Source organism: Engystomops pustulosus, chromosome 3 (assembly GCF_040894005.1).
Source record: "Engystomops pustulosus chromosome 3, aEngPut4.maternal, whole genome shotgun sequence".
Taxonomy (NCBI): domain Eukaryota; kingdom Metazoa; phylum Chordata; class Amphibia; order Anura; family Leptodactylidae; genus Engystomops; species Engystomops pustulosus.
In genome coordinates this window covers 10226028-10370206 of record NC_092413.1, presented here as the reverse complement: position 1 = coordinate 10370206, position 144179 = coordinate 10226028, and the positions used below count along the sequence as shown (strand labels likewise).

The 144179-nt window shown below is 46.8% G+C and overlaps 4 protein-coding genes across 14 annotated transcripts in view; 1 reads left to right on the top strand and 3 right to left on the bottom strand.

Annotated features, from left to right (window-relative positions):
• The window catches only part of CDC42BPA (CDC42 binding protein kinase alpha), a 148050-nt gene extending 147602 nt beyond the window's left edge, over nt 1-448 (bottom strand). For all 7 annotated transcript variants that reach the window (XM_072139995.1, XM_072139999.1, XM_072139997.1 and 4 more), the window contains exon 1: nt 110-448. In XM_072139995.1, the coding sequence (XP_071996096.1) occupies nt 110-290 (181 nt within the window). In that variant the 5' untranslated portion in view covers nt 291-448. The remainder of the gene's footprint in view (nt 1-109) is intronic.
• Nucleotides 449-25901: 25453 nt separating this feature from the next.
• Nucleotides 25902-107448, top strand: XDH (xanthine dehydrogenase). 4 transcript variants are annotated; one of them, XM_072139989.1, is made up of 37 exons: nt 25902-26388; nt 30818-33063; nt 71931-71988; nt 73046-73142; nt 74071-74179; nt 74333-74459; nt 74634-74695; nt 74938-75000; nt 75610-75696; nt 75971-76112; nt 78034-78126; nt 78206-78357; nt 80122-80215; nt 80598-80707; nt 81262-81446; nt 81863-82037; nt 82130-82219; nt 84214-84383; nt 84829-84952; nt 85160-85279; nt 85635-85731; nt 87359-87483; nt 87615-87748; nt 87913-88000; nt 88093-88179; nt 97837-98028; nt 98216-98361; nt 99318-99399; nt 99481-99576; nt 99778-99906; nt 104118-104192; nt 104667-104719; nt 104818-104932; nt 105241-105306; nt 105513-105701; nt 106830-106997; nt 107187-107448. In XM_072139989.1, exons 2-37 carry the CDS (start codon nt 33049-33051, stop codon nt 107235-107237), a joined length of 3966 nt encoding a protein of 1321 aa, XP_071996090.1. In that variant the 5' UTR covers nt 25902-26388; nt 30818-33048; the 3' UTR covers nt 107238-107448. The 4 variants fall into 4 exon arrangements, with proteins under 4 accessions (XP_071996090.1, XP_071996092.1, XP_071996091.1 ...); XM_072139990.1 differs by lacking the exon at nt 25902-26388 and adding an exon at nt 29657-29728; XM_072139988.1 differs by lacking the exons at nt 25902-26388; nt 30818-33063 and adding exons at nt 45983-46064; nt 64376-64580.
• On the bottom strand, nt 33879-36931 carry CIAO2B (cytosolic iron-sulfur assembly component 2B). The gene is made up of 5 exons (XM_072139987.1): nt 36726-36931; nt 36325-36404; nt 35171-35296; nt 34702-34747; nt 33879-34592 (listed from the first exon to the last, which is right to left on the bottom strand). Exons 1-5 carry the CDS (start codon nt 36913-36915, stop codon nt 34495-34497), a joined length of 540 nt encoding a protein of 179 aa, XP_071996088.1. The 5' UTR covers nt 36916-36931; the 3' UTR covers nt 33879-34494.
• Nucleotides 107449-108205: 757 nt separating the features above from the next.
• On the bottom strand, nt 108206-113803 carry LOC140120944 (carbohydrate sulfotransferase 11-like). Of its 2 annotated transcripts, none has more exons than XM_072139993.1 (2): nt 113651-113803; nt 108206-109275 (listed from the first exon to the last, which is right to left on the bottom strand). In XM_072139993.1, exons 1-2 carry the CDS (start codon nt 113748-113750, stop codon nt 108464-108466), a joined length of 912 nt encoding a protein of 303 aa, XP_071996094.1. In that variant the 5' UTR covers nt 113751-113803; the 3' UTR covers nt 108206-108463. The 2 variants fall into 2 exon arrangements, with proteins under 2 accessions (XP_071996094.1, XP_071996093.1); XM_072139992.1 differs by having other exon boundaries at nt 108208-109278.
• Between the last annotated feature and the right edge of the window lie 30376 nt (nt 113804-144179).

Sequence of the window (144179 nt, the reverse complement as noted above, 5' to 3'; positions counted from 1 at the left end):
ACAGTGCAGGGCACCCACAATGACAAGCACAGGCCAGGTGCCCACATCCCCAGCAGCAGCGCCCCCTAGGAGCAGGCAGGTGACCCGGGTGATCCGGGCGACTACTCACCCCAGTCGATGTAGTCGCTGATGTTCTTGTCGCGGCGGAGCGGGGAGCCGCAGCACTCATCGTACAGGCAGAGCAGCGCGTCCAGCAGCGACTCCACACTCATCCATCCCCCGGCTCCCCGCAGCCCCGGCCCGGCCACCATCAGCTGCTCCAGCCGCCGCAGCCGCACCTCCCCCGACATCTTCACCCGCCGCCGGGTCACCTCACCGAGCGGAACACCCGGCGCCCGGCCGCCCGCTCACCCGCCGCCCGGCCCCGCCCGCCATGTCCTGAGGGGAAGACGAGAGGATGAGAGACCCGGGGACACACACACTGGATCCTGCGGGCTCCGGGGGAGGAGGAGGAGGAGGAGGACGTGGAGGAGGAGACTACACAGCCTGGGAAGATGGAGGACACAGGGAGAGACCCCCACACCCAGGACACAGGGAGAGACCCCACACCCAGGACACAGGGAGAGACCCCCACACCCAGGACACAGGGAGACCCCCACACCCAGGACACGGGAAGAGACCCCCACACCCAGGACACAGGGAGAGACCCCCACACCCAGGACACAGGGAGAGACCCCCACACCCAGGACACAGGGAGAGACCCCCACACCCAGGACACAGGGAGAGACCCCCACACCCAGGACACAGGGAGAGACCCCCACACCCAGGACACAGGGAGAGACCCCCACACCCAGGACACAGGGAGAGACCCCCACACCCAGGACACAGGGAGACCCCCACACCCAGGACACAGGGAGAGACCCCCACACCCAGGACACAGGGAGAGACCCCCACACCCAGGACACAGGGAGAGACCCCCACACCCAGGACACAGGGAGAGACCCCCACACCCAGGACACAGGGAGAGACCCCACACCCAGGACACAGGGAGAGACCCCCACACCCAGGACACAGGGAGAGAGACCCGCACACCCAGGACACAGGGAGAGACCCCCACACCCTGGACACAGGGAGAGACCCCCACACCCAGGACACGGGGAGAGACCCCCACACCCAGGACACGGGGAGAGAGACCCCCACACCCGGGACACAGGGAGAGACCCCCACACCCAGGACACAGGGAGAGACCCCCACACCCAGGACACAGGGAGAGACCCCCACACCCAGGACACAGGGAGAGAGACCCCCACACCCAGGACAAAGGGAGACCCTCACACCCAGGACACAGGGAGAGACCCCCACACCCAGGACACAGGGAGAGGCCCCCACACCTAGGACACAGGGAGAGACCCCACACCCAGGACACAGGGAGAGACCCCCACACCCAGGACACAGAGAGAGACCCCCACACCCAGGACACAGGGAGACCCTCACACCCAGGACACAGGGAGAGACCCCCACACCCAGGACACAGGGAGAGACACCCACACCCAGGACACGGGGAGAGACCCCCACACCCAGGACACGGGGAGAGACCACCACACCAAGGACACGGGGAGAGACCCCCACACCCAGGACACGGGGAGAGACCCCACACCCAGGACACGGGGAGAGACCCCCACACCCAGGACACGGGGAGAGACCCCCACACCCAGGACACAGGGAGAGACCCCCAAACCCAGGACACAGGGAGAGACCCCCACACCCAGGACACGGGGAGAGACCCCCACACCCAGGACACGGGGAGAGACCCCACACCCAGGACACGGGGAGAGACCCCCAAACCCAGGACACGGGGAGAGACCCCCACACCCGGGACACGGGGAGAGACCCCCACACCCTAGACACGGGGAGAGACCCCCAAACCCAGGACACGGGGAGAGACCCCCACACCCGGGACACAGGGAGAGACCCCCACACCCGGGACACAGGGAGAGACCCTTACACCCGGGACACAGGGAGAGACCCCCACACCCAGGACACAGGGAGAGACCCCCACACCCGGGACACAGGGAGAGAGACCCCCACACCCGGGACACAGGGAGAGACCCCCACACCCAGGACACAGGGAGACCCCCACACCCGGGACACAGGGAGATACTCCCACACCCAGGACACAGGGAGAGAGACCCCCACACCCAGGACACAGGGAGAGACCACCACACCCAGGACACAGGGAGAGAGACCCCCACACCCAGGACACAGGGAGAGAGACCCCCACACCCAGGACACAGGAAGAGACCCCCACACCCAGGACTCAGGGATAGACCCCCACATCCAGGACACAGGGAGAGACCACCACACCCAGGACACGGGGAGAGAGACCCCCACACCCGGGACACAGGGAGAGAGACCCCCACACCCGGGACACAGGGAGAGAGACCCCACACCCGGGACACAGGGAGAGACCCCACACCCAGGACACAGGGAGAGAGACCCCCACACCCAGGACACAGGGAGAGAGACCCCCACACCCAGGACACAGGGAGAGACCCCCACACCCAGGACACAGGGAGAGAGACCCCCACACCCAGGACACAGGGAGAGACCCCCACACCCAGGACACAGGGAGAGACCCCCACACCCAGGACACAGGGAGAGACCCCCAAACCCGGGACACAGGGAGAGACCCCCACACCCGGGACACAGGGAGAGACCCCCACACCCGGGACACAGGGAGAGACCCTTACACTCAGGACACAGGGAGAGACCCCCACACCCAGGACACAGGGAGACCCCCACACCCAGGACACAGGGAGAGACCCCCACACCCAGGACACAGGGAGAGACCCCCACACCCGGGACACAGGGAGAGAGACCCCCACACCCGGGACACAGGGAGAGACCCCCACACCCGGGACACAGGGAGAGACCCCCACACCCAGGACACAGGGAGAGAGACCCCCACACCCAGGACACAGAGAGAGGGACCCCCACACCCGGGACACAGGGAGACCCCCACACCCAGGACACAGATAGAGGGACCCCCACACCCAGGACACAGGGAGAGACCCCCACACCCAGGACACAGGGAGAGACCCCCACACCCAGGACACAGGGAGACCCCCACACCCAGGACACAGGGAGACCCCCACACCCAGGACACAGAGAGAGGGACCCCCACACCCAGGACACAGAGAGAGACCCCCACACCCAGGACACAGGGAGACCCCCACACCCAGGACACAGGGAGACCCCCACACCCAGGACACAGGGAGAGACCCCACACCCAGGACACAGGGAGAGACCCCCACACCCAGGACACAGGGAGACCCCCACACCCAGGACACAGGGAGAGAGACCCCCACACCCAGGACACAGGGAGAGACCCCCACACCCAGGACACAGGGAGAGACCCCCACACCCAGGACACAGGGAGAGACCCCCACACCCAGGACACAGGGAGAGACCCCCACACCCAGGACACAGGGAGAGACCCCCACACCCAGGACACAGGGAGACCCCCACACCCAGGACACAGGGAGAGAGACCCCCACACCCAGGACACAGGGAGAGACCACCACACCCAGGACACAGGGAGAGAGACCCCCACACCCAGGACACAGGAAGAGACCCCCACACCCAGGACTCAGGGATAGACCCCCACATCCAGGACACAGGGAGAGACCACCACACCCAGGACACGGGGAGAGAGACCCCCACACCCAGGACACGGGGAGAGAGACCCCCACACCCAGGACACAGGGAGAGACCCCCACACCCGGGACACAGGGAGAGAGACCCCCACACTCGGGACACAGGGAGAGAGACCCCACACCCGGGACACAGGGAGAGACCCCACACCCAGGACACAGGGAGAGAGACCCCCACACCCAGGACACAGGGAGAGAGACCCCCACACCCAGGACACAGGGAGAGACCCCCACACCCAGGACACAGGGAGATACTCCCACACCCAGGGCACAGGGAGAGACCCCCACACCCAGGACACAGGGAGACCCCCACACCCAGGACACAGGGAGATACTCCCACACCCAGGGCACAGGGAGAGACCCCCACACCCAGGACACAGGGAGAGACCACCACTCCCAGGACACAGGGAGAGAGACCCCCACACCCAGGACACAGGGAGAGAGACCCCCACACCCAGGACACAGGAAGAGACCCCCACACCCAGGACTCAGGGATAGACCCCCACATCCAGGACACAGGGAGAGACCACCACACCCAGGACACGGGGAGAGAGAACCCCACACCCGGGACACAGGGAGAGAGACCCCACACCCGGGACACAGGGAGAGACCCCACACCCGGGACACAGGGAGAGAGACCCCCACACCCAGGACACAGGGAGAGAGACCCCCACACCCAGGACACAGGGAGAGACCCCCACACCCAGGACACAGGGAGATACTCCCACACCCAGGGCACAGGGAGAGACCCCCACACCCAGGACACAGGGAGATACTCCCACACCCAGGGCACAGGGAGAGACCCCCACACCCAGGACAGAGGAAAGAGAGAGAGGATGTCTAATAGAGAGGGGCAGAGACAGTCTAAGTGTCCAGTGATTGGCTATAGATGGGAAACAGACGCAGGAGAGGAGTGATGGCTATAGACAGGAGAGAGCGGCTGGTGATGGGCTATAGATGGGAGAGAGCGGCTGGTGATGGGGTATAGAAGGAGAGAGCGGCCGGTGATGGGCTATAGAAGGAGAGAGCGGCCAGTAATGGGCTATAGAAGGAGAGAGCGGCCGGTGATGGGGTATAGATGGAGAGAGCGGCTGGTGATGGGCTATAGATGGAGAGAGCGGCTGGTGATGGGCTGTAGATGGAGAGAGCGGCTGGTGATGGGCTATAGATGGAGAGAGCGGCTGGTGCTGGACTATAGATGGAGAGAGCGGACGGTGATGGGGTATAGATGGAGAGAGCGGCTGGTGATGGGCTATAGATGGCAGAGAGCGGCCGATGATGGTCTATAGATGGAGAGAGCTGCTGGTGATGGGGTATAGATGGAGAGTGCGGCTGGTGATGGGCTATAGATGGAGAGAGCGGCTGGTGATGGGCTATAAAAAGGGAGAGCGGACGGTGATGGGCTATAGATGGAGAGAGCATCTGGTGATGGGCTATAGATGGGAGAGAGCGGCTGGTGATGGGCTATAGATGGAGAGAGCGGACGGTGATGGGTATAGATGGAGAGAGCGGACGGTGATGGGGTATAGATGGAGAGAGCGGCTGGTGATGGGGTATAGATGGAGAGTGCGGCTGGTGATGGGCTGTAGATGGAGATAGCGGCTGGTGCTGGGCTATAGATGGAGAGAGCGGCTGGTGCTGGACTATAGATGGAGAGAGCGGACGGTGATGGGGTATAGATGGAGAGAGCGGCTGGTGATGGGCTATAGATGGCAGAGAGCGGCCGATGATGGTCTATAGATGGAGAGAGCTGCTGGTGATGGGGTATAGATGGAGATATCGGCTGGTGCTGGGCTATAGATGGAGAGAGCGGACGGTGATGGGGTATAGATGGAGAGAGTGGACGGTGATGGGGTATAGATGGAGAGAGCGGCTGGTGATGGGGTATAGATGGAGAGTGCGGCTGGTGATGGGCTGTAGATGGAGATAGCGGCTGGTGCTGGGCTATAGATGGAGAGAGCGGACGGTGATGGGGTATAGATGGAGAGAGCGGCTGGTGATGGGCTATAGATGGCAGAGAGCGGCCGATGATGGTCTATAGATGGAGAGAGCTGCTGGTGATGGGGTATAGATGGAGAGTGCGGCTGGTGATGGGCTATAGATGGAGAGAGCGGCTGGTGATGGGCTATAAAAAGGGAGAGCGGACGGTGATGGGCTATAGATGGAGAGAGCATCTGGTGATGGGCTATAGATGGGAGAGAGCGGCTGGTGATGGGCTATAGATGGAGAGAGCGGCTGGTGCTGGGCTATAGATGGAGAGAGCGGACGGTGATGGGGTATAGATGGAGAGAGCGGACGGTGATGGGGTATAGATGGAGAGAGCGGCTGGTGATGGGGTATAGATGGAGAGTGCGGCTGGTGATGGGCTATAGATGGAGAGAGCGGCCGGTGATGGGGTATAGATGGAGAGTGCGGCTGGTGATGGGCTATAGATGGAGAGAGCGGCCGGTGATGGGGTATAGATGGAGAGAGCGGCTGGTGATGGGGTATAGATGGAGAGTGCGGCCGGTGATGGGGTATAGATGGAGAGTGCGGCCGGTGATGGGGTATAGATGGAGAGTGCGGCTGGTGATGGGCTATAGATGGAGAGTGCGGCCGGTGATGGGGTATAGATGGAGAGTGCGACTGGTAATGGGCTATAGATGGGAGAGAGCGGCCGGTGATCTGCTATAGATGGGAGAGAGCGGCTGGTGATGGGCTATAGATGGAGAGAGTGGCTGGTGATGGGCTATAGATGGAGAGAGCGGCCGGTGATGGGGTATAGATGGAGAGTGCGGCTGGTGATGGGCTATAGATGGAGTGTGCAGCCGGTGATGGGGTATAGATGGAGAGTGCTGCCGGTGATGGGGTATAGATGGAGAGTGCGGCTGGTGATGGGCTATAGACGGAGAGAGCGGAGGTGATGGGCTATAGATGGAGAGAGCGGCTGGTGATGGGCTATAGATGGAGAGAGCGGCTGGTAATGGGCTATAAAAAGGAAGAGCGGCCGGTGATGGGCTATAGATGGAGAGAGCGGCTGGTGATGGGCTATAGATGGAGAGAGCGGCTAGTGATGGGCTATAGATGGAGAGAGCGGCTAGTGATGGGCTATAGATGGAGAGAGCGGCTGGTGATGGGCTATAGATGGAGAGAGCGGCCGGTGATGGGCTAAAGATGGAGAGAGCGGATCATGATGGGCTATAGATGGAGAGAGCAGATCATGATGGGCTATAGATGGAGAGAGTGACCGGTGATGGGCTATAGATGGAGAGAGCGGCCGGTGATGGGCTATAGATGGAGAGAGCGGATTATGATGGGCTATAGATGGAGAGAGTGACCGGTGATGGGCTATAGGTGGAGAGCGCCCCTAGTGGAAGGTATCTGGTGGAGGAAACCTCATTAGTACATATGTTATCATATGTCATTCTGAGCCTTGTAGTGCTGTATATGAGGAGCTGCCGCAATGGCAGGACCTCAGCGTTGTCTCCGGAGTGGAGCTCAGCCCAGATCTGACACTTCCAGTACATTAATGGGCTATAGATAGAGAGTGCGGCTGGTGATTGGCTATAGATGGAAAGAGCGGCTGGTGATGGGCTATAGATGGAGAGAGCGGCTGGTGATGGGCTATAGATGGAGAGTGCGGCCGGTGATTGGATATAGATGGGAGAGAGCGGCTGGTGATGGGCTATAAATGGAGAGAGCGGACGGTGATGGGCTATAGATGGAGAGAGCGGCCGATGATGGGCTATAGATGGAGAGAGCGGCCGGTGATGGGGTATAGATGGAGAGTGCGGCCGGTGATGGGGTATAGATGGAGAGTGCGGCCGGTGATGGGCTATAGATGGAGAGAGCTGCCGGTGATGGGCTATAGATGGAGAGAGCGGCTGGTGATGGGGTATAGATGGAGAGTGCGGCTGGTGATGGGGTATAGATGGAGAGTGCGGCCGGTGATGGGCTATAGATGGAGAGAGCGGCTGGTGATGGGCTATAGATGGAGAGTGCGGCTGGTGATGGGGTATAGATGGAGAGTGCGGCCGGTGATGGGGTATAGATGGAGAGTGCAGCTGGTGATGGGCTATAGATGGAGAGTGCGGCCGGTGATGGTGTATAGATGGAGAGTGCGGCCGGTGATGGGCTATAGATTGAGAGAGCGGCCGGTGATGGGCTATAGATGGAGAGAGCGGCCGGTGATGGGCTATAGATGGAGAGAGTGACCGGTGATGGGCTATAGATGGAGAGAGCGGCTGGTGATGGGCTATAGATGGAGAGAGCGGCTGGTGATGGGCTATAGATGGAGAGAGCGGATTATGATGGGTTATAGATGGAGAGAGCGGCTGGTGATGGGCTATAGATGGAGAGAGTGACCGGTGATGGGCTATAGATGGCAGAGAGCGGCCGGTGATGGGCTATAGATGGAGAGAGTGACCGGTGATGGGCTATAGATGGAGAGTGCGGCTGGTGATGGGCTATAGATGGAGAGTGCGGCTGGTGATGGGCTATAGATGGAGAGAGCGGCTGGTGATGGGCTATAGATGGAGAGAGCGGCTGGTGATGGGCTATAGATGGAGAGAGCGGCCGGTGATGGGCTATAGATGGAGAGAGCGGCTGGTGATGGGCTATAGATGGAGAGAGCGGCTGATGATGGGCTATAGATGGAGAGAGCGGCCGGTGATGGGCTATAGATGGAGAGAGCGGCTGGTGATGGGCTATAGATGGAGAGTGCGGCTGGTGATGGGCTGTAGATGGAGAGAGCGGATTATGATGGGCTATAGATGGAGAGAGCGGACGGTGATGGGCTATAGATGGAGAGAGCGGCTGGTGATGGGCTATAGATGGAGAGAGCGGCTGGTGATGGGGTATAGATGGAGAGAGCGGCTGGTGATGGGCTATAGATGGAGAGAGCGGCCGGTGATGGGCTATAGATGGAGAGAGCGGCTGGTGATGGGCTATAGATGGAGAGAGCGGCCGGTGATGGGCTATAGATGGAGAGAGCGGCTGGTGATGGGCTATAGATGGAGAGTGCGGCTGGTGATGGGCTGTAGATGGAGAGAGCGGATTATGATGGGCTATAGATGGAGAGAGCGGCCGGTGATGGGCTATAGATGGAGAGAGCGGTCGGTGATGGGCTATAGATAGAGAGAGCGGCTGATGATGGGCTATGGATGGAGAGAGCGGCTGGTGATGGGCTATAGATGGAGAGAGCGGCCGGTGATGGGCTATAGATGGAGAGAGCGGCTGGTGATGGGCTATAGATGGAGAGAGCGGCCGGTGATGGGCTATAGATGGAGAGAGCGGCCGGTGATGGGCTATAGATGGAGAGAGCGGCCGGTGATGGGCTATAGATGGAGAGAGCGGCTGGTGATGGGCTATAGATGGAGAGAGCGGCTGGTGATGGGCTATAGATGGAGAGAGCGGCTGGTGATGGGCTATAGATGGAGAGAGCGGATTATGATGGGCTATAGATGGAGAGAGCGGCCGGTGATGGGCTATAGATGGAGAGAGCTGCTGGTGATGGGCTATAGATGGAGAGAGCGGATTATGATGGGCTATAGATGGAGAGAGTGACCGGTGATGGGGTATAGGTGGAGAGAGCGGCCGGTGATGGGCTATAGGTGGAGAGCGCCTCTAGGGGAAGGTATCTGGTGGAGGAAACCTCATTAGTACATATGTTATCATATGTCATTCTGAGCCTTGTAGTGCTGTATATGAGGAGCTGCCGCACTGGCAGGACCTCAGCGTTGTCTCCGGAGTGGAGCTCAGCCCAGATCTGACACTTCCAGTACATTGAGCGGAGGAAGCAGCCGTCTGGCGCTCACCCTGTAATATTATGTAACGCAGCAGATTATATGCAGAGCGCAGTCTGCACATATAGTACAATTACTGTACTATGTAAATATAATCAGCTTCTTCAACATCTCTACTTGCTGTAAGTGAATGGAAACCTCATGTCACAGCTGGATGTTCGTTACTGTTGTATCTATGGATCCTATATTAGTAATTTCCAACATTCCTGGTTATTACTTCATAAAAAACTAAGTAAATGATGGTCAGTTTTATTATACTGATCTGCACCCACCAGCAGAGGGAGCTTGTTGTACACAGTCTCTGGCCCCTTTCACCCCAACGTGTGGGGAGCGACATCCGGCTACACAGTTTGCAGTTGGATATCCTTCCCCGTTATATGTAGCCAATGGCGCCCGCTCAAACAGCAGTGACCACAAGTTATCCGTGTATAGAGAAATATAGGAACATGTCCAGCGCCGGCCACTGCCTGCTCTATAACTCCCTCCTGAGGGTAACTATACAGTCATCACTAGGGGGAGCTCCTCACATGCAGATTATACACCACCACAAGGGGGAGATCACTACATACAGATTATAAACCACCACTAGGGGGAGATCACTACATACAGATTATACACCACCACTAGGGGGAGCTCACTACATACAGATTATACACCACCACTAGGGGGAGATCACTACATACAGATTATACACCACCACTAGGAGGAGATCACTACATACATATTATACACCACCACTAGGGGGAGATCACTACATACACATTATACACCACCACTAGGGGGAGCTCCTCACATACATATTATACACCACCACAAGGGGGAGATCACTACATATAGATTATACACCACCACTAGGAGGAGATCACTACATACAGATTATACATCACCACTAGGGGGAGATCACTACATACAGATTATACACCACCACTAGGGGGAGCTCCTCACATACATATTATACACCACCACAAGGGGGAGATCACTACATATAGATTATACACCACCACTAGGGGGAGCTCACTACATACAGATTATACACCGCCACTAGGGGGAGCTCACTACATACAGATTAAACACCACCACTAGGGGGAGATCACTACATACAGATTATACATCACCACTAGGGGGAGATCACTACATACAGATTATACACCACCACTAGGGGGAGCTCCTCACATACATATTATACACCACCACAAGGGGGAGATCACTACATATAGATTATACACCACCACTAGGGGGAGCTCACTACATACAGATTATACACCGCCACTAGGGGGAGCTCACTACATACAGATTAAACACCACCACTAGGGGGAGATCACTACATACAGATTATACACCACCACTAGGGGGAGATCACTACATACAGATTATACACCACCACTAGGAGGAGATCACTACATACAGATTATACACCACCACTAGGAGGAGATCACTACATACACATTATACACCACCACTAGGGGGAGATCACTACATACAGATTATACACCACCACTAGGATGAGATCACTACATACAGATTATACACCACCACTAGGAGGAGATCACTACATACACATTATACACCACCACTAGGGGGAGCTCACTACATACAGATTAAACACCACCACTAGGGGGAGATCACGACATACAGATTATACAGCACCACTAGGGGGAGATCACTACATACAGATTATACACCACCACTAGGAGGAGATCACTACATACAGATTATACACCACCACTAGGAGGAGATCACTACATACAGATTATACACCACCACTAGGGGGAGATCACTACATACAGATTATACACTACCACTAGGAGGAGATCACTACATACATATTATACACCACCACTAGGGGGAGATCACTACATACAGATTATACACCACCACTAGGGGGAGATCACTACATACAGATTATACACCACCACTAGGGGGAGATCACTACATACAGATTATACACCACCACTAGGGGGAGCTCACTACATACAGATTATACACCACCACTAGGGGGAGCTCACTACATACAGATTATACACCACCACTAGAGGGAGCTCCTCACATACAGATTATACACCACCACAAGGGGGAGATCACTACATATAGATTATACACCACCACTAGGGGGAGCTCACTACATACAGATTATACACCACCACTAGGGGGAGCTCACTACATACAGATTAAACACCACCACTAGGAGGAGATCATTACATGCAGATTATACACCACCACTAGGGGGAGATCACTACATACAGATTATACATCACCACTAGGGGGAGATCACTACATACAGATTATACACCACCACTAGGGGGAGCTCCTCACATACATATTATACACCACCACAAGGGGGAGATCACTACATATAGATTATACACCACCACTAGGGGGAGCTCACTACATACAGATTATACACCGCCACTAGGGGGAGCTCACTACATACAGATTAAACACCACCACTAGGGGGAGATCACTACATACAGATTATACATCACCACTAGGAGGAGATCACTACATACATATTATATACCACCATTAGGGGGAGATCACTACATACAGATTATACACCACCACTAGGGGGAGATCACTACAAACAGATTATACACTACCACTAGGAGGAGATCACTACATACATATTATACACCACCACTAGGGGGAGATCACTACATACAGATTATACAGCACCACTAGGGGGAGATCACTACATACAGATTATACACCACCACTAGGGGGAGATCACTACATACAGATTATACACCACCACTAGGGGGAGCTCACCACATACAGATTATACACCACCACTAGAGGGAGATCACTACATACAGATTATACACCACCACTAGGGGGAGCTCACTACATACAGATTATACACCGCCACTAGGGGGAGCTCACTACATACAGATTAAACACCACCACTAGGGGGAGATCACTACATACAGATTATACACCACCACTAGGAGGAGATCACTACATACACATTATACACCACCACTAGGGGGAGCTCACTACATACAGATTAAACACCACCACTAGGGGGAGATCACGACATACAGATTATACAGCACCACTAGGGGGAGATCACTACATACAGATTATACACCACCACTAGGAGGAGATCACTACATACAGATTATACACCACCACTAGGAGGAGATCACTACATACAGATTATACACCACCACTAGGGGGAGATCACTACATACAGATTATACACTACCACTAGGAGGAGATCACTACATACATATTATACACCACCACTAGGGGGAGATCACTACATACAGATTATACACCACCACTAGGGGGAGATCACTACATACAGATTATACACCACCACTAGGGGGAGATCACTACATACAGATTATACACCACCACTAGGGGGAGCTCACTACATACAGATTATACACCACCACTAGAGGGAGCTCCTCACATACAGATTATACACCACCACAAGGGGGAGATCACTACATATAGATTATACACCACCACTAGGGGGAGCTCACTACATACAGATTATACACCACCACTAGGGGGAGCTCACTACATACAGATTAAACACCACCACTAGGAGGAGATCATTACATGCAGATTATACACCACCACTAGGGGGAGATCACTACATACAGATTATACATCACCACTAGGGGGAGATCACTACATACAGATTATACACCACCACTAGGGGGAGCTCCTCACATACATATTATACACCACCACAAGGGGGAGATCACTACATATAGATTATACACCACCACTAGGGGGAGCTCACTACATACAGATTATACACCGCCACTAGGGGGAGCTCACTACATACAGATTAAACACCACCACTAGGGGGAGATCACTACATACAGATTATACATCACCACTAGGAGGAGATCACTACATACATATTATATACCACCATTAGGGGGAGATCACTACATACAGATTATACACCACCACTAGGGGGAGATCACTACAAACAGATTATACACTACCACTAGGAGGAGATCACTACATACATATTATACACCACCACTAGGGGGAGATCACTACATACAGATTATACAGCACCACTAGGGGGAGATCACTACATACAGATTATACACCACCACTAGGGGGAGATCACTACATACAGATTATACACCACCACTAGGGGGAGCTCACCACATACAGATTATACACCACCACTAGAGGGAGATCACTACATACAGATTATACACCACCACTAGGGGGAGCTCACTACATACAGATTATACACCACCACTAGGAGGAGATCACTACATACAGATTATACACCACCACTAGGAGGAGCTCACTACATACAGATTATACACCACCACTAGGGGGAGCTCACTACATACAGATTATACACCACCACTAGGAGGAGATCACTACATACAGATTATATACCACCACTAGGGGGAGATCACTACATACTGATTATATACCACCACTAGGGGGAGATCACTACATACAGATTATACACCACCACTAGGAGGAGATCACTACATACAGATTATACACCACCACTAGGGGGAGATCTCTACATACAGATTATACACCACCACTAGGGGGAGATCACTACATACAGATTATACACCACCACTAGGGGGAGATCACTACATACAGATTATACACCACCACTAGGGGGAGATCACTACATACACATTATACACCACCACTAGGGGGAGATCACTACATACAGATTATACACCACCACTAGGAGGAGATCACTACATACAGATTATACACCACCACTAGGGGGAGCTCACTACATACAGATTATACACCACCACTAGGGGGAGCTCACTACATATAGATTATACACCACCACTAGGGGGAGATCACTACATACAGATTATACACCACCACTAGGGGGAGATCACTACATATAGATTATACACCACTACTAGGGGGAGATCACTACATACAGATTATACACTACCACTAGGAGGAGATCACTACATACACATTATACACCACCACTAGGGGGAGATCACTACATACACATTATACATCACCACTAGGGGGAGATCACTACATACACATTATACACCACCACTAGGAGGAGATCACTACATACAGATTATACACCACCACTAGGGGGAGCTCACTACATACAGATTATACACCACCACTAGGGGGAGCTCACTACATATAGATTATACACCACCACTAGGGGGAGATCACTACATACAGATTATACACCACCACTAGGGGGAGATCACTACATATAGATTATACACCACTACTAGGGGGAGATCACTACATACAGATTATACACCACCACTAGGAGGAGATCACTACATACAGATTATACACCACCACTAGGGGAAGATCACTATATACAGATTATACACAACCACTAGGGGGAGCTCACTACATACAGATTATACACAACCACTAGGGGGAGCTCACTACATACAGACTATACACCACCAGTAGGGGGAGATCACTACATACAGATTATACACCACGACTAGGAGGAGATCACTACATACAGATTATACACCACCACTAGGGGGAGATCACTACATACATATTATACACCACCACTAGGGGAAGCTCACTACATACACATTATACACCACCACTAGGAGGAGATCACTACATACAGATTATACACCACCACTAGGAGGAGATCACTACATACAGATTATACACCACCACTAGGGGGAGCTCACTACATACAGATTATACACAACCACTAGGGGGAGATCACTACATACAGATTATACACCACCACTAGGGGGAGCTCACTACATACAGATTATACACCACCACTAGGGGGAGATCACTACATACAGATTATACACCACCACTAGGAGGAGATCACTACATACAGATTATACACCACCACTAGGGGGAGATCACTACATACAGGTTATACATCACCACTAGGGGGAGCTCACTACATACAGATTATACACCACCACTAGGGGGAGATCACTACATACAGGTTATACACCACCACTAGGGGGAGCTCACTACATACAGATTATACACCACCACTAGGGGGAGATCACTACATACAGATTATACACCACCACTAGGGGGGGCTCACTACATACAGATTATACACCACCACTAGGGGGAGATCACTACATACAGATTATACACCACCACTAGGAGGAGATCACTACATACAGATTATACACCACCACTAGGGGGAGATCACTACATACAGATTATACACCACCACTAGGAGGAGATCACTACATACAGATTATACACCACCACTAGGGGGAGATCACTACATACAGGTTATACATCACCACTAGGGGGAGCTCACTACATACAGATTATACACCACCACTAGGGGGAGATCACTACATACAGGTTATACACCACCACTAGGGGGAGCTCACTACATACACATTATACACCACCACTAGGGGGAGATCACTACATACTGATTATATACCACCACTAGGGGGAGATCACTACATACACATTATACACCACCACTAGGAGGAGATCACTACATACAGATTATACACCACCACTAGGGGGAGATCACTACATACACATTATACACCACCACTAGGGGGAGATCACTACATACAGATTATACATCACCACTAGGAGGAGATCACTACATACAGATTATACACCACCACTAGGGGGAGCTCACTACATACAGATTATACACCACCACCAGGGGGAGCTCACTATATACAGACTATACAGCCACCACCAAGATAGAATAGCTATCACACTCGCTGCAGGGTTATTGTGCCTGACTCTCGGTATTGGACTCCACCCTCCTCCCCATCTGCTGCTGATTAAAAAAAATATATATGAACTATTGATCTCGGTTCCAGAGTCGGATCTCTACCAGATACAGTGTAACAAAAATAGAACAACAATGTCACCGCTTTCTTAGCCAGGTGCAATACCACATTTCACCACTGAGCTTTACCATTGATCCCAATACAACAGCGCCACCAGCTGTGCAGATGGAAAACTGGTGTTCTGAAAGAAAATTCTTCTAGCAGAGGAGGGATCAGCTTTTTTTGGGAACTGACACTGTAGGTTGTTTGCCTTGGAGGCAGAAGTAATGATATGGGAGGTATTGGGACTGATTGTGCACCGACCATTGTCTAAAGGGGCATCGATTTGGTGGGGCTAGTCCTCGTGTTTGAAGAATTTTCTGCCCACAGTATGTTTTATGTCTACTGTCAAGTGAAGCTCAATACCTGACACTGACTTGACTCACACCAGCTGTACATATATCATTATATACAGGGGATCCCCAGGTTATACCGGCTGTACATATATCATTATATACAGGAGATCCCCAGGTTACACCGGCTGTACATATATCATTATATACAGGAGATCCCCAGGTTATACCGGCTGTACATATATCATTATATACAGGGGATCCCCAGGTTATACCGGCTGTACATATATCATTATATACAGGAGATCCCCAGGTTATACCGGCTGTACATATATCATTATATACAGGAGATCCCCAGGTTATACCAGCTGTACATATATCATTATATACAGGAGATCCCCAGGTTATACCAGCTGTACATATATCATTATATACAGGAGATCCCCAGGTTATACCGGCTGTACATATATCATTATATACAGGAGATCCCCAGGTTATACCGGCTGTACATATATCATTATATACAGGAGATCCCCAGGTTATACCAGCTGTACATATATCATTATATACAGGAGATCCCCAGGTTATACCAGCTGTACATATATCATTATATACAGGAGATTCCCAGGTTATACCAGCTGTACATATATCATTATATACAGGAGATCCCCAGGTTATACCGGCTGTACATATATCATTATATACAGGAGATCCCCAGGTTATACCAGCTGTACATATATCATTATATACAGGAGATCCCCAGGTTATACCCGCTGTACATATATCATTATATACAGGAGATCCCCAGGTTATACCGGCTGTACATATATCATTATATACAGGAGATCCCCAGGTTATACCGGCTGTACATGTATCATTATGTACAGGAGATCCCCAGGTTATACCAGCTGTACATATATCATTATATACAGGAGATCCCCAGGTTATACCGGCTGTACATATATCATTATATACAGGAGATCCCCAGGTTATACCGGCTGTACATATATCATTATATACAGGAGATCCCCAGGTTATACCGGCTGTACATATATCATTATATACAGGAGATCCCCAGGTTATACCGGCTGTACATATATCATTATATACAGGAGATCCCCAGGTTATACCGGCTGTACATATATCATTATATACAGGAGATCCCCAGGTTATACCGGCTGTACATATATCATTATATACAGGAGATCCCCAGGTTATACCGGCTGTACATATATCATTATATACAGGAGATCCCCAGGTTATACCAGCTGTACATATATCATTATATACAGGAGATCCCCAGGTTATACCGGCTGTACATATATCATTATATACAGGAGATCCCCAGGTTATACCGGCTGTACATATATCATTATATACAGGAGATCCCCAGGTTATACCGGCTGTACATATATCATTATATACAGGAGATCCCCAGGTTATACCGGCTGTACATATATCATTATATACAGGAGATCCCCAGGTTATACCGGCTGTACATATATCATTATATACAGGAGATCCCCAGGTTATACCGGCTGTACATATATCATTATATACAGGAGATCCCCAGGTTATACCAGCTGTACATATATCATTATATACAGGAGATCCCCAGGTTACACCGGCTGAACATATATCATTATATACAGGAGATCCCCAGGTTATACCAGCTGTACATATATCATTATATACAGGAGATCCCCAGGTTATACCAGCTGTACATATATCATTATATACAGGAGATCCCCAGGTTATACCAGCTGTACATATATCATTATATACAGGAGATCCCCAGGTTATACCGGCTGTACATATATCATTATATACAGGAGATCCCCAGGTTATACCAGCTGTACATGTATCATTATATAGAGGAGATCCCCAGGTTATACCAGCTGTACATATATCATTATATACAGGAGATCCACAGGTTATACCGGCTGTACATATATCATTATATACAGGAGATCCCCAGGTTATACCAGCTGTACATATATCATTATATACAGGAGATCCCCAGGTTATACCGGCTGTACATATATCATTATATACAGGAGATCCCCAGGTTATACCGGCTGTACATATATCATTATATACAGGAGATCCCCAGGTTATAGCAGCTGTACATATATCATTATATACAGGAGATCCCCAGGTTATACCAGCTGTACCAGCTGTACATATATCATTATATACAGGAGATCCCCAGGTTATACCAGCTGTACATATATCATTATATACAGGAGATCCCCAGGTTATACCGGCTGTACATATATCATTATATACAGGAGATCCCCAGGTTATACCGGCTGTACATATATCATTATATACAGGAGATCCCCAGGTTATACCGGCTGTACATATATCATTATATACAGGAGATCCCCAGGTTATACCAGCTGTACATATATCATTATATACAGGAGATCCCCAGGTTATACCAGCTGTACATATATCATTATATACAGGAGATCCCCAGGTTATACCGGCTGTACATATATCATTATATACAGGAGATCCCCGGGTTATACCAGCTGCACATATATCATTATATACAGGAGATCCCCAGGTTATACCGGCTGTACATATATAATTATATACAGGAGATCCCCAGGTTATACCAGCTGTACATATATATCATTATACAGGAGATCCCCAGGTTATACCGGCTGTACATATATCACTATATACAGGAGATCCCCAGGTTATACTGGCTGTACATATATCATTATATACAGGAGATCCCCAGGTTATACCGGCTGTACATATATCATTATATACAGGAGATCCCCAGGTTATACCGGCTGTACATATATCACTATATACAGGAGATCCCCAGGTTATACTGGCTGTACATATATCATTATATACAGGAGATCCCCAGGTTATACCGGCTGTACATATATCATTATATACAGGAGATCCCCAGGTTATGCCGGCTGTACATATATCATTATATACAGGAGATCCCCGGGTTATACCAGCTGCACATATATCATTATATACAGGAGATCCCCAGGTTATACCGGCTGTACATATATAATTATATACAGGAGATCCCCAGGTTATACCAGCTGTACATATATATCATTATACAGGAGATCCCCAGGTTATACCGGCTGTACATATATCACTATATACAGGAAATCCCCAGGTTATACTGGCTGTACATATATCATTATATACAGGAGATCCCCAGGTTATACCGGCTGTACATATATCATTATATACAGGAGATCCCCAGGTTATACTGGCTGTACATATATCATTATATACAGGAGATCCCCAGGTTATACCGGCTGTACATATATCATTATATACAGGAGATCCCCAGGTTATACTGGCTGTACATATATCATTATATACAGGAGATCCCCAGGTTATACCGGCTGTATATATATCATTATATACAGGAGATCCCCAGGTTATACCGGCTGTACATATATCATTATATACAGGAGATCCCCAGGTTATACCGGCTGTACATATATCATTATATACAGGAGATCCCCAGGTTATACCGGCTGTACATATGTCATTATGTACAGGAGATCCCCAGGTTATACCGGCTGTACATATATCATTATATACAGGAGATCCCCAGGTTATACCAGCTGTACATATATCATTATATACAGGAGATCCCCAGGTTATACCGGCTGTACATATATCACTATATACAGGAGATCCCTAGGTTATACCGGCTGTACATATATCATTATATACAGGAGATCCCCAGGTTATACCGGCTGTACATATATCATTATATACAGGAGATCCCCAGGTTATACCAGCTGTACATATATCATTATATACAGGAGATCCCCAGGTTATAACAGCTGTACACATATCATTATATACAGGAGATCCCCAGGTTATACCGGCTGTACATATATCATTATATACAGGAGATCCCCAGGTTATACCGGCTGTACATCATATATCATTATATACAGGAGATCCCCAGGTTATACCGGCTGTACATATATCATTATATACAGGAGATCCCCAGGTTATACCGGCTGTACATATATCATTATATACAGGAGACCCCCAGGTTATACCGGCTGTACATATATCATTATATACAGGAGACCCCCAGGTTATACCGGCTGTACATATATCATTATATACAGGAGATCCCCAGGTTATACCGGCTGTACATATATCATTATATACAGGAGATCCCCAGGTTATACCGGCTGTACATATATCAATATATATAGGAGATCCCCAGGTTATACCAGCTGTACATATATCATTATATACAGGAGATCCCCAGGTTATACCGGCTGTACATATATCATTATATACAGGAGATCCCCAGGTTATACCGGCTGTACATATATCATTATATACAGGAGATCCCCAGGTTATACCGGCTGTACATATATCATTATATACAGGAGAGTCCCCAGGTTATACCGGCTGTACATATATCATTATATACAGGAGATCCCCAGGTTATACCAGCTGTACATATATCATTACATACAGTCTACATATCACTTTATATAAGATGAGAATAGTTTATTTTCCGGTCAGACATCGCCACCTACTGGATGTAACACTTATCACACACCTAATGTTTTCTTCCAGATGCTCTGGTTCTGTAACAGAATTGGGGTAGATGAGGTGTCGCCAGGTGAGCACATGCCATGAGGCGAGTTCAGCATCTCGCCTCAGGCGGCGCGCCTCCTGTTTTACGAGGTGGCGGCACTGTGCTCCAATTTCCCGCCGGACGGGAACGCATTGCAGCCCTCCAACACCTTGCTCCCCGACACCGCCGGCACTGAGCTTCCACCCCCCTGCCGGCCTACATTGAACTCCAGCCCGCCTACCGGCCAGCCAGCACGCATTCCAGTGCGACACTGTGCTCCCAACCCTTACTCCCAGCATACCTCGGTTCCTGTCCCCCACTCCCCGCATACCTCCGCTTCAGCGTCACCCTCCACTCCCGTCTCAACCCCGCTCCTCCCCCCTCTCCCGCTCAAGCTCCTGGCTCCCTTTTATACTACATGGCGGCATGCTGTATGTATTTTATAGTACATGGCGGTACGCTTTATGCATTTTATACTACATGGCGTTATTATGCTGGATGCATTTTATAATATATTGCACGCTGTATGCATTTTATAGTACATGTCAGTACTCTGTATGCATTTTATACTATATGGAGGTACGCTGTATGCATTTTATACTCTATGGCGGCAGGCTGTATGCATTTTATACTCTATGGCGGCAGGCTGTATGCATTTTATAGTACATGTCAGTACTCTGTATGCATTTTATACTACATGGCGGTACGCTTTATGCATTTTATAGTGCATGGCAGTATGCTTTATGCATTTTATACTACATGGCGTCACGCTGTATGCATTTTATAGTACATGGCGGTATGCTGTATGCATTTTATCCTACATGGCGGCACGCTGTATGCATTTTATACTACATGGTGGCACACTGTATGCATTTTCTACTACATGTCGGCACACTATATGCATTTTATACTACATGGTGGTACACTGTATGCATTTTATACTATATGGTGGCACGCTGTATGCATTTTATACTACATGGCGGTACACTGTATGCATTTTATACTATATGGCGGTACACTGTATGCATTTTATACTATATGGCGGCACGCTGTATGCATTTTATACTACATGGCGGGACACTGTATGCATTTTATACTTCATAGCGGTATACTATGCTTTTTATTCTACATGGTGGCACACTGTATGCATTTTATACTACATGGCGGCACACTATATGCATTTTATACTACATGGCGGTACACTGTATGCATTTTATACTATATGGTGGCACGCTGTATGCATTTTATACTACATGGCGGTACACTGTATGCATTTTGTACTCTATGGCGGTACACTGTATGCATTTTATACTATATGGCGGTACACTGTATACATTTTATACTATATGGCGGCACGCTGTATGCATTTTATACTATATGGTGGCACGCTGTATGCATTTTATACTACATGGCGGTACACTGTATGCATTTTATACTATATGGCGGTACACTGTATGCATTTTATACTATATGGCGGCACACTGTATGCATTTTATACTATATGGCGGCACACTGTATGCATTTTATACTATGTGGCGGCACGCTGTATGCATTTTATACTATATGGCGGCACGCTGTATTCATTTTATACTATATGGCGGCACACTGTATGCATTTTATACTATATGGCGGCACACTGTATGCATTTTATACTACATGGGGGTACACTGTATGCATTTTATACTATATGGCGGTACACTGTATGCATTTTATACTATATGGCGGCACACTGTATGCATTTTATACTATATGATGGCACACTGTATGCATTTTATACTATGTGGCGGCACGCTGTATGCATTTTATACTATATGGCGGCACACTGCATTTTATACTATATGGCGGCACACTGTATGCATTTTATACTATATGGCGGCACGCTGTATTCATTTTGCATTGCTTTATCTTTACACCAAACCAATATGATGGATCTGGTCCTGACACTCCCTGATATATTACATATATGGGGGGAAAGTGGCGTGTCTCTATGGCTCGCCTCAGGCAGCAGACAGGTTTGGTTCACCCCTGGGTGTCACCAGCTGATCCCCTATTATATATGGGACCCCTATTAGGAGATATGACGATGGCTCCTTAGTTTTACCTACAGTAAATGGAAATATCTGTGTTATACAGAAAGGCGAATACCCACAATGACCTGGGCTTGTTCACAGATCTAAGGGTTTGTTACAATGTGTCTGTGCAGGAAATTCATTGTGGGTTAAAAGACATCTCTTGTTGTCCTAGAGATCACCCCCTCAGCCACATCCTGCAGCCCCTGGAGCTAATCACATGTAATCTGCTATGAACATGGGGAATCTGCAGATCCAGCTGTGTTACTGCTGCACTGACACATTGTAACAATCCCCCATGTGTTTGCAGACTGGTGATTTCACACATCCAGGTGAGTCTGAACTCTGCTCCGACATCCAATTTTACTGCAAATCACCATGAAGTTCACATGAACTGTAAGGGTTCTGCAGAAATTAGTTATCACTGAGAAAATCATGGTTATACCACGGATTTGGCCACATGACACCGCACTCCAATGCTCATCAGCTACAGCTTCACAGACACAGGTACTGACAGAGGCTGCTGGAGATGATTGGAAGTTTCTATCTCACCCCAAGTGCTTTATTCCATCAGTACAGGTCAGTTCTTCCCTATAGTGTCCTATATCATTCCTGCTGATACTTCTGAGTGATAGAGGAGAGCACTAGAACAGACAGAGGCTTTAAGTTTCTATTTCACCCCAAGTGCTTTATTCCCATCATTAAAGGTCAGATATTCTCTATAATGTCCTATATGATCCTGCTTATACTTCTGAATGATAGAGGAGAAGCGTAGGTGTAGACAGAGGCTGCTGGAGATAATAGTAAGTTTCTATCTCACCCCAAGTGCTTTATTTTTATCAGTACTGTACAGGTCATTAATTGCCTATGTCCTATATCATCCTTCTGATGCTTCTCTGTAATATCCTACATGATCCTGCTGACACTTCTGAGTGAAGAGACCTAGAAGACGGCATAGGCTGCTAGAGATAGTAGTAAGTTTCTATCTCACCCCAAGTGCTTTATTTTTATTAGTGCAGGTCAATAATTGTCTATGTCCTATATCATCCTGCTGAAGCTTCTCAGCACTGCTCTGTAGTATCCTATATGATCCTGCTGATACCTCAGAGTGATAGAGGAGAGATACAAGTACAGGCAGCGCTGTAGGAGATATTAAGTTTCTATCACACCCCAAATGCTTTTTTCTCATCAGTAGTTAAGTGCTTCTCTATACTGTCAAATATGATCCTGCTGATACTTCTGAGTGATAGTATCAAGACATGGACAGAGGCTGCAGGAGATCACAGGAAGTTTCTTTATCACCCCAAGTGCTTTATTCCCATCAGTACAGGTCAGATATTTTCTGTAATGTCCTATATGATCCTGCTGATACTTCTGAGGGACAGAGGCTGCTGGAGATAATAGTAAGTTTCTATCTGACCCCCAGTGACACAGGCCAGTAATTGTCTATGTCATCCTGTGATCCTTCTCAACACTGCTCTGTAATATCCTACATGATCCTGCTGATACCTCTGAGTGATAGAGGAGAGACACAAGTACAGGCAGCGCTGTAGAAGATAATATTAAGTTTCGATCACACCCCAAATGCTTTTTTTTTCTCATCAGCCGTTCAGGTCAGTGCTTTCTTTATAATGTCCTATACGATCCTGCTGATGCTTCTGAGTATTAGAGGCTGCTTGAGATAATAGTAAGTTTCTATCTCACCCTGTGTGCTTTATTCCCATGAATACAGGTCAGATCTTCTCTATAATGTCCTATATGATCCTGCTGATGCTTCTGAGTGATCGAGGAGAGACCTAGAACAAACAGAGGCTGCTGGAGATAATAAGTTTCTATCTCACCCTGTGTGCTCTATTCCCATGAATACAGGTTAGATCTTCTCTATAATGTCCTATATGATCCTGCTGATGCTTCTGAGTGATCGAGGAGAGACCTAGAACAAACAGAGGCTGCTGGAGATAATAAGTTTCTATCTCACCCTGTGTGCTTTATTCCCATCAATACATGTCAGATCTTCTCTATAATGTCCTATATGATCCTGCTGATGCTTCTGAGTGATCAAGGAGAGACCTAGAACAAACAGAGGCAGCTGGAGATAATAGTAAGTTTCTATCTCACCCCAAGTGCTTTATTCCCATCAGTACAGGTCAGATCTTCGCTATAATGTCCTATATGATTCTGCTGATACTTCTGAGCAATAGAAGAGAGACCTAGAACAGACAAGAGGCTGCTGGAGATAATAGTAAGTTTCTATCTCACCCCAAGTGCTTTATTCCCATGAATACAGGTCAGATCTCTATAATGTCCTATGTGATCCTGCTGATGCTTCTCATTGGGTGAGAGAGTTATGGAGCTGAATCTCTGCTATCTGTGTGCAGTGTATGGGAGACATCATAGCGTCTGGTCTCCAGCTCTGGGATACCTGAGAATTACACACTGATCCTGCAGAAGTGAAAACCGTTGCGGGATACAAGTCATATAATAACCATAGACATTATAACTTCTCACACTGGACTTTCGATTGATGTTACTTGATGTGAGGACAATGCTTCATGTATCTGATACTCTGCAGCAGGTAGGTGTAGGGTGTAGGGTGTGTGTGTGTGTGTGTGTGTGTCTGTGTGTTGGGTAGGGTCCTACTGCAGCCAGTTACCTTACAGCCAGAATCATCTGAGGTTTCCTGATAAGGAAGTGTGATACAAATGTGAAGCATTTGGAGTGTGAATGATAATTACATCAATTAGAATGTGACAATGTGGCCTATTAAGTTTCTAATAAGGACTATACAAAATGGAGTAAAATCTTGTCCTTTGCCTCATCCATGATGTGATCACGCAGTGTTAAAAGCGAGAATCACGCGCTGCACAGGACAATAACAAGTCTTCTGCACATACCAGCGCGTGATCATTGATACATATGTTACAAAATGATGATGTGACAGTATCTAGTACGAATAATGCCTTTGTTCATTTCATGTTCATATATGATACAAAATGATGATGCGGCAGTATCTAATACAGATAATGCCTTTGTGTATGAAATGTTATAAAAGCAAGGGGATCCTGACAGGGGGCAGGGACTTTCCAGACGGGACAAGTGGACGCACGTCTGTCTGTGATGCAAGCCGGGAAACTGCCTTCCTCTGTCGAGGTCCCCCGATAGGGAAGTGATGCTACAATATCCGGTAAATATATTGATGTTTGCTTCTCATGATTATAAGAATTATGTGATAAGGATATAATTATATGGTTTTATGTAATTTTCAATAATAAAGTATTACTGTTTTATTAATCCCAATCTGTGTGTTGGTGAGCGCTTCGTATGTTTGGGCAATGCCCGCACTTAGCTGACTCAGTAATACATAAATTGGCGTAGTCGGCAGGATATCGGAAGCGATATCTAAAGAACCATAGGGGATATCCTAAAACTAACTACATAGGGTGGAAGAATATTGGACACCGTACATTAGTGCAATTTTTTGACAATTGGCACGGTGCCAAGATGTTCCGGAAAAAGAAAGATACCAAAACCACGCCACATGTAGACGTCCCGGGCTGGTCCCAGGCTCCGTATGATAATGTGGTGCAGGAATTGTGTAGTTCAGGATTGTTGGAACCATGGGAAGCAAAATTAAAAGGGTCAGAACCCCTCGATCTAGTACACATACAAGAGGAGGTCCCTGTTAGGTCAGGTGATGCAGTAACCCCTCGATCTAGTACACATACTAGAGGAGGTCCCTGTTAGGACAGGTGATGCAGTAACCCCTCGATCAAGTATGTTAGGTCAGGTGATGCAGTAACCCCTCGATCTAGTACACATACAAGAGGAGGTCCCTGTTAGGTCAGGTGATGCAGTAACACCTCGATCTAGTACACATACTAGAGGAGGTCCCTGTTAGGTCAGGTGATGCAGTAACCCCTCGATCAAGTATGTTAGGTCAGGTGATGCAGTAACCCCTCGATCTAGTACACATACTAGAGGAGGTCCCTGTTAGGTCAGGTGATGCAGTAACCCCTCGATCTAGTACACATACTAGAGGAGGTCCCTGTTAGGTCAGGTGATGCAGTAACCCCTCGATCTAGTACACATACTAGAGGAGGTCCCTGTTAGGTCAGGTGATGCAGTAACCCCTCGATCAAGTATGTTAGGTCAGGTGATGCAGTAACCCCTCGATCTAGTACACATACTAGAGGAGGTCCCTGTTAGGTCAGGTGATGCAGTAACCCCTTCATCTAGTACACATACTAGAGGAGGTCCCTGTTAGGACAGGTGATGCAGTAACACCTCGATCTAGTACACATACTAGAGGAGGTCCCTGTTAGGACAGGTGATGCAGTAACCCCTTCATCTAGTACACATACTAGAGGAGGTCCCTGTTAGGTCAGGTGATGCAGTAACCCCTCGATCTAGCACACATACTAGAGGAGGTCCCTGTTAGGTCAGGTGATGCAGTAACCCCTCGATCTAGTACACATACTAGAGGAGGTCCCTGTTAGGACAGGTGATGCAGTAACCCCTTCATCTAGTACACATACTAGAGGAGGTCCCTGTTATGTCAGGTGATGCGGTTGCTTTAGGCAGACATTGTTGGATATTGGCAAGTGCCTACAGCCATATGCATGAGCGCAATCAACAACTTCAAAGGAAAGTGTCAGTTAGAGCAGAAACTAAATTGGGAGGGCAGAAGGTGGAGTTGGAATATAATACCCGCCTTATGAATGATAAACTACTGCGTTATCAGAGCATTGCAGAAAAGACTGCTGTAAAAATAGCCCAAAATAAATACAGGAAAAGAAAGGGCAAAGTTAACAAAAACAAGGTGCACAAAATTATTGCAGAAGCCTCAATAGATTGGAATCCAGATAAGTGGGATGGGAATGTGTGGGATTCTTCCTCTAATTCAGAATGGGAGGACCCCCTAGACCCTGTAATAGACCCCCCGAGTGTGTTAGCCAAACCTATCAGAAAAAGATTAGAGAGAACAGGAGAAAGTGAGATACAGTGGTTGGTCAGAGTAAGTGAATATGGAGGAACGGGAGCAATGCTGGATGAGGGAGATGTGGGAAAGTTTATCACTCTATCCAAAGACCCTATTACACAGTGTTCTTTTAAGACCTACTTTGTGGATACCGGGATAAGGGTGCAGAATTTACTTTTAATTCTGGCTCACTGTTTCCAGAACAGGTATCCGGCAGAGTTAGATTTGCCGTTGAATGAGAAACCCTGGTATACTATAAGGGATGGTCTTGAGAGACTAAAAGAGGAGGCAATGCGTAGCGCCTTATCTGTATTAGGGATGGAAGATGATTTTCTGAACTACCCTCTAACAGCCAGCATAAGAAATAGTCACACCTCCAGCATATAAAGCAGTCATTTTAACCCTTACGGTAGCAATGACTGGAGAAGCTATTAGCACAGTGTTGGCCAGAATGAGAGAGTTGCAAAATATGAGAGATTCGAAAGAGCCTGCAGCCCCTAAACACTCGGGGAACAGTAAACCTTATAACTCAGATTGGAGGAAAAAACAAGAAGGGGATGCTAGTAGGGTCTTGAGGAAAGATATGTTCCAAGCTCTGCTGAAAGCTGGGGTGAAAAAGGAACATATCGATGGGAAGGAAACTCAGGAATTATAGAGAATGTATAAACAAAAAGTATTATCAGTAAAAAAGGCTAGCACAGGAGAGCCCCTAAAAGAAGGACGTTCTTAAGCCATAGGAAATTTCTTGGACAGATTATCAAGCTGTGTATCCTTGGGAGGAACTGGCGGCCGCGGTTGCAACCAATGTAACACAAGAAATGGAGAAAAAGTCATTAATCACTGATTTAGGATCAGATAATAAAACAGCATGAGTAGCCAGCCAAACCCCTGTGTTTATAAAAAGAGATGATCACCCCTATGTTAATCTTAGCATCCACTGGAACGGGGGTAATGTTCAAAGAGTCCCAGCTTTGATTCATACGGGGATGGAGGCTACTTTATTATGTGGAAATCCCTACAAATTTAAAGGTCCTAAAGTACAAATAGCAGGATTAGGTGGTAAGCTGATTACAGGGGTACAAACCAAAGTGGCCCTTAAAATAGGTAACTTGCCCATTAGAAACTACCCCGTTTTAGTGGTCCTGATACCAGAATACATTATTGACATTGATATTCTTAAAGGGATAACACTACATTTGAAAGAAGGAAAATTTGCATTTGGGGTAAGAAAAACGGAAAATTAAGCATGTCCGGTATTGGTAGGGAAGGTATAAATGCCCCCAATACATATTCTCCCGGCTTCTAAACTAGTTGCCTTGAAACAGTATCGAATTCCCGGGGGATACAAATAAATTGTTGAATACACCCCTACTACTGTTTTTCATGTTGATGCTGTACCAACTGATTCACTTGAACGTTTGTTTAATTCCAAAGTAGATAAACAAGCAGCGGTCAGAACAGCAGACACTTCTTCCAAAAAGAAAAGCAATCATGGCTTCAGGGTACACAACAAAAGTGGGCACTTGGGAGAAAAAGCTACTTACAGGTGGGCCGAAGAGAGAGGAATTCCTCTAACCCTTGACATAATTAAAGATACCATCCAGAATTGCTCAATATGTCAACATACCCAGAAAAGAAGTGCCCTACACAGTAATGGGACACATAGGTCGAGGACAACTACCAGCTCAAATTTGGCAAATTGATTTCATTTGCCCTCTGCCAGAAAGCAGGGGATGGAAGTATTTGTGTACAGCAGTGGATACATACTCAGGATTGAAGGTAGGATTTCCTTGTAAATCTGCCACTCAATGGAGTATACTGAGAACAACAACATCCACTGGGTATATCATATGCCTTACTATCCTCAAGCAGCAGTGTTAGTGGAAAGGATAAATGGGTTGCTTAAAAGCACCCTAAAGAAGCTAAACCCGTCAGATGGGCAATGGAGGGATCACCTTAGTGAGGCTCTACAGATTTTAAATAATAGGCCCTTTACTGATTCAATGACTCCTTTAATGAGGATGTTGACCCCTAATATCACTGTAAAAGTTAATAATATAGTAGATTCACTGCTGTATAAGAAAATTCAGGAGAATGCAGTTACACCCATTCGAGCTACACCACTGTCGGCAGGTTTGGATCTCAGCTCAATGGAGGTAAATCTTATCTCCTCAGGTAAGGTTCAGGAAATAGCCACTTGTTTAGGATGTAAAATTACAAAAGTTCACTATGAGCAAATAGTCACAAGATGTAGTTTAGCTCTGAAAGGATGTGTAGTGTTGGGAGGCGTAATTGATGAAGATTATCAGGGTGAAATGACCAACTTGGGTACAGAGAAAAACCAAACAATTGCCCAGTTATTGCTTATTCCCATCAATAATGCTACTCCAAAAGAAGGGTCTGTCCCATTAGAAGTTAACATAAGGGGAGATAAAAGTTTTGGCTCTTCTGATGCTACCAATTTTGGAGCTAAAATATGGGTTCTAAATAACCAAGGACCGCCCTCTCCCACAGAAGTGATAGCAGTGGGGAAAGCTATCATGAGACCTGGAGTAGAAAAATGGGGATATGTGCCACAGGAAAAATGTTACTTGAGAGAATGAGTAAATATAATGTTTGTGTTTCTTTCCCTTAGACTTAGCTAACTATTGGAATCCTTGGAGGCGGGTATTTGGCCGGAAGTAAAACCTGAACGCCTGGTGCCTTATTGGAAAAGACTAACATCACCACGCTAGGATGGAGTTTTTCACCTGTTTTGCAAAGAAAACATGTTTGGTTGCTGATATATCTTTTGAACAAGGACAAGGTTGGAGAGGACCACCGGAATCCCCCAGCAACCTATTTAGGCCTTGGTATTTGATGTACCAGGACAATTTGAATACAATCATTGATTCTAAAGTACAATTAAAATGTTGTGAACAGCTAGCAAATTAGCCATGTGCCATTGAGTGATAAGCGGCTAGTCCTAATAACAAAAGTAGATCCAGGACATATTAAAAGAATACCCTCTAATTGTGCCAAAGTGGGAACAAAAAAAAAAACTGTTATAATGACTACAGTGACATTTCTTCCTCTACCTGAATGTAACCAGAAAAGAAAAAGAAGAGCTTGGTGTGATATTTTACTGGGAGGATACGGTGCAGTAACCGGTACTCTCAATGGATTTGATATTGAGACTATAGCCAACAAGCTAAGCCAAGCTGGAAAAGAAATTCAAGATGCATTGACTCTACGGGGACAATGGATGCCTACCATATGGCACCCTTGGCGATAAGCCATTGATGTGGACACTTTTCTATCAAGGACTGTTAATAGAACTGATAATATTTTAGAGGGTTTAGAGGTTAATACTGGCAGAGTGTTGAATTTCACTATATGTACTATGCAAGTAGTATACTATATACAACAACGTGATGCTATACAAACTAAGTTGATGACTGGGAATGAAGCAGTGTGGCGAGACGTGTTTAAAACCGCCATACCGAGTCAGTCCTGGCTCAAGATTGGTGCTGCAAAAATGACGTGTAATGAAACATATTGCGCTGGTTTAATCAATGTATACAATGTAACCAGAGTAAAAACTATGTGTAAATTTGTAGTAATGCCTTTACTGTTGGGGCCCCTAGGATCTCAGCACAATTGGATGCTAGAGTTCCAGGGGACCTACATAGATTCACAGAATTATACTAATGATTTATCTTTTTGTGATGACACATTAGAGGGAAAGATTTGTAGATTACAATCCAAGACTTATGAACCATGCTTGTTACAGGGTTCTATTAATGTATGTAAATTTACTATATTGCCATTGACCTATCAGTTATTAGTTGAAGTAGCCCCTCAAAAAATATGTGTGGTCACTAATGTTCCTGTTATTCCAAGAATGGAAACGCCCTTTGTAGGATGCATGAAAAATGTATCTGTGTTAGTTTGGAATAATGAAATTTCTTGTTAACTAATGATCACATGATATCCAAAGATATAAAATGGATTCCACTTCCTCTAGAAGTGCAGTCATGGGATTTGAATTTGACTAAGTTAAAACAACTAATCCGACATTCAAAGTTTGGACAACAATTGATTCAACAATTGAATAAGAGTGTGCAATACCATACTGTCACAACAACTATAGTAGCTGATAAAATAGTTAAGATGGGTTCTTCCATCCAAGAAGCTACATGACATCACTGGTGGGACATTTTCATGGGATATTCTCCATCTGCAGAGAGGATGTTAAATTGGTTGATACATCCTGTGCTTGTAATTGCTATTATTGTAATTACATTATCTATCTGGAATTGCTATATGGCTTATAAATTGTTTACCAGACCACGAGTTGTCATGGTCAACTACAGAAACATCAAATAGTCTACATTGTCAAGGACCGATTGTGATACAAATGTGAAGCATTTGGAGTGTGAATGATAATGACATCAATTAGAATGTGACAATGTGGCCTATTAAGTTTCTAATAAGGACTATACAAAATGGAGTAAAACCTTGTCCTTTGTCTCACCCATGATGTGATCACGCAGTGTTAAAAGCGAGAATCACGCGCCGCACAGGACAATAACAAGTCTTCTGCACATACCAGCGCGTGATCATTGATACATATGTTACAAAATGATGATGTGACAGTATCTAGTACGAATAATGCCTTTGTTCATTTCATGTTCATATATGATACAAAATGATGATGCGGCAGTATCTAATACAGATAATGCCTTTGTGTATGAAATGTTATAAAAGCAAGGGGATCCTGACAGGGGGCAGGGACTTTCCAGACGGGACAAGTGGACGCACTTCTGTCTGTGATGCAAGCCGGGAAACTGCCTTCCTCTGTTGAGGTCCCCCAATAGGGAAGTGATGCTACAATATCCGGTAAATATATTGATGTTTGCTTCTCATGATTATAAGAATTATGTGATAAGGATATAATTATATGGTTTTATGTAATTTTCAATAATAAAGTATAACTGTTTTATTAATCCCAATCTGTGTGTTGGTGAGCGCTTCGTATGTTTGGGCAATGCCCGCACTTAGCTGACTCAGTAATACATAAATTGGCGTAGTCGGCAGGATATCGGAAGCGATATCTAAAGAACCATAGGGGATATCCTAAAACTAACTACATAGGGTGGAAGCATATTGGACACCGTACATTAGTGCAAATTTTTGACAATTGGCACGGTGCCAAGATGTTCCGGAAAAAGAAAGATACCAAAACCACGCCACATGTAGACGTCCCTGGCTGGTCCCAGGCTCCGTATGATAATGTGGTGCAGGAATTGTGTAGTTCAGGATTGTTGGAACCCGCACTTAGCTGACTCAGTAATACAGGAATAAGCAGCTGCTTTTTTTTTTTGTATATTATACAGGATGTAATTCTAAACCCTTCCATTTTTATTTTGCTTCCTTACCATAACCTTTATTATCTCACCACATAAGGGCTTGTTTTTTTTTTTTTTCTTCCCCCCCTACAATAATTTGTATATTGTAGTTTCTGAAAGCAGCATCTAATATTCCATACTATTTATTGAGAAGCTAAGAAAATCCTTCGCCTCCTCAAATTCTGAAAGCTTTAATATCTTTCTTCTATGGAGCTATGTGGGGACTTGTGTTTTGCAGGGAGAGCTGTCATTTTATTTTTCTTCCAATTTTTTTGATTGGCGGATAATGACTCGTCAGCTCCAAAGTTGTATTGAGGAGTTTTATTATTTTTTTTACGTCATGCTCCTACAAACACACATACAATGCATTCTCACTTTGATAAGGAATAAAACTTCCAAACTTTTAATTTGAAAAATACAAAATAAAGACAATGCAAAATTATTGGAATAGACTAAAAGTATTGAAAAATGAAAAAAAAAAAAAAAGACAAACACTTTCAGCAACCAATCATCTTGCAGATCTCCTCTTCAGTCAGAAAAAGATGAAAGCCTCCTGTTCAGAGCCTTATAGTCAAAGGACAAAATTCTCTCTTCCTGCAGTCACCACTAGGGGGAACTCCTTGCAAAGTCATTCAGTATCTGTCATTCAGATCAGTATGCACAGAGCTCCCTCTAGTGGTGGCTACAGATAACACAGTTTGATCATGTAACTGTTTTGGGACCTCAATACAAGGATTGGATTTCACTTTAGATTTACTAAGTATTCATTCAGAATCCTTATAAAAGGGCCCCAATAGTAATAGATTGGAATATCTGGTGACCCGGCAGCAGGGGGCACTATATTACACTTAATAAAGCAGCAAGTTCTTGTAAACAGTCAGGATCTCATGCCCGGATGTGGCTGATGCGTGGTAGGCGGAGTCTAGGACCTCGCTGACAAGCATTGGTTCACGACTTCCAGTAAGTGAGAATTCTCCAGGGCGGCCGCAACGCGCTCCTTGTCTGCCAGCTGCTTATTGACTGGAGGGATAAGAACAGGAAATGGTTAATAATCATCAGTCTCATAAGGCTCCACACTGCCTGGTGCCATATACTCTAGTCACAGCCAAAGCTATCCCAAAATCCTCACCTGCATGTTCAGAGGCGTGTGTACCGGGCGTTATGTGAACATCCACCTGCAGGTAAAACAAAAAAATTTGCAAAGAATAAACAAATTGTGCAGGGTCCCTTTAATTGGCTTCCATGCTTTACACTGCAGCTCAGCTCCGTAGAGAAGCAGCTATAACTAAGGCTTTGTAGCAGCGACGTCAGAAACTCCTCAGGTTGTTGCAGCTTTGTCCCTTTCCCCTTTGCTTTACACTGCAGCTCTGCCTTGTCTGATTGGCTACTGCACAAGCTCTGCAGAAAGCTGTAATACCAGGTACAGCCACCGATGGCAGTGCTGAGCTGTACCTAGTGATGCCGACCCCACATGGTAGGTCGCACACTCCTGGCATGTCTTAAAGGGAACATGCCATGGAGATTTGGGACCCCAAACCACAGGACCTGTATTTGGTTTAGGGTCCTGAATGGACCTGACGGGTGACCCGGTGACTCACCTTGAACCTCTCGGGCAGGGAGCGCAGCAACTTGACCTTGATGGAGAGTCCGATCAGGGTGGCCATGCTGCAGTGCGGGATCGTGGGGGTGAACTCCACCGACACCGCGCTCTCCTCATCACTGACCTGCAACACAGCACACACATCAAGCTGCGTATACAGGAATAGTACATCCGATACTCCAGTCACAGCCAAAGCTGCACACAACAACAGGAGAAAAACAATTACATCTCTCGCAATGCAACGCAGCAGAGGGTACAGCTAACCCGAAACAAGAGCTGGCCGCAGCTCTGGTTGTGACTAGAGTATAAAGCAGATCAGCTGCTAAAAGCAAATCATAAGTCCCCACATAAACTGAAACTGGTAAAATTATAACCACCAGCTCTGGTTGTGACTAGAGTAGAATACAGATCTGCTGCCAAGCAGAGAAACTTAGGAGTCATCATATAAACCTAATGGTGGCTGCAGCTCTGGTAGCGACTAGAGTATAAGGCAGATCTGCATCTGAAAAGAAAATCAAGGTCACCACTTAAGGACCATAAATGTGACTGCAGCTCTGGATGCGACTAGAGACTGACGGGTCTGTTACTGTAGAACTCAGGACTCATTACAGGAATTGAAAATGTGAGATTTCTGACTACAGCTCTGGTTGTGACTAGAGTATGATACAGATCTGCTGCCAGGCAGAGAAAAACAGAAGTAAATCGGCAGAATGATGACTGCAGCTCTTGATGCGACTAGAGAAGATTGCGACTAATAGTCAGCAATCACCACAAAAGCTGAAAACGAGCAAAATTGTAACTGCAGCTCTTGGTTTGACTAGAGAATAACAGATCTGTTATGATTAGAGTGACTGCAGCTCTGGTTGTGACTAGAGAATGAGAGGGGGTAAAACTGTGAGAATCATGACTGCAGCTCTGGTGGTGATTGGAGTATCAAACAAATCTGCTGCTGAAAGCAAAACTTTGTTTTTAAATGAGCTGAAACCACCGCTTTAGATGTGACTAGAGGAAATTTAATGCAAGAAAAGTCAGCAGCCACCACAAGAGCTGCAAGGTGCAGTGTGTGCAAACTGATCACCAACAAGCAATATCAAGAACGGCTACAGACCCCCCCCCCCAAAGGTGTAAGGACCCCGGCAGTGAACTGCGCACCTTGACCCTGATCTCCTCCACCACGTTCAGCTCCTCCAGGCTCAGCGGATGCTCCGGGTCATTGATTGAGCGGATGAGATGTAAAAGGTTAAGGAAAAGATCACAGTGCTGACACTTCACATTGTAACAAACCCTCAGCTGTGAGATACATTAAAGCTAAGCCGGTTTTTAAACGTCAGGATGCAAACAAGAACATTCCTATTCACTGACAGCAAGCAGTGCGACTAGAAAGGGGCGTGGCCTCACAGTCAGCTGACCAATGACCATTTTACATAGAACTCAATGCAATCCTAGTATCTCCTGAGGAAATATGGATTCAGATCAACAAAACCTAAGTTTTTAAACCGATCTAAGTGATCGTGAGCGATCAGATTGTAAGCTGAACACACGCGCCAGGATATCAAAGATCTCCCTGTCGTCGATCTTGTCGTGCAGCTCCTCATCCTCGTCCCGCGCCGTCACCTGCCGCTCCCCGCTGCGCTGGTAGATGAGGGGGTTCGCGTTCTCCAGCTGACTGCTGCCCACCATCACCCACCGCACCGTGCACCCCAACACGGAGAAAACCAAGGCTGTCAAAACTGCTATGGTCATGTGACAGCATTTCCATCTTGTGATTGGACTACTAAAACTTATTTCTACTTTCTCATTGGCTGCACAGACGAGCAGGAAGATAGGGGCAGCGAGAGAGGGGCTACACGATGATTGACAAGATGAAGCTCCAATGTAAACCTCATTGCCACTGATCATGACATTGATGACGTATTTCAGAAGGGCGGAAGTAGAATTCAGCCATAGTTGAGTTTGGAAAACTAATTTTTCAATGTATGACCCAACTGTCCCCGAAAAAGATGATAAGGCAGTGCAGGGCATCAACTATAGTGACTCAGTGACTGCACCAGCAGCAGAATAGTGAGTGCAGCTCTGGGGTATAATACAGGATGTGACTCAGGATCAGTACAGGATAAGTAATGTCATGTATGTACACAGTGACTGCACCACCAGCAGAATAGTGAGTGCAGCTCTGGGGTATAATACAGGATGTAACTCAGGATCAGTACAGGATAAGTAATGTCATGTATGTACACAGTGACTGCACCAGCAGCAGAATAGTGAGTGCAGCTCTGGGGTATAATACAGGATGTAACTCAGGATCAGTACAGGATAAGTAATGTCATGTATGTACACAGTGACTGCACCAGCAGCAGAATAGTGAGTGCAGCTCTGGAGGATAATACAGGATGTAACTCAGAATCAGTACAGGATAAGTAATGTCATGTATGTACACAGTGACTGCACCAGCAGCAGAATAGTGAGTGCAGCTCTGGGGTATAATACAGGATGTAACTCAGGATCAGTACAGGATAAGTAATGTCATGTATGTACTCAGTGACTGCACCAGCAGCAGAATAGTGAGTGCAGCTCTGGGGTATAATACAGGATGTAACTCAGGATCAGTACAGGATAAGTAATGTCATGTATGTACACAGTGACTGCACCAGCAGCAGAATAGTGAGTGCAGCTCTGGGGTATAATACAGGATGTAACTCAGGATCAGTACAGGATAAGTAATGTCATGTATGTACACAGTGACTGCACCAGCAGCAGAATAGTGAGTGCAGCTCTGGAGTATAATACAAGATGTAACTCAGGATCAGTACAGGATAAGTAATGTCATGTCTGTACACAGTGACTGCACCAGCAGCAGAATAGTGAGTGCAGCTCTGGAGTATAATACAGGATGTAACTCAGGATCAGTACAGGATACGTAATGTCATGTATGTACACAGTGACTGCACCAGCAGCAGAATAGTGAGTGCAGCTCTGCAGTATAATACAGGATGTAACTCAGAATCAGTACAGGATAAGTAATGTCCTGTATGTACACAGTGACTGCACCAGCAGCAGAATAGTGAGTGCAGCTCTGGAGTATAATACAGGATGTAACTCAGGATCAGTACAGGACAAGTAATGTCATGTATGTACACAGTGACTGAACCAGCAGCAGAATAGTGAGTGCAGCTCTGGGGTATAATACAGGATGTAACTCAGGATCAGTACAGGATAAGTAATGTCATGTATGTACACAGTGACTGCGCCAGCAGCAGAATAGTGAGTGCAGCTCTGGGGTATAATACAAGATGTAACTCAGGATCAGTACAGGATAAGTAATGTCATGTATGTACACAGTGACTGCACCAGCAGCAGAATAGTGAGTGCAGCTCTGGGGTATAATACAAGATGTAACTCAGGATCAGTACAGGATAAGTAATGTCATGTATGTACACAGTGACTGCACCAGCAGCAGAATAGTGAGTGCAGCTCTGGAGTATAATACAGGATGTAACTCAGGATCAGTACAGGATAAGTAATGTCATGTATGTACACAGTGACTGCGCCAGCAGCAGAATAGTGAGTGCAGCTCTGGGGTATAATACAAGATGTAACTCAGGATCAGTACAGGATAAGTAATGTCATGTATGTACACAGTGACTGCACCAGCAGCAGAATAGTGAGTGCAGCTCTGGGGTATAATACAAGATGTAACTCAGGATCAGTACAGGATAAGTAATGTCATGTATGTACACAGTGACTGCACCAGCAGCAGAATAGTGAGTGCAGCTCTGGAGTATAATACAGGATGTAACTCAGGATCAGTACAGGATACGTAATGTCATGTATGTACACAGTGACTGCACCAGCAGCAGAATAGTGAGTGCAGCTCTGGAGTATAATACAGGATGTTACTCAGAATCAGTACAGGATAAGTAATGTCCTGTATGTACACAGTGACTGCACCAGCAGCAGAATAGTGAGTGCAGCTCTGGAGTATAACACAGGATGTAACTCAGGATCAGTACAGGATAAGTAATGTCCTGTATGTACACAGTGACTGCACCAGCAGCAGAATAGTGAGTGCAGCTCTGGAGTATAACACAGGATGTATCTCAGGATCAGTACAGTCTTAGATCCAGAGCATCTTGAATAAGTTCTCATCCAGGATATCTCTGTACTTGGTCGCATTCATCTTTCCTTCCATTACACACAGCCCCCCCCCATAGCCTGATGCTGCCCCCCCCCATGTGTCACTGCTGGGATTGGATTTGGCAGGTGATGAGTGGCGCCGGGTTTTCTCCACCGCTTAGAATTATCACCAAAAAGTCCAATCTTCATCTCATCAGAGCAGAGAATCTTATTCCTCATAGTCCGGGTCCTCCATGTGTTTCGCACACTGTATGCGGCTTTCATATGTCTTGCACTGAGGAGAAGGTCCCAGACTCTGCCATAAAGCCCCGACTGCTGGAGGCTGCAGTGATAGGTGACTACCATCTCCCTCCTGCATCTCTGGAGCTCAGCCACAGTGATCTAAGGGATCTTCTTTACCTCTCACCAAGGCTCTTATCCCATGATTGGTTAGTTTGGACGGCCAGGTTGAGAATGAGTTGTGGTCAACCCAAACTTCTTCCACTTAAGGATTATGGAGGCCATTGTGCTCTTAGGAACCTTGAGTGCTGCAGAAATTCTTTTGTAACCTTGGCCAGATCTGTGCCTTGCCACAATTCTGTCTCTGAGCTCCTTGGGCAGTTCCTTAGACCTCATGATTCTCATTTGCTCTGAGATGCACTGTGAACTCTTATAAAGACATGTGTGAGCCTTTCTTTATCAAATCCAATCAGTTTAAAATAAACGCAGCTGGGCTCCAATGAAGGAGTAGAACCATCTCAAGGAGGATCGGAAGGAAACGGACAGCATGTGAGTTACAGTCAAGGGTCTGAATACTTATTACCATGTGATGTTTCAATTTTTCTTGTGTAATAAATTAGCAAAAATATCAACATTTCTGTTCTTTTTCTGTCATGATCTTACCAATTGGCTGCAATAAAACAAAGAGTGAAACATTTAAAGGGGCTGAATACTTTCTGTACCCATTGTACAACACCCAAAAATGGGTTGCACATAGTCACCCACCACTCTCGTCTCTGGAACCCTATTGACACATGGGCGTGGCGCATATAGGAGATGCTGGGTGTGATGAGACCTACAAGCCAAAGACATGTTGCTCAACAGCTTTTCCAGAAGTTCCTTCCTTTTTCCAGGAGTCTCCAGAACATTCCTGGGAGAGCTGGCAAGTCTATTGTTATTATTCTCAAATCATGAAGATAAAGCTGAAATATTTAGGTCAATAAAAGAACTAAACTGGGTATTTGTCAGCCATACCCCTCTCTGCCTGTCCACCCATAGTTCATACACACAGAGACGTGACCTCTGCTGCGGCCATGACCTGCCCTCCATCGTTCTTTCTACTGTTGAACTTCTTCATCGATTTTCCTCTCCCGGGTGGGTTCAGGGTTCGGATGAAGCTCATTGTACCGGTCTCACCATATACTGGACCCGGGCGTCACCATGCACAGTGGTAGTCAGAGTGCTGTCATATGGTAGGTGGCACAGTGGTAGTCAGAGTGCTGTCATATGGTAGGTGGCACAGTGGTAGTCAGGGGGCTGTCATATGGTAGGTGGCACAGTGGTAGTCAGGGGTCTAGTATATGGTAGGTGGCAAAGTGGTAGTCAGGGGTCTAGTATATGGTAGGTGGCAAAGTGGTAGTCAGGGGTCTAGTATATGGTAGGTAGCACAGTGGTAGCCTGGGGGCTGTCATATGGTAGCTGGCAAAGTGGTAGTCTGGGGGGTTGTTATATGGTAGATGGCACAGTGGTAGTCAGGGGGCTAGTATATGGTAGGTGGCAAAGTGGTAGTCAGGGGGCTAGTATATGGTAGGTGGCAAAGTGGTAGTCAGGGGGCTAGTATATGGTAGGTGGCAAAGTGGTAGTCAGGGGGCTAGTATATGGCAGGTGGCACAGTGGTAGTCAGAGTGCTGTCATATGGTAGGTGGCACAGTGGTAGTCAGGGGGCTGTCATATGGTAGGTGGCACAGTGGTAGTCAGGGGTCTAGTATATGGTAGGTGGCAAAGTGGTAGTCAGGGGTCTAGTATATGGTAGGTGGCAAAGTGGTAGTCAGGGGTCTAGTATATGGTAGGTAGCACAGTGGTAGCCTGGGGGCTGTCATATGGTAGCTGGCAAAGTGGTAGTCTGGGGGGTTGTTATATGGTAGATGGCACAGTGGTAGTCAGGGGGCTAGTATATGGTAGGTGGCAAAGTGGTAGTCAGGGGGCTAGTATATGGTAGGTGGCAAAGTGGTAGTCAGGGGGCTAGTATATGGTAGGTGGCAAAGTGGTAGTCAGGGGGCTAGTATATGGCAGGTGGCACAGTGGTAGTCAGGGGTCTAGTATATGGCAGGTGGCACAGTGGTAGCCTGGGGGCTGTCATATGGTAGGTGGCAAAGTGGTAGTCTGGGGGGTTGTTATATGGTAGATGGCACAGTGGTAGTCAGGGGGCTAGTATATGGTAGGTGGCAAAGTGGTAGTCAGGGGGCTAGTATATGGTAGGTGGCAAAGTGGTAGTCTGGGGGGTTGTTATATGGTAGGTGGCACAGTGGTAGCTCGGGGGCAGTCATATGGTAGCTGGCAAAGTGGTAGTCTGGGGGGTTGTTATATGGTAGGTGGCACAGTGGTAGCTCGGGGGCAGTCATATGGTAGGTGGCACAGTGGTAGTCAGAGGGCTATTATATGGTAGGTGGCACAGTGGTAGCTCGGGGGCAGTCATATGGTAGGTGGCACAGTGGTAGTCAGAGGGCTATTATATGGTAGGTGGCACAGTGGTAGTCAGGGGGCTATTATATGGTAGGTGACACAGTGGTAGTCAGGGGGCTATTATATGGTAGGTGGCACAGTGGTAGCCCGGGGGCTGTCATATGGTAGGTGGCACAGTGGTAGCCCGGGGGCTGTCATATGGTAGGTGGCACAGTGGTAGCCCGGGGGCTGTCATATGGTAGGTGGCACAGTGGTAGTCAGGGTGCTAGCATATGGTAGGTGGCACAGTGGTAGTCAGGGTGCTAGCATATGGTAGGTGGCACAGTGGTATTCCGGGGGCTAGCATATGGTAGGGGGCACAGTGGTAGCCCGGGGGCTGTCATATGGTAGGTGGCACAGTGGTATTCCGGGGGCTAGCATATGGTAGGTGGCACAGTGGTAGCCCCGGGGGCTGTCATATGGTAGGTGGCACAGTGGTATTCCGGGGGCTAGCATATGGTAGGGGGCACAGTGGTAGCCCGGGGGCTGTCATATGGTAGGTGGCACAGTGGTAGCCCGGGGGATGTCATATGGTAGGTGGCACAGTGGTAGCCCCGGGGGCTGTCATATGGTAGGTGGCACAGTGGTAGCCCGGGGGCTGTCATATGGTAGGTGGCACAGTGGTATTCCGGGGGCTAGCATATGGTAGGTGGCACAGTGGTAGCCCCGGGGCTGTCATATGGTAGGTGGCACAGTGGTATTCCGGGGGCTAGCATATGGTAGGTGGCACAGTGGTAGCCCGGGGGATGTCATATGGTAGGTGGCACAATGGTATTCCGGGGGCTAGCAAATGGTAGGTGGCACAGTGGTAGTGTTTGGTTCAGACACCAGAGAGGCGTAACTTGAACCTCCTAAACCCAATTCAAATTTTATCAGGCCTCTCCATGCAAAGTATTATTTATAGATTGTATTCCCTAATACCTGGAAGAGATACTTCATGGGCTCTGTGCACTTCATGGAGCAGGATGTAACCCTGCTCTGTGCACTTCATGGAGCAGGATGTAACCCTGCTCTGTGCTGTTAAGGAGATCGCACTTGTTTCGGACGCCATCTTGACTACTGTCCGCCATCTTGGATACAGCGGCCATGTTCCCTGACCATTGTCAAGTTAATGTCATGATTCAAACTTCATTTTATGTAACCTGTTTGCTGCCTGTCAGCTAATACCCTTTGACATTTAATGAGACAGTCTGTCCTTGATGCTGCATAATAATATGATTCTGGAGTCAGCTTATCTCCTTCTTCTCAGGAAATTAGTATAAACAATATCTGTGTACAAGGTCTCTGAGAATTGAGTACAATTAATTAATTTTTTCCCAGAATGTGCTGATGTCCAATAGCTTTGGAGTATACTATTCACGCCTCTTTGATGACTCTTCTGTCTGTGATATTATGCATTTTGACATATTAAAACGGGGGAGAAGATCTTTACATACACTAAGAGATTGACGTGTCTTAGTTTTGTGTTGAAGTTCCAGGACAACCATGACAAAAGTCAAGAGGGCTGTTGGGGCCCTGCATAAAAATCCCTATCAGTGCACTTCATGGGCCTGGATGTAACCCTGCTCTGTGCACTTCATGGGCCTGGATGTAACCCTGCTCTGTGTACTTCATGGGCCTGGATGTAACCCTGCTCTGTGCACTTCATGGACCTGGATGTAACCCTGCTCTGTGCACTTAATGGGCCTGGATGTAACCCTGCTCTGTGTACTTCATGGACCTGGATGTAACCCTGCTCTGTGCACTTCATGGGCCTGGATGTAACCCTGCTCTGTGCACTTCATGGACCTGGATGTAACCCTGCTCTGTGCACTTCATGGACCTGGATGTAACCCTGCTCTGTGCACTTCATGGACCTGGATGTAACCCTACTCTGTGCACTTCATGGGCCTGGATGTAACCCTGCTCTATGCACTTCATGGGCCTGGATGTAACCCTGCTCTGTGCACTTCATGGGCCTGGATGTAACCCTGCTCTGTGCACTTCATGGATCTGGATGTAACCCTGTTCTGTGCACTTCATGGACCTGGATGTAACCCTGCTCTGTGCACTTCATGGGCCTGGATGTAACCCTGCTCTGTGTACTTCATGGGCCTGGATGTAACCCTGCTCTGTGCACTTCATGGACCTGGATGTAACCCTGCTCTGTGCACTTCATGGACCTGGATGTAACCCTGCTCTGTGCACTTCGTGGACCTGGATGTAACCCTGCTCTGTGCACTTCGTGGACCTGGATGTAACCCTGATCTGTGTACTTCATGGGTCTGGATGTAACCCTGCTATGTGCACTTCATGGGTCTGGATGTAACCCTGCTCTGTGCACTTCATGGGTCTGGATGTAACCCTGCTATGTGCACTTCATGGGTCTGGATGTAACCCTGCTCTGTGCACTTCATGGACCTGGATGTAACCCTGCTCTGTGCACTTCGTGGACCTGGATGTAACCCTGCTCTGTGCACTTCGTGGACCTGGATGTAACCCTGATCTGTGTACTTCATGGACCTAAATGTAACCCTGCTCTGTGCACCCTTCTAGATACGCCCAAGTTCCAGACACAGCAGATTTGCTGCAGATTATAGTGTGGGCTGTAGTCTGCAGCATTTATACTACAGTCCTATTGGGATTACACCTCATTCCATTGATCCGCACTGATAAGAGAGGCCAAACCTACAATAAATATCTTCCCAACCTAAGTGAACTCCCCCTTTAATTAAATCAAGCACCTTAATAACACCTCACCCTCAGGACTACAAGCTCTCATCACAGCTTGGCACCCGGAGCTGTCACTACCAGTCTGGGTGACTCTCATGGTTATCTTCTCATCTTGTAATAATTTCCTGGAGGTTTGTCCAAAAACATCACACAGTCTAGAAATATGATGAAAAACCTAAAGTGAGGTGTAAATCAGATGTGTCCGGCCTAGATAGAAACCCAGGGGATAAATATCACGCAGCGCGGCCTCCATTGTGTGCTCAGGAGAGGCTGAGGCCTACTAGGCCTCATAAGTCCATGTTATTGTCGTCCATAGCAACCAGTCACTCTCTGCCTCCATTTCAGCACATGAGTGAAGCCTGAGGCCTGCTGTGTGCTACATGAATAAAATGGCGGCTCTAATTATATTCAGACAATATTAAGATCAGAAATCCGTGATTAGTGCGACCCCTATTACAAAATTTGTGTGGGGCTCCATGAGCTTTATGATAAAAGGACTTCTCCAAAGTGAAAGAGCAGAGAAGAGTCATATTGTAGTGTAAAATCTGGAGTATCCCTTTGAGCCCCTTTTCCCCCACCAATAGCTGATCTTAAGATATCAGGGGTTTTTATGCCATGTTTCTGATGGCTGGGGGGTCTGACTGGTAAGTCCTCATGCAAAGCTGGCAGATAGGTTCCCCTTAACCCCTTCTTGTCCCGCCGCAGGCCTCAGCACCATATTGGGGCAGATTTACTTACCCGGTCCTGTCGCGATCCCGCGGTGAGTTGTCCGACGAGGATTCGGGTCCGGTGCAATTCACCAAGGTCGTGCGTCCGAGTTCCTGCAGGTGTCGCTGCTGCGCCGAGGTCCGCCCGAGTTCACCTGCTTCTTCATGGTGCATGTGAGTGCTGATCTTGCGACACATTTTGTTTTTTTAATTCCGCGGTTTTTCCGAATCCGTCGGATTGTCCGACGGCCCTCCCCCCAATTTCTCTTGCGTACAAGCCGGCGTCGATGCGGCACAATCCGATCGCGTGCGCCAAAAACACGGAGCAATTCGGCGCAAAACGCAAATATTCAGGAAAACCCGATGGAATCGCAGTCCGTGGACCCTTAGTAAATGTGCCCCATTGACTTGTGAGGATGTGCAGGTTACTGAGTGACCCGTGTTTTCCATGTTGTGCGTCTTCTCCTGGACAATCATCTGCCCGGGTTTTGTAAGACCATTAATACTAACCTGTGTATTACATGACCCCAACTGTATATTATTAACCTACAGGTCAACAGTCCTACGGAGCAGTTCAGGCTACAGGAAGAGCTAAACCAGTCCAAGAGGTGTCATGTAAATGACCAGACCAAGAGACAGGTATATAAACCTGCGTTGTATATACAGAACATATCACACTGTCTAGTATATGGTAGTAAGGGAACCTGTCAACAGGTGTGACCATACAGACTGCAGCCAGTGTCAGGTATTATCCCTGGAGAGATGTGTAATCAGATCTTGGTGGGTGTTGTTAGTAGCAGCAGGACTGTGATATATGGATTTATATTCCAGGGTTGTATTTTCTCAATGCGCACTGAGAGGTTTCCTTACACTGCTGTGCTCTGTCCTCTCTGCAGCCAGTGTTATGTATTGTCCATGGCAGGGCCGATTCTAGACAAAGTGGGGCCCTGGGCAAAACTAAATGTGGGGCCCCAAAATAAAACTATTTTATGACCAGTCACAGTAATAGGCTCCCTTTAGTATGGTAAAACAAACTGTAATATGGGAGAATTTTATAGGAGATAGATGATAGGGAGATTGATGGGCAGCACGGTGGCTCAGTGGTTAGCACTGCAGCCTTGCAGCGCTGGTCAACATCTGCAAAGAGTTTTCATGTTCTCTCTGTGTTTGCGTGGGTTTATTCGGGGTCCTCCGGTTTCCTCCCACACTCCAAAATTACTGGTAGGTTGAATAAATTGTGAGCCCCATGGGGACAGAGACTGATTTGGCAAGCTCTGTGCAGCGCTGTGTAATCTGTGTGGACTATAAAAAAAAAGAATTGTTAATTATAATTATTATGATAGAAGAAAAATATGAAAGATGATAGAGATTTCTAGACGCAGAATATAAAATAGATGGATATGAGAGATAAATACAGTAGAAGAGAAATAGAAGATCGGTTAATAAATAGATAGAGAAAAGGCGAGATATATAAATGGTCACATTATATGAGGTAGATAACTAGACAGATAGATTTATAGACAGGGGATAGATGATAATCATCTTCACCTGGGAATTCAACCAAGGGGTATTAACCCTTTCATCGCCGGGCATTTCTGGATGTTTTGTCGCGTTATTGACCAGAGCAATTTTTACAATTTTGACATTTAAAAATAAAGCAAAAAATATTAAAGTAAACTCAGCAAATCACAGATTTTCTGTAAGCAGACGCTTGCCCCATTTTCAAAATTTGCATTAAAGAGTTTATAGACATAGGCGCCTTCATGCAATTTTGATTCAAACTGAAATATTTAAAAAAAAAACTTAAAATTTGACTTTGATGGCAAAAAATGTGCTCCAAACAGAAAATATTTCCCTTCACATCTCCTTAATGTAAGAGATGGACATGTGTAGAGTTCCCAAATGTCCCATATTGATCTGTTCACATAAATAAATCCAAATACTATCACTAAAACTGCAATAACTAGAGATCTGCTTTTCAGCTAGAAATTTTGAAACAGTCACAACCTGCAAAATATAGCAATAAGGCTACATTCACACGATGTATGCCCGCCGAACCGTAGTACGGCGGGCATACATCGGCGCTGCGGAGAGGAGCAGGGGATGAGCGCTGCTCACCCCCGCCCCTCTCCATAGGGAGATACAGCGCACGGCGCCGTATCTCGGGAAATGATAGGACATGTTCTATCTTTTCCCGTGCTATGGAGCGGTACGGTGCCGCACATGTGCTGCACCGTATTGCTCCCATACAGGGCCGTGAGCCCATAGGAGTGTATGGGGGACGTATATATCGGCCGCATATACGTCCCCCATACTGTAGCGTGAATGTAGCCTAAAACAGTAAAGGCACCATAAAACCTATAGAATTTTGAAAGCAGAAAACCAGGCGATGCATTTGGCAATTAACATTCAAAATTTCCTCTAAAATATGTACAAATCCAGAATAATTATATAAAGAAAATATACTTTCCTAAAACAGTAAGATGTGAGGAGATCATACAGACCCCCACATGTGTATATCCACCAAAATATGCAGCGAAGGGAACGTTACATCCACAGGGGACATCAAACTATTGTGCAGAAAATTGCACTGAGCGTCACACAGATCTATCATTGTACAATCCCTTACACAATGGTAGCCCAAATAATAACTATACATCCATAAACCTCTCTAATGAGATAATAAAAGTCACGTTTAGATGTGCGCCATTGTATTAGCTGCACAATAACAGAACGCTCCGCGCTTCATAAGAATGAGAGTGAGAACCTCATAACATGGGTGTAAGTAATGGAGGATGGTGTGAAATAAAAACTTTATACCAGAACATGTGTGTGTTTTTGGTGTTACATATAACTTTATGGACATGTTCTGGGTTGCGTTGTTAATATATAATAGCGGAGAGGATCGAATGTTCATCGTATCAGTCAATTTTTGCAAAAAAAAAACAAAAAAAACCTATCACGAAATAAAAGGCAATAAGAGAGAAAGTGTGTTCTTAGATAGTTCTGCATAGAGAAGGGTTAAAAACATGAATATTAGTTGATATTATCCCTTCTCAAAATGTAGTAACATATAAAGTGAATATTTCCATTATCTGTGAGGTGCAGCAGTTCCAGTGTGCAGCAAATTCTCCCTGTAGACTGATGGCTAAGAATCTGGAGGGGGGGGGGGGGGTACACTTCAGGGGGCTGTATCTCTGGCTGTGTGACACATAGAACCTCACTTCTTTTTTCTATGAAAGAAAAGAGTCTCCTCTTTTATATGAATCTAAATGTCTAAGTGTCAGGAAAACGGAGATATTAACTGTTAAACTGCCGACGGGAGTGATGTTTATATATAAAAATGGCACCTGATATTCTCACTTTAAACCTGAATATCTTTGGATCCCTGGCACCTAGAAACACAATTCAAGATTCATTTGAAAGAATAGGTTCTCCTCTTTCAGGGGCCCTGGGCAATTGCCCATTTTGCCTACCCATAGCGCCGGCCCTGGTTTCTGGAGAGATGTGTAATCAGACCTTTGTGTAGGTTTTTAGTAGAAGCAGGACTGTGATATATGAATTTATATTCCAGGATTGTAGATTCTCAAAGTGCACTAAGGTATTTCCTCACACTGCTGTGCTCTTTCACAGTCCTGCTGCTATTAACAACACACACAGAGGTCTGATTACACATCTCTCCATGGAGAATACATAACACTGGCTGCAGTCACATGGCCACACCTGCTGACAGGTTCCCTCTTCAGCACATGAAGCTGTTTTTTTTAAATTCTTCTGCCAATTTAGCGCTCCCTTTCCATTCCTCTCCATCTCTTCTTGGCCAGAACTGATAATATCACCGTACTGAATGTAATAAGACACAAAAATGGGTCACACCGCTGCTTCCCAAATAGTTACTTGATGTTCTTTACTCTTGGCACAGAGGCCAACTAAACCTACACCCTAGCTCTAATATTAAGAAACCCTCCAGGAACACGCTGCTCCTATATAATCCTGAACACGTGGGGAGGAGGACAACCTGCAAATAATTAAAATTGTTTGTGAAATGAAAAGTTCTACTATTTTCTTGGCTCGTTCTATCCTTGTTTCACCTGTGTGATATCACATGACCAGGGATATAACAAGCAGTGCACCTGTGTGACATCACATGACCAGAGATATAACGAGCCTTGCACCTTTGTGACATCACATGACCAGGGATATAACAAGCCGTGCACCTGTGTGACATCACATGACCAGGGATATAACAAGCCGTGCACCTGTGTGACATCACATGACCAGGGATATAACAAGCCGTGCACCTGTGTGACATCACATGACCAGGGATATAACGAGCCGTGCACCAGTGTGACATCACATGACCAGGGATATAACGAGCCGTGCACCTGTGTGACATCACATGACCAGGGATATAACGAGCCGTGCACCTGTGTGACATCACATGACCAGGTTTATAACGAGCGAGGCACCTGTGTGACATCACATGACCAGGAATATAACAAGCCGTGCACCTGTGTGACATCACATGACCAGGGATATAACCAGCCGTGCACCTGTGTTACATCACATGACCAGGGATATAATGAGCCGTGCACCTGTGTGACATCACATGACACGGGATATAACGAGCCATGCACCTGTGTGACATCACATGACCAGGAATATAACGAGGCTTGCCCCTGTGTAACATCACATGACCAGGGATATAACGAGCCGTGCACCCTTGTGACATCACATGACCAGGTTTATAACGAGCCGTGCACCTGTCTGACATCACATGACAAGAGATATAACAACCGTGCACATCACATGACCAGGGATATAATGAGCCGTGCATCCGTGTGACATCACATGACAAGGAATATAACAAGCCGTGCATCTGTGTGACATCACATGACCAAGAATATAACAAGCCTTGCCCCTGTGTGACATCACATGACCAGGGATATAACAAGCCGTGCACCTGTGTGACATCACATCACCAGGGAGATAACGAGCCGTGCACCTGTGTGACATCACATGACCAGGGATATACCGAGCCGTGCACCCTTGTGACATCACATGACCAGGGATATACCGAGCCGTGCACCTGTGTGACATCACATGACCAGGGATATAGCGAGCCGTGCACCTGTGTGACATCACGTGACCAGGTATATAATGAGACGTGCAGTGCACCTGTGTAACATCATGTTACCAGGTATATAATGAGACGTGCACCTATGAGACATCACATGACCAGGGGTATAACAAGCCGTGCACCTGTGAGATATCACATGACCAGGGATATAACCAGCCGCGCACCTGTGTGACATCACATGACACGGGATATAACGAGCCATGCACCTGTGTGACGTCACATGATCAGGGAAATAACGAGCCGTGCACCTGTGTGACATCACATGACCAGGGATATAACCAGCCGCGCACCTGTGCCACATCACATGACCAGGGATATAACGAGCCGTGCACCTGTGTGACATCACATGACCGGGTTTATAACGAGCCGTGCACCTGTGTGACATCACGTGACCAGGTACATAATGAGACGTGCAGTGCACCTGTGTGACATCACATGACCAGGGGTATAACAAGCCGTGCACCTGTGAGACATCACATGACCAGGGGTATAACAAGCCATGCACCTGTGAGACATCACATGACCAGGGATATAACCAGCCGCGCACCTGTGTGACATCACATGACCAGGGATATAACATGACCAGCGACCGGTGTATATCCACTGACAGTAAACAATGAAGCTTCCTAAAGAATAACACAAGCAGAGATCTAGGAAACAGAGAGGAATTAATGGAGAAATTATATTGGAAATTTGTAGAACCTATTGTTACACAAACAATACATCATTTGCTGAAATTGGACGACCCCTTTAATTAAATAAGCAGCCAGAGCCAACCCCAACAATGAGACAGTGTGCCCCCATCATAGTGCCAGCCTCACTGCCCCATGGAAACCCATCATGTGACTTCCTAGAGGACACCCTAAAAAATCCTACAAGTGACAGTAAAGTATGTGACCCCAGAGGCGGCAGAGAACTAAAAGATAGTGGAAAGTTACATATCCCCTCACCGGAGATGTGCGAGCGGAGGTCAGAGCGGCCACATGTGGGTGTCAGGGTGTCACCCAATGATCATGTGATGTTATATAACACGAGTCACACAGTGCAATGCTCTGCAGATACTGCCCAATGTGAATGGAATTGTTACTCATACTGTACAGTGAGTGAAACGAGTAGTGCTAGAGAGTGCGGTTAGTTCTGTATGAAGAAGTAACTTTATTTTGTCAGGATCAGGGGTAGTGGATCCTCTGTACCACCGGGAGCAAAGCGGGTTGGACTTGTTGAGCGGGATACCACCAGGTCGTTCCACAGGTGCGTCTTTGCCCGCGGTGGTGGCCAAGGCGTAGTACAGAATCGTAAGGCAGAGACAGAGTCGTGGACAGACAAGCAGCACGGGATCAGAAGTCGGGGGCCGTAGCGGAAGGTCAGGGCAGGCGGCAAAGGATCAGAGTCAGGAATGTAGCAGGAGGTCACAGCGGGAATCACACAGGCAGAATGGGAACACAGAGCACAAAGATCCGGCAGGGGTGAAAGAAAGGGGCTGCCTACTTATCAGGTCAGATGACAGGCTGCACCAAGTAGTGGCGTGCTGGCCCTTTAAATCTCTCAGAACTGGTGCGCACTAGGAGGCAGGGAGGTGCCCTCCGGACCGCAGGAGCTGCCGCTAGATCATGGAGAGGTGAGTGCCACTGCAGCCGGGAACAGTGACATGGGTCACAGGGGCATCCGTGACAAATTTGAACATAAAAAAAGTATTTAAAGTTGTATTCTTGTACATAGGGGGCAGTATTATAGTAGTTATATCCCTGTACATAGGGGGCAGTATTATAGTAGTTATATTCCTGTACATAGGGGACAGTATTATAGTAGTTATATTCTTGTACATAGGGGACAGTATTATAGTAGTTATATTCCTGTACATAGGGGGCAGTATTATAGTAGTTATATTCTTGTACATAGGGGGCAGTATTATAGTAGTTATATTCTTGTACATAGGGGGCAGTATTATAGTAGTTATATTCTTGTACATAGGGGGCATTATTATAGTAGTTATATTCTTGTACATAGGGGGCAGTATTATAGTAGTTATATTCTTGTACATAGGGGGCAGTATTATAGTAGTTATATTCTTGTACATAGGGGGCAGTATTATAGCAGTTATATTCCTGTACATAGAGGGCAGTATTATAGTAGTTATATTCCTGTACATAGGGGGCAGTATTATAGTAGTTATATTCTTGTACATAGGGGGCAGTATTATAGTAGTTATATTCTTGTACATAGGGGGCAGTATTATAGTAGTTATATTACTGTACATAGGGGGCAGTATTATAGTAGTTATATTCTTGTACATAGGGGGCAGTATTATAGTAGTTATATCCCTGTACATAGGGGGCAGTATTATAGTAGTTATATTCCTGTACATAGGGGACAGTATTATAGTAGTTATATTCCTGTACATAGGGGGCAGTATTATAGTAGTTATATTCTTGTACATAGGGGGCAGTATTATAGTAGTTATATTCTTGTACATAGGGGGCAGTATTATAGTAGTTATATTCTTGTACATAGGGGGCAGTATTATAGTAGTTATATTCTTGTACATAGGGGGCAGTATTATAGCAGTTATATTCCTGTACATAGAGGGCAGTATTATAGTAGTTATATTCCTGTACATAGGGGGCAGTATTATAGTAGTTATATTCTTGTACATAGGGGGCAGTATTATAGTAGTTATATTCTTGTACATAGGGGGCAGTATTATAGTAGTTATATTCCTGTACATAGGGGGCAGTATTATAGTAGTTATATTCTTGTACATAGGGGGCAGTATTATAGTAGTTATATTCTTGTACATAGGGGGCAGTATTATAGCAGTTATATTCCTGTACATAGGGGGCAGAATTATAGTAGTTATATTCCTGTACATAGGAGGCAGTATTATAGTAGTTATATTCCTGTACATAGAGGGCAGTATTATAGTAGTTATATTCTTGTACATAGGGGGCAGTATTATAGTAGTTATATTCCTGTACATAGAGGGCAGTATTATAGTAGTTATATTCTTGTACATAGGGGGCAGTATTATAGTTGTTATATTCTTGTACATAGGGGGCAGTATTATAGTAGTTATATTCTTGTACATAGGGGGCAGTACTATAGTAGTTATATTCTTGTACATAGGGGGCAGTATTATAGTAGTTATATTCCTGTACATAGGAGGCAGTATTATAGTAGTTATATTCCTGTACATAGAGGGCAGTATTATAGTAGTTATATTCCTGTACATAGGGGGCAGTATTATAGTAGTTATATTCTTATACATAGGGGGCAGTATTATAGTAGTTATATTCTTGTACATAGGGGGCAGTATTATAGTAGTTATATTCCTGTACATAGAGGGCAGTATTATAGTAGTTATATTCTTGTACATAGGGGGCAGTATTATAGTAGTTATATTCTTGTACATAGGGGGCAGTATTATAGTAGTTATATTCTTGTACATAGAGGGCAGTATTATAGTAGTTATATTCTTGTACATAGGGGGGCAGTATTATAGTAGTTATATTCTTGTACATAGGGGGCAGTATTATAGCAGTTATATTCCTGTACATAGGGGGCAGTATTATAGTAGTTATATTCTTGTACATAGGGGGCAGTATTATAGTAGTTATATTCTTGTACATAGGGGGCAGTATTATAGCAGTTATATTCCTGTACATAGGGGGCAGTATTATAGTAGTTATATTCCTGTACATAGGAGGCAGTATTATAGTAGTTATATTCCTGTACATATGGGGCAGTATTATAGTAGTTATATTCCTGTACATATGGGGCAGTATTATAGTAGTTATATTCCTGTACATAGGAGCAGTATTATAGTAGTTATATTCCTGCACATAGGAGGCAGTATTATAGTAGTTATATTCCTGTACATATGGGGCAGTATTATAGTAGTTATATTCCTGTACATAGGAGCAGTATTATAGTAGTTATATTCTTGTACATAGGGGGCAGTATTATAGTAGTTATATTCCTGTACATAGGGGGCAGTATTATAGTAGTTATATTCTTGTACATAGGGGGCAGTATTATAGTAGTTATATTCTTGTACATAGGGGGCAGTATTATAGTAGTTATATTCTTGTACATAGGGGGCAGTATTATAGTAGTTATATTCCTGTACATAGAGGGCAGTATTATAGTAGTTATATTCCTGTACATAGGAGGCAGTATTATAGTAGTTATATTCTTGTACATAGGGGGCAGTATTATAGTAGTTATATTCTTGTACATAGAGGGCAGTATTATAGTAGTTATATTCTTGTACATAGGGGGCAGTATTATAGTAGTTATATTCTTGTACATAGAGGGCAGTATTATAGTAGTTATATTCTTGTACATAGGGGGCAGTATTATAGTAGTTATATTCCTGTACATAGGGGGCAGTATTATAGTAGTTATATTCTTGTACATAAGGGGCAGTATTATAGTAGTTATATTCCTGTACATAGGAGGCAGTATTATAGTAGTTATATTCTTGCACATAGGGGGCAGTATTATAGTAGTTATATTCCTGTACATAGAGGGCAGTATTATAGTAGTTATATTCTTGTACATAGGGGGCAGTATTATAGTAGTTATATTCTTGTACATAGGGGGCAGTATTATAGTAGTTATATTCTTGTACATAGGAGGCAGTATTATAGTAGTTATATTCCTGTACATAGGGGGCAGTATTATAGTAGTTATATTCTTGTACATAGGGGGCAGTATTATAGTAGTTATATTCCTGTACATAGGGGGCAGTATTATAGTAGTTATATTCCTGTACATAGGGGGCAGTATTATAGTAGTTATATTCCTGTACATAGGGGGCAGTATTATAGTAGTTATATTCCTGTACATAGGGGGCAGTATTATAGTAGTTATATTCCTGTACATAGGGGGCAATTTTTATTAGTAAAAAACAAACAAAATACATTTTACATTCTTATCAGAATTTACAAGAAATCATAATTCCATTTATAATAACTTAAATGTCCATCACTGGTTTAAGGGGAAAAAAATCAGAAATAAACAAAATAACATGATCAATCAGTATAGACTTATGTTCCTCCAAAACTTTCTATTCCCATCTCTTTTCCCAATCTCTATGGATCTGATCCATCTGAGCTCAGACATAATAAGTGTGACTGCGGCCACGTGGTGGAAGGTCTCGCTGTGGATGGAGACTCGGGTCCTGTTGTGCCAGTGATAATACTTAATGATGGTGATAATGAGGTACATGGTCCCCCGGTCAATGTCCGTTATATGTGGTGTTACCCCATAGATGATCTCAGGGTATCTAAGGGACTGTAGACGTGGTATATTCAGCCTGCGGGACACTTCCTGCCATATCTGCCTCCCTCCCTGGCACTCGGTAGTAAAGTGCTCCATAGTCTCCTCTTGGTTACATCCTAAGGGGCACAAACGATCAGAAAGACTCAGGAATTTTAAATTTCCTCTAACAAAAAGCTTCCCATGCAGAGACAACCAGGCGATGTCAAAGAATTTGGCTGGAAGCCTCGGTCCATTAAGGAACTTCAGACTCTCCTGCAGGGTGGCCGTTGTGCAGTCCCTCAGAGCTGGCTGTAACGAATAAAAGGTCCTACAGACACTGGTATAGAGGTCCCTCCTGGTCTTACTCTCCAATAATGTTTTGTCTAGCCTCCACTTTTTCATGCACCTGAGACCATACTCCAGGTACTGGGGGAGGAAGCCAGGAGTCCATCGGCCCCTCTTGAGACTGCCGCCTCGCACCCAAGACTCTGCAAAAGGCAATATCCAGTCCCTGACACTACTTACCCACAGGAGACCATTGTTTGAGTCCAGGCTTCCAAAATTAACTTTCAAAAACATGGAGTCAAAGAAAACCCTTGGATTTAACATATCCAGTCCACCCTCTCTCCTCTGCAGGTAGGTGATCCCTCTTTTTACTGGGTTCAGCCTGTTCCCCCACAAAAGCTGGAAGAACAGGCTAAAGAGCCTAGCGGAGAAAGATTCTGGCAAAGGAAAGACGACAGAGACGTAGAGGAAGACAGGGACCAGGTAAGTCTTCATCAGAGTAACCCTTTCTCTATAGGTCAGCCTCCAGTTCTTCCATCGCTGAACCTTTGCATTTCCGGCTTCCAACTTCTCTTCCCAATTTAGCTTGGCATTATCTTCCCTCCCAAATTTCACCCCAAGGATCTTAATATGGGTGGAGGCCTTGGCGAATTGTGGCAGATCAAAGCCAGGAGCAGTATCCAATGTCCAGAAAGCCTGACTCTTCTCAAGGTTGACCAGAGACCCGGAGGCCTCTGAGTAACTTCTGATGGCTGCAGACAACATCTCCACCTCACGAGGTTCAGATATCACCACAGTCACATCATCCGCGTAGGCGACTACCTTCAAAGGCAAGCACTGGGGGACCGGAACCCCCCGAAAATCGCACCACTGCAGTGATCGCAGAAACAAGTCTATGGCAAACACATACAGCAGTGGACTCAGGGGGCAGCCCTGTCGCACCCCCGCCTCTACTTCAAAAGTGTCCCCCTGCCAACCATTGATCAGAGGAAAGCTCTTCGCCTCTCTGTACAAAGTTTTCAGCCAATCTATAAATTGTCCCGGAACACCGTACTTTGACAAAGTGGCCCATAGATAATCGTGGTCAACCCTGTCAAAGGCTTTAGCCTGGTCCAGACCTACAACATATCTCCCACACCTCAGAGCTTTACATCTCTCAAACATCTCTCTTATCGAGATGACTGCTCCAGAGATGTTCCGCCCTCTTACTGTGCCGTACTGAGAGCCTGCCAACAGTGCCGGGGACAAACAGACTAACCTAGAGAATAGAATTTTTGCCAAAATCTTCCGGTCAACATTCAAGAGGGCGATCGGCCTCCAGTTCTTGATGTCACTAGGCTCCTTACCTTTGGACAGCAGAATAAGGGAGGACACTCTCATGGATGGAGGCATCAGGTGATTTTCTAAACAATTAGTAAACACATCCACAAGGATTGGAGCCAAGAGGTCTCTAAATTTCTTATAGAATTCACATGTTATTCCATCAGGACCTGGTGCCTTCTTCAGATGTAACTTATCAATGGCCTCTTTAACCTCCTCCTCTGTTATTCCTGCTGTCAAAGGAGAAAAGTCCAAATCTCTAGTGTCAGGGCCTGGAGTTGCCTCCAAGAATTGAGCCATTTTCTCTTTATCCAAAACCTTCCTCTGAAATAACTCAGCATAGTAGGATCTCACCACCCCCAGGATACCCTCCCGAGATTCCTGTAAAACTCCCTGGGAGTCAGTGAGACCTGTTATCGATTTCTCGGCCACACGTTCCCGGCAATTTTCATACGGATCGGGAACACCCAGTTTTCCGTAATCTCTTTCTATTACCAGGGACGTGTAGCGGCTGTACTGATACTGCTTTATTTCAGACTTCAGTCGGTCAATTTTCTGTTTGTCCCCCCCTCCCGCCGAATACAGTGACTCCAATTCTCTCCGCAGCTTGAGATACTGGCTGTATTTACTCTTCCCCTTCTTCACTGACAGTCTCTTCAAGAGGGACCTGATCTCCTCCTTGACGTTCTCCCACCAGTCAGATATGTTATCATAGAAGTCCTGTCTCTGGAGCTGGTCCTGAAAAAGGGAGTGGATACAATTCTGGACATATACATCATCCAGGATGCTAGAATTGAGCCTCCATAACCCCCGACCAATGTCCGAGCGGTTAGAGGCTCCCATACAAAAAAATAACGCCAGGTGATCAGAATATGGGACGACTCTCTCGCTCATCCCACTAACAGTCTCCGAGGGACTCACAAAAGCCATATCGATCCTGCTGTGTCTGTCAGCACAGGAGTAGGTGTACTTAGGTGTCCTACAATCCAGGGTGAATACATCACATAGATCGGCCTGTGATATGATGCTCTTTAGGACTTTGGAGTCTCTGACCACTGCTCTGCCCGAGGACCTGTCACCTGATGTCATGGTAACATTGAAATCACCCGCCATTATCACAGGGATAGAGGTAAAAAGATACTGCTTCACCTCATTGAACAGCTGGATTCTCTCTGTCACTGTCTGTGGGCCATAGATGTTGATCAGCCGGAGCCGCCTACCATGGATGGTCACCTCTAGCACCAGGCACCTCCCCATAGCGACCTCCGTCAGCCTGTGCACCGTCACGTCTGTGGTGTTAAACAGTATGGCGACCCCGGCGTACGGCTCCACAGCCAGTGACCAGTAAGAAGGACCAGACCGCCACTCACGCTCAGCCTCACGGAGATGCCCCAAGGTGGTCAGACGGGTCTCCTGCAGGAAGATGACATCAGCGTCCAGATATCTCAGGTGGTCATACACGGCGTGTCTGGTCCTTCTTACTTTAATGCTGTTGACGTTGCTGGAAGCAACTTTTAGAGAGAACCCAGCCATTACAACGATAAAGAGCAGAGCAGTGACCCCCATCATCATGTGTCAGAGTCATCCTCCCCCTGTCTACCACCTGTCTCCATGTCTGACTCTACAGCGGTATCTTCAGGAGGGGGCTTCTTTTTAGTTGGGGGGTCCCCTATGTCCACCTCACACTCATTGTCAATACGTTCCAGCTCTCGCTCATAATCCCCATCTGACTCTGACAGAGCATCAAACCGGTTGCCAAGGACCATGACCCCAGTATCACCACTGGACTTCCTCCTGGTCTTAGGTTCCGCACCGTACTCCTCAGGCTTACGGGAGGATTTATCTTTTTTCTTTCTTTTTTTCTTCTTTACCTCCTCATAATCACCAGGTGCTACAGAGGTGGCTGCCTGAGGCTGCTCCTGGATGACAACCTCCATACTCCCCTGAGTGCTCCCTGACCGCTGAGGTTCTTGAGCAGTTTTACCTGAGCCCTGTTGTACTTCCCGCCTAGTCAGAATTTGTCCTGACAGCATGGCCTCCTCCTCTAAGGCGTCTGCCTCCTGGACTATCTCATCATCTGAGAAGTCTCTAGCAATGTTATGCCAGGCCTCCGGGCAATCCTTGTGTGGGTGGCCCATCTCACCACATAGATTACACTTGACCTTCTCACAGCTGGCACTGAGATGGCCGACCTCCCCGCACAGATTACATTTTACCACTGTACATATTTTAGCCACATGCCCGATCTTACCACATCTGAAGCACTTCCGTGGCTGCCCTGGGTAGAAACAGACGCCTTTCTCTCTACCAATGAAGAAGGAGTTAGGGAGGTGTAGGGTGATGTTATTGTACTGTCTCAGCTTTACTAGAACCTTCCACCCTCCAGTCCAGATACCGTCGGCGTCTCTATTCTTGGTGAGGTCAGACACAAGATCACAATGGCGCCTGAGCCACACTAGAATGTCCTGGGGAGGAACCGACTCGTTCCAAAAGATGATATTCACCACTACGGTACCTGGCCTGGATATGGGGACAAACGTGAATTTACACCAGCCATCGGTGTCCCCGAACCGGGGGAGTTTATCCCAGAACCTATCCAGACTAGACATGAGCTTGAAGCTGACATCATAGCCCTGTCTGTCTGGAAGGTTTATGACCGCCAGGATGTCATCTGGGGAGAACCCCATTTGGCCGCACAGGAGATCCCGGACCACAAACCTCCTATCCGGGAGATCTTCCTTAGCGCCTCTGATCTTAAAGCGCACCACGTTCCTCCTCTTAAACGCCTGCCCTGAGTAGTGTGCGCCAGAGGTGAAGGAGGGAGCGCCGCGGCTCCAGGCGTTTTTAGGAGGCTCCTGACGGGGCTCACTCTGGGTATTGGGCGGAGGGTCTGAAGTAGAGGGACCTGACTCATCTGGGGGGCTCGATGTTAAAGGGGGGAAGTCACACACATCATCCTGTACAACCCCCTGCCCCCCACCCACCGGTGGCTGCACCTCCCAGATAGACTGAGGGTCCCCTCCATCCCCCAACCCCTCAGCCACATCAATACGTCCAGCAATGTCCCCAGTCTCTGTCACTACAGCACAATTCTGGGTCACCGCATCACCATGATGCATGGATGGAAGTCCACTGTCTTGCTGCACAGTCTCTGCTGGGACCTGTGGTACTACAGCATTTTTATTCAGGCCTGCTGCGGGGATCTGCGGCTGCTCTTGTGTCTGTCCCTTCTGAAATGAGAAACTTGCAGGTTTCAATACTTGGGGTGACACTTTGTGGGGTGCATCAAGTCCTGCTTGTGCTGCAGGGGCCTGGGGTCCAGGGTTACAGCTCGGCTTCTGCTGGGCAAAGCGCTCCCTGTTCTTATAGGACTCGGCCAGGGGTCCCATCCTCTCCAGAACACAGTCCATGTCCCTCACCACCACCGCCAGCTCCTTACTTAGCGCCTGCAGCTTAGCATTATACAGGGCGCTGCTCTCAGGGTGCGCCGTCCTCAGGCTGTACATACAGTCTATCTGCATCTGCAGCATCTGCTTGTGGTGACTTAGCTCCCCCATCCTCCTTACCAGTGCCGGGATCTCCTCCGCCATCTGCAGCTCAGGTGCACGTGTGCTCTCCTTCAGCTGCCGTGCTGGTCGCTGTAGTCCTCCAGGCTGCCTGGGTGTAACCATCTCCTGGCTTGGCTTCTCAGGTTTGCTGCCTGTAATGGCCGGGCCTGAGACTGAGGCTGGATCACTCTGTGCAGAGACACATAGCGGCTTTGCTGCTGACCTGGTGCGGCCTGTAGCGGCCATGCTGGACACAACCTCTCTCTGCTGCAGGTTTTCTTGCAGGGTCTGTCTCTCCAGAGATCTTCTCCGCTGTCTGGGTGCAGGAGTGGGGGGCTGTGCACCTGCTGCCTGACCTGTACTCAGCTGCTTCATTATCTGTGCTCCATGCTGTCCGGGCTGGGATCTGGCTTCACTTTCACTCACTTTCTTTTCTTCTTTCTTCATAACATTAACGTCACTCACAAACTGACTGCTGCTCTGCTGGCGGCTAACTCTGGGATTTACATCCCCATCAGAAGTATTAAGGGAGTTTTCTCCCGGTGTAGGCCTGGAAGCCTGGGCCTTGCTTGGGGAAGTTCCCCACCCAGGGTGGCCCCGCCCTGGGCTGTCTCCAGGCATCAGGAGACTCAGGAGCACAGCTCACACACAACCTCCCAGCAAGGGGGCAGTATTATAGTAGTTATATTCTTGTACATAGGGGGCAGTATTATAGTAGTTATATTCTTGTACATAGGGGGCAGTATTATAGTAGTTATATTCCTGTACATAGGGGGCAGTATTATAGTAGTTATATTCCTGTACATAGGGGCAGTATTATAGTAGTTATATTCTCGTACATAGGGGGCAGTATTATAGTAGTTATATTCCTGTACATAGGAGGCAGTATTATAGTAGTTATATTCTTGTACATATGGGGCAGTATTATAGTAGTTATATTCCTGTACATAGGGGGCAGTATTATAGTAGTTATATTCTTGTACATAGGGGGCAGTATTATAGTAGTTATATTCCTGTACATAGGGGGCAGTATTATAGTAGTTATATTCCTGTACATAGGGGACAGTATTATAGTAGTTATATTCCTGTACATAGGGGGCAGTATTATAGTAGTTATATTCTTGTACATAGGGGGCAGTATTATAGTAGTTATATTCTTGTACATAGGGGGCAGTATTATAGTATTCACTTGGCTTAGAAACATGTTGGCCTTTTTTCTTAGACAGCAGTGAGCTCAGACGAGTCAGGTTATTACGTTCTTGACGCACTAATCTTCATGTTGCGATACAATCACCCTGGGGGTTTATATTTAGGACAGTGCTTATTTGGGGCAGGTTCTTGGAGTGCTCTGACCAGTTTGGCCACTTACCGCCTTTATTTTTGGAGTTCTCCTTTCATCCTCCCCTATATATGTGATCATACTCTCTATTTAGGCGGATTCCTCTCATTCCTCTGTGTAGGTGAGGATGTAGCTATGGAGGACACATCCGCCCTCCCTGGAGGTATCTAGATCCTTGGTCTCCGATGCTCCAGGTGACGGCAGGGGTCGGTGTGTGGAAGTAAATAATCACAGGACAGTAAACTCCTCATCAATCATTAGCCACATCCAGAGGTTATTCATCCATCAAAAACAAGTGGAGTGGGGGCTAAACACGACACAGTGTCCCAGAGCCACATAAACAATCATAGAAGACTCGGCCTTGGCCACGTTCACTGACATCTCTGCTGTCTGTCACTGAATGCAAATAATATTCTGCTGCTACTAACACCAACCATAAAGATATGATCATACCTCTCTCCGGGGACAATACATAACACTGGCTTCAGAGAGCACAGAGCACAGCAGTGTGAGGACATCCCCCAGTACAATCCTGAAATATAAATCCATATATCACAGTCCTGCTGCTACTAACACCAAATACAAACATCTGATTATACATGTCTCCGGGGGACAATACATAACTCTGGCTTCAGAGAGCACAGGGCACAGCAGTGTGAGGTCTGATTACACATCTCTCCAGGGACAATACATAACACTGATTTTAGAGAGCACAGAGCACAGCAGTGTGAGGTATGATTACACATCTCTCTATGTACAATGCATAACACTGGCTGCAGAGAGCACAGAGCACAGCAGTGTGAGGTCTGATTACACATCTCTCCAGGGACAATACATAACACTGGCTGCAGAGAGCACAGAGCACAGGAGTGTGAGGTCTGATTACACATCTCTCCAGGGACAATACATAACACTGGCTGCAGAGAGCACAGCAGTGTGAGGTCTGATTACACATCTCTCCAGGTACAGTACATGACACTGGCTGCAGAGAGCACAGATCACAGCAGTGTGAGGTCTGATTACACATCTCTCCAGGGACAATACCAAACACTGGCTGCAGAGAGCACAAAGCACAGCAGTGTGAGGTCTGATTACACATTTCTCCAGGGACAATGCATAACACTGGCTACAGAGAGCACAGAGTACAGCAGTGTGAGGTCTGATTACACATCTCTCCAGGGACAATACATAACACTGGCTGCAGAGAGCACAGAGCACAGCAGTGTGAGGTCTGATTACACATCTCTCCAGGGACAATGCATAACACTGGCTGCAGAGAGCACAGGGTACAGCAGTGTGAGGACACTCCCCTAGCACAATCCTGGAACATAAATCCCTATATCACAGTCCTGTTGCTACTAACAACATACACAAAGGTCTGATTACAAATCTCTCCAGGGACAATGCATAACACTGGCTGCAGAGAGCACAGAGCACAGCAGTGTGAGGTCTGATTACACATCTCTCCAGGGACAATACATAACACTGGCTGCAGAGAGCACAGAGCACAGCAGTGTGAGGTCTGATTACACATCTCTCCAGGGACAATACATAACACAGGCTGCAGAGAGCACAGAGCACAGCAGTGTGAGGTCTGATTACACATCTCTCCAGGGACAGTACATAACACTGGCTGCAGTCTGTATGGTCACACCTGCTGACAGGTTCCTTTTAAGTTTGTTTTAGAGGTGCACAGGAGGATTTATAGGGGATCTGTTTAACTTCTCTTCTGACAACTCCATAAATGTGGCTGTCAGGTGACCTGTACAGATCTGATCAGACCATGATGCATAATGACCCCCTATTTGTAGAGAAGGGTCAGATGACAGCGTAGTGACTTCTGACCAGAGCGGGGGAAATCTGTGACATGCTCTGTGATCAGGGGAACCCTGGGAGTCTTTGTTGTATGGACGTGAGGTTATAGGGATGATGTGTCCCGTATGGAGGATGTCAGAGGGTCCAGAAAACTGATTCCATGCCTGGAAATGGAGCAGCAGCGTCTCTAATGGATGAAGGGTCCGGGCTCCAAATCCTCAAACTTTGTCCTGTTTGTCAGGTGATTGGCTCCTGGTGTGGGCCGGTCCTCCCCTCCCCGGCCCGAAGACATCTACATATTACATAGAGCAATTATCATGTAGTGTCTGTACCCGAGGACTCACATCGACTCCTGATCTGCTGCGAGGATGGTGAAGTGTCAGCAGGAGGGGGCTGATCTGCCCGATCTGCCCGATCTACTCATATTCTATGTCAATGGGAAGAAGGTAAAATTAAAAAAAAACACTATTGACAGTTTTGGTTTTAATGTTTTGTCAATTTTTTTTAATTACATGATTTACGTTTATGTTTTTTTTTTTTCCTTTTTTTTTTGTCATTCAGGATTTTGTTTTAGGATTTTTCCAAAACATTTTTTGGAATTTTGATCTATTTTTGAACTCTTTCTTAAAGGGAACACTAAACGACTAGTTCGCCTTCCCCTTTTGAAAATTGCCTCTTTTATGTGAAATCTTACACTTTTCTTACCCAAAATATGGCAAATATGACTCTTCTCAGACCGGTTTTCACATGAGATGAGTCAACTTTAGTGGTTGCAGGAGGAGGGTCACTTCAGAAGTCCCTATCTCCTGTACTATAGCACCTAGAAACATGCTTTTTGTGTAATATCAAAGATACAAATCTTACAGATCACCCAAGGATTAAGGTTTTGTGGGCTACAGAACTGGACATGTATCTCTGGTTCTGTAGCTCACAAAGCCATAAGCCTGGTGTGATCTGAAAGATAAGATTATTATCTTTAATATGACACAAATCCATGTTTCTAGGTACTACAGAAGAGAAGTCAGGGGCTTCTGAAGTAACACTACTCCTGCAAACATTAAACTTGACTCATCTCGTGAAATTCAGGTGAGAAGAGTCATATTTGTCTGAATTTGGAGGATATTTTTTATAGTTAAACGGGTGAAATTTCACATGAAAGAAGGAATCCTAGAAAGGACATTTCATACCCGACCTGAGGGGCTCGGAGTTTAGTGGGGTAAAATCTGATGACAGGTTCCCTTTGATAACATGATATTGATATAATGCATCTCAATATATACAGTTGATTTTTACATTTTGGAGTAATTAATATTTTTTTGCCCTTTTTTGCAAATTTTTAAGTAAATTCAAATTCTGGGGTAAATTGTTGTAATTTATTGGCAGAAGGTTTGTATAAAGTTATATAAGGATCCTATATTATCTATTATATTAGTGTAGTATTATATGTACGGTAATATATATATTAGTTTAATATAAAGAAATATAGGAAAACATAGATATATATGTAATGATTTATAGTAAATGGCTTCTTTATAGAACTGATCTAAGTGGTCCCTGCTGGAGCGGACCCCCCTATTCAGCACTCGTGCATAGGGACCGCTGTGACACCTCTGCAGCATGACCTGTGACCCCGGAGGGTGTATGACCGGCAGGTCACACTGTGTCAGTGCAGGCAGTAGATTATGTCTATATTGAAACATTGTAACAAACAGAAGCAGTAAGTAGCATTAGATCTGTCTGTAACCTTGGACTGTCTCCATTCATTGACAGCAAGCAGAAATCCTCAGCTAGTGGGAAGTATATAAGTAGATGCAGTAAATGTTGTGGGTCGTATGGTCAGAAGGTGGAATACTTCATGCCCACATGCTGCCCGGTACTCCATACTCTGTATTACATGGGGGGCTTCACACATTATATAACTATTGCCCCTCAGTCCATACAAAGCTTTTGATTTTTGACTGTTCTTCTGCACTTGCACTAGGGGCGCATCCTCACACTTCTGTGCTCTTAGCTCTCTGCATTGAGCTGCTTTAAATCCCCCTTTCCTTTAAGTGACTTCTGCAGGATTCATCCAAAAGCTTGTTTACAGCAGGGAAGGATAGAATAGCTCATTTCACAGAGCACAGCAGTGTGAGGACACCCCCCCCCATAGGATTATCTTCCTATAAATCCAGATTTCACAGTCCTGCTGCTACTAACAATGTACACATGTCTTGTCTGTGCGGTGACATCATCGCCTGTACATGATGATTGCAGTGTATCTGTGATGTCATCACATTGTACTGGGGTAACCAGGTGCAGCCCTTAAAGGGGAAGTTCCCATATTACTGCTGTACAGTACAGTACAATGGATGTTGTGACTGCTCATCCTATGATATATGTTCCTTCCAGTAAATCTCCGCCGCCTTGTGTAACCGCAGTAATCCGCATTATATCCACCGGCCTCATGAGTCAGGCTCCTCGCTGCTGCTGCCGCTTTTGCTTTGGTCAGGAAGGAGAAGTTCACAGTGAACTCAGGCGACTTGTAACAAGTCTAAATGTCAGCATTAAAGGGATGAAGAGAGGAAGGAAGGTGTAAAGGACAATGCAGATCTCACCCTCAATGTCTGATCTGTAGTGTCTTTAAAAAACACAAAATCTTTCCCGTTTTTCTTACCTCTGCCCCGCGTCACGGGCAGCTATGAGATTGTCACGGATTTTGTCCCGGTGCTGTGTCCGCATAGTAAATACTTTGAAAGACTGAACTCACAGTGCAGAAAGGCTTCTACGGACATCTGGAGGGAACCCTTTTCAGAGAAGTGTCGGGCTTAGCGGAGAGAGCAGGGACCACGTCATCAGGTCAGATCAGTATCTGTCCATATATGGTCACTGCATCTCCTAGGGTTCCCCAGAGCAGACATCGGGAGGGAATCCTTTTCAGAGAAGTGTCGGCTTAGCGGAGAGCAGGGACCACGTCATCAGCTCAGATCAGCATCTGTCCATATATGGTCTCCTAGGGATTCCCCAGACACAAGCTCTTTATTTAATTAAATTACATAAAGTTTTGCCCAGGCTGAGAATTGAACCTGGGACCATCTGCACTGCAGACAGGAGCCTTAACTAACTGAGCTATAAGCCCAGTGATACAGAGCTGGGGATTTCTGGTAACTAAGACATGTTATCTGCCATTTACACTGTGACACAGACTAATGCCCTGATATATAGAGAGGGATCTTCTCAGGGGTTATTATTGTAATTATTGAGACTATTATTATTATTATTATAAATTATATTATTTTTATTATTATGGAGATGATTATTAATAATAGTAAAAATAATAATAATCATATCAATAATCATATCAATAATAATAATAGTAATCTCCATAATAATAATAATAAGTCTCAATAATTACAATAATCTCTGAGAAGATCCCTCCCTATATACCAAGGCATTAAATCTGCGTCACAGTGTAACAATAGTCATAGTTCTTAGTTACCAAAATTCTACACCTACTTAATCACAGAGGTCATGGCTCAGTTGGTTGGGGCGCTGTGACATTATTATACATGGACACTGCAGGTTCTGGGTTCAAATCCCAATGAGGATAATTTTTTTTTTTTTTATTGAGATGATTTTTATTATTATAATATGGCTAAAATTTGGGGTGTGGCCAGGCAGTGATTGGGGGTGTGGCTTAGGGGGATCGCTACGCGTGCCGCCATTTTGTCCCTCTTTCACAAATGTTGGGAGGTATGAATACATAACACTGGCTGCACAGAGCACAGCAGCGTGAGGATAATCCACCAGTACAATCCTGGAATACAAATCCATATATCACAGTCCTGCAGCTACTAACAACATACACAAAGATCTGATTTACACATCTCTCCAGGGACAATACACAACACTGACTGCGGTGTATATGGTCACACCTGGTTCCCTTTAAAGATGCAATAGCACAGGGCTCAGGACGGTAGAGCCCAGTTCTGCTCACATCCAGCCCACAGATATCACTTTGCAGCAGCAGTAAAGCGCATTGCTAGATCTCCTCCAGCTCCTGGCAGCCTGGAGACATTGGTGTTCTGTGGATCTTAAAGTGACAGGATCCACTAAGTGCTGAGCACAGGACACGTGCTTGATGCCTCTCATACTGGACTGATGGAGGAGGTGTCATTCCTAGACAGGTGACAGACTCCTCAGAGCCCCGGGGAGGCTGTAAAATTGTGACAGGTCGACAGGGCGTAAGCAGAATAATCTGTCACATTTACAGACGAGATCACATGATGCGGAACATAACCCCACAGACCATGAGGTCGGCGCCGAGACTGTTCTGTAATCTGACGTTTTATAACTATAAAGTTACATAAAGCAGAACTCCGCTTATATTTACTCATTATATTTACTAATGTTGTGTAACTCATCAACACGTCTAGAGGTGCACTCACAATTCTGCTAACTATCCTCTTAGCTATCAGGATACAGACCTTATACTAACAGCCAGTTAAAGGGAACCTGTCAGTAGGTTCGACCCCGCAGACTTCAGCAAGTGTTAGGTATTGTCCCCGGAGAGATGTGTAATCAGACCGATGTGTATGTTGTTAGTAGCAGCAGGACTGTGATATATGGTTTTATATTCCGGGATAGTACTGGGAATGTGCCCTCACACTGCTGTGCCCTGTGCTCTCTGCAGCCAGTGTTATATAGTGTCTCTGGAGAGATGTGTAATCAGACTGCTGTGTATGTTGTTAGTAGCAGCGGGATTGTGATGTATGGTTTTATATTACAGGATTGTACTGGGAGTATTACCTCACACTGCTGTGCTCTGTGCAGCCAGCGCAAAGTCCCTTTCTCACACATGCATACCTCCCAACATTTGTGAAAGGGAAAGAGGGACAAAATGGCGGCACGCCCCCAATCACTCCCTGGCCACGCCCCAAATTTTAGCCATATTATAATAATAAAAATCATCTCAATAAAAAAAAAAAAAATTTTCCTCATTGGGATTAGAACCCAGAACTTGCAGCGTCCATGTACAATAATAACACAGCGCCTCAACCCACTGAGCTATAATCTCTGTGATTAACAAGTGGAGAATTTTGGTAACTAAGAACTATGACTACTGTTACACTGTGACAGATTTAATGCCTTGGTATATAGGGAGGGATCTTCTCAGAGATTATTGTAATTATTGAGACTATTATTATTATTATTGAGATGATTATTATTATTATTATTATTGAGATGATTATTATTATTTTTACTATTATTAATAATCGTCTCCATAATAATAAAAATAATAAAATTTATAATAATAATAATAGTTTCAATAATTAACATAAATAATCTCTGAGAAGATCCCTCTCTATATATTAGTGCAGTAAATCTCAGACTGGCCAAAACTTTATTTAATTTAATTATATAAAGAGCTTGTGTCTGGGGAAGCCCTGGAGACCATATATGGACAGATACTGATCTGACCTGATGACGTGGTCCCTGCTCTCCACTAAGCCGACACTTCTCTGAAAAGGATTCCCTGCCCGATGTCTGCTCTGGGGAACCCTAGGAGATGCAGTGACCATATATGGACAGATACTGATCTGAGCTGATGACGTGGTCCCTGCTCTCTCTGGCTGAGCCGACACTTCTCTGAAAAGGATTCCCTGCCCGATGTCTGCTCTGGGGAACCCTAGGAGATGCAGTGACCATATATGGACTGATGCTGATCAGACCTGATGATGTGGTCCCTGCTCTCCGCTAACCCGACACTTCTCTGAAAAGGATTCCCTGCCCGATGTCTGCTCTGGGGAACCCTAGGAGATGCAGTGACCATATATGGACAGATGCTGATCTGACCTGATGACGTGGTCCCTGCTCTCCGCTAACCCGACACTTCTCTGAAAAGGATTCCCTGCCCGATGTCTGCTCTGGGGAACCCTAGGAGATGCAGTGACCATATATGGACAGATACTGATCTGAAGCTGATGACGTGGTCCCTGCTCTCCGCTAAGCAACACTTCTCTGAAAAGGATTCCCTCCCGATGTCTGCTCTGGGGAACCCTAGGAGATGCAGTGACTATATATGGACAGATACTGATCTGACCTGATGACGTGGTCCCTGCTCTCTCTGCTAAGCCGACACTTCTCTGAAAAGGATTCCCTGCCCGATGTCTGCTCTGGGGAAGCCTAGGAGATGCAGTGACCATATATGGACAGATGCTGATCTGTCCTGATGACGTGGTCCCTGCTCTCCGCTAAGCCCGACACTTCTCTGAAAAGGATTCCCTCCCGATGTCTGCTCTGGGGAACCCTAGGAGATGCAGTGACCATATATGGACAGATGCTGATCTGACCTGATGACGTGGTCCCTGCTCTCCGCTAACCCGACACTTCTCTGAAAAGGATTCCCTGCCCGATGTCTGCTCTGGGGAACCCTAGGAGATGCAGTGACCATATATGGACAGATACTGATCTGAAGCTGATGACGTGGTCCCTGCTCTCCGCTAAGCAACACTTCTCTGAAAAGGATTCCCTCCCGATGTCTGCTCTGGGGAACCCTAGGAGATGCAGTGACTATATATGGACAGATACTGATCTGACCTGATGACGTGGTCCCTGCTCTCTCTGCTAAGCCGACACTTCTCTGAAAAGGATTCCCTGCCCGATGTCTGCTCTGGGGAAGCCTAGGAGATGCAGTGACCATATATGGACAGATGCTGATCTGTCCTGATGACGTGGTCCCTGCTCTCCGCTAAGCCCGACACTTCTCTGAAAAGGATTCCCTCCCGATGTCTGTAGAAGCCATTCTGTACTGTGAGTTCAGGCTTTCAAAGTATTTACTATGCGGACACAGCGCCGGGACACAGCGGGACCTGGGGGGAAAATCCGTGACAATCTCATAGCTGCCCGTGACACGGGGCAGGGGTACGAAAAACGGGACTTTCCCGGCAAAATCGGGACGGTTGGGAGCTATGCACATGTATGCTATGCCCGGGCTGGGACCCAGGTGTAGCACACAGCCGTCTGGAGAAGGGGAGAGGGGACCACTCCTCACCCGTCCCCTCTCCATAGTGAGCCGTGCAGTGACACACTTGTACTCATGGCTGGCATACAGCAGCCATGTATTTTGTGAAAGTGGCCTTAGGGCTTATTCACATGGCCGTCTGCGGGGACGTACATGCGGCCGCAAATTTGCGGCCCCATAGATGGCAATAACGGCGCGGCGTGGACTTGCTCTATCTGTCGCCGTGTGTGCGGCCGTGAGCCGCTGTTTTCTATGGAGGGAGGAGGGGCCACCTCCTGCTCCTCTCCAGCACACGGCGGGCATACCGCGTGTGTATGTACCCTTAGGTATTGTCCCTGGGGAGATGGGTAATCAGAACTTTGTGCATGTTGTTGGTATTGCAGATGCAGGATTTCTGGTTCCCGTTCTGCATAAATCTGGCGCACAGTCCGACTGAACACCGGAACATCCCCCTTCAGGGCAGAAATTTGTATTGCATGAAGAATAGTGGGTCAGACACTTCTTAAATACCTGTGCAAGCAGCCAGCACCTTAAAGAATGTGCAAAGTCTGACAGAATAGCGGTGCATGGAGCTTAGTAAATGAGCCCCATTGTACAATATTTTATTACTAATCTGCAATACTGCATGTGACCAGCAGGCGGCGTCTAGCCAATTCTTATAATGTATTTATATACTACTCTGGACAGGGGTTATACAGAGTATATATTATATTAATATTTTGGGATTGACTAAATTTTTTTCCCCTTGTTAGTTTTCTTTTTATGTTTTTTTCTTTTTCTTTTTTTTTTGCAGGTCATTGAAAAAAATGCAGATCCTAAAATGACTTTGTTGACTTATCTCCGGAGGAAATGTATCCATGTTGTGTGTATGACATCACAAGGGAGGATCTCTGTGATTACAACTAAGATATTCCCACTAATATGCAAATTACAGGCCCCTCCCACTATGAAATTCTATGATTATATCATATTAAATTCACTAAGGGCCCGATTCGCGTTTTCCCGACGTGTTACCCGAATACTTCCGATTTGCGCCGATTTCCCCTGAATTGCCCCGGGATTTTGGCGCACGTGATCGGATTTTGGCGCATCGGTGCCGGCATGCGCGCAACGGAAATCGGGGGGCGTGGCCGAACGAAATCCACCGCAGAGAACGCGCCGCTGGATCGCGAACGGACCGGGTAAGTAAATCTGCGCTGAAGTCCGCTGAAATGCACTCAAGTTCACCCGCCTATTCCTGGTGAAGGTAAGTGCAAGCTCCGCGACACTTTTTGTCTTTTAAATGCGGCGGTTTTTCCGAATCCATCGGGTTTTCGTTCGGCCACGCCCCCCGATTTCTGTCACGTGCATGCTAGCGCCGATACGCCAAAATCCGATCGCGTGCGCCAAAATCCCGGGGCAATACAGGGAAAATCGGCGCAAATCGGAAATATTCGGGTAACACCTCAGGAAAACCTGAATCGGGCCCTTAGTAAATGACCCCCATTGTGTGTGAAGCTTGATACTAAGTTGCGATATCAGAGAAGCCCCTTAATAGCTTTTATGTTCCTCTCCGCTCTCCTGTGCGGGGATTCTAGGGTTTCTACATTATGAATTCTTAAGAGCTTTTAGGGGGATCTCTAAATTTTTAAGGGGATGTCACTTAATGGTCTATATTCTCAATAGATTAAATAATAGGAGATTGGTGATCCCCTTTAATATTGATGACTTGGACAACAGCAATAAAAGGGGTTCCGAAACTGATACCGCCACCAAATTAGTGGATACCTGGATTCTACTTACAGTAGCTTACACGTTACACTTACATGCTACGTAAGGGGTTAAATGTGTAATATAACATGCGCTGCGTCCTTTGTTATCAGTTTTTGCTTGATCTTGTTATCCCCTTAACCTTATTGCCTCCACCAGTGGGGTTAGCAGGCACCAAGCTGGGCTGCGGCGAGGGGGGCTGCGGCGCCTGCACCGTGATGGTCTCCAGATACTGCGTGTTCCAGGAGAAGATCCTGTATCCTTCCAGATGAGGCTGAGATAAGCAGCCAGAGGTCTCCTCCTAATTTCATTTTGTCCTCATGTTCATAATTGTGGCTCATGTTGCTTTAAGGCAAATATCCAGACTCCTCCCCTTGATTCAGGCTCCTCCCCCTATCATCTGATCATCTGATTTTCTCCCTAATGCTGTGTTATATAGTAGTAGTTTATACATAGACTGTGATGGATGAGGCTGATATTTAGAGCCCTGAGGTGTCAGAATTTAATTTTGTTATGGAGTTAAAAAAATTTCCAGACTCCTCCCCTTTCGTGAGGCTCCTCGACCTCGACCATACGGCAACCATGAGATTTTATTAGTATTTTGTAGTTGATACTCATTCTGTGATAATATATCAGCTCTCCATTCCCTGCCCTGGGGCTGTGATAAAGCAGAGAGGTAGTGTAAAGTATGGGGGAGAAGCCGTTAAGTGAGTCAGCGTGATTCACATCCAGCTTTTCGCAGGCCCTGAATGGCATATGATATAACCCAGGACTTGCACTTTAGTATGTAGAGGTGTCAGTACATCTACCACCAGGATGAAGGATCGTAAAACAAGCACACTGACATACTGGGGTGCGTCTGCCAGGATCATCTTTTAAAATGATGTTATTGAGTCTTAGGGGCTCTGTGCTCAATAGATGTTAATGGAGCCTGGAGCCCCAAGGGCTAATTTGCATAATTTTTAAAGCCTTTTTTTCTTAAAATCAAGGGCATAGGAAGCCTAAAGAAGAGCGGATCCTGCCAGAGGTGTCAGTGTGCTTGGTGTACATTCCTTCATCCTGGTGATAGATGTCCTTTAATGTAGTCTATTGCAATCTGTCAGTGAACCAGGAGGATCAGGCTGAACTGTCCTATAGATTCTTGTTGCCTTGTACAGTAAGGATCCTATACCCAGTCCGTGTAGACATTATGCAGTGAACGCTTGCCTCGCTCCCATCTGCTCTCTGCATGAGGCGTCTGTCACCACGGTGGAGGGGATCGGGAGCACGAAAACCAGGCTCCACCCCATTCAGGTAAGGATCGGTGACCCCATAATAACGACACATCGGTGACCCCATAATAAAGATAAGAAAGAAACCTATAAAAAAAGTTGCCAAATAGAAGTCACCATAGACCTGTAGTCGTAGTCGTAGTCATGACCTTCTCTCTCAACTGCCAATTTTTAGGAAAGAATAGCGAAGAGTCACGGGTCACAGTGCGGGTTCTGTACGCCCGGGATCGTCATGTCTCTGTACGCCTTAATGCGTAACACCCCACAGCCCAGCATGGAGGACATCGAAGACGCCTTCCAAGGTGACAGCCATATCCGCAGCACAGAGGAATTAAGCTGAATGTGTTCTGTTGGCAACATTGACTCGTCCTCCAGGACCTCCAGCAGCACAGAGTATTTAAGGAAATGCATAGACTGTTAGTGTGGTTTCTATAAGAAAGTAGATGGGATCTAACATCAGACTCTTCTCCCGACAGGAAATCTTTGTCGCTGTACGGGGTATCGGCCCATTCTGCAGGGATTCAGTACTTTCACCAAAGTGAGTAACTCAGGGATTTGGAGACAAGATTTGGGGTGCACTGGGGAAAAGGGGTAGAGTTTGGGATTTTTTCTTATTGGCTGAAAGATAAAGGAAAACTGCCCCCTCCCGCTCTGACTACGACTACAAGAATAATAAGCATCTCTGTTTAATCTACGGCCCTTCCCGTTATAATGTTGTTTCCAAAGCTTAACATCCCTGTAAGTCCTGTGTATTATATCACATCTTTATATAACCCTCAGGAAGGATGTTGTGGCGGGAAAACCAAGAACGGCTGCTGCACGGATACAAAAGAGGAGAACCAGGTAACATCTAGTCAGTGCTGTATTATATTGTATGAACCAAATAGCTGCGCCATAGCGTGCTCACATAAAAGCGCCATAAGGTGCTCACAGAACAACTCCATGCAGTGCACAGATAACAGTGCTATACAGTGCCTCAAAAACAATACCAAAAAGTGGTTAAACAGGTATAACCATACAGATCTGTGCACCTGGGGGCGTGTCCTGACACTGCTGTGCTCTGTGCAGCCAGCATTAGATATTGTCCCTGGAAAGAGGTGTAATGATATCTATGTGTATAATATTAGTAGCAGCAGGACTGTGAAATATGCTTTCATATTCCTGGATTGTAAGGGGGTGGGGGTGGGGGCGTGTCCTGACACTGCTGTGCTCTGTGCAGCCAGCATTAGATATTGTCCCTGGAAAGATGTGTAATGATATCTATGTGTATAATATTAGTAGCAGCAGGACTGTGAAACATGCATTCATATTCCAGGATTCTAGCTCCTGTGGGGTGTGTCCTCACACTGCTGTGCTCTGTCCTCACTACATTGCGAGGATTATTTAGGGGCCAAAAATATTGTGTACGTATTTTAGGTATAAATGAGATTCTGCTTCTTGTATTTCTTACAGATTCTGCCATCCTCAACTTTATTTGACCCATCAGAGTTCAGACCCCTGGATCCAACACAGGAACCCATCTTTCCTCCAGAGTTACTGGTAGGTGCCCGGTATGGCGGTATATTCTCCACCTCCATGGATCATTCCACTTCATTTAGTGAACAAACCATCCTCTGCTCCAGTAGCGGATATAGAGATAGAATTATATTGATTGTGGAGATAATTGTATGTATGGAATATCTTCAGGCTTTACAGCAGCTGCCTGACACCAGCCACTCACTAAGTTTATTGTCTCTTCTCGATCTCCTCTGCTCAGTATCAGATTTGTAAGATTAATGTTACAAGTGATTGTTCTCATCTATTCTCTGCACAGCTGTACAAGAACGCACCACAAAGGCAGCTGATTTTTAAAGGGGAAGGCGTCACCTGGTATCAGCCGTCCAACCTTAATGAGCTGCTAGACCTGAAGAGTCAGTATCCGAACGCTAAACTGGTGGTGGGGAACACAGAAGTGGGTGAGTAACTGGACAATGGGCTGAGTATAGCCAGGGTGACCGAGTGCAACTCTGGAGTATAATACAGGATGTAACTCTGGATCAGTACAGAATAAGTAATGTCATGTATGTACACAGTGACTGCACCAGCAGCAGAATAGTGAGTGCAGCTCTGGAGTATAATACAGGAGGTAACTCAGGATCAGTACAGGATAAGTAATGTCATGTATGTACACAGTGACTGCACCAGCAGCAGAATAGTGAGTGCAGCTCTGGAGTATAATACATGATGTAACTCAGGATCAGTACAGGATAAGTAATGTCATGTATGTACAAAGTGACTGCACCAGCAGCAGAATAGTGAGTGCAGCTCTGGAGTATAACACAGGATGTATCTCAGGATCAGTACAGGATAAGTAATGTCATGTATGTACACAGTGACTGCACCAGCAGCAGAATAGTGAGTGTAGCTCTGGCGTATAATACAGGATGTAACTCAGGATCAGTACAGGATAAGTAATGTCATGTATGTACACAGTGACTGCAGCAGCAGCAGAATAGTGAGTGTAGCTCTGGCGTATAATACAGGATGTAACTCAGGATCAGTACAGGATAAGTAATGTTATGTATGTACAAAGTGACTGCACCAGCAGCAGAATAGTGAGTGCAGCTCTGGGGTATAATACAGGATGTAACTCAGGATCAGTACAGGATAAGTAATGTCATGTATGTACACAGTGACTGCACCAGCAGCAGAATAGTGAGTGCAGCTCTGGTGTATAATACAGGATGTAACTCAGGATCAGTACAGGATAAGTAATGTCATGTATGTACACAGTGACTGCACCAGCAGCAGAATAGTGAGTGCAGCTCTGGGGTATAATACAGGATGTAACTCAGGATCAGTACAGGATAAGTAATGTCATGTATGTACACAGTGACTGCACCAGCAGCAGAATAGTGAGTGCAGCTCTGGGTATAATACAGGATGTAACTCAGGATCAGTACAGGATAAGTAATGTCATGTATGTACACAGTGACTGCACCAGCAGCAGAATAGTGAGTGCAGCTCTGGGGTATAATACAGGATGTAACTCAGGATCAGTACAGGATAAGTAATGTCATGTATGTACACAGTGACTGCACCAGCAGCAGAATAGTGAGTGTAGCTCTGGGGTATAATACAGGATGTAACTCAGGATCAGTACAGGATAAGTAATGTCATGTATGTACACAGTGACTGCACCAGCAGCAGAATAGTGAGTGCAGCTCTGGAGTATAATCCAGGATGTAACTCAGGATCAGTACAGGATAAGTAATGTCATGTATGTACACAGTGACTGCACCAGCAGCAGAACAGTGAGTGCAGCTCTGGAGTATAATACAGGATGTAACTCAGGATCTGTACAGGATAAGTAATGTCATGTATGTACACAGTGACTGCACCAGCAGCAGAATAGAGAGTGCAGCTCTGGGGTATAATACAGGATGTAACTCAGGATCAGTACAGGATAAGTAATGTCATGTATGTACACAGCAGAATAGTGAGTGCAGCTCTGGAGTATAATACAGGATGTAACTCAGGATCTGTACAGGATAAGTAATGTCATGTATGTACACAGTGACTGCACCAGCAGCAGAATAGTGAGTGCAGCTCTGGAGTATAATACAGGATGTAACTCAGGATCAGTACAGGATAAGTAATGTCATGTATGTGCACAGTGACTGCACCAGCAGCAGAATAGTGAGTGCAGCTCTGGGGTATAATACAGGATGTAACTCAGGATCAGTACAGGGTAAGTAATGTCATGTATGTACACAGTGACTGCACCAGCAGCAGAATAGTGAGTGCAGCTCTGGAGTATCTTCAGATCAGTACAGGATAAGTAATTTAGAAAGTGACTGTAGTTTGCTGAAGTCCTGAATGTATTTTATCTTCTAGGAATTGAGGTGAAGTTTAAGAACATGTTGTATCCGGTGATTATTTCTCCGGGCAGGATTGCTGAGCTGAACGCTGTGGATCACACAGAAGAAGGTGAGTTCTGTAGATAAGTGATCGGCTGACCCTGTGATTTGGGTTCTGTATAACATTGTGTCCCTCATCCTGTTGTCAGGGATCCGGTTCGGTGCTGCCTGCACTTTGTCCACACTTGGTGAGGTCCTCCAGAAAGCAGTGTGTGACCTCCCCCCGCACAGGACCCAGGTCTTCCGGGCTGTTCTGGAGCAGCTGAGGTGGTTTGCAGGACAGCAGATCCGTAATGTGGCTGTAAGGAGGACTCCTTATATATGTTACATATAGCACTGACATAAGCCATAGCAAGGTACACAGATTGTCTATATACATAGCACACACACTTACACTATAGTCATACGGCACGCTCTATAGTCATACGGCACGCCTTCTAGTCATACCGCACGCCTTCTAGTCATACCGCACGTCCTCTAGTCATACCGCACGTCCTCTAGTCATACCGCACGTCCTCTAGTCATACCGCACAAACTATAGTCATACAGCACATCCTATAGTCATACCGCACATCCTATAGTCATACCGCACATCCTATAGTCATACCGCACACCCTATAGTCATACCGCACACCCTATAGTCATACCGCACACCCTATAGTCATACCGCACACCCTATAGTCATACCGCACATCCTATAGTCATACAGCACATCCTATAGTCATACCGCACATCCTATACTCATACCGCACATCCTATAGTCATACAGCACATCCTATAGTCATACCGCACATCCTATAGTCATACCGCACATCCTATAGTCATACCGCACATCCTATAGTCATACAGCACATCCTATAGTCATACCGCACATCCTATAGTCATACCGCACATCCTATAGTCATACCGCACATCCTATAGTCATACAGCACATCCTATAGTCATACCGCACATCCTATAGTCATACCGCACATCCTATAGTCATACCGCACATCCTATAGTCATACAGCACATCCTATAGTCATACCGCACATCCTATAGTCATACCGCACATCCTATACTCATACCGCACATCCTATAGTCATACCGCACACCCTATAGTCATACCGCACATCCTATAGTCATACCGCACACCCTATAGTCATACAGCACATCCTATAGTCATACAGCACATCCTATAGTCATACGGCACATCCTATAGTCATACCGCACATCCTATAGTCATACCGCACACCCTATAGTCATACCGCACATCCTATAGTCATACCGCACATCCTATAGTCATACCGCACATCCTATACTCATACCGCACATCCTATACTCATACCGCACATCCTATAGTCATACCGCACACCCTATAGTCATACCGCACATCCTATAGTCATACCGCACATCCTATAGTCATACCGCACACCCTATAGTCATACCGTACACCCTATAGTCATACCGCACATCCTATAGTTATACCGCACACCCTATAGTCATACCGTACACCCTATAGTCATACCGCACATCCTATAGTTATACCGCACAGGCTATAGTCATACAGCACATCCTATAGTTATACCGCACAGGCTATAATCATACCGCACGTCTTATAGTCATACAGCACACCCTATAGTCATACCTTAAATCTTATAGTATTACCGCACACCCTTTGGTCATACTGCATACCATATTTTCATACCACACACCCTATAGTCATACCGCACACCCTTTAGTAATACCTCCTATCTTATAGTCATACTGCACACCCTTCAGCTATACGGCACATCCTATAGTATTATGGTGCATCCTATAGACATACTGCACACCCTGTAGTCATACCGCACATACTATGGTCATAATAGCACCCTATAGCTATACCGTGCATCCTCTGGTCATAGCTGACACCCTAGATCTATACTGCACATCCTATAGACATATTAGTGCTCATCCTATAGACTTAGTGCACATCCTATAGTCATACCCCATATCATCCACACCCCTTAAACTACTTTAACCCGTGATTAGCCCTTGTGGCCATTGGGACTCCATCCCTCCTACACTGACCAATCTCTTCTAGGCTATCGGGGGGAATATCATGACGGCCAGCCCCATCTCAGACCTGAACCCCGTCCTCATGGCAAGTGGAAGCAAACTAGTCATAACATCTCAAGGTAACAAGACTAAATGTGTAATGTTCTTGTATGACGCAGGGGGCGCTATACACATACTAATCCCAGGGGCTAAGATGGTATATAAATTGGAGGTAAAAGATTCATTGTAACTTGTAATTTATTGATCCAGTGTGTGGGGCTAATCGCCAGTGAATGGGGGTCTTCTCTCTATGCACCCCTTATCTTATAACCAATTTTTCTATATGGTGACTGTGATCAGTCCCATGATGCCTCAGCACAGCATCAAATGTGCAGATGAACACTGCTTCATCGCTGCCTGCTGGGAGGACAGTGTGATAATCTTTCTGAGCACATTTCTATATATTGGGAACAGTCAGACACCTTTCCCTTTTAACCGACCATCCAAATAATCAATTCACAGAGAAGCGGAGGACGGTGCGGATGGACGAGAACTTCTTCACTGGATACAGAAAAACAATCCTAAAGCCGCACGAGATCCTCCTCTCTGTAGAGATTCCTTACTCCGATAAGGTGGGTCATTTCTGAAATTCTGTACAATCTGCAAAAAGTAACTCATAACTAAAGGGAACCTGTCAGCAGGTGTGACCATACAGACTGCAGCCAGAATATTTTGTTAGTAGCAGCAGCACTGTGATTGAAAGATTTACATTCTAGGATTGTAGTTTCCCCAAGTGCAATGGAGGTGTGTCCTCACACTGCTGTGCTCTGCCAGTGTTCTGTATTTCCCCTGGAGAGAGGTGTAATCACACCTCTGTGTACAATGTTAGTTGCAGCAGGACTGTGAAATATGGATTTATATTCCAGGATTGGACCTTCTCCAAGTGCACTGGGGGAGTGTCCTCACACTGCTGTGCTCTATGCTCTGAGCAGCCAGTGTTAGGTATTGACCCTGGAGAGATGTGTAATCAGACCTTTGTGTATGTTGTTAGTAGCAGCAGGACTGTGAAATATGGAGATATTTTTAAAGGCTGTACTGGGGGTGTGCCCTCACACTGCTGTGCTCTGTGCTCTCTGCAGTCAGTGTTAGATATTGTCCGACCTTGACTCTTTCTTTGATGTGACAGTGGGAATATTTCTCGGCCTATAAACAAGCGTCGCGGAGAGAGGACGACATCGCCATCGTCACCAGCGGGATGAAGGTCGTCTTCCATGCGGAGAGTCACAGGGTGGAGAGGATCTGGCTCAGCTATGGCGGCATGGCCCCCGTCACCGTCATGGCTAAGGACACCTGCGCGGCGTTAGGCGGGAGGTAATCAACAAGACTGAGAACTTTAAATTATGATGTAAAATTGCTCATCTACTCTGGTCACATCCAAAGCTGCATGCAAAACCGAATGCGGATGATGTGATTACAGAGTACAGATTAGACACCATCTGTTTCTTACAATAAATAGCTAAATCTTTAATGCAGCTCTGGATGTAACTGGAGTATAAGACTTAGAATTTTACTTACAATTATTACAAGATAACTTAAAGGGGTTGTCCCAAGTTTAAATTTTCTCCTTAGGGGGAAACATTTTACCCTTTATAGTGAATATGGCACAGCAGTGCCTGTAATTTATGTGGAGATGTAGTTTTCATGTTTCGCCAGCAGGTGTCAGCAGAGCTCTCATTGCTTCTCTATGGTGATCGGTCCCCAATGATCCCCTCTTTCCCTCCATACAGAGAATGGAATGAGCTCCTTCTGCAGGACGCCACCCGACTCCTGGCCAGAGAGATGTCATTGTCACCCAGCGCTCCGGGAGGAATGGTCGAATACCGCCAGACCCTGACCCTCAGCTTCTTCTTCAAATTTTATCTCACGGTCCTTAAGAAATTGGAAAATGATTTAAGTAAAAAGGTAAGAACTAAAATCCTATCTCACTGATACATTGTAGCAAATCAGTGCAGTCACTAATCATTTTCTACATATATATTTTTTGATTCTTCAAGAATAATTTCCATGAGACGGTTCCCCTAGAGTACGAGAGCGCCACTCACCTGTATCATAAGCCGCCCACAAGCGGAGTGCAGGTCTTCCAGGTAAGTAGTCCTGATCGTCACAATCTGCTCATCTTGGCTCAGACACATATACATTGTCATAAAAAATTACTTGTAAAAAAAAATAAAAAATAGCTTGTTACTAATATGGCCACCGGAGGGCAGCAGTCCTGCAACAGTGGACAGGTGAAGATTTTTGCACCAAGGATTCCCAAAATGCGACAACAGCACGATAAAATTGCGGAAATTTTTTTTTTTAACTGTTTATTCACAAGCGCGTTGCAAACAGAGCAGAGAGATACTCAAAATGATACATCCAAAAATGGCAGAATGTTATCAATCACATTTCCGCAGTTGCATGGAGGCGGTGCAGTATTAAACCTATGCTAATTAGACATAGGGAGTAACAATTTGTATTTATTTGTAAAATGACAATGTCCTGCAGTCATATGGAAACTACCCAGGGTACTGGGGGGTCAGCGCACACCTCCGTTCCCAAACCAGCACAGGTCCAAAAGGAGTGTGCAGTATCTGCGCCGAGTGCAGATACAACACTCATACAACACTCAGACAGATGAGCAGGGTATGACATCCATGTGTCTCTCCCGCAGTCTCTTCTTGATGTTGGAAAATGTGTCCCTCTTCTTTTCTAGTTCCATTAAAAAAATCTTGGTAAAAGGACACTTTGGCGTTGTTGACCCGTATCTCCTGCAGACCCCCTGGCCAGTTGGAGAATCATGTCTCGATCTCCTCTGAATCTGGCCAGTAGGGGATGTGGACGGTCCCCAGGTTGCGGCAGTGTAGCCCGGACACTATGTGCTTTCTCAACGGAGAAGGTGGAGGAGAATTCTGCATCAGGGAACAGGGTCCTCATCCAGCGCTCAACAAACGCTTGCTCCCATGAACAGGATATTATTGCGTTGTAGGCGGTTCCGTAACTCATCCGCCTTTTGTTTAAGTTGTTTGGCAGTGGAGCTGAGATTTGTGATTGCTCTGAGCAGTGCAATCTTCCACCTCCGAAATTCTTTACACATTGGTGTGTCCTTGCATCCTGCCTATGCTCCCAGTCTGGCGCTGCTGTGGATGGCCCCCTTTAGTCCTATGTAGCAGGTAATGCTCGTGGCCGGTGCCACCTCTCCCTTGTGACCTGGATGGCACGGAATCACTCACGTCCGGTCATGATGGCTGCTAGCCACGCCCCTAAATCAACCCCCTAGATTCCATGATTAATATGACCACAGCATATAAGGGGTTTGCCATAGAGACTAATGACCCTTTCAAAAAGATCACAGGAGTCTGATGAGTTACTATGGCAGGCAAGGGCCTAACACTGCTGAAGTGGTGAACAAAACTAGAGGTGCCTGAAAGAAATGTAAAAAAGTAAAATAAAAAAACCAAACATTTAGAAAAATTGAGACATGAAACACCAAAGCCCATTAATTGCATTAAAAATCATTTCTTTTGAGAAAAAAAAATAAATCAAAACCCTCCACATAACTGATATCACTATGTCGGTAATGCCATGAAATACTTAATTATCATGTTCTAATAGCCCAATTAATGGATCACTTAGAATAAGATTTAAAAAAAACAAACAAAAACAAGTAGCTGTTTTTCTTAGTCCCGAAGCCTTAGATTAAAAGGGGTCAAAGAGCTATATGTGCTCTGAAACGATACCAAAGAAAATATAACATCATCCTGCAAAAAACAAGCCCCCACACAGGTGCTCAGTGAGCAGCACAACATGTATTATGCACAACATGGTGGCAAAATAAATTTTTTTTACTGCTCCTTCTCAAAAAATTTAAAAATACAATAAAGAAATAACTTTATGATCAAGAACCGTAGCATTTTTTTTTTTTTTTTTTTACTATACTATCATTATAACTCTAGGAGGCTTGTTTTTTTGAAGAAGGGGTTCTATTTTTCACGGGCTTCGTTGTAAAGCAGACTTGGACCTGACAAATGTATGCCCTCGCTATTGCCGGCTCGTAAGGCATCATTCATACTTATATATTTCTGTATTTGCTCTGCAGGAAGTTCCAGCGGGTCAGGACCCAGAAGATTTTGTTGGCCGTCCCATCATGCACTTGTCAGCCATGAAGCAGGCCACGGGAGAAGCTGTGTACTGTGATGACATCCCCCATTATGAAAATGAGTTGTATTTAGCCTTAGTCACCAGCACCACGGCGCACGCTAAAATAATGTGAGTGGAGGAGTTTTGTAGGATTCATTGGGCCCCTTAAGTAATCCTGGGCCCATCCGTCTTCATCAGTGGGCAACAAATCTGGAGAAATCCTTATTAAAATAAATATTTACCAACACTGATTTACAAACCATGTGACATTCTAAGCCCCGCCCCTGAGGAGTTTAAGACGCCACCCTCTTAGCTCAGACTCCGCCCCTGCGGTACAGTTCATTACATTTCCAGGCCTAGGGGCACATTTTCCTTCCCTGATACAAAGTATATGGAAAAAGGAGGGGTACAGAGAGACCCTCATGTCACATTAAGCATACGGATATACAGATTACAGCGCTCACGTTTCCCTCTCCCCATATTTTACTTTATGGACCTTCATAAGATGTTCGGGGGCCCAATTTAGGCTGTTGATGGTGCCTTGACCTTGCACGTCATGTATACTCCTCTACAGATCCATAGATAAATCCGGGGCTGAAGCTGTTCCAGGATTCATCCGTTTCCTTTCTGCCAAAGATATTCCGGGAAGCAACGTAACGGGGATCAGGAATGACGAGCAAGTATTTGCGGAAGACACGGTAAGTCCAAGCAGTGTGGACATTGCCTAGTTGTTTGATACACAAGGAGTGGCTGATAACAGAGAACAATAACACTAACTACAAAAAGTGTAGTAGGGGCTCAATTTAATTATCCGGGACATTGCAGATTAGTGATGTGGTTAGTGGGATATTAGGCTCCCCCTGCTCTGACACCACCCCTGAGTCTTTCTGGTATATACCCTGCAGGTGACGAGTGTGGGACACATTATCGCTGCGGTCGTTGCGGACAACCAAGAACACGCACAACGTGCGGCCAAGGCCGTGAAGGTCACGTACGAGGAGCTGGAGCCAATTGTTACCATCCAAGTACGTGCTGAAACGTTATAAAGTCTTACTTCGATGCTGTAGGACTATTGGGGGTCAAGATATAATATTTCAGGAGGTCTAGGGTTAATATATTTGAGGGTCTAAGCAGTAAGTATAACTTTATTGACACATAGCTCCAAATCTCCTGCTACACAGCTACATGATGATTTATTTTCTGTCTGCTGCCACCACTAGGGGGAGCTCTGCAGTCTGATTTATACAACTCCCATTGTGAACCTAATTCTGGATGTGTGTGTAGAGCTCCCCCTATTGGTCTCAGATCTCATAGATCTGTTTGATTCTGCGTATTAGTCTCTCCTATTGACAGTCTCGTCTTTTTGTTCTATTCTCCCAGGATGCAATAGACAAACAGTCATTTTTCCCACCGGTCAAGAAGATCGAAAATGGGAACATAGAAGACGGATTTCGGGAGGCCGATCACACGCTGGAAGGTGAGGGGCGACTAATCACATCTTGTAGGAGGAGCTTAAGGTTCAGTACAAGACTCATTATACCAGAAATTCTACAGAGATAAAAGGAATGAAGAGACGATTTCCCGGAAGGATGGGGGGTGAAGGACCCTAAATCTTATGCTTCAATACCACACACATCCTGAAGATGGCGCTGTTTTTAGAAGAAGGAAACCATGTCTTTCAGACCCACAGAGAGCAGCTATACATTATACATAGAGCACTCATGCTATCCACACTGCAGAAATAGAGCACCTATAGAGCACCCATACTGCTCACATAATGAAGCATCACATAGAGCACCTATAGAGCACCCATACTGCTCACATACTGAGGCATCACATAGAACACCTACAGAGCACCCATACTGCTCACATACTGAAGCATCACATAGAACACCTACAGAGCACCCATACTGCTCACATACTGAAGCATCACATAGAGCACCTATAGAGCACCCATACTGCTCACATACTGAAGCATCACATAGAACACCTACAGAGCACCCATACTGCTCACATACTGAAGCATCACATAGAACACCTACAGAGCACCCATACTGCTCACATACTGAAGCATCACATAGAGCACCTATAGAGCACCCATACTGCTCACATACTGAAGCATCACATAGAACACCTACAGAGCACCCATACTGCTCACATACTGAAGCATCACATAGAACACCTATACTGCTCACATACTGAGGCATCACATAGAACACCTACAGAGCACCCATACTGCTCACATACTGAAGCATCACATAGAACACCTACAGAGCACCCATACTGCTCACATACTGAAGCATCACATAGAACACCTACAGAGCACCCATACTGCTCACATACTGAAGCATCACATAGAGCACCTACAGAGCACCCATACTGCTCACATACTGAAGCATCACATAGAACACCTACAGAGCACCCATACTGCTCACATACTGAAGCATCACATAGAACACCTACAGAGCACCCATACTGCTCACATACTGAAGCATCACATAGAGCACCTACAGAGCACCCATACTGCTCACATACTGAAGCATCACATAGAACACCTACAGAGCACCCATACTGCTCACATACTGAAGCATCACATAGAACACCTACAGAGCACCCATACTGCTCACATACTGAAGCATCACATAGAACACCTATACTGCTCACATACTGAGGCATCACATAGAGCACCTATAGAGCACCCATACTGCTCACATACTGAAGCATCACATAGAGCACCTACAGAGCACCCATACTGCTCACATACTGAAGCATCACATAGAGCACCTACAGAGCACCCATACTGCTCACATACTGAAGCATCACATAGAGCACCTATAGAGCACCCATACTGCTCACATACTGAAGCATCACATAGAGCACCTACAGAGCACCCATACTGCTCACATACTGAAGCATCACATAGAGCACCTACAGAGCACCCATACTGCTCACATACTGAAGCATCACATAGAGCACCTATAGAGCACCCATACTGCTCACATACTGAAGCATCACATAGAACACCTATACTGCTCACATACTGAGGCATCACATATAGTCTATTCCCCATAGACTTACCCTCGGTGCACATTGTCCTTCCCCAGGAGAGATGTACATGGGGGGCCAGGAGCATTTCTACCTGGAGACTAATTGCTGCATTGCTGTACCCAAGGGCGAGGACGGGGAGATGGAGCTTTTCTCTTCCACCCAGAATACAACCGAGGTCCAGGTGAGACCATGGGGGAGGGGGGAACCATGCAACCAATCACAATCCCGATGGTAGATGACATGGCGTTATGTATACTGCATGACCCCGGTGTCCTCTCATATACTGTAACCCATTCCCTATCCCCCTCACAGCACTTTGCGGCCCACGCTCTGGGGGTCCCGGCCAACCGCATCGTGGTCCGTGTGAAGAGAATGGGGGGAGGCTTTGGTGGGAAGGAGTCCAGAAGTGCCGTCCTGTCCACAGCGGTGGCGCTGGCCGCACACAGGTAACCGTCACATGCTCTCTATACTCACACTGCTGGGCGCCCTCATGCAATTTTGTATCAGAGACTCAAAAAACCAACACCCCAGGCAGGGAAAGGGTTAATATCATGCATTGCACCTCCCTGCGTCTTTATGTCCAGATTGTAATTGTGATACTTGTGTGTAGCACCGGCCGCCCTGTGAGGTGCATGCTGGACAGAGACGAGGACATGCTCATAACCGGAGGGAGACACCCCTACCTGGCGCGATACAAGGTAACATCAGGGGGAGGGGTCCCTAATACAGAGAGATAAGGACCCCAAACCCCTCACTGCTGACTGATACATTGTATCCCACATGGTCCCAGGTCGGCTTCAAGAAAACCGGACGGATAACAGCGCTGGACGTGACTTATTATGCAAATGCTGGAAACTCCTATGACCTGTCACATGCGGTAAGAGACCACAGCGGTGTATATATATGTATCCTGCACTATACTCCAGAGCTGCACTCACTATTCTGCTGTGTACATACATGGCATTACTTATCCTGTACTGATCCTGAGTTACATCCTGGATTATACCCCAGAGCTGCACTCACTATTCTGCTGCTGGTGCAGTCACTGTGTACATACATGACATTACTTATCCTGTACTGATCCTGAGTTACATCCTGTATTATACTCCAGAGCTGCACTCACTATTCTGCTGCTGGTGCAGTCACTGTGTACATACATGACATTACTTATCCTGTACTGATACTGAGTTACATCCTGTATTATACTCCAGAGCTGCACTCACTGTTCTGCTGCTGGTGCAGTCACTGTGTACATACATGACATTACTTATCCTGTACTGATCCTGAGTTACATCCTGTATTATACCCCAGAGCTGCACTCACTATTCTGCTGCTGGTGCAGTCACTGTGTACATACATGACATTACTTATCCTGTACTGATCCTGAGTTACATCCTGTATTATACCCCAGAGCTGCACTCACTATTCTGCTGCTGGTGCAGTCACTGTGTACATACATGACATTACTTATCCTGTACTGATCCTGAGTTACATCCTGTATTATACTCCAGAGCTGCACTCACTATTCTGCTGCTGGTGCAGTCACTGTGTACATACATGACATTACTTATCCTGTACTGATCCTGAGTTACATCCTGTATTATACTCCAGAGCTACACTCACTATTCTGCTGCTGGTGCAGTCACTGTGTACATGCATGACATTACTTATCCTGTACTGATCCTGAGTTACATCCTGTATTATACCCCAGAGCTGCACTCACTATCTGCTGCTGGTGCAGTCACTGTGTACATACATGACATTACTTATCCTGTACTGATCCTGAGTTACATCCTGTATTATACCCCAGAGCTGCACTCACTATTCTGCTGCTGGTGCAGTCACTGTGTACATACATGACATTACTTATCCTGTACTGATCCTGAGTTACATCCTGTATTATACTCCAGAGCTGCACTCACTATTCTGCTGCTGGTGCAGTCACTGTGTACATACATGACATTACTTATCCTGTACTGATCCTGAGTTACATCCTGTATTATACCCCAGAGCTGTACTCACTATTCTGCTGCTGGTGCAGTCACTGTGTACATACATGACATTACTTATCCTGTACTGATCCTGAGTTACATCCTGTAGATCTTTTTATTTTATATAAAAGTAAAAAAACATAACAATACAAACAAAACATAACATACAATATATACAATATCTTACTTGCTGGTCCAGCCCCATTCACACCTAGTAAAAACAATAACTTAAAATACACCGAAATGAATGAACACCAAATACCACAACCCCCACCCAACCGATTATCACCACCTAAACCAAACCAATAAACAAAAACAAGCCACACCACAAATAAAACATAAATGAATATAAATATACATAACCCACACCCTCTAATAACAAACCACCCCACACAGATCACATCCCACACCCATTTTTTTTTTTTTTTTTTAAATATATAATAACAAATACACACAACACTACACTAAACTAAATCCCTCGCCCGCACCCTCCCCTTCCCCCCAGACACTGGTCTAACGTCCAAAGTTTGCGTTAAGTAGTCCAGACCAGTGCCCAGGGTCATAGAGTCCAAGGTCAACGTAAATCCCACCACCATCACCCCCCTCCCAACCTAACACTATGTCCCAAACCCCACTATATACAATATATACAGTATTTACAGTATTTACAACACAACATAAAGAAAACAGAATACAAATAAAATCTCAAAATCTCAACAACATCAATCAAAACCACATAAAGCCCAGGTTCGGCGCCTGCAAGCCCAACATCACTATAACCTCAGAACACAAAACAAAAATCTACAGTGCAGCATCAGCCCAACACCAGGAGCGGAGATGACAGACTAAGGGACACTAAAGGAGAAGCCCCTCCAAAGGAGAGAGGCCCTCCCCGTGCCCCGCCTCTCATACTCCAGAGAGCGCACCTTCACCAGGTCACCCAGAATGTTCCTAACCACCTCATCCACCGGGAGGATTTTATGCTGCGTCGACACTAAACACCGTGCGTTCCACGTGTGGTACCTGACCACTAGACTGACTAGGAATAACGTGCAGCGGTCCCGGCCACCCAGGCCTCTGAATGCTCCATAGGCCCACTCCGCATAGGAGAGACCGGCCAACCCGGGCCAATGGATGGAAGCGCCCACCCGGTTGTACACCTCTGTGTTAAAGGGGCACTGAAGCAGGAAGTGGTCCATGCTCTCCAGCAGACCACCGCACTCCTCCCGGGGACAACCCCTTTCCTCAGAGCTCCTACACTTCAGATTGTCCCTCACACACAGCTTTCCATGGAAGCAGCGCCAAGTCACGTCCCAAAACTTCAAGGGGATCCTGATGGAATTCAATAAACTCAAACCCACCCCCAGATCCCGACTTGGGCAATCCCTGAGGGCCAGAGGCTTCTGGAAATGGGTCAACAGAACCCTCTTGTCAAGGACTTTCCTCGACATGGTCCTGATCTCCCACATTCCCAGACCCCACCGGCGAATCACCTTCAGAACCGGGGTAGCGTAAGCCGGAAGATGCCCATGCGGTGTACGGAGATCCTTCACTCGCCCTCCTGTCTCCCATTCCTGGAAGAAAGGCCGAAACCATCCCCTGCAGGAGTATACCCACGGAGGAGCCCTCTCTTTCCAGAGGTTTGCTACATTGATCTTAAGAAAGGTATTCACTAGGAACACCACAGGGTTGACCATACACAACCCTCCTTGTCTCCTCGTGCGGTAAGTAACCTCCCTCTTGATTAGGTTCAGCCTATTCCCCCATAACAGCTGGAAGAACAGACTGTACACCCGAGTCCAGAGGGGCTCTGGCAACATGCACACACTGCCCAGATAAATCAGCAACGGGAGCAGGTAAGTTTTAATCAGGTTAACCCTTTCTCTGAGGGTCAAAGACCAACCCTTCCACTGGTCCACCCTCTGAGCAGCGATCTTAAGCCTGCCGTCCCAGTTTTGCATGGGGTAATCCCCCTGGCCAAATTCGATGCCGAGAACTTTGGCGGAGTCCTGGGGCCCTGGAAGAGTGTCCGGGAGATCAAAGCCTGGATCCCCCTCTCCCAGCCAGAGACTCTCACACTTATCCCGGTTGATCTTGGACCCAGAAGCATCTGAGTAGCGGTCAACCTCTGACATCACCCATTGCGCCTCCCCTCCCGAGGACACGAAAACGGTGACATCATCGGCATACGCTACCACCCTCAGAGTGGCTTCTGGTGCTGCCCGATCCATCCCGACTCCCACCAACGGCCCACGATCAACCCTCCTAAGGAATGGGTCAATCGCGAACACGTATAAAAGTGGGCTCAGAGGACAACCCTGGCGAACACCAGACCCGACCTCAAAAGAGCGGCCAATCCAACCGTTCACAAGCGGGAAACTCTCTGCCCCTGCGTACAAAACTTTCAGCCAATTGACAAACTCCCCCGGCAGGCCATACCTCAGAAGGACAGACCAGAGGTACTCGTGGTTAACCCGATCAAACGCTTTTGCCTGATCCAAGGACAGCAAGTACCCCTTCCAGTTACCAGCCCTGCCCTGCTCCACTGCCTCCCGGACACACAGCACAGCACTAAATGTACTGCGGCCTGGAACAGAGCAGTGCTGGGTCCCCGAAAGGAGCCGGGGCGCAAACTGCACCAGCCGATTAAACAGCACCTTTGCCAAAACCTTTCTGTCCGTATTGAGAAGCGCTATGGGACGCCAGTTCTCAATACGAGATCGTTCCTTACCCTTTGACAGGATGATCAGGGCTGACCTCCTCATTGACTTCGGCAGAGCGCCCGAGGAAAGACACTCATTGAATACCTCAGTCAAGAGGGGAACCAAGGCGTCCTTAAAGGTCTTATAGAACTCAGATGTTAAGCCATCCGGACCCGGCGATTTCTTGAGGGCGAGCCCTTCAATCGCCCGGCTGACTTCCTCTTCCCTGATCATCTCTGTCAAAACATCAAGAGAGGGGTCTACTCCTGGCTCAGGGACAGTGTCAGCCAGGAAAGCCGACATCACATCCCGATCTAGATCCTTCCTGCCCAAGAGGTGCGAGTAGAAGGATCTGACGACCTCCAGAATCCCTGATCTGGACCTTTTCAGGGATCCCGTACTGTCAACCAGTCCCGTGACAACTTTACCATTCACTGACATCTTGCAGTTTCTGTAAGGGTCGGGCGAGCGGTATTTCCCGTAATCCCTCTCAAAAACCAAAGATGCGTGTCTATCGTACTGACACCTCTTCAGCAAGGATTTCACTCTGGAGATGTCCTCACGACTACCTCCAGTCGAGACGAGATGCTCGAGTTTCCTCCTCAGGCCCTGATACAGGCGGTACCTGTCCAGGCTCCTGAGGCTCGAGAGCTGGCGGAAGAATCTCGCCACCCTTTTCTTGAGCATCTCCCACCACTCTGACTTACTGCAACAAAGGCCCAGCAAAGGTACCTGGCTCTGAAGAAAGTCCTCAAAGGATTGTCTTATCTCTGCTTCTTCCAGGAGAGACGAATTGAGCTTCCAGTAGCCTCTTCCCATCCGGGGGGTCTCTGTAACATTCAGAGAAAACAAAATTAAACAGTGGTCGGAGAACTCCACCTCAACAACAGACACTGCTGAAGAGATGGCTTCCTCCTTTAAATAAAACCTGTCTATTCTAGACCTGCAGCTACCCCTATAATAGGTGAACCCCGTGTGACCTGGGGTGTGCCGGATGTGGACATCCACCAGGCGAGCCTCACTGGCTATGCTATTAAGAGCGACGCTATCATAAGTCAGCTTGTCTCTGGAACCTCCCCTATCCTGGGACCTCGTGACAGCATTGAAGTCCCCTCCAAAGACCACCTGCCGACTTGTAAAAAGGTAGGGCTTGATCCTCATAAAGAGACACTTCCTGTCCCACTTGGACTGGGGACCATAGATGTTAATAAGACGAAGTTCTTGTCCCTTCATGAGGACATCCAGCATCAGGCACCTCCCCATTTCTAACTCAATAACTCGTCGGCATTCTACCGGTGCGGTAAAAAGGACCGCCACTCCGCTATATGGCTCGGCCGCAAGAGACCAATAGGAAGGCCCGTGTCTCCATTCCCTCTTAGCTTTAAACACGGCCGCCAAATCTGGCAGCCTGGTCTCCTGCAAAAATAAAATGTCGGCTTCAACACGGCCGAGAAAATCAAAGGCCGCAAATCTAGCCGCATCAGACTTAATGCTGGCGACATTAATGGACGCCAGCGTCAACGGAGTGGGTGCCGCCATCATGAGTGATTGAGTTAGACGGCTTTCTTTTTACCCATCTTACCACCACCCTCGGGAAATGAACACCCCCTTTTTAGACATATTGTGGTGTCCATCTCCCGCACCTCTGATGCTTCAGGGGCAGATTCAGGACCTGCCCCCTCATCCTCGTCTCCAGACTCTGGGCCAGTCTCCCCTCCTGAGGACCCTGACTCCCCAGGGGGAGACTCGGCACCCCCTGCAGGCCCCTCCGCCACCTCTGTCCCTTCACCCTCAGCCCCTCCATCGGCAGGAGAGGCTCCATCCAGGGCCAGGAATCGATTTGAAAGTTCGACCAGCGGGGGGTTGGTTGCACCTTCCTTGGGTACCTTAGTCAGGGAGGGAGAAGATCTTACACCCCCCTTCTTTTTACCCTTTTTCTTCTTTTTGGCGCCACGCTTACGCTTTTCCTCTAGCCACGCCCTATTATCCTCATCCATACTCTCATAATGGGAGGAGTCTGAGGACGTGGCACCTTCCTCTCTCTCGATCCTCCTGACCTCCTCATCCAGTACATCATCCCCTGGGGCCTCAGCGACAGGTGTGGTCTCCAGTAGAGCGCCAGAGGTTGTCCGAGTAGCCCGAGACTCCCCCCGCTCTCTCTCCTGTTGACGCTTCTCTAGACGCCTTAGCTGGGCAGGCGTCTTTTTCCTGTCTTTCTTCCCTGGCCCCTCCATTCCTCCGCCTCTGCTAGTCCCCTCCCCAGCAGATTCAGCCCCATGGCTTTCATCCGCTGAGGCTGAGCCCGCATTAGCGAAGGAAAGAGGACAACGACTGTACGGGTGACCGAGATCACCACACAGGTTACACCTAATCTGCCCTGTACAGGATGCAGCGAGATGGCCGACACCCCCACACAACGCACACTTCTGCACGGTGCAGTTTGCGCTGAAATGTGTGGGGTCACCGCACCTGTGACACAGCTTAGGCTGCCCCCGGTAGAAGATCAGGATCCGATCCCTCCCCAGGAAGGCTGATGAAGGGATGTGGGCGACTGAGTTACCTGAACGCCTCAACTTCACCATGAAGGTCCAGGCCCCTGACCAGATACCATACTCATCACGATTTTTCTCGGGTACTCCCAGTACCTCTCCATAACGATTCATCCAGGTCATGATGTCAAAGCAAGATAGTGATTCGTTACGGGTAAGAACGGTCACTTTCTTGAGTTCGCTCTGGCGGGACACTGCTTGCACAGCAAAGTCCCGCCACTCGGGCTCGTTGTATCTCAGCTCATAGTTGGACCAGAAGAGCTCAAGCCCCTCCGGCCGAACAAAGCTGACATCAAACTCAGATGTACCATAGGGATGGTTCAAGGCAAAGATGTCAGCCGCCTTGAAGTCCATCTTCAGCAGCAGCTCAACTACCCGTGCCCGAGGGGGACACACATCACTGCCACGCCACCGAAGACGGACCACATTCCTACGGTTAGCACCCGGCCCGGTTGTCGGGAGCGACCATGATGTCTCCCTGCCTCTTTGCACTCGGAAGGCAGACAGGCCGTGCCTCTCTATCCAAAACGACAAATCAACCTCCTGCCCCGCTACATTGATCGTCCTTTCTCCCTTCTGTAAGGCCTGCAGGAGGCGCCGTTGCAAAAAGCCGTCCCCAGAGCCCAGAGACGAGGATGATGGACCCCTACTTCCCCCAGCAGCGACACTGGCATAGCTCTTAATAGGGGCCGCCACTGGGGGAGCAACTGAACCAACCCCTGCACCCACCACATTAACACTACCCACCTGCATGTTACACTCAGCCACGCCACTCACACCACCAGTCCCTCCATCACCCACCCCCAAAGCTGGAAAAGATTCAGCACCACTCACACCATTCACATTATCCACCACAACATTACTGACTCCACTCACACTGGCTGGACCAGCAACAACATCAGGGGACATGACCACCTCCGCATCTTCAGGCACAAGGGACGGGGGTCCCCCCGCAGCGCATCGCCCAGAGGGGACCACAACTCTTGTCACACTTGTGCCCTCCGCATCATCGGTAGCAGATGTTATTTTACTTCTCCTGGGGCTAGGTAACATTCGCCGCTGTTCTTTAGCCGGTGTGAGGCGCCGCTGATCTTCAATTTCCACAGAATTCAAATTATCCCCAACACCAACACAGAATAACACTTTTTGTCTGGGAGGTCCGGAGCCCTCAGCCTCAGCGACCCCTCCACACTGCCGCCGCCCCTCAACTAAGTGATCAGCGGCAACAGCATGAAGAGGCGCCGAGGCACCGGAAGCTGCCACCAGTGACGGGCTATCCCCCCCCTCCCAGCGGGGGATGCACCACAGCACTGGATTTTGATGTTATCGCCACTGCCGAGCCGCCCTGACTGTCCGGCCTTGCAGCCGATGCCTCCCCTGCTCCCCCACTGTTACCACAAACAGAGACGGAGCCCATCGCCACATCAGATGTCACACCTGTAATCTCCCTGCACCTTTGCACCGGGTCCACAGCAGTACTCGGGTGGGTTTGGGTAGCAGGGCTTGCACAGTGAGCTGACCCTGCGCTTTGCCCGGGGGGGTGTACAGGGAGGGGGGTAAAGATGAATCGTACCTCTTCTTGCTGCTTGGGCCTGGTCTTCTTTGCCTTCCTCCGGCTGCTCCCCCCAGCGGCTTCCTCTGGGAGTTCATCACCAAAAGAAAAGTTCGCCATGCGCACTGGGGACTCGAGCAGCCGGATCTCCGCCATGAGCGCCCCTCCCTGGCTGCCGGTGTCACTGTCCTCCCCCGAGCGAGGTGTTACTGCTGGCTGTCCTGCAGGGGGCCCACTGCACGAGGCCTGCTGATCTTCCTGCAGGCCGCCAGGTGGGAACTGCTGCTCGTCATCATCATCATCCTCCTCCTCCACCTGGCTTGCAGGCTGCAACCCCATCAGCCTTTGCTCTCTGTTATCAGCCATCTGAGCAAATCGGTCATCATTAATCAGTTTTTCCTTAAATGGTCCGCTGTTATCACAAATAAATGTCTTTCTTTTTGTCAGCTTGTCAATCTCTGCCTTTAGGTGATTAATCTCTCCTTTAACCTCCGTCTTGCGCTTCTTTGGCGCCGTGTTCGCCCTGGCGCGGGCACATCGCAGCTCCTCCCGGAGCCTCCTGATGGTCTTGGTCGCCTCTTCGTACTCACAGAGGTGGCTCTGGACCCGGGAGGCATAGGTGGACAAAGACTCCCGGGGCCCCTGCACCGCCCAGCCTCCCCCCGCATGGTCAGCCTTACCTCTGTGAGCACGCCGCTTCATAGTTCCAGCCCCGGAAGGACCGCTGTCACCCGCACCATCATGGATATCCAGGTTCTTGCTGCGCCGCTTCACACTAGACCCAGGGGGAGTAGGGGCAGTATTACTACGACTCCTGGTGGAACGTCTCACCCCTGAGTCCTCCATAGCGCTGGCCGGTTCCTGGCTACCCCTGCCCCCCGCCGGCCTGGCCCGGGAAGCAGGAGCCTGGGGCTTGCCGCTCTGGCTCATGCCTGGAAACCCACCCCCTCCCTGGGAAGGGAGAGAGCAGGCCCCAGGTGGAGGTGGATTATTCCTGGAGCTCAGAGCAGCAGCAGCACACAGCCTCTCACAGCAACAGACAGAGATAACGAGCTAACGAGCTCCAGAGATGCACTCACTATCTGCTGCTGGTGCAGTCACTGTGTACATACATGACATTACTTATCCTGTACTGATCCTGAGTTACATCCTGTATTATACCCCAGAGCTGCACTCACTATTCTGCTGCTGGTGCAGTCACTGTGTACATACATGACATTACTTATTCTGTACTGATCCTGAGTTACATCCTGTGTTATACCCCAGAGCTGCACTCACTATTCTGCTGCTGGTGCAGTCACTGTGTACATACATGACATTACTTATCCTGTACTGATCCTGAGTTACATCCTGTATTATACTCCAGAGCTGCACTCACTATTCTGCTGCTGGTGCAGTCACTGTGTACATACATGACATTACTTATCCTGTACTGATCCTGAGTTACATCCTGTATTATACCCCAGAGCTGCACTCACTATTCTGCTGCTGGTGCAGTCACTGTGTACATACATGACATTACTTATCCTGTACTGATCCTGAGTTACATCCTGTATTATACTCCAGAGCTGCACTCACTATTCTGCTGCTGGTGCAGTCACTGTGTACATACATGACATTACTTATCCTGTACTGATCCTGAGTTACATCCTGTATTATACCCCAGAGCTGCACTTGCTATGAAATGTCCTGCTTGTTCAGGTTCTGCATTCAGAATCATCAATCTCTTCTTTTTGTCAGATTATGGACAGGACTATATTCCATATGGACAACTCTTACAATATCCCCAACATTAAAGGCACAGGATACGTCTGTAAGACCAACTTACCCTCTAATACGGCTTTCCGAGGTTTTGGTGGCCCACAAGGAATGATGGTGGCTGAAGCTTGGATGACGGACGTGGCGGAGGTGTGCAGACTGCCACCTGAACATGTAAGCTTGTTACCTGTATGTGAGATATCCATAGGGGAACAACTTCTATAGGGAGAAGAAGAATATAGAAATATTGATTAAAAGTATCCTGGCTGCTGAAACAGCGCCACCTTAATCCACAGGCCATTTCAAGTATTGCAGTTTAGTAATAGTTGACCATTGACTTGGATCTTCTCTCCTCTCACAGGTCCGGAAGCTGAACATGTACCAGGAGGGGGATCTCACACATTTCGGTCAGAAACTGGAATCCTTCAATGTCCACCGCTGCTGGGATGAATGTCTGAAGAACTCCTGCTACCACGAAAGGAGAATCGCAATCGCAACGTTTAACAAGTGAGGAATAAAAGTTTTGGTCTGTCGGTCAGAATGGCATTGGTCAGGCTTTTGTGATGATGGTTACGAAGGCGCACAGCTTGGTGGTTACTCACATACTCGGTGGATCTAGTTTTCTCGGAAAGAACAATGTAACAATAGTTACTTATAGTTACATATAGTGGCATATAGTTACATATAGTGGCATATAGTTACATATAGTTACATATAGTTACATATAGTGGCATATAGTTACATATAGCGGCATATAGTTACATATAGTGAGTGGCATATAGTTACATATAGTGGCATATAGTTACATATAGTTACATATAGTGAGTGGCATATAGTTACATATAGTGGCATATAGTTACATATAGTTACATATAGTGAGTGGCATATAGTTACATATAGTGAGTGGCATATAGTTACATGTAGTTACATATAGTGGCATATAGTTACATATAGTTACATATAGTTACATATAGTGGCATATAGTTACATATAGTGGCATATAGTTACATATAGTGAGTGGCATATAGTTACATATAGTGGCATATAGTTACATATAGTTACATATAGTGAGTGGCATATAGTTACATATAGTGAGTGGCATATAGTTACATGTAGTTACATATAGTGGCATATAGTTACATATAGTTACATATAGTGGCATATAGTGGCATATAGTGGCATATAGTTACATGTAGTTACATATAGTGGCATATAGTGGCATATAGTTACATGTAGTTACATATAGTGGCATATAGTTACATGTAGTTACATATAGTAGTAGATGACTACAACCGCCAGGGGCCCCCATGTCATTATGTGGTTATGTTATAGGCTGCCCCCTACAGGAGGTACATGGTATAACACTATAGTCATAGACATTGCACCACGTTGGCTTAAAGGGATGGTTGTATGTGGTTCACCCCTCTGACCTGGTCCTGTATGTTGTGCCCCCCCCCCATCAGGCAGCATCGCTGGAAGAAGAGGGGCATCGCCATCATCCCCACCAAGTTCGGCATCAGCTTCACCCTTTCGTTCCTCAATCAGGTGCGCGTCTCTTTATTGTACCTTTAATACCGCTGCGTTATATGTTACTTTTATCCCATTAATTATACCTGTCTATTACAGGCCGGGGCCCTGGTCCACGTGTACACGGATGGGTCAGTCCTCCTGACTCATGGAGGAACAGAAATGGGTCAAGGGCTTCACACCAAGATGATCCAGGTATACAGTCCTGTGGTTTTATGTATCCAGCCCCTCTGCAGGTCTATGCGTCTCCATGGTCACAGACCACAAACTGACCCTGTGTAGTCTGATCCATCAGGTGTACAATTCTGTAGCAGTAAGATGTCACAAGGACAGACCCCGGATATGTCACGTAATATTCTCCATCGCTGGGATCTAATGTTGTCTTCCGTTTCTCAGGTCGCTAGTAAAGCTTTGGGAATACCGACCTCAAAGATCCATATCAGCGAAACCAGCACCAACACAGTCCCCAACACCTCCCCGACCGCTGCGTCTGTCAGCTCAGACCTCAATGGCATGGCCATATATGTAAGAGCCCGAGAGCATCATTGTCCTGTATACTGTGCCTGTACTGTGTACTGTATACTGTACTGTATGTGTACTGTATACTGTGTACTGTGTCTGTACTGTGTATACTGTGTACTGTGTCTGTACTGTGTATACTATATACTGTGTCTGTACTGTGTATACTATATACTGTAATATACTGGTTTGTATGTTCTCTCCGTGTTTGCGTGGGTTTCCTCTGGGTCCTCCGGTTTCCTCCCACACTGCAAAACTTACTGGTAGGTTGTTTAGATTGTGAGTCCCATTGGGGACAGGGACTGATCTGGTAAGCACAGTGCAGCGCTGCGGTATCTGTGTGCGCTATAAAAATAATAATAATAATTATTACCTGTATTGTGTATACTTTACAGTATATACTATATACTGTGCCTGTACTGTGTATCATGTATACTGTATTCTGTGTCCGTACTGAGTATACTGTATACTGTGCTATGTATACTGTAGTGTACCCGTATTGTATATACTATATACTGTCTGTACTGTGTATCTTATGTACTGTGTCTATACTGTGTATATACTGTATACTGTGTCTGTATTGTATACACTGGGTATGTACTGTGTATACTGTATTCTATGTCTATCCTGTATACTGTGACTGTACTGTGTACGAGAGTGTACTGTATCTATACTGTGCATACTGTATACTGTGTCTGTACTGTGTATAGTGTACTGTATCTATACTGTGTATACTGTGTCTGTACTGTGTATAGTGTACTGTATCTATACTGTGTATACTGTATACTGTGACTGTACTGTGTACGAGAGTGTACTGTATCTATACTGTGCATACTGTATACTGTGTCTGTACTGTGTATAGTGTACTGTATCTATACTGTGTATACTGTATACTGTGTCTGTACTGTGTATACTGTGCAGGGGCGTAACTACAGGGGTAGCAGCCATAGCAGCTGCTATGGGTCCACAGTGTCAGGGGCCCCCAGCATCTGGGGTATTGGGAGTGTATATGTTGTATGTCTGTATATGGTATTGTATGCATGTGTGTATATGGTCTATCAGTGTGTGCATATGTGTTGTGTATATACACTCACCGGCCACTTTATTAGGTACACCATGCTAGTAACGGGTTGGACCCCCTTTTGCCTTCAGAACTGCCTCAATTCTTCGTGGCATAGATACAACAAGGTGCTGGAAGCTCCTCAGAGATTTTGCTCCATAGTGACATGATGGCATCACACAGTTGCCGCAGATTTGTCGGCTGCACATCCATGATGCGAATCTCCCGTTCCACCACATCCCAAAGATGCTCTATTGGATGAGATCTGGTGACTGTGGAGGCCATTTGTGTCCAGTGACCTCATTGTCATGTTCAAGAAACCAGTGTGAGATGATTCCAGCTTTATGACCTGGCGCATTATCCTGCTGAAAGTAGCCATCAGATGTTACAGGGTACATTGTGCTCATAAAGGGATGGACATGGTCAGCAACAATACTCAGGTAGGCTGTGGCGTTGTACCAAGGGGCCCAAAGACACCATGACACCACCACCACCAGCCTGAGCCGCTGATACAAGGCAGGATGGATCCATGACACCACCACCACCAGCCTGAGCCGCTGATACAAGGCAGGATGGATCCATGACACCACCACCACCAGCCTGACCCCCTGATACAAGGCAGGATGGATCCATGACACCACCAGCACCAGCCTGACCCGCTGATACAAGGCAGGATGGATCCATGACACCACCACCACCAGCCTGAGCCGCTGATACAAGGCAGGATGGATCCATGACACCAGCACCACCAGCCTGAGCCGCTTATACAAGGCAGGATGGATCCATGACACCAGCACCACCAGCCTGACCCGCTGATACAAGGCAGGATGGATCCATGACACCAGCACCACCAGCCTGAGCCGCTGATACAAGGCAGGATGGATCCATGACACCACCACCACCAGCCTGAGCCGCTGATACAAGGCAGGATGGATCCATGACACCACCACCACCAGCCTGACCCGCTGATACAAGGCAGGATGGATCCATGGCACCACCACCACCAGCCTGAGCCGCTGATACAAGGCAGGATGGATCCATGACACCCCCACCACCAGCCTGAGCCGCTGATACAAGGCAGGATGGATCCATGACACCAGCACCACCAGCCTGAGCCGCTGATACAAGGCAGGATGGATCCATGACACCAGCACCACCAGCCTGAGCCGCTTATACAAGGCAGGATGGATCCATGACACCAGCACCACCAGCCTGACCCGCTGATACAAGGCAGGATGGATCCATGACACCAGCACCACCAGCCTGAGCCGCTGATACAAGGCAGGATGGATCCATGACACCACCAGCACCAGCCTGACCCGCTGATACAAGGCAGGATGGATCCATGACACCAGCACCACCAGCCTGAGCCGCTGATACAAGGCAGGATGGATCCATGACACCACCACCAGCCTGAGCCGCTGATACAAGGCAGGATGGATCCATGACACCACCACCACCAGCCTGAGCCGCTGATACAAGGCAGGATGGATCCATGACACCACCACCACCAGCCTGACCCGCTGATACAAGGCAGGATGGATCCATGACACCACCACCACCAGCCTGAGCCGCTGATACAAGGCAGGATGGATCCATGACACCACCACCACCAGCCTGAGCCGCTGATACAAGGCAGGATGGATCCATGACACCACCACCACCAGCCTGAGCCGCTGATACAAGGCAGGATGGATCCATGACACCACCACCACCAGCCTGAGCCGCTGATACAAGGCAGGATGGATCCATGACACCACCACCACCAGCCTGACCCGCTGATACAAGGCAGGATGGATCCATGACACCACCACCACCAGCCTGAGCCGCTGATACAAGGCAGGATGGATCCATGACACCACCACCACCAGCCTGAGCCGCTGATACAAGGCAGGATGGATCCATGCTTTCATGTTGTTGACGCCCAATTCTGACCCTACCATCCGAATGTCGCTGCAGAAATCGAGACTCATCAGACCAGGCAACGTTTTTCCAATCTTCTACTGTCCAATTTCGATGAGCTTGTGCAAATTGTAGCCTCAGTTTCCTGTTCTTAGCTGAAAGGAGTGGCACCCGGTGTGGTCTTCTGCTGCTGTAGCCCATCTGCCTCAAAGTTGGACGTACTGTGAGTTCAGAGATGCTCTTCTACCTACCTTGGTTGTAACGGGTGGCGATTTGAGTCACTGTTGCCTTTCTATCAGCTCGAACCAGTCTGCCCATTCTCCTCTGACCTCTGGCATCAACAAGGCATTTCCGCCCACAGAACTGCCGCTCACTGGATGTTTTTTCTTTTTCGGACCATTCTCTGTAAACCCTAGAGATGGTTGGGCGTGAAAATCCCAGTAGATCAGCAGTTTCTGAAATACTCAGACCAGCCCTTCTGGCACCAACAACCATGCCACGTTCACAGGCCACAAATCACCTTTCTTCCCCATACTGATGCTCGGGAGAACTGCAGGAGATTGTCTTGACCATGTCTACATGCCTAAATGCACTGAGTTGCCGCCATGTGATTGGCTGATTAGAAATTAAGTGTTAACGAGCAGTTGGACAGGTGTACCTAATAAAGTGGCCGGTGAGTGTATGTATATATATATATAGTGTGCATTTGCAGTGTATGTATATAAGTATATAAATATTTAAATATGTGTGATTGTAACTCACATGTGTGAGTACACAAATATGTATAAAGTGGAAGGGGGCCCCATTCAGAAGTCTGCAATGTGGCCCTGTTCCTTCTAGTTACACCCATGATACTGTTTCTGTACTGTGTATACTGTACTGTATGTACTATGTATAGTAGATACTGTATTTGTACTGTGTATAGTGTATTGTGTCTATGCAGTGTATCTGTATGGGGAACTCTTTCCATGTCCTGATGAATAATATTCTTGTTTCCTTATGTCATCCCTAGGGGGAGCCGGCTACATACAGCTCCTAATGAACTCAGTTGTTTTTATTGTAGGTATTGAGCTCCCCCTGGTGGTGGCTGTGGAAATCATAAACAATTATTTTCGTGGGGATAAGCTGTGCTCCACAAATGCTTTCCCTCTGAATATCCTATATATATATATATATATATATATATATATATATATATAAATAATTATTACAATTAGTGTTCTGCATGTTCATAATCATCTTCTTATTGTTCCAGAACGCCTGTCAGACATTACTCGAGAGGCTGGAGCCGTACAAAAAATCTGACCCCAATGGAACATGGGAAAGCTGGGTATGTGTCCATTCATTCATTATAATAATAATTAAAGGGACGGTCCATTCTCTCAATCAAGACATCCCGACATTACAGTAATAACATAGTCCTACATTGCACACCCTCATATGAATGGTAAAACATATTGAACATAGGTTCTCTGCCCTACTCAGGCTCATATAGGGGACCCCTTTAAATATAATCTACATGAACTTAGAAATACTATAGATTGGAGTTGCCCTTTTGATGCATTTCTTCAACATTAGAAGATGTGACTGCAAATAATGGAGAATTCACAGCTGATCGTCAAGGTGTCACATACTTCACAGCAGCAGTAAAGCGAGATACTTTACCTTTACCAGTAAAATATGGATACAGTTTGCAGTGTGACACCTTGTGGCCAAAAAGGAGAATGCAAAGTTAGAATTTTTGCTTAATCCCAATTAAATGAAATGTAAAATTTTGATAAAAGTTTTATGCTTTTTGCTCTAGATCAGAGCCGCCTATGAGGACAGAGTCAGCCTCTCGACCACTGGATTCTATAGGTATTCCATATACATTATTCTATGTCCCCATATATATATGTCTATATATTGCTCTATACATGAATATGTATTCATTATTAGATTATTTTGTCTTTAAGGATTGACGGCATCGGTTATGACCCTGAGACGAATAAGGGGACACCCAGCAACTACTTCAGCTACGGGGTGGCTTGTTCTGAAGTGGAAATCGATTGTTTAACGGGTGACCACACGGTAAAACATGGCATAGATTATTATTGTATGATATTAAATGGTGGAATATTATACAATATAACATAATAGTATTTGATAGAATACTATAAGAATCAGTCTACAGTCAGCTCCTGAGCTCCCCCTAGTGGTGACTGCAGGGAGATACAATTTTATCATTTTATCATTTATTATTTCTTTTTCTATGTAGAGGATTTGGAACTTTGTATCAGGAGATAAAGCAGTGGAAACTATAAATATACATTACGGAATGAATCCACATGGAACAATAGGCACAAGGTTCTTCTCACTTTCTATATGATGTTTTTCAGAACCTGCGTACAAATATAGTGATGGACGTTGGTACAAGCCTTAACCCGGCACTAGATATAGGGCAGGTAAGTTACACAGAATACTTACAGTATATGTAGCGGCCATGTTGAACTAGGCCCGTACTAGAAGAGTTTATGTCCTGCCTCCAATCCCCGTGGAACCATTACAGTCCAATGTGATCCGATACTGGCAATGGGGCTTTACAAAATTTAGATCAATTCTAGAATGTTATAACATTTTCTTGTCTATTCTTCTTGTGTTCTGTCTGCAGGTTGAAGGAGCATTTGTCCAAGGACTCGGACTTTTCACATTGGAAGAGTTAAAATATTCCCCAGAAGGAAACCTGTACACCCGAGGCCCGGGAATGTACAAGATCCCAGCGTTCGGTGACATCCCAGCGGAATTCAATGTGTCGCTTCTTCGGGATTGCCCAAACAGCAAGGCCATATATTCATCCAAGGTGAGGCTGCCCCCTGGAGTAATAAATGTAAATTACACTTATTATTCTGCGTGTATGTGGCCACCACAAGGGGGAGCTCTCTGCATATAGATTCATATAGTATCGAATATTAAAAATTCTAGCTGTAAAAATCTCTACACATTGGGCTCCCCCTGGTGGCAGTGCAAAGATTCTGGAGTAATACCTGTACAGTGCAGTTAGTATTCTGGCTGTATGTGGCCACCACTAGGGGGAGCTCTCTGCATATAGATTTATACAGGATTGAATATAAAACATTCAATCTATAATAATCTCTACACATTGGGCTCCCCCTAGTGGCAGTGCAAAGATTCTGCAGTAATACCTGTACAGTGCAGTTAGTATTCTGGCTGTATGTGGCCACCACTAGGGGGAGCTCTCTGCATATAGATGTATACAGGATTGAATATAAAACATTCAATCTATAATAATCTCTACACATTGGGCTCCCCCTAGTGGCAGTGCAAAGATTCTGGAGTAATACCTGTACAGTGCAGTTAGTATTCTGGCTGTATGTGGCCACCACTAGGGGGAGCTCTCTGCATATAGATGTATACAGGATTGAATATAAAACATTCAATCTATAATAATCTCTACACATTGGGCTCCCCTGGTGGCAGCCCGAGGATTTCTATATTGATAACCCCACCAATCATCTGTTTGAAGCCCATTTTGGTATTTTTTTTAATGCTGACAAAGCATAGTGCTGTAGATTGCATAGTGGCTGTGCCGGGTATTGCAGCTCAGTTCCATTCACTTAAATGGGAATTAATTGCAAACAGGACCAGTCACTAGCCTGGGAGGTAGAGGTGCGGTGTCAGACCCCCACTGGAGATTTGACCTGCTCTTTTTGGGGGGCTCCTGTTGTCCTACCAGACCCTACCAATCTGACTTTGTTGACTTGACATAATGTCAGCCTTATAGATTGTGCAGAAGTGGCTGGGGAAGAGGGGACAATTTTAGGGGTTCTGTAATATGTCTCTGTGTAATAATATTGGGTCTTGGTCCGGAGCCCCCCCCCCATCACATGACACGACTGATACAGTGAGATACATTGTTGCGAGCTCCTGTAGACATTGCTACATAACATTCACAATTTGCACTTTCCAGGCTGTCGGGGAGCCTCCACTTTTCTTGTCGGCCTCCATTTTTTATGCCATTAAAGATGCGATCATGTCGGCCAGAGCAGAGTCCGGCATCAGCGGGATATTTAGGCTGGACAGTCCGGCAACACCGGAGCGGATCCGTAACGCCTGCGTGGATCAGTTCACTAGACTGGTAGGTGTCTATCACTGGTTTGTATCCCCTTAGTCACCATGAGTCTAGTTACACAGTATTAAAGGTTCTGGATATAAAAAGGGATGTGGCTTTCTTAAAGGGGCGGCGCCGTAATAATCTTCAGAATTAGTAAAGCTGCACCTGTGATATAATCTCCTGTAATAACTCTTCTTGCTCGTCTTCCTTCAGTGTCCTGCTCCGGAACCCGGGACGTTTAAACCGTGGTCTATAAGGGTCTAGAACCGGAGATCCATGTACATATAAACCCATGAGGACGGATCCTAGGAGGAGGCACAATGACTGACCCCTCCCCCATCCATTATATATATGTATACATCTATGTAATATGTGATACCTGTAATTTATTGTATAATAATAATAATGTTAAATAATAATGAATAATATTGTTAAATATAATAATGTGCCATGATGACGGGTACAGCGGAATGAAGATATTAACAAACATGGAGTATATAACTTTAGATAGAAGAAGCCCCAGTGTGAATCGGCATCTGCCCCGGGGGCTGATCCTGCCCAGGCCTCACTGTGCCCCTCATGTCACCAGTCGGTGGCTCCCCAACGCCTTCCCCTGGAGACATAATCTGCACGTGGCGCGTCCTGATATGATGTCATCATGGATACATTGTATTCTATATGAGTAATTCTTGTACTTGAGATGTTTCTGTATCAATCACACCTCGGCTTCACCCGGATCAGACACCGAGACCTATTTGCCCAGATTCTAATATCCTGAAGTGTCTCCACCTCATTTTTAGGTCCAAAGGAAACAACAAATTGAGAAACAATAGAATTTTTTTTATGCTTATGCAAATCATATTACAAGTGCCCTGGAGGCGGGCCCAACTTACCTATGGACAGACATAAGTTCCTCTCTATCTCTCCCCTGGAGTCACTACCCCTTTGACAATCTCATCCTCTCCAGCATCTCAGTCATCTGTGGGCAAATCTGGCTCACCCCTAGTGCTCTTGAAAGCTCATTTGCATATCCATCAAAAAAAGGATCATCTCTGCAATGCTCTGCGGTGCTTCATCGCCTTCCATTAAAGTTCCCTACACTGCAGTATTATTGGTTTGGGAGTCATTTTGGATCTCCAACAATTCCTTTAAGTAATGAAATACTGTCTGTCCAAAGCCACCACTAGGGGGAGCTCACTGAAGATTCATTTTTACAGCCACAATAAAATGTAAAAAAACAATCAGTATTCAGTGAGCTCCCCCTAGTGGTGGCAGAAATTCTAGTGAAGTACAGACCTATGATAATAGTAACTTCATAACTCTGCATGGAAACCTTTGAACAAAACTATTTGCAAGCTGTAGACACTTTGAGGCAATACATAAGGGGTTTGCCAAAGTAAACACAAAATTTTATGCAAATAGTTGAAATCCTATAAAATTGAGTAAAAAATAAAGTAAAAAGTTTATTGGAGAAAAATAAATAATCCAGATTATGATAATTTCACATTTTCGGACAAAGTCCTATTCCCAAATAATTGGTTGCGCAATGGGAAGGCGGTGAAGTCCCAGGAGTAGAGCTCAGTGATCTGCTGGAGCAGCTCCTTGTCCAACGCTTGGAATAACTTCTGGGAGAGCCACCGCGAGGTCACCTTCATCTGCCGGTCTATGGGGGGCGGCAGCTCCACCGCCTCCGATACCCCGATCCTCCTCAGTACATGAGACGCTTCAGCCTGGAGGAAATCGAGTAAAACGATGTGGTCATAGCGGACAAAACAAGGGTAACACAGGTGGAGGACGGAGCTGGTGGAGCCACCATCATCCCGGGTCTCCATCATCAGGATGTCTTCAATGAACTCCTCGAAGGAGACCTCCCCGGAATGGCCCTGCATGTAGATGGACACAAGTCTTTCCAATGGATCTCCAACGAAGAGAACCTTGGTGTAAGTCCGGAGCACACGAGCCAACGTTGCGGAGTTGTAGTTCACCATCCGGTCAGGGATGGAGGAGGAGTTGTCACCTATAGGTAGGACGTTCCTTAGCGTCACCTCAGATCTTCTCTCCAGATCTTGGATGAGCTCTTCCCACCCATCGATGGACACGTCTGGGGGTTTGCAGTAAAGTGTCCGGAGCTTGTGGCTGATGGTCACGGTGGACAGAAGATGTTCTGCAGAGTCCGATGCCTTCACGCTACGCAACTGCGGAAACCGCCGACAAAATTGTCTTAGCCGCTTCTTCCTGAGTTGCTGGACGTGAAGGAACGAGTCTAAGGTGATGGAAGTTCTCCTGTGATCTTCTCTTATATCTGCTGGAGGCGAAGAAGCAACTATGAGTGCAGAACGTCTAGCATCATCCTTATAAAGAGTCCTGCAGCAAGGGTTATGTACTGTCCCTGGAGAGATGCGTAATCAGACCTTTGTGTAGGTTGTTAGTAGCAGCAGGACTGTGAAATACGGATTTACTGTATATTCCAGGATTTTATAAAGGGGTCCTCACACTGCTGTGCTCTCTACAGCCAGTGTTAGGTATTGCAGCAGGATAGATATGTTATTAGACCATTGTGTATGTTGTTAGTAGCAGCAGGACTGTGAAATATGGATTTATGTTCCAGGATTTTATAAAGGGGTCCTCACACTGCTGTGCTCTGTGCTCTCTGCAGCCAGTGTTAGGGATTGCAGCAGGATAGATGTGTTATTAGACCTCTGTGTATGTTGTTAGTAGCAGCAGGACTGCGATATATGGATTTATATTCCAGGATTGTACTGGGAAAATTTCCTCACACTGCTGCGACCTTAGCTCCCTGCATTGAACTGCTCCATCCCTCTGGAGTGACTGCTGCTGAGGAGAGCATACAGAGAGCTAAGAGCACAGCAGTGTGAGGACAACCCCCAAGTAAAATGCTTGAATATAAAGATATAATATACTGTTACCTCAGTATCCGGCTAAAATAAGAAACTGAATCTCACAGATCATTTAGATAGTAGAATATTAATATTAATAACAATAATAATAATTGCTGATTCTATTATCTTTGTACTTTCTGGAGATGAATAAGTGACTTGTCCCTCTGTAAGCCCCGGATTCTTCTCCTTTTCGTAACTTTCTAGGTGTCGGGTGTGACCGATATTTTCTCTGTTTCCTGTTTCTATTCCTTTTCCGAAAAGTGACACAAAACAATCCCACGTGCGGGAAGAGACGACGTGTCCTCAGGTAGAAGAGAGCGCAGAGTAATGAGTCAGTAATGAGACTGCGACTGCACAGAGGTCACCGAGCTACAGACTATTGTGTAACCAGAGCTACACTACATGTCACCTGTGCTACACTACATGTCACCAGGACTACACTACATGTCACCAGAGCTATACCACATGTCACCAGGACTACACTACATGTCACCAGGGCTATACTACGTGTCACCAGAGCTATACTACATGTCACCTGTGCTACACTACATGTCACCTGTACTACACTACATGTCACCAGGGCTACACTGCATGTCACCTGTACTACACTACATGTCACCAGGGCTACACTACATGTCACCAGAGCTATACTACATGTCACCTGTACTACACTACATGTCACCAGGGCTACACTACATGTCACCAGAGCTATACTACATGTCACCTGTACTACACTACATGTCACCAGGGCTACACTACATGTCACCAGAGCTATACCACATGTCACCAGGACTACACTACATGTCACCAGGGCTATACTACGTGTCACCAGAGCTATACTACATGTCACCTGTACTACACTACATGTCACCAGGGCTACACTACATGTCACCAGAGCTATACTACATGTCACCTGTACTACACTACATGTCACCAGGGCTACACTACATGTCACCAGAGCTATACCACATGTCACCAGGACTACACTACATGTCACCAGGACTATACTACATGTCACCTGTACTACACTACATGTCACCAGGGCTACACTACATGTCACCAGAGCTATACTACATGTCACCTGTACTACACTACATGTCACCAGGGCTACACTACATGTCACCAGGACTACACTACATGTCACCTGTACTACACTACATGTCACCAGGGCTACACTACATGTCACCAGGGCTGCACTACATGTCACCAGGACTATACTACATGCCACCTGTACTACACTACATGCCACCACGGCTACACCACATGCCACCAGGACTACACTACATGTCACCTATACTACACTACATGTCACCTGTACTACACTACATGTCACCAGGGCTACACTACATGTCACCACGGCTACACCACATGCAACCACAGCTACACCACATGCCACCTGTGCTACACTACATGTCACCAGGGCTACACTACATGCCACCAGGACTATACTACATGTCACCTGTACTACACTACATGTCACCAGGGCTGCACTACATGTCACCAGGACTATACTACATGTCACCTGTACTACACTACATGTCACCAGGACTGCACTACATGTCACCTGTGCTACACTACATGTCACCAGGGCTACACTACATGTCACCAGGGCTACACTACATGTCACCTGTACTACACTACATGTCACCTGTGCTACACTACATGTCACCTGTGCTACACTACATGTCACCAGGACTACACTACATGTCACCAGGGCTACACTACATGTCACCTGTGCTACTATACATGCCACCACGGCTACACCACATGCCACCAGGACTACACTACATGTCACCTATACTACACTACATGTCACCAGGGCTACACTACATGTCATCAGGGCTACACTACATGTCACCTGTGCTACTATACATGCCACCACGGCTACACCACATGCCACCAGGACTACACTACATGTCACCTATACTACACTACATGTCACCAGGGCTACACTACATGCAACCACAGCTACACCACATGCCACCACAGCTACACCACATGCCACCAGGGCTACACTACATGCCACCACGGCTACACCACATGCCACCAGGACTACACTACATGTCACCTATACTACACTACATGTCACCAGAGCTATACTACATGTCACCAGGGCTACACTACATGCCACCACAGCTACACCACATGCCACCAGGGCTGCACTACATGTCACCTGTGCTACACTACATGTCACCCTGGCTGTACTTCATACCACCCGTGCTACACAACATGCCATCCTGGCTGTACTTAATGCCTCCTGTACTACACTACATGACTCCCGGGCTACACTACATGTCACCAAGGCTATACTACATGTCACCAGGGCTACACTACATGTCACCTGTGCTACACTACATGACTCCCGGGCTACACTACATATCACCAGGGCTACACTACATGTCACCAGGGCTAAACTACATGTCACCAGGACTACACTACATGCCACCAGGGCTGCACTACATGTCACCAGGGCTACACTACATGTCACCTGTTCTACACTACATGTCACCTGTGCTACACTACATGTCACCAAGGCTATACTACATGTCACCAGGGCTACACTACATGTCACCTGTGCTACACTACATGTCACCTGTGCTACACAACATGCCACCAGGGCTACACTACATGTCATCAGGGTTACATTACATGAAACCTGTGCCACATTATCTGCCACCTGGGCTACACTACATACCACGTGCTACAACCCCCAGTGTAGCAGGCAGAAGGTGACACCGGGCCCCTGATTGGCACCAGCAAGCAGAATGCCCCCATCACAGTATAATGCCCTCCTCCGCTTCCTTAAGACACCCAAGTAGCATAATTGCCATTGGGTTCCCCAAAGAAGACCCTGATTAGCAGTGCCACCATATAATATAATGTTCCCCCCAGTGGCATCCACATACTGTAGAATAAACTGGTATTGGAGCAGTTTAATACAGAGAGTACAGAGCACAGAAGTGTGAGGAAACGCTACAATACTGGAATATCAATCCACATATCACAGTCCTGCTGCTATTAACCAGATAAAAATAGAAGGCGTAGGTCCCAGCTGTGGCAATACAGGAACAATGTACAGAATGCAGGGACCCCCCTCCATGGGTCCGTCTTGTCCTTAAGAATCCGGTTTGTTTACCTCTATGCTTGCGGATTGTCAGTACATGACCCAGAACATGTAGGAATAAGGTCATGGGGGATGAGTAATACAGGAGCTGGCACTAATGAGGGCACAGACTGGCACCATCCACATTGTGCCATATACAGTACTGTAGCATGATGGGTAATGATAGAATTGTGCAATCATATAAAAGGTTTACAATAACCTGTAGTATAATAGTTGCAGTTATATGGTCCCCCAGACCACATGAGAAGACCCCTAAATATTGGCTCATTAAATTTGTGTATAATGCACTTAATATATTGAATACAATCTTCTGCTATACATTTTGGCTCAGTTCACATCTAAATTCACATAAAATATATAAAATTCATATTTCACAGTCCTGCTGCTACTAATAATATAGACATAGGTCTGATTACACATCTCTCCATGGACAATACCTAACACTGGCTGCAGAGAGTACAGAACAAAGCAGTGTGAGGACACACCCCAGTACAATCCTGGAATATGAATCCATTTATTACAGTCCTGCTGCTGCTAACATCATACACAAAGGTCTGATTATGATGTCACTGCACTGTGAGTGGTGATGTCACTCCTCTAGTGATGTCACTCCTCCAGCTCAGGAGAATCTGATTTCAACCCTGACCCCTCACCTGTCACCACCTGCCGCTGCCAAACTATCACCGTCTTCATCCACAAGAAAATAATTCCCAACACGATCAGTAATATCACTAATCGGATCATAAACTTCATCGTCAGGTCCTGGAAGGGAACAAACTGCGGCTGTTGTGTCCTCCCCCTCCCCCACTGCGGCCAACAAACAAGAGGTTAAAGTACACTTGACACAAATCTGTCCTGCAGAGGGATACAAAGTATATCTGCTGGTGGGGGCATGTCCTGGGGGGTCTGCAGGTACAAGAGAGAGTGTGCCACAGCAGCGCAGAGGGTTTCAGCAGATCAGTGTGCTGGTCTGTTATGTGATCTGTCTAGAACTCACAGAAAGCAGAGAGCAAGCAAATCTCTAAGGCTACATTCACACTACCGTATGGGGGGCGTATATGCGGCCGATATACGTCCCCCATACACTTCTATGGACTCACGGCGCCCTACGGGAGCGGTACGGTGTCCTATCTTTTCCCGTATTACGGTACGGTGTCCTATCTTTTCCCGTATTACGGTACGGTGTCCTATCTTTTCCCGTATTACGGCGCCGCGGCCATATATCGCTATGGAGAGGGGCGGGGGTGAGCGGTGCTCACCTCCTCCTCCTCTCCCCGCGCTGCCCTGTGCCCGCCGTGCTATGGTGCGGCGGGCTCACGGCAGTGTGCATGTAGCCTAAATATGAGGTTTTTTTTTTCATTTGTATCCAAGACACTTTTCGACCTCTCAATGGCGGCTCAGATTGCTACATTTTTCCTGCACTGATACATTGTAACAATCTATAGGAACAGAGTCATGTTGGGAATATACTTAGCTTACAGAAGATTGTCTGAATTTAACAGACTCTCTGCACGGAGTAATATCAGACCTTTTCAACCCCAGTGAACATCCACATTCACTGACGGCAAGCAGAGATCTTGAAAACATGTAAAGGTATCTTCTTAAATGTGTTATCCATGGCCTCCTTGCTTCTAAAATCAACGTTTATAGTTATTCTAATGAGCCAAGAGGGCTCCTGGGAACCCCTCCATGCTGTAACTCTCAGGCTGTTACACTGTGCAGAAGCAACTCCAACTTTGAGAAATTACATCAGGCAGAGAGAGGGGGAAGTGCTGAGGGAGTGCAGGAGGAGACAATGTAACAGCCTGTGAAGCTACACCAAGGAGGAGCTCTGGTATCACCCCCCAGAGCCCTTCTGTCTCATTACCATAATTTTAAAAGTTGATTTTAGAAGGAAGAAGCCTAAGGATAACACATATAAGGAGATTACAGTGCCTGGATCTAGGAGTCAGTGTCCCTGGATTTTCATCATGGATTGTGATGGTAACAAAATTGCAACATTTGACATTATATTCCTTCTGTTTCATAGCTATAGGTTACATGTCTGATTTAGATACTCCAGTGGTGTATTTTGTCCTGCCACCTATAGGGGGCCTCGATGTTTTGGATTATCCCTCCTGTCAGTATTTTTATGGCTGTACCTGTGACCAGTAGATGGCGCCACATGACAAGCCTGCCCCAGGGATGTCACCTATGTGTCCCTGCAGGACCAGTCTACAAGATGATACAGGCTGCGCTACAATGTGCAGGCTAAAATGATTCCTGTGATCACAGAATTCATTTTGTGTGGCCAGAAATCATATTTTGTGATGACAGCACATTTTGATGTAATGTAGTGTGCACTAGTCACATCCAAAGCTGCAATGAAAAAACACATTAGAATAAAAAATGTAAGAATAGGACAGAAATTACACATTTAACCCCTGAAACAAACCAATAGCTATAGGGGTACAGTTGTTTAGCCGCTGTAGCTATGCTGCCATTTTAGAGGGATCTTTTATACATAAGCTGAACTGCTGTATCTAAGCTTCATATATAGAGGTATCTATAACACATGGAGCTGAGCATCTGCAGATTAGCAGCTAAAACAGAGTGATCTGCCATATACAGAGCTCAGATGCTGTATCTAAGCTGCCATTATGTATGCATACACATGAGATAGAGCTAAGCTGCTGTATCTGAGATGCCCTTAAATAGCTATCTGTATCCAAGCTGCCATTGGACAAGTATCTACCATACATAGACCTCAGCTACTGTATCTAAGTTGCCATTATAGAGGTATGTATCATACATAGACCTCAGTTACTGTATCTAAGTTGCCATTATAGAGGTATGTATCATACATAGAGCTGAGTTTCTAAACTGATGTTATAGAGGTTTCTACTATACATAGTAGTGTTCTACTGTATCTAAGTTTCTGCTATACCGCTATTAACAATATTTAGAGCAGTTATGTTGTATCTAAGCTGCGATTATATCAGTATGTACTTTAAAAAGAGCTGAGCTTCTGTATCTAAGCTGCCATTATAGAGGCAGCTACTATACATAAAGCTGAGATGTTGTATCCAAGTAGCCATTATATAGGCATCCACTTTAGAGAGAGCTGAGCTGCTGTATCTAAGCTTCCACTATGGTGGTATTTAGCATAAATTAAGCCAAGCTGCTGTATCTAAACTAAGGCTACAGCCCCTCTCCATAGTGATATATGGTGATACATGGCTCCCGTACGGTGCCATCTATGGGGGACATACGTATACGGCGTATATAAGTCCCCCATACGTCAGTGTGAATGTGGCCTAATGGGTATAAGAAGCGGTACAGAGGGGCCCATCGCTAAATTTCTGCTCCATCAGACCGATTTGGTTCCATGTGGGACCTATGTGAGCACAATATGGCGGTATGGGAGCATTGTGTGACCCTCAGTCTGCACCATGTGGTAGTATGAGGGCAGTGTAAGGTGATATATTATGGCCACCATAACATCTCTGCACTATCGCCGGTCACTCAGCTTTTCTGGTCCCAGATATCTTTTTAGTATTGCTTAATTTGTGACTCATGAAAAGCTGGAGACTAGTGGCGGCCATATTGGTTGTCACACAACCTCCCCATGGAATAATGTGATTATTGGGGATTATTTCTCATTTTTGAGGTGACTTCTCTCATAGTCTCGTTAGAGGAGTTGTCACAGATGACAGGACGCTCACGGACGCCGCTACTCCACCGCTTTATCCTGTTTTCTCGTGATTAAGTCTTTTATTATTGAATTTCTCATCCCGACAGGAAAATAATATTAAGTTTGACAAGGACATCAGGATGTGCCGCTCGTACACAGAGATCCAGGCCAAGTCCGAGATGACATCCTACTGCTAAAAATAATCCTCATATTCTGATTTTGTTCCTTATTTTAGGAATCTTAAGTCTATTAACATGTGTTTAGCTTCTCTGTTGGACCCGGCCCTGAGGTGCGGCTCCTTTATGGCTTCATAGTCAGGAGGCAGAATTTTTCACATCTCTTAAATTCCCCAAAAAGGGGGAAATTTATGACATTTTCATATAAGAATCATCTGTCATTATGTACCAGAGCAACCAATCACAATGCAGCTTTGATTTTCAAAGGACACTATGAGAAATAAGAGCTGTGCTGTGATTGGTTGCCATGGGCCATCATGATCCAGCTGTGGTTGCTATGATGAATGGCTGCCTGATGAATAACATAATGGCCGCCTGATAGAAAGAGAGATGTCAGGTTACACAAGGACGATGCTTCAGGAGGAGAATCTGCCCTAATTCTCCCATTATATCCAGACAAGTCTATAATATATAATGGAGGCAATAACCAGCTGTGTGTGATAACATTCACCAAACCCAAGTCCTGTTTGGGACAGAAAGAGCCCACAACAGTCATTAAGATTATCCCTAACTTGTCCCAAAGGCTTTCATGTTACAGCAAATCCAATATAGATGAGATTTTAGAGATAGATAATAGAGAGATAATAGAGAGATAAATGATAAAGAGAGACACAGATGGATATGAGATAGATAGATAGATAGATAGATAGATAGATAGGAGATAGATAGATAGATAGATAGATAGATAGATAGATAGATAGATAGATAGGAGATAGATAGATAGATAGATAGATAGGAGATAGATAGATAGATAGATAGATAGATAGATAGATAGGAGATAGATATGAGATAGATATGAGATAGATAGATAGATAGATAGATAGATAGGAGATAGATAGATAGGAGATAGATAAGAGATAGATAGATAGGAGATAGATAGATAAATAGATAGATAGATAGATAGATAGGAGATAGATAGATAGATAGGAGATAGATAAATAGATATGAGATAGATAAATAGATATGAGATAGATAGATAGATAGATAGATAGATAGATATGAGATAGATAGATATGAGATAGATAGATATGAGATAGATAAATAGATATGAGATAGATAGATAGATAGATAGATAGATAGATAGATAGATAGATAGATAGATATGAGATAGATAGATAGATAGGAGTTAGAAAATAGATAAATACATTCTACGATTTTTTCTACGGAATCAGATAAACCTTCCTGGAAATTGTTGTCACTTGGCTGCAGTATATATCATTGTATGTACATTGTGGGGGGAAGGAAGGAATACTTTGTCGTTTCTGATTCCCTGAGAAGTTTTCCGTCCAAAGAAAATAAACGACTCTATAAATGTCCGCAGGTTTACACAAAAATATCCATCCTGAAAGGAGAAGAATTTGCCCCAATATGAAGCCTCCAACATCCATCAACATCAGTGAGTGCTGGGACTGGAGGCAGAAACCATAACAGGAATATGTCCCCCGCAAGACAGGAAATTCTATTTATACAGAGAATTCCATGAAAATACACAGAATTCTTTCTATAATTAAGTGCTCAGCTCATCCCATCGGGTCTGGGGGAGGCTAATTTTGGGCTGTATATAAAGGGTTGTGGGATTTTAGTCACAGACTAGAAGGGGTGCTGATATCACATGTGTCATATCTTGCACCTCTCAGGGTATCATAGGCCATCCATGGTGCCCTCCTTATCAGTGCCAGCTCCTAATAATGTCAGGCATAATGCCCTCCTGGCACTGCCAGTTATATTGCCCCACCAGCACTACTAAAACCTGACACTGTCAGATATAATGCCCCGATGGTTCTGCCAGCTCCTTACAAAATGTCTAACAGTGCCTTGTAATAGGCCATAGCAAAATCAAACACCAGGGTTTCCTCTGGTGGCCCAGTATCAGTGCCAACCATGGCACTCCGCTAACAATGTTGTAGCCCCAGTGTCCAGCAGCTCAGCCAACCACGGTGCCTTAATGTCCCCATTCAAGGCTGGAAGAAGACGTTGGAAAATTGGGCAATCAGTAATAATCGTCGGCCTAAAAGTGTGATACACACTGGGGGTCATTTACTAAGGGCCGATTCGCGTTTTCCCGACTATTACCCGAATATTTCCGATTTGCGCCGATTTTCCCTATATTGCCCCGGGATTTTGGCGCACGCGATCGGATTTTGGCGCATCGGCGCCGGCATGCACGCAATGGAAATCGGGGCCGAACGGAAACCCGACGGATTCGGAAAACCTGCCGCATTTAAAAAAACTTGCACTTACCTTCACCAGGTATAGGCGGGTGAATTTCAGGGCATTCCAGCGGGCCTCGGGGAACTTCAGTGCAGCAGCGACATCTGGTGGACGGCGGAGAAACTACCTTAGTGAATCACCGGAAGACCCGAATCCACAGCAGAGAATGCGCCGCTGGATTGCGAATGGACCGGGTAAGTAAATCTGCCCCATTGTGTAGAAAAGGCAAGAGAGAGAGTGGCACCTAGGTTAGTGTTACCCAAAGAGTCCATAAGCTCATTAAGGTGCCCAGTACAGTACCCAAAAAATGTGCCAGTAATGAAACTCCCTGACTCCATGATCTCTATTTTCTTTCATATTTCTCTAACATCTATAAGGGGCTTATTTACATCTGAGGGTAACTTGAAGCAGCTGGACCCCCCTTCCCATGCCAGGCCTACAACAATCGTATATTGGTCATGTATGGAAGACACCTTATGGGCCCCTTAGGTTTCCGGGCCGGGGTGTGCCCCCCTGTAGTTACATGCCTCCAGTTATACACTCAGTACCATTATAACCTGACAAGGTGATGGACGACCTTGCTGAGGGGTTTGGAATGTGGACCGATCCCATGGACAGAACCTGCCGGTCCTACACCAGCGCGGTCTGTGGCTGCGGGGCCCAGACTTGTAGTACATAACATAACAGGAACTACTTATCAGATGCTCAGGAAGCCCAATTGCTAAGTGGAAGTGTGAGTTTAGAGTTCCTGATGCTGTCAGCGGCTGCTCAGGAATAATTCATGACTTCTGTCGGGCGTCAGGCCCAGGGCTCAGGTCTGGGAGCGGTGACCAACACGGGAAAAAACAAGAGGGGTCCCGGTCCCTGCTATCTCAGTCCTGTCCCTCCCCGAGATAAGGGCTTCAGTGTACAATGCGCTGAATTATTCCGCTTTTCCTTTTTCTGACCAATTTACGCCTAAAATGGGCTAAAAAAAGGTCGGGCGTCGGCTTATCTTCGGGCCAGGTGTCCTTGCAGCTCCGCTGGATTTTTTCCATGATTTAGGGGCGGATGACGGTGACACTATGATATTAGTTTTGACCAGGGTTAAATCTGTCTCTCTGCTGACGATAAGTAAAATGTCGCCCAGTGATATGCACGGCTGGGTGCCCACACAACCACTACTGCCCCCTGGCCACACAAGCCCATGACCACCATCTACACTAACATCATCACCCATGGACGCCGTCCAATGGTGCCCAGCAACATGTGCCATACCCAATTACTCCCACTTATACCATGTCATGTGTTATTGCCCTCTTACACTATATGCCCCCTTAGTGCCCCACAGAATATATGCCCACCGATATGACCCATTTTTACCCTCTAACAACATATACCCACTTCAGGCCCTCTTACACCATATGCCCCCATAGTTATCCCTCACATTAAATTCCATATTATATGCCCCTATACCTGTGATGGCGGACCTATGGCACGGGTGCCAGGGGTGGCACTCAGAGACCTCCCTGTGGGCACTCAGGTTGTTTCCCAGGCACAGAGTTTGCCAGACATGGCAAACTGCAGTCTCAGACGGTGTGTGTTATTTTAGAGACCCATCTTGGGCTGCCTGGGACTGTAGGAATAGTGAGAAGGTGTGATTAGGGTTGGTTTAGAGCTATTAGAGAACTTGCTCCAGGCCCCCACTATTCTTCCTGTTCAGGGGGCCCTACCGTCTTTGAACAGTATTAGGACACTCAGGCAGTTATGTTACTGCCATGTTGACACTCTGGGAATAGTTAGTGGGTTTTGGGTCACTTTTTGGGCACTTGATCTCGAAAAGGTTCGCCATCACTGCCCTATACCATTTGTCTTAATGCCCGCTCACACCATATGCCCCCTTTGTGCACTCTCATGTCATATGTCCCCTTTGTGCACTCTCATGTCATATGTCCCCTTTGTGCACTCTCATGTCATATGTCCCCTTTGTGCACTCTCATGTCATATGTCCCCTTTGTGCACTCTCATGTCATATGCCCCCTTTGTGCACTCTCATGTCATATGCCCCCTTTGTGCACTCTCATGTCATATGTCCCCTTTGTGCACTCTCATGTCATATGTCCCCTTTGTGCACTCTCATGTCATATGCCCCCTTTGTGCACTCTCATGTCATATGTCCCCTTTGTGCACTCTCATGTCATATGTCCCCTTTGTGCACTCTCATGTCATATGTCCCCTTTGTGCCTCCTCATACCAGATACTATTTTAGTGTCACCAACAAATGTCCTCATGCCTTATATCCCCTCACACCAAAGTGCCCCCTTACAAAGTAACACCAATGTCAGGACCTCTGCATTATATACTGTGTATAAATATCAATTATAAGGATTTGTTTTATCTATTGCTACCAGGAAACCATCAACAAGTAGGTGATCTGCTGCGGTGACTAAACACACCACTTCTCTGTTAACATGTTACAATGTTTCTGTTGTCTGGATTCCAAAATGATTATTTTACAGAAAATGATCTAGACTGGATACAGTTGTAGCAGCAAACCCTCAAGTGTGAGAACTATAAAGGAAATCTACATTGTGGTGCAAGATCTCTGCTTGCTAACAGTAAAGGGAAACTCACTACTGAGATCAGGATGTTCTTCCAGGATGAACATCCATCATGATAAACCGGGGACACTTATTCATAGATCCAGGCAATGCGCCCATGGTAATCTTCTTATGTTTGTTACCCATGGCCTCTTTCCTTCTAAAATCAACTTTTCAAATTATGGTAATGAGCCAGAAGGGCTCTGAAGGTGCTACTAGAGCCTCCCTCTGTACTGTAGTTCACAGGCTGTTACACTGTCTCTCCCTGCCACCTGATCCCTCAGCACTTGCTCCTCCCTCTGCCTGTTGTAATCTCACACAGTGGAAGGGGGGAGGAGTTATCTGGCACAGTGTAACAGCCTGCGAAGATGTAACATGGAGGGGCTCTGGTAATACCCCCCTTAGCCCTTCTGGCTCATTATCATAATAATATTAAAAGTTTGTTTTGAAAGGAAGGAGACAATTGATCACAAATATAAACAGATACCACAGTCCCGGTGCCCGGATCTATGAGTAAGTGCTCCTGGTTTATCATGATGGATTTTGATGGTAGATTTCCAGAAAGTTTCCATTTACTGACAGCAAGCAGATCTTCAAAAAGAATTGCACCACAATATAAAGAGTAGGAGTAAAGAAAACTGCAGAAATGTTATATCACACAATGATTCAGACTGTTCAATTGAACATGAAACATTAACAAATCCTAAAATTTGGCTTCGTCTTGCTTGGTGACGGCCGCTCCCAGGGTGCATCACATGTCAGGACAAGCTCTTGCCAAATTCCTAATTCTGCAAAACATAAAACCTGCTCCATGGATTTTCTACTCCTGGAAATATCTTTTATCCTCCTCCAAAACTGTAAGAATCTTGTCCAAACTCCTCCGTCTCCCTGGATTTCCGCTGCGCCGGTTCCATCATTTAAAGGAGCTTCATTTCTAAATACATTTCTCTTAATCTCCTGCATAGAGAAACATACATGATGCCTTTACTGTTATCTGCAGCCACCACTAGGGGGAGCTCACTCCATAATGTGTCAACTGTACATAGGCTCTATATAAGCACCAGACACACTGCCCCAATCTCACTGCTAGGAACACTGCCCCAATATCAGCGCCAGACACACTGCCTCAATATCAGTGCCTAGAACACTGCCCCAATATCAGTGCCTAGAACACTGCCCCAATATCAGTGCCTAGAACACTGCCCCAATATCAGTGCCTAGAACACTGCCCCAATATCAGTGCCTAGAACACTGCCCCAATATCAGCGCCAGGCACACTGCCCCAATATCAGTGCCTAGAACACTGCCCCAATATCAGTGCCTAGAACACTGCCCCAATATCAGTGCCTAGAACATTGCCCCAATATCAGCGCCAGGCACACTGCCCCAATATCAGTGCCTAGAACACTGCCCCAATATCAGTGCCTAGAACACTGCCCCAATATCAGCGCCAGACACACTGCCCCAATATCAGCACCAGACACACTGCCCCAATATCAGTACCAGACACACTGCCCCAATATCAGCGCCAGGCACACTGCTCCAATATCAGCACCAGGCACACTGCCCCAATATCAGTACCAGACACACTGCCCCAATATCAGCGCCAGGCACACTGCTCCAATATCAGCACCGGGAACACTGCCCCAATATCAGCACCAGGCACACTGCCCCAATATCAGTACCAGACACACTGCCCCAATATCAGCGCCAGGCACACTGCTCCAATATCAGCATCAGGAACACTGCCCCAATATCAGCACCAGGCACACTGCCCCAATATCAACGCCAGGAACACTGCCCCAATATCAGTACCAGACACACTGCCCCAATGTCAGCGCCAGACACACTGCCCCAATATCAACGCCAGGAACACTGCCCCAATATCAGCACCAGACACACTGCCCCAATATCAGTGCCAGTCACTGCCCCAATATCAGCACCAGGAACACTGCTCCAATATCAGCACCAGGCACACTGCACCAGTATCAGCGCCAGGCACACTGCACCAGTATCAGCGCCAGGCACACTGCCCCAATATCAGCGCCAGGCACACTGCCCCAATATCAACGCCAGGAACACTGCCCCAATATCAGCACCAGGCACACTGCCCCAATATCAGTACCAGACACACTGCCCCAATATCAGCACCAGGCACACTGCCCCAATATCACCCCAGGAACACTGCCCCAATATCAGCACCAGGAACACTGCCCCAATATCAACGCCAGGAACACTGCCCCAATATCAGCACCAGGCACACTGCCCCAATATCAGTACCAGACACACTGCCCCAATATCACCCCAGGAACACTGCCCCAATATCAGCACCAGGAACACTGCTCCAATATCAGCACCAGGAACACTGCCCCAATATCAATGCCAGGCACACTGCTCCAATATCAGCACCAGGAACACTGCCCCAATATCAGCGCCAGTCACTGCCCCAATATCAGCACCAAACACAATGCCCGAATATCAGCGCCAGGCACACTGCCCCAATATCAGCACCAGGCACACTGCACCAGTATCAGCGCCAGACACACTGCCCCAATATCAGTGCCAGGCACACTGCCCCAATATCAACGCCAGGCACACTGCCCCAATATCAGCACCAGGCACACTGCACCAGTATCAGCGCCAGGCACACTGCCCCAATATCAGTGCCAGGCACACTGCCCCAATATCAGCACCAGGCACACATCACCAGTATCAGCGCCAGGCACACTGCCCCAATATCAGTGCCAGGCACACTGCCCCAATATCAGTATCAGGCACTACCCTAATATCAGCACCAGGCACACTGCACCAGTATCAGCGCCAGGCACACTGCCCCAATATCAGTGCCAGGCACTGCCCTAATATCAACACCAGGCACACTGCACCAGTATCAGCACCAGGAACACTACCCCAATATCAGCACCAGGCACACTGCCCCAATATCAGCACCAGGCACACTGCACCAGTATCAGCGCCAGGCACACTGCACCAGTATCAGTGCCAGGCACACTGCCCCAATATCAGCGCCAGGAACACTGCCCCAATATCAACGCCAGGAACACTGCCCCAATATCAGCACCAGGCACACTGCCCCAATATCAGTACCAGACACACTGCCCCAATATCAGCACCAGGCACACTGCCCCAATATCACCCCAGGAACACTGCCCCAATATCAGCACCAGGAACACTGCTCCAATATCAGCACCAGGAACACTGCCCCAATATCAACGCCAGGCACACTGCCCCAATATCAGTACCAGACACACTGCCCCAATATCACCCCAGGAACACTGCCCCAATATCAGCACCAGGAACACTGCTCCAATATCAGCACCAGGAACACTGCCCCAATATCAATGCCAGGCACACTGCTCCAATATCAGCACCAGGAACACTGCCCCAATATCAGCGCCAGTCACTGCCCCAATATCAGCACCAGGCACACTGCTCCAATATCAGCACCAAACACAATGCCCGAATATCAGCGGCAGGCACACTGCCCCAATATCAGCGCCAGGCACACTGCACCAGTATCAGCGCCAGACACACTGCCCCAATATCAGCACCAAACACAATGCCCGAATATCAGCGGCAGGCACACTGCCCCAATATCAGCACCAGGCACACTGTACCAGTATCAGCGCCAGACACACTGCCCCAATATCAGTGCCAGGCACACTGCCCCAATATCAGCACCAAACACAATGCCCGAATATCAGCGCCAGGCACACTGCCCCAATATCAGCAGCAGGCACACTGTACCAGTATCAGCGCCAGACACACTGCCCCAATATCAGTGCCAGGCACACTGCCCCAATATCAACGCCAGGCACACTGCCCCAATATCAGCACCAGGCACACTGCACCAGTATCAGCGCCAGGCACACTGCCCCAATATCAGTGCCAGGCACACTGCCCCAATATCAGTATCAGGCACTGCCCTAATATCAGCACCAGGCACACTGCACCAGTATCAGCGCCAGGCACACTGCCCCAATATCAGTGCCAGGCACTGCCCTAATATCAGCACCAGGCACACTGCACCAGTATCAGCGCCAGGCACACTGCCCCAATATCAGCACCAAACACAATGCCCGAATATCAGCGCCAGGCACACTGCCCCAATATCAGCACCAGGCACACTGTACCAGTATCAGCGCCAGACACACTGCCCCAATATCAGTGCCAGGCACACTGCCCCAATATCAACGCCAGGCACACTGCCCCAATATCAGCACCAGGCACACTGCACCAGTATCAGCGCCAGGCACACTGCCCCAATATCAGTGCCAGGCACACTGCCCCAATATCAGTATCAGGCACTGCCCTAATATCAGCACCAGGCACACTGCACCAGTATCAGCGCCAGGCACACTGCCCCAATATCAGTGCCAGGCACTGCCCTAATATCAGCACCAGGCACACTGCACCAGTATCAGCACCAGGAACACTACCCCAATATCAGCACCAGGCACACTGTCCCAATATCAGCACCAGGAACACTGCTCCAATATCAGCACCAGGCACACTGCACCAGTATCAGCGCCAGGCACACTGCACCAGTATCTGCGCCAGGCACACTGCCCCAATATCAGCGCCAGGCACACTGCACCAGTATCAGCGCCAGGCACACTGCACCAGTATCTGCGCCAGACACACTGCCCCAATATCAACGCCAGGAACACTGCCCCAATATCACCCCAGGAACACTGCCCCAATATCAGCACCAGGAACACTGCTCCAATATCAGCACCAGGAACACTGCCCCAATATCAGCACCAGACACACTGCCCCAATATCAGCACCAGGCACACTGCCCCAATATCACCCCAGGAACACTGCCCCAATATCAGCACCAGGAACACTGCTCCAATATCAGCACCAGGAACACTGCCCCAATATCAACGCCAGGCACACTGCCCCAATATCAGTACCAGACACACTGCTCCAATATCAGCACCAGGAACACTGCCCCAATATCAGCGCCAGTCACTGCCCCTATATCAGCACCAGGCACACTGCTCCAATATCAGCGCCAGGCACACTGCACCAGTATCAGCGCCAGGCACACTGCCCCAATATCAGCGCCAGGCACACTGCCCCAATATCAACGCCAGGAACACTGCCCCAATATCAGCACCAGGCACACTGCACCAGTATCAGTACCAGACACACTGCCCCAATATCAGTACCAGACACACTGCCCCAATATCACCCCAGGAACACTGCCCCAATATCAGCACCAGGAACACTGCCCCAATATCAACGCCAGGAACACTGCCCCAATATCAGCACCAGGAACACTGCCCCAATATCAGCGCCAGTCACTGCCCCAATATCAGCACCAGGCACACTGCTCCAATATCAGCACCAAACACAATGCCCGAATATCAGCGCCAGGCACACTGCCCCAATATCAGCGCCAGGCACACTGCACCAGTATCAGCGCCAGACACACTGCCCCAATATCAGCACCAAACACAATGCCCGAATATCAGCGCCAGGCACACTGCCCCAATATCAGCGCCAGGCACACTGCACCAGTATCAGCGCCAGACACACTGCCCCAATATCAGTGCCAGGCACACTGCCCCAATATCAACGCCAGGCACACTGCCCCAATATCAGCACCAGGCACACTGCACCAGTATCAGCGCCAGGCACACTGCCCCAATATCAGCACCAAACACAATGCCCGAATATCAGCGCCAGGCACACTGCCCCAATATCAGCACCAGGCACACATCACCAGTATCAGCGCCAGGCACACTGCCCCAATATCAGTGGCAGGCACACTGCCCCAATATCAGTATCAGGCACTGCCCTAATATCAGCACCAGGCACACTGCACCAGTATCAGCGCCAGGCACACTGCCCCAATATCAGTGCCAGGCACTGCCCTAATATCAGCACCAGGCACACTGCACCAGTATCAGCACCAGGAACACTACCCCAATATCAGTGCCAGGCACACTGCTCCAATATCAGCACCAGGAACACTGCTCCAATATCAGCACCAGGAACACTGCTCCAATATCAGCACCAGGCACACTGCACCAGTATCAGCGCCAGGCACACTGCACCAGTATCAGCGCCAGGCACACTGCCCCAATATCAGCGCCAGGCACACTGCACCAGTATCAGCGCCAGGCACACTGCCCCAATATCAGCACCAGGCACACTGCCCCAATATCAGCACCAGGAACACTGCCCCAATATCAGCGCCAGGCACACTGCCCCAATATCAACGCCAGGAACACTGCCCCAATATCAGCACCAGGCACACTGCCCCAATATCAGTACCAGACACACTGCCCCAATATCAGCACCAGGCACACTGCCCCAATATCACCCCAGGAACACTGCCCCAATATCAGCACCAGGAACACTGCTCCAATATCAGCACCAGGAACACTGCCCCAATATCAACGCCAGGCACACTGCCCCAATATCAGTACCAGACACACTGCCCCAATATCACCCCAGGAACACTGCCCCAATATCAGCACCAGGAACACTGCTCCAATATCAGCACCAGGAACACTGCCCCAATATCAATGCCAGGCACACTGCTCCAATATCAGCACCAGGAACACTGCCCCAATATCAGCGCCAGTCACTGCCCCAATATCAGCACCAGGCACACTGCTCCAATATCAGCACCAAACACAATGCCCGAATATCAGCGCCAGGCACACTGCCCCAATATCAGCGCCAGGCACACTGCACCAGTATCAGCGCCAGACACACTGCCCCAATATCAGCACCAAACACAATGCCCGAATATCAGCGCCAGGCACACTGCCCCAATATCAGCACCAGGCACACTGTACCAGTATCAGCTCCAGACACACTGCCCCAATATCAGTGCCAGGCTCACTGCCCCAATATCAGCACCAAACACAATGCCCGAATATCAGCGCCAAGCACACTGCCCCAATATCAGCACCAGGCACACTGTACCAGTATCAGCGCCAGACACACTGCCCCAATATCAGTGCCAGGCACACTGCCCCAATATCAACGCCAGGCACACTGCCCCAATATCAGCACCAGGCACACTGCACCAGTATCAGCGCCAGGCACACTGCCCCAATATCAGTGCCAGGCACACTGCCCCAATATCAGTATCAGGCACTGCCCTAATATCAGCACCAGGCACACTGCCCCAATATCAGTGCCAGGAACACTGCCCCAATATCAGCACCAGACACACTGCCCCAATCTCACTGCTAGGAACACTGCCCCAATATCAGCGCCAGGAACACTGCCCCAATATCAGTACCAGGCACACTGCCCCAATATCAGCACCAGGCACACTGCTCCAATATCAGCACCAAACACAATGCCCGAATATCAGCGCCAGGGACACTGCCCCAATATCAGCACCAGGCACACTGCACCAATATCAGCACCAGGCACACTGCACCAGTATCAGCGCCAGGCACACTGCCCCAATATCAGTGCCAGGCACACTGCCCCAATATCAGTATCAGGCACTGCCCTAATATCAGCACCAGGAACACTGCCCCAATATCAACGCCAGGCACACTGCCCCAATATCAGTGCCAGGCACTGCCCTAATATCAGCACCAGGCACACTGCACCAGTATCAGCACCAGGAACACTACCCCAATATCAGCACCAGACACACTGCTCCAATATCAACGCCAGGCACACTGCCCCAATATCAGTACCAGACACACTGCACCAGTATCAGCGCCAGGCACACTGCCCCAATATCAGTGCCAGGAACACTGCCCCAATATCAGCACCAGACACACTGCCCCAATCTCACTGCTAGGAACACTGCCCCAATATCAGCGCCAGGAACACTGCCCCAATATCAGTACCAGGCACACTGCCCCAATATCAGCACCAGGCACACTGCTCCAATATCAGCACCAAACACAATGCCCGAATATCAGCGCCAGGGACACTGCCCCAATATCAGCACCAGGCACACTGCACCAGTATCAGCGCCAGACACACTGCCCCAATATCAGTGCCAGGCACACTGCCCCAATATCAACGCCAGGCACACTGCCCCAATATCAGCACCAGGCACACTGCACCAGTATCAGCGCCAGGCACACTGCCCCAATATCAGTGCCAGGCACACTGCCCCAATATCAGCACCAGGCACACATCACCAGTATCAGCACCAGGCACACTGCCCCAATATCAGTGCCAGGCACACTGCCCCAATATCAGCACCAGGCACACATCACCAGTATCAGCACCAGGCACACTGCCCCAATATCAGTGCCAGGCACACTGCCCCAATATCAGTATCAGGCACTGCCCTAATATCAGCACCAGGCACACTGCACCAGTATCAGCGCCAGGCACACTGCCCCAATATCAGTGCCAGGCACTGCCCTAATATCAGCACCAGGCACACTGCACCAGTATCAGCACCAGGAACACTACCCCAATATCAGCACCAGGCACACTGCCCCAATATCAGCACCAGGCACACTGCACCAGTATCAGCGCCAGGCACACTGCACCAGTATCAGTGCCAGGCACACTGCCCCAATATCAGCGCCAGGAACACTGCCCCAATATCAACGCCAGGAACACTGCCCCAATATCAGCACCAGGCACACTGCCCCAATATCAGTACCAGACACACTGCCCCAATATCAGCACCAGGCACACTGCCCCAATATCACCCCAGGAACACTGCCCCAATATCAGCACCAGGAACACTGCTCCAATATCAGCACCAGGAACACTGCCCCAATATCAACGCCAGGCACACTGCCCCAATATCAGTACCAGACACACTGCCCCAATATCACCCCAGGAACACTGCCCCAATATCAGCACCAGGAACACTGCTCCAATATCAGCACCAGGAACACTGCCCCAATATCAATGCCAGGCATACTGCTCCAATATCAGCACCAGGAACACTGCCCCAATATCAGCGCCAGTCACTGCCCCAATATCAGCACCAGGCACACTGCTCCAATATCAGCACCAAACACAATGCCCGAATATCAGCGGCAGGCACACTGCCCCAATATCAGCGCCAGGCACACTGCACCAGTATCAGCGCCAGACACACTGCCCCAATATCAGCACCAAACACAATGCCCGAATATCAGCGGCAGGCACACTGCCCCAATATCAGCACCAGGCACACTGTACCAGTATCAGCGCCAGACACACTGCCCCAATATCAGTGCCAGGCACACTGCCCCAATATCAGCACCAAACACAATGCCCGAATATCAGCGCCAGGCACACTGCCCCAATATCAGCAGCAGGCACACTGTACCAGTATCAGCGCCAGACACACTGCCCCAATATCAGTGCCAGGCACACTGCCCCAATATCAACGCCAGGCACACTGCCCCAATACCAGCACCAGGCACACTGCACCAGTATCAGCGCCAGGCACACTGCCCCAATATCAGTGCCAGGCACACTGCCCCAATATCAGTATCAGGCACTGCCCTAATATCAGCACCAGGCACACTGCACCAGTATCAGCGCCAGGCACACTGCCCCAATATCAGTGCCAGGCACTGCCCTAATATCAGCACCAGGCACACTGCACCAGTATCAGCGCCAGGCACACTGCCCCAATATCAGCACCAAACACAATGCCCGAATATCAGCGCCAGGCACACTGCCCCAATATCAGCACCAGGCACACTGTACCAATATCAGCGCCAGACACACTGCCCCAATATCAGTGCCAGGCACACTGCCCCAATATCAACGCCAGGCACACTGCCCCAATATCAGCACCAGGCACACTGCACCAGTATCAGCGCCAGGCACACTGCCCCAATATCAGTGCCAGGCACACTGCCCCAATATCAGTATCAGGCACTGCCCTAATATCAGCACCAGGCACACTGCACCAGTATCAGCGCCAGGCACACTGCCCCAATATCAGTGCCAGGCACTGCCCTAATATCAGCACCAGGCACACTGCACCAGTATCAGCACCAGGAACACTACCCCAATATCAGCACCAGGCACACTGCCCCAATATCAGCACCAGGAACACTGCTCCAATATCAGCACCAGGCACACTGCACCAGTATCAGCGCCAGGCACACTGCACCAGTATCTGCGCCAGGCACACTGCCCCAATATCAGCGCCAGGCACACTGCACCAGTATCAGCGCCAGGCACACTGCACCAGTATCTGCGCCAGACACACTGCCCCAATATCAACGCCAGGAACACTGCCCCAATATCAGTACCAGACACACTGCCCCAATATCAGCACCAGGCACACTGCCCCAATATCACCCCAGGAACACTGCCCCAATATCAGCACCAGGAACACTGCTCCAATATCAGCACCAGGAACACTGCCCCAATATCAACGCCAGGCACACTGCCCCAATATCAGTACCAGACACACTGCTCCAATATCAGCACCAGGAACACTGCCCCAATATCAGCGCCAGTCACTGCCCCTATATCAGCACCAGGCACACTGCTCCAATATCAGCGCCAGGCACACTGCCCCAATATCAACGCCAGGAACACTGCCCCAATATCAGCACCAGGCACACTGCACCAGTATCAGCGCCAGGCACACTGCCCCAATATCAGCGCCAGGCACACTGCCCCAATATCAACGCCAGGAACACTGCCCCAATATCAGCACCAGGCACACTGCACCAGTATCAGTACCAGACACACTGCCCCAATATCAGTACCAGACACACTGCCCCAATATCACCCCAGGAACACTGCCCCAATATCAGCACCAGGAACACTGCCCCAATATCAACGCCAGGAACACTGCCCCAATATCAGCACCAGGAACACTGCCCCAATATCAGCGCCAGTCACTGCCCCAATATCAGCACCAGGCACACTGCTCCAATATCAGCACCAAACACAATGCCCGAATATCAGCGCCAGGCACACTGCCCCAATATCAGCGCCAGGCACACTGCACCAGTATCAGCGCCAGACACACTGCCCCAATATCAGCACCAAACACAATGCCCGAATATCAGCGCCAGGCACACTGCCCCAATATCAGCGCCAGGCACACTGCACCAGTATCAGCGCCAGACACACTGCCCCAATATCAGTGCCAGGCACACTGCCCCAATATCAACGCCAGGCACACTGCCCCAATATCAGCACCAGGCACACTGCACCAGTATCAGCGCCAGGCACACTGCCCCAATATCAGCACCAAACACAATGCCCGAATATCAGCGCCAGGCACACTGCCCCAATATCAGCACCAGGCACACATCACCAGTATCAGCGCCAGGCACACTGCCCCAATATCAGTGGCAGGCACACTGCCCCAATATCAGTATCAGGCACTGCCCTAATATCAGCACCAGGCACACTGCACCAGTATCAGCGCCAGGCACACTGCCCCAATATCAGTGCCAGGCACTGCCCTAATATCGGCACCAGGCACACTGCACCAGTATCAGCACCAGGAACACTACCCCAATATCAGTGCCAGGCACACTGCTCCAATATCAGCACCAGGAACACTGCTCCAATATCAGCACCAGGCACACTGCTCCAATATCAGCACCAGGCACACTGCACCAGTATCAGCGCCAGGCACACTGCACCAGTATCAGCGCCAGGCACACTGCCCCAATATCAGCGCCAGGCACACTGCACCAGTATCAGCGCCAGGCACACTGCCCCAATATCAGCACCAGGCACACTGCCCCAATATCAGCACCAGGAACACTGCCCCAATATCAGCGCCAGGCACACTGCCCCAATATCAACGCCAGGAACACTGCCCCAATATCAGCACCAGGCACACTGCCCCAATATCAGTACCAGACACACTGCCCCAATATCAGCACCAGGCACACTGCCCCAATATCACCCCAGGAACACTGCCCCAATATCAGCACCAGGAACACTGCTCCAATATCAGCACCAGGAACACTGCCCCAATATCAACGCCAGGCACACTGCCCCAATATCAGTACCAGACACACTGCCCCAATATCACCCCAGGAACACTGCCCCAATATCAGCACCAGGAACACTGCTCCAATATCAGCACCAGGAACACTGCCCCAATATCAATGCCAGGCACACTGCTCCAATATCAGCACCAGGAACACTGCCCCAATATCAGCGCCAGTCACTGCCCCAATATCAGCACCAGGCACACTGCTCCAATATCAGCACCAAACACAATGCCCGAATATCAGCGCCAGGCACACTGCCCCAATATCAGCGCCAGGCACACTGCACCAGTATCAGCGCCAGACACACTGCCCCAATATCAGCACCAAACACAATGCCCGAATATCAGCGCCAGGCACACTGCCCCAATATCAGCACCAGGCACACTGCCCCAATATCAGTGCCAGGCTCACTGCCCCAATATCAGCACCAAACACAATGCCCGAATATCAGCGCCAAGCACACTGCCCCAATATCAGCACCAGGCACACTGTACCAGTATCAGCGCCAGACACACTGCCCCAATATCAGTGCCAGGCACACTGCCCCAATATCAGCACCAGGCACACTGCACCAGTATCAGCGCCAGGCACACTGCCCCAATATCAGTGCCAGGCACACTGCCCCAATATCAGTATCAGGCACTGCCCTAATATCAGCACCAGGCACACTGCCCCAATATCAGTGCCAGGAACACTGCCCCAATATCAGCACCAGACACACTGCCCCAATCTCACTGCTAGGAACACTGCCCCAATATCAGCGCCAGGAACACTGCCCCAATATCAGTACCAGGCACACTGCTCCAATATCAGCACCAAACACAATGCCCGAATATCAGCGCCAGGGACACTGCCCCAATATCAGCACCAGGCACACTGCACCAATATCAGCACCAGGCACACTGCACCAGTATCAGCGCCAGGCACACTGCCCCAATATCAGTGCCAGGCACACTGCCCCAATATCAGTATCAGGCACTGCCCTAATATCAGCACCAGGAACACTGCCCCAATATCAACGCCAGGCACACTGCCCCAATATCAGTGCCAGGCACTGCCCTAATATCAGCACCAGGCACACTGCACCAGTATCAGCACCAGGAACACTACCCCAATATCAGCACCAGACACACTGCTCCAATATCAACGCCAGGCACACTGCCCCAATATCAGTACCAGACACACTGCACCAGTATCAGCGCCAGGCACACTGCCCCAATATCAGTGCCAGGAACACTGCCCCAATATCAGCACCAGACACACTGCCCCAATCTCACTGCTAGGAACACTGCCCCAATATCAGCGCCAGGAACACTGCCCCAATATCAGTACCAGGCACACTGCCCCAATATCAGCACCAGGCACACTGCTCCAATATCAGCACCAAACACAATGCCCGAATATCAGCGCCAGGGACACTGCCCCAATATCAGCACCAGGCACACTGCACCAGTATCAGCGCCAGACACACTGCCCCAATATCAGTGCCAGGCACACTGCCCCAATATCAACGCCAGGCACACTGCCCCAATATCAGCACCAGGCACACTGCACCAGTATCAGCGCCAGGCACACTGCCCCAATATCAGTGCCAGGCACACTGCCCCAATATCAGCACCAGGCACACATCACCAGTATCAGCACCAGGCACACTGCCCCAATATCAGTGCCAGGCACACTGCCCCAATATCAGCACCAGGCACACATCACCAGTATCAGCACCAGGCACACTGCCCCAATATCAGTGCCAGGCACACTGCCCCAATATCAGTATCAGGCACTGCCCTAATATCAGCACCAGGCACACTGCACCAGTATCAGCGCCAGGCACACTGCCCCAATATCAGTGCCAGGCACTGCCCTAATATCAGCACCAGGCACACTGCACCAGTATCAGCACCAGGAACACTACCCCAATATCAGCACCAGGAACACTGCTCCAATATCAGCACCAGGCACACTGCACCAGTATCAGCGCCAGGCACACTGCCCCAATATCAGCGCCAGGCACACTGCACCAGTATCAGCGCCAGGCACACTGCACCAGTATCAGCGCCAGGCACACTGCCCCAATATCAGCGCCAGGCACGCTGCCCCAATATCAGTGCCAGGAACACTGCCCCAATATCAGTGCCAGGAAGACTGCCCGAGGGACAAACAAATGACTTCAGTATGAGACACATTGCCCTTTATGGTGGTGCCAGTCAGCGCCCCTTACATTTTACATTGATCCTCTGGAGACTTCCAGATTTTCTATTTTTGGTCCCAAAACTCGAAGAAATCTCTCGAAGGCTCCAGGACATTATTTATATTAGACAAAATCCTATTTTTATGACATTTGTATCTCTGGCGGCCGCCCAAGGACAGAGCAGCACATATATAAATAACGTACAAAGACGTCACCGCAACTCCAGGAGAAGCCACAGGGTGCAGGGGGCAGTGCCGAGCTTCCTCAGGTCACACAACATCCTACACAACATGTATATAGAAGCCACAGCGGGGGGCAGGAGGTCACAGAGCGGGGGGTAAGATATCATAACACATGTACAAGGAACACAAACACAGCCGCAGGAGGGGAGCACATCCCATTATATCCCTTGTACAGCCGGTATAACCTGGGGATCTCCTGTATATAATGATATATGTACAGCCGGTATAACCTGGGGGTCTCCTGTATATAATGATATATGTACAGCCGGTATAACCTGGGGATCTACTGTATATAATGATATATGTACAGCCGGTATAACCTGGGGATCTACTGTATATAATGATATATGTACAGCCGGTATAACCTGGGGATCTCCTGTATATAATGGTATATGTACAGCCGGTATAACCTGGGGATCTCCTGTATATAATGATATATGTACAGCCGGTATAACCTGGGGATCTCCTGTATATAATGATATATGTACAGCCGGTATAACCTGGGGATCTCCTGTATATAATGATACATGTACAGCCGGTATAACCTGGGGATCTCCTGTATATAATGATATATGTACAGCTGGTATAACCTGGGGATCTCCTGTATATAATGATATATGTACAGCCGGTATAACCTGGGGATCTCCTGTATATAATGATATATGTACAGCCGGTATAACCTGGGGATCTACTGTATATAATGATATATGTACAGCCGGTATAACCTGGGGGTCTCCTGTATATAATGATATATGTACAGCCGGTATAACCTGGGGATCTACTGTATATAATGATATATGTACAGCCGGTATAACCTGGGGATCTACTGTATATAATGATATATGTACAGCCGGTATAACCTGGGGATCTACTGTATATAATGATATATGTACAGCCGGTATAACCTGGGGATCTACTGTATATAATGATATATGTACAGCCGGTATAACCTGGGGATCTCCTGTATATAATGATATATGTACAGCCGGTATAACCTGGGGATATCCTGTATATAATGATATATGTACAGCCGGTATAACCTGGGGATCTCCTGTATATAATGATATATGTACAGCCGGTATAACCTGGGGATCTCCTGTATATAATGATATATGTACAGCCGGTATAACCTGGGGATATCCTGTATATAATGATATATGTACAGCTGGTATAACCTGGGGATCTCCTGTATATAATGATATATGTACAGCCGGTATAACCTGGGGATCTCCTGTATATAATGATATATGTACAGCCGGTATAACCTGGGGATCTCCTGTATATAATGATATATGTACAGCCGGTATAACCTGGGGATCTCCTGTATATAATGATATATGTACAGCCGGTATAACCTGGGGATCTCCTGTATATAGTGATATATGTACAGCTGGTATAACCTGGGGATATCCTGTATATAATGATATATGTACAGCCGGTATAACCTGGGGATCTCCTGTATATAATGATATATGTACAGCCGGTATAACCTGGGGATATCCTGTATATAATGATATATGTACAGCCGGTATAACCTGGGGATCTCCTGTATATAGTGATATATATACAGCCGGTATAACCTGGGGATCTCCTGTATATAATGATATATGTACAGCTGGTATAACCTGGGGATCTCCTGTATATAATGATATATGTACAGCCGGTATAACCTGGGGATCTCCTGTATATAATGATATATGTACAGCCGGTATAACCTGGGGATCTCCTGTATATAATGATATATGTACAGCCGGTATAACCTGGGGATCTCCTGTATATAATGATATATGTACAGCCGGTATAACCTGGGGATCTCCTGTATATAATGATATATGTACAGCTGGTATAACCTGGGGATCTCCTGTATATAATGATATATGTACAGCCGGTATAACCTGGGGATCTCCTGTATATAGTGATATATGTACAGCCGGTATAACCTGGGGATCTCCTGTATATAATGATATATGTACAGCCGGTATAACCTGGAGATCTCCTGTATATAATGATATATGTACAGCCGGTATAACCTGGGGATCTCCTGTATATAATGATATATGTACAGCCGCTATAACCTGTGGATCTCCTGTATATAATGATATATGTACAGCCGGTATAACCTGGGGATCTCCTGTATATAATGATATATTTACAGCCGGTATAACCTGGGGATCTCCTGTATATAATGATATATGTACAGCCGGTATAACCTGGGGATCTACTGTATATAATGATAAATGTACAGCCGGTATAACCTGGGGATCTACTGTATATAATGATATATGTACAGCCGGTATAACCTGGGGATCTCCTGTATATAATGATATATGTACAGCTGGTATAACCTGGGGATCTCCTGTATATAATGATATATGTACAGCCGGTATAACCTGGGGATCTCCTGTATATAATGATATATGTACAGCCGGTATAACCTGGGGATCTCCTGTATATAATGATATGTGTACAACTGGTATAACCTGGGGATCTCCTCTATATAATGATATATGTACAGCCGGTATAACCTGGGGATCTCCTGTATATAATGATATATGTACAGCCGGTATAACCTGGGGATCTCCTGTATATAATGATATATGTACAGCCGGTATAACCTGGGGATCTCCTGTATATAGTGATATATGTACAGCCGGTATAACCTGGGGATCTCCTGTATATAATGATATATGTACAGCCGGTATAACCTGGGGATCTCCTGTATATAATGATATATGTACAGCTGGTATAACCTGGGGATCTCCTGTATATAATGATATATGTACAGCCGGTATAACCTGGGTATCTCCTGTATATAATGATATATGTACAGCCGGTATAACCTGGGTATCTCCTGTATATAATGATATATGTACAGCCGGTATAACCTGGGTATCTCCTGTATATAATGATATATTTACAGCCGGTATAACCTGGGGATCTCCTGTATATAATGATATATGTACAACCGGTATAACCTGGGAATCTCCTGTATATAATGATATATGTACAGCTGGTATAACCTGGGGATCTCCTGTATATAATGCTATATGTACAGCCGGTATAACCTGGGGATCTCCTGTATATAATGATATATGTACAGCCGGTATAACCTGGGGATCTCCTGTATATAATGCTATATGTACAGCCGGTATAACCTGGGGATCTCCTGTATATAATGATATATGTACAGCCGGTATAACCTGGGGATCTCCTGTATATAATGATATATGTACAGCCGGTATAACCTGGGGATCTCCTGTATATAATGATATATGTACAGCCGGTATAACCTGGGCATCTCCTGTATATAATGATATATGTACAGCCGGTATAACCTGGGTATCTCCTGTATATAATGATATATGTACAGCCGGTATAACCTGGGGATCTCCTGTATATAATGATATATGTACAGCCGGTATAACCTGGGTATCTCCTGTATATAATGATATATTTACAGCCGGTATAACCTGGGGATCTCCTGTATATAATGATATATGTACAACCGGTATAACCTGGGGATCTCCTGTATATAATGATATATATACAGCCGGTATAACCTGGGAATCTACTGTATATAATGATAAATGTACAGCCGGTATAACCTGGGGATCTACTGTATATAATGATATATGTACAGCCGGTATAACCTGGGTATCTCCTGTATATAATGATATATGTACAGCTGGTATAACCTGGGGATCTCCTGTATATAATGATATATGTACAGCCGGTATAACCTGGGGATCTCCTGTATATAATGATATATGTACAGCCGGTATAACCTGGGGATCTCCTGTATATAATGATATATGTACAGCCGGTATAACCTGGGGATCTCCTGTATATAATGATATATGTACAGCCGGTATAACCTGGGGATCCCCTGTATATAATGATATATGTACAGCCGGTATAACCTGGGGATCTCCTGTATATAATGATATATGTACAGCCGGTATAACCTGGGGATCTCCTGTATATAATGATATATGTACAGCCGGTATAACCTGGGGATCCCCTGTATATAATGATATATGTATAGCCGGTATAACCTGGGGATCCCCTGTATATAATGATATATGTACAGCTGGTATAACCTGTGGATCTCCTGTATACAATGATATATGTACAGCTGGTATAACCTGGGGATCTCCTGTATATAATGATATATGTACAGCTGGTATAACCTGGGGATCTCCTGTATATAATGATATATGTACAGCTGGTATAACCTGTGGATCTCCTGTATATAATGATATATGTACAGCTGGTATAACCTGGGGATCTCCTGTATATAATGATATATGTACAGCTGGTATAACCTGGGGATCTCCTGTATATAATGATATATGTACAGCCGGGATAACCTGGGGATCTCCTGTATATAATGATATATGTACAGCCGGTATAACCTGGGGATCTCCTGTATATAATGATATATGTACAGCCGCTATAACCTGGAGATCTCCTGTATATAATGATATATGTACAGCCGCTATAACCTGGGGATCTCCTGTATATAATGATATATGTACAGCCGGTATAACCTGGGGATCTCCTGTATATAATGATATATGTACAGCCGGTATAACCTGGGTATCTCCTGTATATAATGATATATTTACAGCCGGTATAACCTGGGGATCTACTGTATATAATGATATATGTACAGCCGGTATAACCTGGGGATCTCCTGTATATAATGATATATGTACAGCTGGTATAACCTGGGGATCTCCTGTATATAATGATATATGTACAGCCGGTATAACCTGGGGATCTCCTGTATATAATGATATATGTACAGCCGGTATAACCTGGGGATCTCCTGTATATAATGATATATGTACAGCCGGTATAACCTGGGGATCCCCTGTATATAATGATATATGTACAGCTGGTATAACCTGTGGATCTCCTGTATACAATGATATATGTACAGCTGGTATAACCTGGGGATCTCCTGTATATAATGATATATGTACAGCTGGTATAACCTGGGGATCTCCTGTATATAATGATATATGTACAGCTGGTATAACCTGTGGATCTCCTGTATATAATGATATATGTACAGCTGGTATAACCTGGGGATCTCCTGTATATAATGATATATGTACAGCTGGTATAACCTGGGCATCTCCTGTATATAATGATATATGTACAGCCGGGATAACCTGGGGATCTCCTGTATATAATGATATATGTACAGCCGGTATAACCTGGGGATCTCCTGTATATAATGATATATGTACAGCCGCTATAACCTGGGGATCTCCTGTATATAATGATATATGTACAGCCGGTATAACCTGGGGATCTCCTGTATATAATAATATATGTACAGCCTGTATAACCTGGGGATCTCCTGTATATAATGATATATGTACAGCCGGTATAACCTGGGGATCTCCTGTATATCATGGTATATGTACAGCCGGTATAACCTGGGGATCTCCTGTATATAATGATATATGTACAGCCGCTATAACCTGGGGATCTCCTGTATATAATGATATATGTACAGCCGGTATAACCTGGTGATCTCCTGTATATAGTGATATATGTACAGCCGGTATAACCTGGGGATCTCCTGTATATAATGATATATGTACAGCTTGTATAACCTGGGGATCTCCTGTATATAATGATATATGTACAGCTGGTATAACCTGGGGATCTCCTGTATATAATGATATATGTACAGCCGGTATAACCTGGGGATCTCCTGTATATAATGGTATATGTACAGCCGGTATAACCTGGGGATCTCCTGTATATAATGATATATGTACAGCCGGTATAACCTGGAGATCCCCTGTATATAGTGATATATGTACAGCCGGTATAACCTGGGGATCTCCTGTATATAATGATATCTGTACAGCTGGTATAACCTGGTGATCTCCTGTATATAGTGATATATGTACAGCCGGTATAACCTGGGGATATCCTGTATATAATGATATATGTACAGCCGGTATAACCTGGTGATCTCCTGTATATAGTGATATATGTACAGCCGGTATAACCTGGGGATATCCTGTATATAATGATATATGTACAGCCGGTATAACCTGGTGATCTCCTGTATATAGTGATATATATACAGCCGGTATAACCTGGGGATCTCCTGTATATAATGATATATGTACAGCCGGTATAACCTGGGGATCTCCTGTATATAATGATATATGTACAGCCGGTATAACCTGGGGATCTCCTGTATATAATGATATATGTATAGCTGGTATAACCTGGGGATCTCCTGTATATAATGATATATGTACAGCCGGTATAACCTGGGGATCCCCTGTATATAATGATATATGTACAGCCGGTATAACCTGGGGATCTCCTGTATATAATGATATATGTACAGCCGGTATAACCTGGGGATCCCCTGTATATAATGATATATGTACAGCTGGTATAACCTGGGGATCCCCTGTATATAATGATATATGTACAGCTGGTATAACCTGTGGATCTCCTGTATACAATGATATATGTACAGCTGGTATAACCTGGGGATCTCCTGTATATAATGATATATGTACAGCTGGTATAACCTGGGGATCTCCTGTATATAATGATATATGTACAGCCGGTATAACCTGGGGATCTCCTGTATATAATGATATATGTACAGCCGGTATAACCTGGGGATCTCCTGTATATAATGATATATGTATAGCTGGTATAACCTGGGGATCTCCTGTATATAATGATATATGTACAGCCGGTATAACCTGGGGATCCCCTGTATATAATGATATATGTACAGCCGGTATAACCTGGGGATCTCCTGTATATAATGATATATGTACAGCCGGTATAACCTGGGGATCCCCTGTATATAATGATATATGTACAGCTGGTATAACCTGGGGATCCCCTGTATATAATGATATATGTACAGCTGGTATAACCTGTGGATCTCCTGTATACAATGATATATGTACAGCTGGTATAACCTGGGGATCTCCTGTATATAATGATATATGTACAGCTGGTATAACCTGGGGATCTCCTGTATATAATGATATATGTACAGCCGGTATAACCTGTGGATCTCCTGTATATAATGATATATGTACAGCTGGTATAACCTGGGGATCTCCTGTATATAATGATATATGTACAGCTGGTATAACCTGGGCATCTCCTGTATATAATGATATATGTACAGCCGGGATAACCTGGGGATCTCCTGTATATAATGATATATGTACAGCCGGTATAACCTGGGGATCTCCTGTATATAATGATATATGTACAGCCGCTATAACCTGGGGATCTCCTGTATATAATGATATATGTACAGCCGGTATAACCTGGGGATCTCCTGTATATAATAATATATGTACAGCCTGTATAACCTGGGGATCTCCTGTATATAATGATATATGTACAGCCGGTATAACCTGGGGATCTCCTGTATATAATGATATATGTACAGCCGGTATAACCTGGGGATCTCCTGTATATAATGATATATGTACAGCCTGTATAACCTGGGGATCTCCTGTATATAATGATATATGTACAGCCGGTATAACCTGGGGATCTCCTGTATATAATGGTATATGTACACCTGGTATAACCTGGGGATCTCCTGTATATAATGATATATGTACAGCCGGTATAACCTGGGGATCTCCTGTATATAATGATATATGTACAGCCGGTATAACCTGGTGATCTCCTGTATATAGTGATATATGTACAGCCGGTATAACCTGGGGATCTCCTGTATATAATGATATATGTACAGCTGGTATAACCTGGGGATCTCCTGTATATAATGATATATGTACAGCTGGTATAACCTGGGGATCTCCTGTATATAATGATATATGTACAGCCGGTATAACCTGGGGATCTCCTGTATATAATGATATATGTACAGCTGGTATAACCTGGGGATCTCCTGTATATAATGATATATGTACAGCCGGTATAACCTGGGGATCTCCTGTATATAATGATATATATACAGCCGGTATAACCTGGGGATCTCCTGTATATAATGATATATGAACAGCCGGTATAACCTGGGGATCTCCTGTATATAATGATATAGGTACAGCCGGTATAAC

Bases quoted from the DNA above. Each gene is read 5' to 3' on its own strand.
- CIAO2B (XM_072139987.1), bottom strand. From the start codon at position 36,915: ATGACCATAGCAGTTTTGACAGCCTTGGTTTTCTCCGTGTTGGGGTGC. The intron at 35,297-36,324 runs GTGCGCAGTTCA...GCTGTGTTGCAG, and splicing joins TGGAGGAGATCAGGGTCAAG to GTCAGTGATGAGGAGAGCGC. The intron at 34,593-34,701 runs GTGAGGATTTTG...TTATCCCTCCAG, and splicing joins ACACGCCTCTGAACATGCAG to TCAATAAGCAGCTGGCAGAC.
- XDH (XM_072139988.1), top strand. From the start codon at position 64,503: ATGGTGAAGTGTCAGCAGGAGGGGGCTGATCTGCCCGATCTGCCCGAT. The intron at 75,697-75,970 runs GTAGGTGCCCGG...TTCTCTGCACAG, and splicing joins TCTTTCCTCCAGAGTTACTG to CTGTACAAGAACGCACCACA. The intron at 104,933-105,240 runs GTAAAACATGGC...GATGTTTTTCAG, and splicing joins GTTTAACGGGTGACCACACG to AACCTGCGTACAAATATAGT.
- LOC140120944 (XM_072139992.1), bottom strand. From the start codon at position 113,750: ATGAAGTTTATGATCCGATTAGTGATATTACTGATCGTGTTGGGAATT. The intron at 109,279-113,650 runs GTGAGGGGTCAG...CTTCGCCTCCAG, and splicing joins GCAGCGGCAGGTGGTGACAG to CAGATATAAGAGAAGATCAC.